Genomic DNA, 106,672 nt, shown 5'->3' with positions numbered 1-106,672 from the left:
GATCGCTGCCCTGGCAAGGGAAAAACAGAAACTGCACCTTGATAATGATGGGTTACTGTACAGGAAAACACTCAGCCGAACACAGCTACTCCTGCCTAAGAAGTTCCATTCGCTCATTTATAAAGAACTACATGAAGACATGGGTCACCTGGGGGTGGAGAGAGTTTTGGCCCTCATTCGGGATCGCTTTTACTGGCCTCACATGCAGAAGGACGTGGAGCACTACATAACACAGGTGTGTAGTTGTCTAAAAAACAAGCGTCCCCACAAGCCCACCAGAGCCCCACTGATCAATATCACTACAACGTACCCGTTTGAGCTGGTCTCCATTGATTTTCTACATTTGGAGAAATGTAAGGGAGGGTATGAGTCTATCCTCGTGGCCATGGACCACTTTACACGATTTGCTCAGGCTTATCCCTGCAGAGATAAAAGTGCCAAAACAGCGGCAGAGAAAATATTTGGAGACTTTGTGTTGAAGTTTGGTTTTCCCACACGGCTCCATCATGACCAGGGAAGAGAGTTCGAAAACAAACTCTTTGCCAAGCTGGAGGGATACAGTGGAGTCAAGGGGTCCAGAACCACACCATACCACCCCCAGGGAAATGGTCAGGTAGAAAGGTTTAATAGGACACTGCTGGCCATGCTTCGGAACCTCCCAGAGGGGGCAAAAGCAGACTGGAAGGCATCCCTGGCAAAGGTGGTCCATGCGTACAACTGTACGCGCAGCGAGGCTACTGGATATGCACCTTATTTCCTCTTGTTTGGGAGGAACCCCAGACTCCCCATTGATATGATTTTTGGTCTCACAGCTAATGACCAAAGCCCTTCTCATCAAGACTATGCTGAGAAGTGGAAGATTCGCATGAAGGACGCTTACAAACTGGCCTCAGCGACAGCCTATAAGGAGAGTCGACGGGGAAAAGTGCTCTATGACAGGAAAACACATGGTGCAGAGCTGTACCCAGGGTGCAGAGTACTGGTCCGGAATTTTGGTGAGAAGGGAGGACCAGGGAAACTGAGATCCTTCTGGGAGGACCAAGTGTTTCAGGTGACACAAAGGAAACATAAGGAGAGCCCAGTATATGAGATTAAGCCAGAAAATGGCAAGGGACGTGTCAGAGTCGTCCACAGGAACCTCCTGCTGCCGTGTGACTTCTTACCAGCCGGAAAAGTCAACTCCCATGCAGAACTGAGAAAGCAAAAACAGAAAAACAACAAGGACAGACATGAGCGGCATGAGCAAGAGCACAGTTCGGAGGATGAAGATGACTGGAGGGCAATCAGAGGACTGGCAACAGAACAAGGGGAACGTGGTAAACAGTCCTGGTGGACAGAAGCATCAGAGTTCAACGCAGAAAGTGGAGCAGGCAGTAGGGAGGATCTCTGTGATGACAATGACATGGAACACCAGGAGGATTGCGAAGAAGAGAATCTTGGCGTGAACGATATAGAACACCAACGCGACCAGCATGACGAGGATACAGAGACACAAGAGGACATTAAAGACACAGAACAGACGCACCAGCTCGAGATGGAGTGCAGTGACCAAGAGGACACTGACCAGTCACCTGTCAGTGTGAAAAAGTATCCTTTCAGAATGAGAAAACAAAAGCTAATGTTTACTTACCACAAGTTAGGACAGCCAACATTAGCACTTGAATAAGTACCTCAGACACAGTCATATGTTACATATTGCAGTAAAACAGTTATAACAGTTACATTTTCAGGTTTTTATTAATGCTTATTAGAAGGAAAGAAATGTTAATTCTGTTTTGTTAGCCATAAAGAAGATTTAGTGGAATGACCTGTAATGAGAATGGCACCCATGTTATGTAGCGAGGTTATGTCCAGGTGAGAGCACCTTACTCAGTAAAGATGCAGAATACCCGTGATATGGATGGAAAAGCAGTGGACTGTTATCGTGCACAATAACACCTGCTGCGACATATGACATGAAGGGGAGATACATGTCATGTGTTTCACTGTGGCTAGCAGTGATGCTAAACTCTGACTCCTAAAGGGATGGAGCCTCCTACGAGCAATGTATAGTTGCCACATAAGGACTGATATTGGTAGAATGTCGGGACGCCATTAACTTTTTGAGGGGAGAGTGTAAGGACAAGAAAGACATTGTGGACAAAACAAGACACCCCCCATAATCTTTAGTGACAATATTGTAGTGAGTTAAATGGTCTGATTGTTCAAATATGTATTTTCTTTGATTGTGGTAAAATAATGTGTGCCCCAGTCTTCAAAAATGACATAGTGCAGGAAGCGTAGTTATTCCCCCGTTACACCACAAGAGGGAGTATCCCCTAAAATGAGCAGCTCTAGCGGGAGTAAAGAAGCCAGCCACTACCCATAAGGCAGTGCGCCTATAAGCGTTATGTGAGACTGCAAAAGTGTGTAACGCTGTGCTATGTCCATGTATATATTTGCAGGTAAGCAGATACAAGATGGTAAATAACTTAAAATGTGTCTACAGATGAGTCCACGGGGTTGCAGAGAATGTGGGAAAGTTGGCCGTTAATCCCCACTATGTGTCATTAGTGTATAAGTTATTGGTAGCGATGTGAATTAGCTGTGATGCTAACGATTAGCAGCTAGATCTGATTCATTAGTTTGTGCGGAAACCTCGTGGCACTTGTGGCTTTATACCTGTACCGGGCTGTAATCACAGCAGATGTAGACTGGTGGATCACACTACCTTGTGTTTATGTTTATTTCATTGTTCCACTGTAAGAAATATTAGTGGTTTGAGTTTAAACACTACCCATAAGGCAGTGCGCCTATAAGCGTTATGTGAGACTGCAAAAGTGTGTAACGCTGTGCTATGTCCATGTATATATTTGCAGATGCAGTAAAGGCGAACTCACAAAGCCACACTGGTTTCAATTCATTTTAATTCAAGTGTGCAACAGTTAGCCTACTCAACGTAAATTACACACGAACAACATTAAGCTACTCACGCAGAGAAGAACGACTGCTGCTGCCATCATCATCCTCATCATTTCTGCTACACTGGCAGGGCTAGGGGCCAGGACTCTCCTCTTCGGGTTTTTGGGGGATGTTGCTAAATCCGGGTCCAATAACAGGCACCACACCCGCAGTAGATGTGCTCGGTGTGAAGTCTCGCAGCAAGCTATCAAATACGCCGCATTTCTCGGCTTTTAAAAAAAAACGCTATGCGTTGCCAGGTGTTTCATCGGATTTGAGGTGTTACCTCCTTTGACAGTATCACAGTATCACCTTAAAACACTTGTTGCAGGCTGCTGAGTTTGCATATTTTGCTGTGAAGTACAGCCAGACTTTTGACCGCTTCTCTTTGGGCATTTTTAATCTGTAGCTCTGCTCTAAAAGAACGTACGTACCTGGACCCGCCTACTATCCTCGGAAACGTAAAATGATTGGCTAGAAGTGTATCACAGCTCAGGAAAAAAAAGCACCGAAATAAAGCACCGAAATGTGCGCTGCTTTTCGGTCTGGTTACTACCGTTTATGTCAGAACCGGACACCGGTACCCATCCCTAGCCACAAACGATTATTTTGATAGTCGACTAGTCACTGATTATTTTTGCAATTAGTCGACTAATCAGATCATGCATCCATTGTACGTAAAACTACAGCTTATTACACCAGCATGCATCTGCTCTTATATAACTATCATTAGCTTACAGCTTGAAGTGTTTAAGGTATGTGCTAACTAAAAATAAAGACAAGATTGTAGTTTATTAAATTTTAATTAAATGTGCAGATTGTTTCGGCGGAGTTTAATAAACTCAGCCGATTTACTCAGGAACAAATAAAATACTGAAAAAAACAAACAAAAACATTTTTAAGTTATCTAAGTGACTTATATATTGTAGCGGGTCAGGGCTGTTCGGAGTTCTGTTTGTCTATGTTGCCATAGTGACGGGTGACGCCCTCTCGCTGCGACGGTGTGTCCTTCCGGGGTCAGAGGGCGCCCTGTGTGTTGTTGTTGTTGTTGCCGCGCTGAGCAGTTAGCTAGCGGCAGTGTTCTTCTGCAAATGTTAATAAACGGCTGTGCTCCCTGGCTAGCTCACGGGAAGCAAGACCAAACAATACCTCCGTCTCCTCCTTGTCTGAGCTCACCACAATATCATGTTTAACCTGAGTAGCGAAAGACGGCGGTGGGTTTGAAAATGATTTGCCAGGAGTCCGCTGCTCTCATGGGCTCTAGTGAGCCTTGAACCCCAGCTTGCTATCGAGCTAGTGGGTAACAGATGTCTCCGAAAACGCCGGAGCGCTTTTGAAAATATGTGGTGTCTTGATAAACTGAACAGATTAATGGCAGCTGGCATCCTTGTACATGCAGTGCTGCCATCTTCTGTTTCAGTCCGTTATTACACTTAAATCCTACTACTTATTCCTGCATCTTTTGGGATCTTACAAAACTTCAAACGACACGTCGACTATTAAATTAGTCGTCGACAATTTTGATAGTCGACGTAATCATGACTAGTCGACTAATCGTGGCAGCCCTAGTGTTCAGTGAGCTTTTGTTTTCTCTTGTTTCACAACATTGAAGCATTTTCTCCAGTTGAAACACCAACTGACCCCCAGTAAGAGGACAGTACTCGTCTAATGAGGCTGAAAAATAAGATTATTTGACGAGTTGGGCAGAAATCATTAGGAGCACAGATGAAGACCACAAGAAAGAGCAAAGGATAGGCTCTTATGGCAAAGCTGACTCTCTCCAATAGTCCAAACAGTCAGTTTCTATACCTTCTCCCTCACAGAGAGAATTATGACCTTGTTTTCTGCTTGGCCTCCACCTAAGGATTTACATCCCTGATAAGCAGAAGGAGTCCCACTATCTGTTTAACGTCTCCCATTATAATGGCCTCACTGTGTTAACATTCCCCATGTATGTAAACTAGTGGCAGGAGTGCTCTTACTATAGTAAAGTGAGAAAGTGATATTACTATAACCAGAGATGGGCAGTAACGCGTTACTTGTAATCTGATTACTTTTTTCAAGTAACGAGTAAAGTAAGGGATTACTATTGCAAAATGGTAATTAGATTACCGTTACTTTCCCGTAGTAACGCTGCGTTACTGCGTTACTAAAAACGTCACGACAGTGACGTAAGCGAGTGCGCCGTTCGTGACAACAGCTGTGTGCAGATCAACAATGGATCACATATCGATTGTGGGAGAGAGTATGAGCGTGCAGCGTTTAAAGTGTGGAAGTACTGACCTTACTTTGAGTTTGATTCCATAAAAAGTGACAAAAACATTAGCGTCCATTGTGCGTGAGAAGAAAACTTCTTTTTACAGCGAAAAAAACCCCTAAACTTCCAAGCAAGCACCGAGTGCGCTACAACGTAATGGGAAATTCACAGAGAAACTCGCGGATTCTTCAACTGACCGCGGCACACCTGCACCAGGGTAAACCTCCGCCTACCGCAGTCCTGCTTTACAGGTGAAAATAGAGCAACAGGACCGCTGAGTCTTTGACTTTATTTATTTTCTGCTGTGTTTTACTTGCATCTATTTGAAAGAGTGAGTGTAAACACAAAAAATATTTTATTTTATGTGCTGGAATGTGTAGAAAATAGGTTTAAATGTTAAACTAATTTATTCCAGTCAGAGAATGTTGCATATAATTAAATTTTAAATTTTAAAGTTAAAAGATTAAAACTGATAAAACAAGTTAAAAATAAAGAGACTTTTCCATTTGATTACATTTTGTATGATGGATTATGTAGAAAAAGTAGAATTGGGCTGAAAGATCTATCGCTTTATCACCTCTTCAGGTTGTAAATCGGGTTTTTAAAAAGTAACTAAGTAATTAATTACTGTTGAAAATAAGTAATCAGTAAAGTAACGGGATTACTCTTTTGGGGAGGTAATCAGTAATTAGTTACTGATTACTTTTTTCAAGTAACTTGACCAACACTGACTATAATGTGATATGATTAAATATGTGATCAATACATGAAAAAAGAAATCTGCCACCACAGTGTTTATTGCTCAAAAAACAGAACACACAAGCAAAGCCAATAATGCCTAATCTGCACTTTATTTATTCATCATCTTTCTTAATAGCAGGTAAATGCTCCTTTTCACTGTTTACACTGTTTCCTGGCAGAGAATAAACATTTGTCCCTGGATCAGGTTAAGCTGCTTCTTAGTAGTGTTGACTATAAGTTTTGGCCTACAATTTTCTCGTAATAAGAAAAAAGTCAACATTCACATATCGATAATCACTTATGTTTCAGTGTTAACATTTAAAAACTGGGTTTGTTTTAAAACTTTTGTTTGTGTGATTTTAACATTTCTGTGAAAGCTTTAACAACAACAAAACGCTGCACATAGCTAAAGTAAGTAATCTTGTTTCTTAATGAAATTGATAAAATATAATTCTGAATGCAACACAAATGTGATTCAGAAATATGTTATTAAAGGTTTTGACATTCATTCAGTGCTTTAAGTTTTTTCTTTCACAGCATAAAAGTGAAATTTGCGTGTTTCAGTCATCCTCACCCTGCACAGACGGCCTTCCTCGTGTTACACAGCATTACCCAGTGCACCGTTCTCTCTTCCATCTCCATTACTGCTTTGAATAAAGTCATCACAAAGGTTAACTTGGAGCTGGAGCAATTTGGGCTTCTCCGCTCTTATAGTTTTCTTATTGTTGATTTTTACTCTTTGGGGAGAATTCTTGTTGAATTAATTAATAATGATCAAATGCTCTAACACTCACCTCCTTCTGAGCAAGTCGCTGTTTAATCAATCTAATTATGTTAATGTGGTTTACTTCACTCTATCACTCTATCTTCATACTATCACTAGTATGAAGAACAATGACCCCTCATAAAACATAAGCAAAAGTATACATTATTTATGATGTGTGCCACCTAGGTTTGTTTTATATGTGTTTTAAACTGAAAAGCCAGCGGACACAGTGTTTTATTTTGAAATCCAGCGTGTTCCAGTCTGAGACTTTCGGTTTCGTTTCTGCCAGCCTGAAACTGCTTGTCACATCTGAACAACGCATTTGTGATTTCTTCTCTTTTTTCCTCAGCTCTCTATAACAGGAGGTAAAACTGAAATTATTAAAGAGATGCATATTGATAAGATTTTGATTCTGATTAGATTATGAATGCCATGTGATGTAGTTCATTGATAGTTAATTAATGAACAATAGTGTAATTATTGTTCGCTGATTTATTTATTTAAGTAACATGTATGAAAATATTCTAAAAGTACCTGCAACCAGTAAAAATGGGGTAAATGACTGATGAACAAGTAGGAGAACTATTTGGCACAGTTTATAAGCTGGGTGTGGTCTACCGCGAAATACAAAGTCATGCTTCATATCATGCTGTGGTACTGTGCATCTTACTCTTATTCGAGGATATTTAGTATTTTAAAGAAACAGAGAGACAAAATATGAAGGACATAACAAAGCGATCTGTGGTAAACTAAATCAGGCTTTCCTGTCACCAAGTTTTCAGCAAGAAATGCATAAGAAAGAATAACATGAATAATTCTAATCCAAATGACTTGGAAATTCTAATCATGCTGTAGTGTTGCTTTAAGTTTGTGTGGTTTAAAACAATGTAGTTTTGACCATTTGTGTCTGTTTTGGTTCAATGAGCTCCACAAATTCATTCACTGTCCTTTACTCAGTTCAGAAGTCCAAGTCCAAAATGAACCCCAGACTAACACAAAGCCAGCAGAGAACAATCTGCGCTCAGCTGGGGAGAGTCAAACTACAGCTGCTGTACAAGGCCAGCATCCACGGCTTCACCGGTGCAGCATTTCACCAAAGATGTAACAACCGCTCTCCCACTGTGTCTGTGGGCTACAACAACTCTGGTTTTGTGTTTGGAGGCTACACCAAACAACCTTTTAGTCAGTCTGGACAGTACGTGAATGATGATCAGGCTTTTCTTTTCACATTTAATGCTAAAAAGCTCATCAAATATCCAGTTAATAATTTTGCATGTGCAGTGAGAATGATAGCTCACTCTGGGCCTTATTTTGGAGAAGATTTGGTTCTTGTCAATGCAAGCCAAGCAGTAACGCACAGCAATCCAGGAAATTATTACAACTTCCCCGCTGCTCAAATGCATGGCAATGATCTCAACCTGACTGAGTGTGAAGTCTACCAAGTGGAGGGTAAGTGTAACATAAGGCATCATGTAATCATTTAGCTGTTGCAGATAAGTGTTGATAAATTAGATATATCACAGTACAAATACTACAATATGCCAACACCCAAGCATGATTACTAACAGACCTGCCGAATAATGAAATCTCTTAATTTAAAGATGTCTGAAAAAATGAAGTAAGCTAAAAGATCTCAAAAAGCAAAACATCACAAAACAATAAAGAAACTTGAGAAACAAAGTCAGTGACATCTAAAGTTGGGGACTAGAGTGAACCACGGTGAAAGACATTATCCACAAATAAATAAATAAATAAATATACACATTTAAAATTGACAGCTTGATGAGCCACAAGACATTTGGGAAACTATTTTGTCAACTGGCAATACAAAAAGTGAACTTTTTTGAAGGTTTTAGTCCCGTTACAACTGACATAAAACTAGCATGACTAAGCATGAATAATCACATTTTCATTTAGTTGTTGCAGACAAGCAGTGATACATTTTAGGTGTGACAGTCTATAGATAAATATAATAAAATGACTCGCAAATCTTGACTACGTGAGTGTGAAGTTTATTGTGATTTATTGTACATCAATTTATATATGATTTACTAAAAAGCAAGCTAAGATTCAACCTGATGACATTAGATTTAGCACATTAACTGTGCTACAAAGTGCACCTAAAACACCTACAATCTGATATTTATCATTTATTTTTTCTCTTTAACAGGAACAACTGAACTTGAGAGACCATGGAGGACTGTAATCTGGGAATCTGGGTCGGTTTGATAGAACCACCATTCTGGCATATCTGCAAAATTCACAGTCAATATGACTTCTAATGTTCTTTATTTCCTTGTTTTGTACAGGAAGAGGACGGAGCTGATTGAGTACATTAAAAGCTACAAACCCACAGTCAGCTCTGTGACCCAGCCTCGGGTTTTGCTCATTGGACCAGTCGGAGCTGGAAAGTCCAGCTTCTTTAACTCTGTCAACTCTGTATTCAGAGGCCACGTCACCAGCCAGGCCATCTCTGGCTCCTCCTCCACCAGCCTCACCACACAGGTCTGTGTCTGCTGTCTGATGATTTCCACTTATTGTGACTGATTTCAGTGGTCTGTCACTCATTCTCATTGTACTGTAAACAGTTTCGCTCCTACTCTGTGAAAGCTGGACGTGAAGGGAAACCTCTGCCAATAATCTTGTGTGATACCATGGGACTGGAGGAGACCAAAGGGGCGGGGCTTGACATAGACGATCTGAGCAGCATCCTCAAAGGTCACCTGCCAGACCGTTATCAGGTGCTACATTATATCAGCGGGACACTGAATGTATGAAACACTGATTTGTCAGCAGTCGACTCAAACTGTGTCTCTGTTTCTCCTCAACTGTGTCATTTAGTTCAACCCTTCAGCTCCTCTGCATCCTGAGGCCCACAGCTATCGCACATCTCCTGGACTCAAGGACAAGATCCACTGTGTAGCCTATGTTATTGATGCTTCCAAGGTCTCCATCATGCCCACAGGGTTGGAGGAGAAGCTGGATGCTATCCGCAGAAAGGTCAACTTAATCGGTCAGTAAAACTGAGTCCCTCTTCAGTTTCATTGTATTCTTTTTTCTGAACAAGTTTATGTGGAATGTACAATCCATGCCATGTAAACAAAATCAAAAGAAAATGCAGTGATGTGTAAATCAAAGTTCGTGAAATTATATATTTTTTAAAAGGTATACCAAAAAATACAATAACATAACTGGAGGCAGATCAGTTTTGCATCCAGACTGTTTCATGTGATCAAAGTTTTCAACTTCAGCTCATTTGATCTTCAATGAGTCCAGATGTGTTCCTAAAATTCTTACAGTCCAATACATAAACATCTCTGGCAGTCTGGAAGTGATCTTCCTGCTCCTTTGTTTCCAGGTATTCCTCAGCTGGTCCTTCTCACTAAAGTAGATGAAGCCTGTCCACAGGTGAAAGAGGATGTGAGAAATGTATATAGGAGTGGCTACATCAAGGATGTGGTGAGTTTGTACTTTTTTCTTCTCTTTTTTAGTGAGTAAAAAATTAGATGAGGGTACTAATACTTTTTTCCTGTGTTCTTTCATACAGATGCAGGAGGCCGGCTCTCGGCTCGGGGTGCCGTTGTCCTGTATCATTCCAGTGAAGAACTACAGCGAGGAGCTGGAGTTGGACATGAATTGTGACATCTTGTTGCTCAGCGCCGTCATCCAGATGTTTCGCTTTGTTGATAATTACTTTGATGAGCTCAGTGACCGAATGAGTAACATACAAACCAAAGACTAGGAAAAGACTGAGGAGCCGGCATAAGCAAGTGATGAAATATCCCTAAAAATACTTCATGTACCTGCAGGTGACCCTGCAGAGTGATGGTTACCAGTGTTGACAGAGGTTTGATATTGTGAATATTGTGAGATACCTTGGCGGGGATATCCAGAGTCTTACTTCAGAAATTTAGTGCACTGATTATTAAGTTTAATTTTATCTAGCAGTAGAAAAATTTGGCATTGAGGATACACCAAGACATTTTTATTTAATTTTATATATTTTATCATAAATGAATAGGTCTGGCAAACTAAAATATGTTCATCATAAGAGTTTTTTATGTTGCACAAACATTTAAATTTTATTTATAAATGTATTCAGTAACTTAATGTATTTTGCTTATTTTTTCTTTATTAAAGGTGGCTAAAACTGTGGCTACTCGCCAATAGTGTGATGTTTTCCCATCAAGTCCTTTCATGAACTGTTTCCCTACGTCAAGCTTTGCAGTATTTATCAGTTTCTTCTTTTTTCCCTGGAACTTGTTTTCAGATGTTTTCATGTCTAATCATGATGTTGACATTATTTACATTCACCTGTGTTTCAGCTTTGTCAGTGATGGTCCTTACTGAGCAGAGTGAATGCAGTGAAGCTTTTAGTAAAGTAAAAATGCAGTCTGTGCTGAAAATGTTTATGTCAGTATAACTACTTCAAATGAGTCATCTAAGTCAGTGTTCTGTAGTAATAGCACAAATAAAATGCAAATGTAACAACACTACTGTTATGATTTATACATTTCTTTTTGTTAAAGTTGAACGTGTGTGTACAGGAATGTGCAAAGTTTTGTGAAAAGCATCAGTACTCGCTGCATTGAATCATATCTGTTATTAATCTCTTTCTCTCTTCCACAGCACGTCTTTTATCCTGTCTTCCTTCTCTCACCCCAACCGGTCGCAACAGATGGCCGCCCCTCCCTGAGCCTGGTTCTGCTGGTGGCTTCTTCCTGCTAGAAGGGAGTTTTTCCTTCCCACAATGCTTCCTCATAGGGGTCATATGATTGGTGGATTTTTCTCTGTATGTATTATTGTAGGGTCTACCTTAAAATATAAAGCGCCTTGAGGCGACTGTTGCTGTGATTTGTCACTGGCACTAGAATTGAATTGCCACTAAAGATAAAGATAAACCATTTTGAACAATCAAAGCTGTCAGATGATGCCTCAAAGTTTTAAAAAGAAAAATACGTAAGAATGTTGAGTCTCAGTGTGGAAAAGTTCTCCTTGCAGCAACAGATAAATCGCCAGTCCTTTACCTGTTGCAGAAAGGATCTTCGACTTCTTTTCTGAAGTTGTTGTGTGTCATGTGACCCAAGGGGAGGGCAGACCAGACAGAAAGCAGCAAAAAAAAAAAAAAAACAACTATTAAATTATATCTGAAAAATCCAGAGCTGTGAGGAGACTAATCATGCCTAACTAAACACTACATAGCCATCTAATAAGAGCCCAATGTCCTCCCAATTCCTCACAAACACTTATCAAGTGCCATTACCCCAATTAAAATTTCTTAGCATCCATTTCTTAGCTGCGAGACCCTTTGTTACAGGTACAAGTCATTCTTTAAGTTGGGGGAGACTGTAGGTAGGAAGTGACACACTTTCAAAATAAATGCATGCAACCAAAAAAGTGCAACAAAACTACACAATAAAACGCACATAATAAAATATTAAAATAATGCTATCACACCGATACTGAGGGTTCAAAGTACTGCAGCTGATGTGTCTGCAGTGGGAAATTTTCAAGTTACGTGGTGTTATCATCCAAACAGACCAAATTTCTGTATTTTTTTTTACGTGTGACCAACTTCTCATGAAACTACTGATACTGCCATCACCTTTAGCTATACCTTGTGTTTAGTACTATACAAAGTATGAAGGCACACACAAGTTTTTTTTTTTTTGGGGGGGGGGGGGGGGGGGGGTGTCCAGCAAGCCCCTACCTCTTCAACTTGTTTATCGAACCTCTAGCCCAGGCTATACGTCAGGAAACATCGTTGAAAGGGATTGTAATAGAAGGGGACGAGTACAAGGTGTGTTTATACACAGATGATGTCTTGGTGACAATCACGGATCCCAGCTCAGGTATACCAGTGTTAATGGGGATGTTGGAAACATATGGCCTGTATTCAGGGTATGTCCTTAATGTCAAAAAAACTCAAGTTCTGTCATTTAATTTTTCTCCGGACCAGACACTACTGGCAAAATTCAAGTTTAATTGGGAGGCAACTGCTATCAAATATTTGGGAGTGTTTCTGCCTAGAGATCTGACACAACTGTATGATATTAATTACAGTCGTATTAATAGAGAAATATATAGCGATCTCAACATTTGGGCCTTGCTCCCTCTCGACCTTGGCAACAGGATACAGATAATTAAAATGAATATTCTTCCCAAACTACTCTATCTTTTTCTTGCTTTACCTATTCAAATTCCAGAGAAGCAATTCAGGGAATAAGCAGATTTCGAGATTCATTTGGCTTAACAAAAGACCAAGGGTGAAGTTCTCTACTTTGCAGTTGCCGAAAGACAAAGGGGGCTTGGCTCTGCCTTCATTAAGGAATTACAATTATCTGCTCAGCTGAGGTCCTTGGTGTGTTGGTGTAATCCATCTTTTTGTGCGAGGTGGAAGACGATTGAGATGTCTCTCTCGGACACACCAATCCAGTCTAGACTTGGTCACGCAGCTTCTGATTTGGACGATACCTTGACGCCCAGCCACTGGGTCACTTTTACATTAAAAATATGGAGGGGAGTGGTCAAGCAGGCGCAACTCCAGGAAGAGATCAAACTTCTGAGGTGGCCAGCGTATGACCCTGATTTTTTACCTGCTTCCCACGATAGTAGATTTAAACAATGGGTGTGGCATGGAATCACTGCTGGGTGTTTGGTTATTGTAAAATCTAAAATTATGGCTTTTGATACCCTATGCAAGACTTACGATCTCGAGAAACAAGACTTTTTTCGATACTTGCAACTCCGTGACTATATTGGCAAAAGACTGAAGAGCTGTGTCCGTGGAGACTTCTCCATTGTTAATATTTTCATTGATGCTTATGACTCTGGGAGTAACAGAGCCTTGATAAGTAAACTGTATAACTGTCTGACTAAGCTCAAAGGGCACTCAACGATTTACATAAAGCAGAAATGGGAAAAAGAAATGGACATTGTGATTACAGAAGATTGGTGGGCACGGATCTGGGAGACACAGTTTACCACGACTAACTCCAACATGTGGCGGGACTTCTGCTGGAAGAACATTATACGCTATTTCATAACGCCTAAACAGAAGTCTAAATTCAATGCTACACCTGCGTTTTGCTGGAGGAATTGTGGGGAAGTCATGGCTGATTACGGTCATATATTCTGGTCCTGCCCACTCATACGACCCTTCTGGACGGAAGTTATAAAGATAATTACAGAGGTGTTGGGATTCCACGTGTCTTGTACATTTACCTCATTGTATCTGGGATATTTTACAGACGATTTAGTTGCAGATGATGTTTACCTTCTGAAAGTTCTCTTGGCTTCTGCGAAGAAGGCCATAACAAAACGCTGGCTCTGTAGAGATCCTCCCACTGTAACACTTTTTACCTCTATAGTGGAAGACGTCAAATTGATGGAATGTATGACTTTCACTCTGCGACTGCAGGGAGATTTGGGAAGGAGACGGTGGAGAAAATGGCTGGACTTTACAGCTTGTGGCAGCACCCTTTGATGCATAGAATTAGTAATGCAGACTTGTTGACGTATGTATGTGTGGATGTGCAGATGTATGTACAGGTGTATGTTATCTTCCCATGACCTCATACTGTTTCTGTTTTTTCTTTTTTCTTTTATCTTGTTGCATAAAAATGTTCCTAAACAAATAAAAAGTGTCAAAAAAAAAGTTTGGGGGGGGGGGGGGTAAGAACCAGTATAGTCAAGTTCTGGCAGAAGTAAACTGCTTTCGTGTGGTGCCTGTAGTGGTACCCATGGTTTTGTTTGGTTGGTTGTTTATTACTGATAAAAAGATAAAGTATAGTTTATGTACTTAGATAGCAGTTGTCAGATTTGACTTTGGTAAATGGCCTCTATTTGTAGTATACTTACTTAGTCCCTAAGGACCCCAAAGCACTTTACACTACATTCAGTCATTCACACACTGGAGATAGCAAGCTACATTCTAGCCACAGCTGCTCTGGAGCACACTGACAGAGGTGAGGCTGCCAGACACGGGCACCACCAGTAGGTGGGGTGAAGTGTCTTGCCCAAGGATACAACAAGTGAGACTGAGCCGGGGCTTGAACGGGCAACCTTCCGATTACAAGACAAACTGCCAACTCTTGAGCCATGATCGCCCCAGGTGATAGTTGTTTTAAAATTAAATGTGTCACAAAGCATCCTCTTCATTGCATAAAGTGTGTAATTGTGAAACTTAATGTGTTAATGTGCCAGAAAATTGAAACCAAAATGCATTTGTTTTGGCATGTTTTAGCCAATTCCAAGAGAAAAATATCTGAAGTGAAAAAAAAGTTAGGGAACAAAAGAGAATTAAAGCAAGCTACTTTTCTTTCAAGTTCTGGGCCTCTGACTCCGTATGCTCAATTGATTACAGTTTTTTACAGACGCTAGGACACATTTCCCAATACTTAGGTCACGTTTGCAAAACTCCTCACACAGTGAGCACAACAGAAGTCTATGTGGGCTAAACTGAGGACCAGTTATCATTGTCTTGGCTCAAAATGCATTCAATGACTACATCTCTCAAATTTCATGAATCATCTTCTCACTCAGACACAACAACTGCCAAAAAGCTTTGTACGGACAGGACATTTTGCATGTGCTTACATACTGTTTTCAAAACTGTTAAACTCATGGTCAAAACAATAACACAATGCAAAACTTGAAAAGACAGCAAAATCCAACGGCAATATTTTATTGAAACATATTTTAAATCTAACAATGCAGTTTAACCAGCCACAGCTGATTCTCATTGTGGATGAACATCTACACAGTTGTTACTCCTTCAATTTTTCAACTCCTTCAATTCTGGCATGCCAGAAGATTCTTTCCTAGGTGTATTACCCTAGATGACATAAGATCTGATGTGGATGAGAACCTGTGGCCAAATGGAGGAGACCGAGTAGATTAGCATTACTATTGTATGTGTATCAGTGGATGGTGTGTATACAAATTCTTGTATTTTGGGATTACTTAGTGCAAAAAAATAAAAATACATAAACATAAATACATGATGTCTGATTCATTCCAGTAACATATATTGAAATTATAAACAGAGATGTGTCCTTGTTTTACACAGGAAAACACTGTGTAATGCTACATGTTGTTAGTGTTTTTTAGGTCATTGTTTTGTGGGTGACAAAGTGTGTTTGTCGGCTGTCAACCTTTGCTAGTGTTCTGGAGGAATGTGTTCATTGGAGACCTGAATGAAGTGTTTTGGTAGTTGTAGTGCATTTTGAATGTGAAATGAACTGCTTTGCCAGGCTGATGGTCAGTTAGGAGAAATGTGTGAAGAGTTTTGCAAAAGTGACTTAAGTATTGAGAAATGTGTCCTAGCGTCTGTAAAAAACTGTAATACTACAGGAGTATTTCAGATCATGGAAAATGAATAAATCCATGTGTGGGAGAGCTATTCTATGCACTGAAGAGGCTTGATGATAGATAGGGGGCCAGTTAGAAGTTAACTGAGATCGAATGTATTTAAAGTAACTTAAAAAGGCTACATGTTATGATTCACCAAGTTCTGGTGAAGGAATGCAGGAGAAAATAAAGTGAGCTAATTATAATCAAGACCTGTTTAAAATGCTTTTCAGGCTACATATTTAACATGTCCTTTAAGCTTTAAGTTTATTGTTTATGTTTGTTTTTAATAGAATACACAGATTCATTCAGAAAACCTGCTTACAGCTGTTTTCACGACTGAATAAATTATTGCACTCTTTTTTGAGAAATTGAATAAAGACAACATGAAGGGTAAGTTTACTATAAGAAGGGCAGTAATCTGATTACTTTTTTCAAGTAACTTGACCAACACTGGTGCTGATGAATCTCTTTCTCTCTTAAATCTATTGGTGTTCTTTGAATTTTAATACTTTTGCCTGATTTCAAAATCTACAAATATCCCAGCTGTAAAATTCAATTGGCAGCAAATTAATTAGTGGCAAAAAAATAAATAAATCTGTAAACTTGTACAATCTACATTTATACACCTCCAGATCATTGAGGTGTTCCAAACACTTCCATGGCCACATGTGTATAAAATCAACTAGACTGCTTCTACAAACATACACACAGTGCACAGAGGTCGCCAACCTTCAGCAGAGTCAATTGCTACAGAACTCCAAACTTTATGTGGCCTTCAATTTAGCTCAAGAACACTGTGTGGAGTGCTTCATGCAGCTGCATCCAAGCCATGCATCATCAAGTGTAATACAAAGTGTCGGATGCAGTGGTTATGTGATGGGGATGCATGCCATTACTGGACTCTGGAGCACTGGAGACATGTTCTCTGGAGTGGTGAATCCCACTTCTCCATCTGGCAATCCGATGGGTGAGACTGGGCTTGGCAGTTGCCATGAGAATGGTACTTGTCTGGAGTTGTCAGGAGTTGTCCTTGGCCTCTTTAATGCTTCAGCACACCAAGACATTTTGTGCAATTTCATGATCCTAACTTCTTGGAAACAGATGGCTCCTTCTTGTTCCAACATGACTACACATCAGTGTGCACAGCAAGGTCCATAAACATGTAGATGAGTGAGTTTGGTATGGAAAAACCTGACTGGCCTGCACAGAGTCCTGACCTCAACCTGACAGAGCATCCTTGGGATGAATTAGAGCAGAGACTGTGAGCCAGGTCTCACAAATGCACTTCTGGAAGAATGATCAAAATTAGCAAACCAGGGTTCCTCCCTGTCCAGGACATGTTCATCCCCTGTATCATCCTCATCATTGAAAGAGTGTCCACTGGTCTCTAGGTTTAAATAGACTGCAGAGCACTGGTCTGACAAGTTAGCTCTTCTGTGTTGTCCCATCTGCTTCCCTAGAGGTTGTTTGGTTTCCCCGATGTATAAATCATCTTACAGAAAGATACACAAATTATATACAAAACAGAACAGCAATAATAAAAATGTAATGAAAATATATGAAGTTAAAGCCACGCTAAGGTCAATTTTAACAGCAAATAGGTTTTCTGATATGTTTCTGCTGAAAAGTGACATTAAAACAGTTTGCAGCAACAGATTGTGGTGGCAGGGTGTGGTTTGTGACTCAGCTGCAGGGAAGGGTGGTACAGGGGTTTCAGGGGCAGTGCCAGGGGAGGCTGGCTGGGACAGCTGCCAGCCTTCACCTAATTATACCTCTCCTATTTTACGCAGTGGGACACTGGGACTTATGTGTGTGTGGAGATGAGCAGTACTGAAGCTGACAGCACCAAAGCTGCAGTGAAGTTACAGCAGCAATGGTCCTGAAAAGCAAATGTGAGAACTGCAGAGGTAGAGTGTGTACAAGAAGTGAACAGAAAAGAAAATGACTTTCTGAACAATAATAAAAGTATGTGAGACTCTGTGTGCTGGCACTCTCAGTTGCCTTGAGTGTCATACTGATATGACGTGTTTGTAAGTATAATGTGAAGGGAATAATGTTCTTATTTGGAACAGGCTGAATATACGGTGTCATTAATGCGACTGGGTTCTGCAGACATGGGTATTAATAAAGTATGCTGATTCTGATTCTCCATCTCCCAAGAGGAAGAGGCCTGCTGGTGAATACAAAGCACAAACTTGTTAGAACAGAAGAATAGAATAGAATACCCTTTTATTGTTATTGGACTTGGAAAACAAAATTGTGGATGCTCTGCACCAACTGTGTATGGATAAAATTATAAATAGCAGGACAGGAACAATAAAAAAGCAGGCAAAATGAGTATATACAAACAAGATGAATATATAGAAAACAGGAGGAAGGCACACAGTAGAGGTTAACACTGGCTGGTTTGGTTGGAGTGTAGTTATAGGTCAACAGTACCGTGGCACTGGGGGTTGGGAAGCGCATCTGTAACCGGAAGGTCGCCGGTTCAATCCCTGGGCTCTCTGTCCTGGTTGTTGTGTCCTTGGGCAAGACACTTTACCCTACTGGTGTTAGCCAGAGGGCAGTCTGGCTGTGGCTAATACTGTAGCTTGTGTGAATGTGAGAGTGGAATTGTAAAGCGCTTTGGGTGCCTTTAAAAGCGCTATATAAATCCAATCCATTATTAATAAAAGGGTGTCCAGCAGGGGGCTGAGAATCCAGCCCTGTGGGCATCAGAATGCACTGTGGCTGAGAAACAGTTCCCACTCGTGAACAATAGGAGGTGGTAGAAACATCATGTACAAACAGGTTTTCAAACTGTTTGAATGAGGAGGTTGAAATTACACATTGATGAAACGAAACTCTGGCATCACAGAGATTTCGTGTTGATATGCGATTTTTTTCTGTGGTTCTCCAAATGGAAGAATCTGGTGTCCAGCAATTACACCAGCAATGCAATGGAATACCTCATGGGAAGGTGTGCAAAGCGTGCCCACACCTCCTCCATTTCCTTTATTTTGGGGAAATGAGTTTCTCTGTGGAGGAGACTTTTCCAGCAACACTGTGGTAAATCAGCAGTGCCACGCTTACATTGAACTCACAAGCCTGAATGTGCACTTGAAGCCATTTATAATTCTTAACTTGTTTGATCTGCTGCTTACCACAAACACATAAGCAGAAATGTTGGACTTTTTAATGTATTTTCATAAATTTTACAGTTTTTGTTACTAATAAAAACCTCCCTTATGGCCATTCACAATACACAAAGTATTATCGTGTTTCCAAACCATAGCTGGCGCACCATCAGTTGTCACAGCAAAAGTCTTTGTAATGTCAGTCTTTCGCTGCTTAAAATGTTCCTTAAAAACGTTGGCGAGATCCTCACCTTGAGTTGTTTCAGGCATCGGATTACAGTTTTTTCTGATTGCTTAAGCACATTTTTTGTAACCATTGGCTAATTTTGCAAAACTCTTCACACAAATAAGAAAACCTGTCACCCAATCATCAAAACATTGTAGTAAAAAACTGTAAGCAGAACAGTTCCTCCTGTACAGCCTCTAGACACTACGCTACACTAAACACTTGGTCTTCTTTCAGACCAGCTGTTTGTTGGGCTCTGACATTGTCACCCATTTCCTGGATGGGTCATTCCACAATTCTGGCTGATGCAGGGTCTTGTATCCTTGCTTTAATTGTATGGCTGTTTACAAGCCCATTACAGTTTTTTCTGAATGCTTAAACCCTAACTGTGATTCCTGTAGCACAATCTCTAAAACTATTCAGACTTATAGCAAAACCACTCACTGAGTTTGCAAAACTAAAAGCACAAAAACTGCTTTGCACTCAGTTTGTAATTTTGTAACACACACTTTGCAAAACTTTAGGCACAATTCACTGCACAGCACTCAATTACCAAATTTCCAACACACTCCTAGCAAAAGTATACACATGTATGGGTATCATTAACACTAACTTGCCAACTGTCTGGCACACTTTCACATGTGAAAACTTTTTTAGATAATTAGTTCACTTTGCAATCAGCCTAAGCACTATAATACAGGTAAGCTGTGTGTGTGGAGTACAATGGAGGGAGCAGAAAGAGTGAGAAGTAGAGGAGGCCGAGGAAGAGGACGTGGAGGTGAAGAAGTAGGATGAAGAGGATGACAAGGACAAGGAGGAGCAAGAGGAAGACGAGGAGGGGGGAGAGGAAGATGAGGAGGGGGGAGAGGAAGGGTAGGAAGAGAAAGAAATAGAATTGCTGATGACATCAGAGCTACAATAGTGGACCATGTAATCAACCGTGGAATGACCCTGAGGGTAGCTGGCCAACGGGTCCAGCCTAACTCGAGCCGCTACACTGTAGCAAGTACCATAAGGACATCTTGAAATGAGAATCGGTTAGTACAGTCACTTCGCACAAAGATTTGTAGCACTGCCGTATGCCAATGAGAAACACACCAATACCATTGATGTAAAAATACTGAAATTGTTACTTTACAGAATTGCTAGATGACCAGATGCTGGGGCAGAGGAAGCATGTTCACTGCAGACCAAGTAACCCAGATTGCAAATAATCCTATACTTGGAAATAAACACTTGTGTTTGTTTTGATGTGTTTGAATAAACACCAGTACTTGAAGTTTGGAAACCTCTATGCTTATGGATCTATGACAGAAGTATGAGCTCAAACTGACATAGCCTACCTTGTGCACAGAGAACGCAAAAGCCAGATGTGTTTTGTATTCATACCATCAGTGTGCAGTTGGCGCATTGTGTGCTTAGTAGATGATGGCTTGTGTGTACTGTTTGATACGGAAACACCATTTTTACGAAGGTGTGAAGGGTTAATCTAGCTGTGTTTGCTTTTGCAAGAGAACTACAATGTTTTGATTATTGGGTGACAGGTTTTCTTATTTGTGTGAAGAGTTTTGCAAAATTAGCCAATAGTTACAAAAAATGTGCTTAAGCAATCAGAAAAAACTGTAAATAACAACTCTGAGCTGGGGAGAAAAGCCTCCTTAATAAATTCTCAGTCTGTAAATAGCTTTCCATGTTTATCAATGCAGTGTGCAATACTAAAACTTGCTTCAGTTCCATGATGTTTAATTTAATTCAATTTTCAATTTTATTTATTCCCCATGAAATAATCTTTGTGGATGAGGCAGGTTTTAACCTGACCAAAAGAAGGAAAAGGGGGAGGAACATAATTGGCCATCGGGCTATTGTAAATGTCCCTGGTCAATGGGGGGAATGTCACTATGTGCGCAGCCATCAGCCAACGAGGGGTACTCCACTGCCATGCTGTACTAGGACCCTATAACACTATGCTTCTCCTTGCTTTTCTTGATGGTTTAAGACAACATATGTTCCAGCTGGACTACAGGGAACCAGCACAGCCAGAGCAGCCTCACTACGTTGTTGTGTGGGATAACGTCAGCTTCCATCGCGCTGCTCTGGTTCGTGACTGGTTTACCAATAACCCAAGGTTTTCTAATATCTTTCTGCCTGCATACTCTCCCTTTCTAAACCCGATAGAGGAGTTATTTTCGGCATGGCGGTGGAAAGTGTATGACCGAGAACCTTATGTCCGTGTTCACCTCCTTCAGGCCATGGAAGAGGCCTGCCTAGACATATCAGTAGATGTATGCCAGGGGTGGATCAGGCATGCAAGAGGATTTTACCCCCGCTGCCTGGCTGGGGCCAATATAGCCTGTGATGTGGATGAGATTCTCTGGCCTGACCCAGACCAAAGACAAGATGCTGAGGTGGGATAATGTTTCTGGTGTGTGTTGTACTGTATAGTACATGAATGACAATGTGCCACTGTACATACATTGGTTGCGTCTTTTGTGTTTATCATGTGACAAGGGTTTTGAAGGGGAGAATCATAAGCAACCTATTTGTTTTGGAACTATTGTTTTGAATTAATTGTACCAGTGTGCAAAACTCTGTTGTAGTGTGTGTGTTTTTGAGGGCTTGTGTTTGATGTCTGAGGGCAAAGTTTGGTTTTTCAGCAGGAGTGAATAGTTTTGGGTGTAGAGCTTCATTTTGACCTGGAAATAGGATGTTTGGGAAATTGAGTGAGATGTTATGGATTTGTGTTTACTGTTGTGAGGATATGAGGCGTAGTTTCAAGAAATGTGTTTTAGCAATCGAGAAAAACTGTAATATTAAAATCTGTAACATAATGTATTGTTTGGAGTTTAGTCTGTTACAGTTACTATTTTTACCATTTCTTTTTGGAGAAACTGTAATCCACATTATTTCCTTAGGGATTAATAAAGTATTCTGACTCTGATTCTGATTGTTTCAGGATGACCTGCCATTATCCAATGACACATCTGCTTACCTGTATCTTTTGCTCGTTTCTCCTCCTCTTCTTTTCTATTTTTTCTAAACTGAGCACCTGATGGCTTTGAACTTTTCTTGTCCATCTTCCATTGGTTTTATTTTGCACTCCAGTATGAACACAAGTCCCCCAACTCGAGGATCACCACAACATAACCTAATAGACCTACACCTTAGTTCACAGATTCACTTTGTCTCAGGTGTATTTCTGGGATTTCACACAACCCAGGATTCAAATCATGAATACATAATGGACTTGGGTTTACATCATTATGAATGAAATGTGCTCTACTTGGAACCAGCCGGGGCCCCTCCCCTGTCAACAGGTTGTGTGTGAGACTTTAAATCATCAAACTGTAAATAATAAATTTTAAATTGTTATTGATCCCTTTACCCCTGGTCCTAAAGTGTATATTTATTTTCTTACTCTTCTTATATTTATTGTTTGTTTACTTGCACTGCTGTAACTGGAGCCTCGTCATCTCGTCTCTCTATATACTGGACTGTATGTGGCGGAGATGACAATAAAGTTTTTCTGTGGAGGAGACTTTTCCAGCAACAGCAACTTTTTTTTTTTTTGCCGATGCCCGTGATGCCGCCCCGGGCAACCACCCATCCATGTCACCCGTATCAAAAACTGCTACTGCCCTCACCAACCAAACATCACTGAAGCAGCAGCAAAAGAAGATCAAAACTACGCTCCACATTTGATAAACATCGTCATGAATTCCCTCTGACTTCTGCTGTTTGGCTCCCACCACGATAAAATCCCACTTCATGCACAGCTCTCTCTCTCTCTCTCTCTCTCTGTACTTCAAGAACAGTTTCCAATCTCAAATCTCTGTTTTCAGCATTATTCATTCACTTATTACCTACCAGTCTACCGTTGTTTGCAGCCTTGTTGGCCGCTCTTTTTTTTTTCTTTTTACTTAAATGACCTCGGAAAAGAGAGTCTAATTTTTGTTGTTCAGTACTGAAGAAATTTAAACTTTTTAAAATCATGTAAAATTGCACAATGTGTTTGAGGTTATCTGCTATAAAAAGCATGCAGGCCAGGAAAATCTCCTTTTTCTGTGTTTTATCCTCAGTTACTCTGACACGAAGGCATCTTGTCATGGTCCGTGGCCCGGTGTCCAGGGAGCTGATGGGATGCCCACGCTCACAGGTGTGGCCGTCGACTCCACACCTGCATCCCATCCCAGGCGATCAGGTGGACCATTTAACCCAGCTCAGCCAGCTGCTCCACGCCAGTCCGTTAGTCGCCTCTCAGCGGTAACAGCTTGGCGTGTTTGGAGCCCTCTCCCGCCTGTCTTCCTGCCTGCCTGGAGTTTTTGGATCACTACCGGCACTCGTCTCCTCTAATCACCTGGAACTTCCCCGCGGACCCTCACCCCTCCCTCCAGTTCCCACAGCCCCATCTGGACCGTAAGATTCATTCTCTACCCACGTATGCTGTTATTTCTCCGTTCCCCAGTAACCCTCTTCCTCTTTCTGTTGCAGCCTCCCACAGTCCCGATTACGGCGTTCCTGAGTTATTTCCCGGTCCCTTGGTTTTCTAGTTACCTGTCGTGTTTTCCTTTGACCCTTCCGGGACGCCCTTAGTTAAAATAAAGTTCTTTTGCGTGCACCTTGGCGTGTTGTCTCTGCTTCTGGGTCCAGCTTGTGTGCTGAACTACGGTTCATGACACATCTGCTTTGATGCTCACACCTCTGATGAAGTTTCACATATATCAGTACTTAAAAATGATCAGAATTATAATATTTCTGACTATCTGAGGCAAAATTGAATCGAATTGGGACCTTGTGAATCGGAATCAAATGGATTTTAGAAATGAGTGATGACACCCAGTCCTAGTGAATAGCCTAGGCCTGACAGAAGTGGATGTAGCTGTGGGTAATAAGAAAAGATGAAAAGAACTATTGATAATTTTCTTGTTAAGTTAAGGCCTGATCCATCTGAAATTCATAGCCAGTGCTCTGACACGGAGCCATCAACCTGTTTGCTGCAGCAGGCAGCAGCAAACAGGTTGTCAGAGGAGGCTGAGATGATGATTAAGTTTAACATTGTCTACAATATTGCCAAAGAGTGCCAAAGGACTTTAAGCACAAGCACTTTTTCAGTAACTTATCTTTCTTGTAGAAATGTGCTCCAAACAAAGAACCTTGTGTTGACAAGATTGTTAGTTAATCATTTACAAATTAATAGTGTCTGTATAGACACAATTTCCCCCCCAAAAAAGTGCACATGTAAAACTGCGGTTTTATGCGATGCAGTTGAAAAATTTGAGTGCGCCTAAGAAAAAAAGTTAGGCGCACCAGTTCAACCGTGGCAAAAAGTTAGTCTAGAACCCTGCCTACTTAGCATAACTAAGGGAGGATTCAGGGTCACCTGATCCAGCCCTAACTATATGCTTTAGCTTTAGAAGGTTTGAAGCCAAATCTTAAAAGTAGAGATAGTGTCTGTCTCCTGAATCCAAACTGGAAGCTGGTTCTATAAAAGAGGGGCCTGAAAACTGAACCCTCTCCCTCCCATTCTACTTTCAAATACTCTAGGAAGCCAGCAACAAGAGCCTAAAAAAACTAAATTGTAACCAAGTATGGAAGCACTGAGACACTGTGGGTGTCAGGCTGGGCAGAAATAAGACTCCATCATGTTACACAAAGTATTTCCAAACATCTGTAATTGTTAACTATGATTGCAAATTTCCATGTCTTGCCAGGGCCTGCTGAGAATTTGAAGAACAATTTGTTAAATGTACAGCTGTTGCGCAAAGGTGTTATAAATGCTGTGACGCTCAAGATTATGATCTACAGGATATTAACTGATAAAAGTGAGCTTAAGATTCTGTATAATCAGTGTTCGTATAGTGTGCCTTGCTGTTTTGCAGTCTTAAGGATTAAAGTCCTAAGGATTAATTTTTACTACACTGCAGTTCAGTTGTCATAAGTGATGGATGGAAGGAATTTTTCTGCAGTCACAGAAATATTAAACAGGGAGGAAGAAAGCAGTTTCACTGGATCACAACAGTAAAATATGGGAAAATAAGATGCATTTCATTTAAATGTGGGGCAGGTTTATTTAGTGAGGCAAATTTTGTGATGTCACAATTACAGTGTGATTCACTAATGATTTATTTACAAAGACGCAGCCAGTTCAGTAATAACCAGCATTCTCCCAAGAGAAGGACTCAAAACTCATGAGAAGGGAGCGTGAGCACTGTAGGCCTGCTAACCAAAATATTCCAGTGTAAATGTAGGCTTCTCTCTGAAAAACGTGAGGCAGTTCAGATCACTGAGGAGGCTGAAGGAAAATTAATATGCTTCTGATATAAGAAATAACTCTTCAGATAGAAATTGACAAGCACTGTGAAAGTGCAAAATCCATAGTTCTGAGGACTGAGACTCAGGTGGAGCTCAGGAGAGCTGCATTAATACAAACTGTTCCACCATATCAAATTGGGCCCATATCAAATTGATGGCTGCAGTTATAGCCACACATATAGTAATATCTACCAAACATCACAGTGCTACAATAGAGACTTATACATAACACTACACTTATATTTTGCTTTCTTTAAAAATAGCCTTTACTTTACAGAGTGATGAAGGTGGTTTGGGTTTAGAATTGATTTATACAATCACACAATACTGTATTCCATAGGTGTCAAACTCTGGCCCCAGACTAATTATATTTGGCCCGCGAAGCCATACCAAATTACTATTAGAGCTGGCCTACTGGTATTATACAGCTAATATATATATTGTTTAGTATTAAGCTTTGCTTGTTCCATATTCAGTTTTTCAGCTAAACTTGTTTGAGTCCATAAGAAAAGATTCATTCTTATATCTGGAGGAAGATTTTTTTTTCAATAAATATTAACGTTAGCCCGCGACTTTGTTCCAGTTTTGAATTTTGGCCCACTGTGTATTTGAGTTTGACACCCCTGCTGTATTCTATAAATAAGTGTGCACACTTTAATTTACACTGTTACACTTAATGTAATCTTCCTCTGTTTTCTGAGTTACCTTAGTGGCAGCTGCTCCAGTTCCTTGGCTGATGAACTAAGAATCTATATAAAGACCAACAAATTAGGTCATACCACAACTGTATCGTGGAGGGGGGGGGGGGGGTAATGATATTTGCTATGTTACTTTCAGTAAGGTTTTTTTTTGTGTCTTTGTGGGCTCTTTTTGAATTATTTTCAAAACACTCAAATCATTACAAATTATATATTTAAAGTAGCTTATCTCAAAACAAATGGTAACATGTAAATGTTGACATTATGTGTACACTGTTTTATTGTAAATACATTTTGCTAAACAGTGTTTAGTGCAGTGGTACTAATATGTGTTGTCATTGAAATCTGTAAATAAATTCATAAAACAGTGATGCTAATAGTGCTTGTAACTGATTTTGTCTTATACAATGAATATGTAGCGTCTGTAGAAGAACAATTAATATTTTTTAAATATGTGATTATAAATGTTTTTACTAATAACACAACAAAATTAATTAAAGTACATATGTGATCCAAAAAACACCTGTGGGACAGGTTTATGTAGTTCTTATGCTGACAGTCGGTTTAAATTCTTCTTCTTATTATTAGAAATTATTAAAACTGAAAATGATTATTCTGTACAAAAAGGTCCCCATCAGTGCTATATGGGTGCTGCTGTTAATGAGCTCAGAAAAACAGGCATACATCTTATTTTTTTTAATAAAAGTATATTAAAATCAATGTTTTAAAAAAATAAGGCTTAAGCAGCTTGTGACATGGTTAACTTTTAATATCTACCAGAGGGCGTAAAAATATTATTGAAAAAAAGAAGGCAGGGTGTTGGGAAAGCAGCTAGTTAAACTTATCATGCAAATGCTAATGCTAACTCTGTTTCCACACAAAGTGTGGCTCATAACTGATCTCAGAGCAGAACTAGTGGCAGTTTGTCTTAGATGCTAATCCCCTGTTACAATCACTGGCTGCAGCCACAAAATGGCACTGATGTAAAGGATAGATGAATATAGGTGAAATATCCCAATGGCAGAAGGCTTTGTGAGATGGAAGGAGATGGAAGGACAGAGAGAGACTTTGGTGTATTTGAAGCCATGACAAGGCAAATGTTGTTTGCCTTGCTTGACCTGACAGAGACCCTGTAGGTCAAGCAATGCTAACCGCGATGAACCCAAAAATCTCAAAACTGACCCTCAGCTTTTGTTTTGTTACTTCAGTTCAATTGTGTTTTGATTGTGTTAATCGGGCTGCTGAGGTCTTCAGCCCATCAGTAGGTTAGTCAATTCCAAGACTTCCAATCCGTTTGATCGACTCCTTTGTATCCTCCCACACTTCCAGAATCCAGCGTTGGGATTGGATGTTGGCTGCCTGTCAGGAAGAAAGAGATGCTATGCTGAGGCCGAAAACTCAGACAGAACCAGGACACGGACGATGTTGGAATATCTTAACTGGGGGATTTTAAAGTGTGTTGGGAACTCGGAGCGATTTGAAAGTTGCTGAGCTTGAGCGGAGCAGCGACACCGGGTCTCCGTGTTCCCGCTGCGGACCGTCGCGGCTGTTCGCCTCTTGCCTGCTGCTCTCACAAACGCGAAGCCGGTGTTCTGACAAACCATCCTACTTTGGCAAAACGTCCTACCCGTAGGATAATTTTACGGTGTCCCCTGACAAACAGTCCTACTTTGGCAAACCGTCCTACCAGTAGGATAATTTTACGCTGCCATATGACAAACTGCCCTACTTTGGCAAAATGTCCTACTGTATGTAATTTATGCACATTTCTGCTGCCAAACAATAATTCCAGCACAAATTTAAGTAGGTATGACGGTTTGCCACTTAACTTTGCCCATCAGAGTATGTTTGTAGCTGATATTCATAAAGCCAGTTCGGTTTGACACTTTTTTTTACCCATTAAAGTGTGCTTGTAGGTCACATTCACAAAGGTAGCATGTTTTGGCACGTAATTCTTCCTGTCAGAGTATGCTTCTACTTTATAATAACAACGGTAGCATGTTTTGGCACGTAATTCTTCCTGTCAGAGTATGCTTCTACTTTATAATAACAAAGGTAGCATGTTTTGGCACGTAATTCTTCCCGTCAGAATTATGCTTCTACTTTATAATAACAACGGTAGCATGTTTTGGCACGTAATTCTTCCTGTCAGAGTATGCTTCTACTTTATAATAACAAAGGTAGCATGTTTTGGCACGTAATTCTTCCTGTCAGAGTATGCTTCTACTTTATAATAACAAAGGTAGCATGTTTTGGCACGTAATTCTTCCCGTCAGAATTATGCTTCTACTTTATAATAACAAAGGTAGCATGTTTTGGCACGTAATTCTTCCCGTCAGAATTATGCTTCTACTTTATAATAACAACGGTAGCATGTTTTGGCACGTAATTCTTCCTGTCAGAGTATGCTTCTACTTTATAATAACAACGGTAGCATGTTTTGGCACGTAATTCTTCCCGTTAGAATTATGCTTCTACTTTATAATAACAACGGTAGCATGTTTTGGCACGTAATTCTTCCCGTTAGAATTATGCTTCTACTTTATAATAACAACGGTAGCATGTTTTGGCACGTAATTCTTCCCGTTAGAATTATGCTTCTACTTTATAATAACAACGGTAGCATGTTTTGGCACGTAATTCTTCCTGTCAGAGTATGCTTCTACTTTATAATAACAACGGTAGCATGTTTTGGCACGTAATTCTTCCCGTTAGAATTATGCTTCTACTTTATAATAACAACGGTAGCATGTTTTGGCACGTAATTCTTCCCGTCAGAATTATGCTTCTACTTTATAATAACAAAGGTAGCATGTTTTGGCACGTAATTCTTCCCGTCAGAATTATGCTTCTACTTTATAATAACAAAGGTAGCATGTTTTGGCACGTAATTCTTCCTGTCAGAGTATGCTTCTACTTTATAATAACAAAGGTAGCATGTTTTGGCACGTAATTCTTCCTGTCAGAGTATGCTTCTACTTTATAATAACAAAGGTAGCATGTTTTGGCACGTAATTCTTCCCGTTAGAATTATGCTTCTACTTTATAATAACAACGGTAGCATGTTTTGGCACGTAATTCTTCCCGTCAGAATTATGCTTCTACTTTATAATAACAAAGGTAGCATGTTTTGGCACGTAATTCTTCCTGTCAGAGTATGCTTCTACTTTATAATAACAAAGGTAGCATGTTTTGGCACGTAATTCTTCCCGTTAGAATTATGCTTCTACTTTATAATAACAACGGTAGCATGTTTTGGCACGTAATTCTTCCCGTCAGAATTATGCTTCTACTTTATAATAACAAAGGTAGCATGTTTTGGCACGTAATTCTTCCCGTTAGAATTATGCTTCTACTTTATAATAACAACGGTAGCATGTTTTGGCACGTAATTCTTCCTGTCAGAGTATGCTTCTACTTTATAATAACAAAGGTAGCATGTTTTGGCACGTAATTCTTCCCGTCAGAATTATGCTTCTACTTTATAATAACAACGGTAGCATGTTTTGGCACTTGTTTGTAGAAGCAGTCTGCATGCCAAGGTGCTTAAGTTATACAGCTGTCACCACTGAAGTGATTGGAACACCTGACTATATAAACTTTGACAATGAACTCACTCCATTATAGTTACAGTATATATTTACTGAATATATTTACAGATACATATATTTGACATTTATATAGATCTAACAGAACACAGGGAGAAAGAACTGAAAAAGAAACAGTGTACAAATTATGCACATTTGTCGCACAGGTACTTGACCAGGCTGCTCTCATATTGAGCACATCCAAAATGTGCCCATCTGGAACAAAACTCGCACTGCACCTGAAGAGGGAGAGGGGTGTAAGTGTGTTAAACAACATTATGAGTTTGATGAGAAAATAATTACTACAGTGGCTTGCAAAAGTATTCGGCCCCCGTTAACTTTTCCACATTTTGTCAGATTGCATTCACAAACATGAATCAATTTTATTGGAATTCCACATGAAAAACCAATGTCTCTACCAGTCTCTAGCTGTTAGAGACAGACCCTAAAAGACTGGCAGCTGTAATTGCAGATAAAGGTGGTTCTACAAAGTATTGACTCAGGGGGCTGAATAATTACGCACACCCCACTTTTCAGTTATTCATTTGTAAAAATTGTTTGGAATCATGTATGATTGTTGTTCCACTTCTCACGTGTACACCACTTTGTATTGGTCTTTCACGTGGAATTCCAATTAAAATTGATTTGTGTTTGTGGCTGTAATGTGACAAAATGTGGAAAAGTTCAAGGGGGCCGAATACTATTGCAAGCCACTGTATATTGCATTTGTGGTTTATTTGTTTTACCATTTCAATCATACTGGAGTCTGGATCGGCTTCCAGCATGGAACAAACCACACAGTAGTCATCAGCATTACCTAGAAACACACTGACATTAAACCTAACAGTTTTAAACAAAACTGAAAGTGCTATTGCAATACAAAAGCACATGACTCAACTTACTTTGATGTTCTAGCAGTTCGCAAGCAATTTCAGTGCGGTGCAGCCCAATGGCTTCTGGAGTGGACAGCACCCTAGTAACCTCTCCACTCAGAAGGTAGTGTTCGGCAAACTGTAAAATATGTTACAGTAATTGCAATTGATTAACTTAATTCTAGTTTAATACATTAAATACAATTGCTTATTAAATACCTTCAACACTAAAACTCCACAACTGCTGGAGTCCATCTGCTTGTTGTGTGGCAGAGTCTCCATTTTCCAATCCACTTGGGACTCTTCCTTTCCTTTCATCTTCAGAAAATTCCTAATAAAAACAAAACAAGTTTTTAAAATGTAGCCAGCATTTTGCTCTAAATAAAAAGAAAAAACCCCCCACAAACCAAACAACCTAAAACAGATAATTAATGAATGATGAATACCTCCAGTTACGCATAACTTTCCTTTCATAACAACCTTCATTTCCAAGAGGGTCTAACAGCAGTACAGATTGTGAGGAGATTTTGACAACCTAAAATAAAAATTGTATTTAGTAGAATATGTGTATTACACTCACTTAAGTAAACATAATCAATTGTAAACATTTTCAAAATAAGAATATGCTGCTAAAAAGAACAGTAAAACAAAATAGAGAAAAAACACATGAGGTGTGAACATGTACCACAAGTATCCAGTGTGCACCAGAGTTCAGTGGGCACAACCAAATGTCCTCAGCCGGAAACAACATCTGTGGAATATTTTTAAGTTTATAAAGGTTTAGATTTATTTACATAACATACACTATATAACCAATATAACATCTACATTACCTTGCTGACACATTTAAACTTCCCAGAAAACAGAGAGGTTGCAACAACGCAAGACAACTGATACACGGGTTTCTGAAAAAATGCAAGATTATTATTATTATTATTTTTTTAAATGATTACAAAATTTTATAAAATACCTTTGTGAAATAACTGGCATACGTTCTTACTTGCCTTTTGTTTCTTAATGAGGCAGTGCAGGTATGCATCAATGACCTGTTTGGATTAAAAGAAGATTATTTTTACAGACCACCACTAGGACCAAAAATGATTATTTCACTTACCTCATCAGAAAGCCACCCACTATCCTCCAGTGTGCGAAAAGAAGAGTCATACAATTTGTATGGCCCAACGACTGCCTCCACACGCCCGGTGTCTTTTGCAGCCCAAAGCCACTTCACTAAAAAACAAAATATGATAAGTTTCTTTAGTAATAACAATTGCCATTTGAAAATCACGGTCAATGGCCAACGGGCCACAAGCAGACAAGGGCCAACGGGCCACAAGCAGACAAGGGCCAACGGGCCAACAACATAAACATGCCAGAGGGGAGTAGCTTTATGTAAATCAGAAATTAGCCAAAATTGGACCAACAGGTCAAAATTAGCAAGAGGGGAGAAAAAAATAAAACATTCTATCCATCTGACTAGCCAAACAGGCAACAATTGACCAACCGGTCAGAATGAGATTTTTAGCTATGCCACCTTTTTCTTGAGTGCTGGGTTTCTGGGGGGTCACTGGTACAAGCTCTTCTGGTGCTTGGACTGATTTTACCTGAGCTATTTTTGGTGCAAACTGAATGACAGAGGATCTGTTATTTTGCAGCGCTTCATGTTGATGCTGAGGACTGCAAGGCCACATCTCAGAAGATGGGCTACTCTCAACAGGTTCAGCTGGAGTTGAGACTTGGACAGGGTGGCTTGTTCTATAGGGTTTAATGTGGTCAATACTGTATAGACTTTTTAAAGTATTTCCCTCAGCGTTTTTCAGTCTAACACATTTTCCACTGAAGTCATCAATTGTGTAGGGACCTGAAAAATCCGGTTCAAGTCTTCCTCCTTTTCGCCCACGTTTCCTCATATTTAGAAGCAGAATTTGATCCCCTACATTGTACACAACATTTTTGTACTTTTTCAGGGCCCGCTTGGCATATGCAACCTTTTGCTTGTCTTGTGACTTCGCAATGTTTTCTTGTGCAGTTTCTTTAACTGCATGTTGTGCTTCACTTTCAGACTGTACATAGTCACTGTACCTTTTGTCGTCTGGCAGAATGATGTTGGAAATCTAAAATTTTGTAGATATTAGCAATTAAAACAAGATGATATCATATTCATAAAGACATTACTGGGTTTTTTTCTTAAATGGTTTCAATTCTTAGTTCTAACATAGAAAGAATTTGACAAACACTCACCGGCACTTGAGCAGGCACTTCTGATGGAAATACTGCCTCTCTTCCATACATCAGAAAAAAAGGTGTGTATTTTGTTGTGGTGTGTACTTTTGACCGAAGTGAAAACAGGGTGGGCTCTAGATACAGATCCCAGTTATTCTGCTGGTCATTCACCAGTTTTCGGAGGGCTCTAAATGCAGGCATAGAAATATGTAAACACAGTAAGTAAGACAAAGTTTAATTAGAAGTAAAGAAATTAATAAATTATTAAGTAACAATTAAGTTTGAATAACATAAGTAATGTTATTAAAAACTGATAGATAAAAATTAGGCATACCTTTTTATGTTGTCATTGGTCTTTTCATCTAGACCATTCGTCTGTGGATGGTATGCTGCTGTGACACTTCTTTCAATTTGCAATAACTTGCAAAGATCAGAGTTGAGCTTCAACAGATAAGGACAAGGTTATACTGCTTATACAAGCACACAAGAAAAAATCTTTGACCCCGGTGAAGTAAAGTTAAAAAATGTAACTGAAAATTATTTAACACTTACTTCATTCACAAACTCTCTGCCTTGGTCTGACAAAATCCTTTTGGGGCAGCCATGTCTATATATAATGGAGCACAAGTGCTGGGCTACCTCAGATGCAGATTTCGTTTTTAATGGGAAAGCTTCAACCCATTTTGAAAAGTAGTCAGTTGCAGTAAGTATATACTGGAAGCCGCTTGAAGTTTTAGGAAGAGGTCCAGTAAGATCTATACCAATAAGTTCCCACACTTCAGACACCTATCAAGGACAAATTAATAATTTGAATAACAATTTGTATAATGTACACATTAACATTGATGGTTAAAATTAGTTGGCAAACCCTCCTGCCTTTATGAATATGAGCTACAAGCATAGTTTGATGGGTAAACGGGGCATAATATTTACCTGAATACACTGCAACGGTTGCACAGCAGTCAGTGGTTTCCCAACTTTTTGACACTGGTCACATTCCTGAATCTTTAAGGTAAAAATATTTATGGAATTCACGTAAATGTTCAACATTCTCATTTGTAAAAAACAAAAACACTTAATGACATATTCTCTAACGAACAAACTATTTAGCAACAATAGTTTGTGTGCGTGTCTTCAAATCTCTGCCAGGCCTACGGGTTATTACTGTAATATCACTAATTAACCATATTTATTTATATTTTTAACTGATATCAAAAAATGTGCTTATTTTAAACACTATTTAACAACAGTACAAACAGTTAATACATACCCATGTTTTAATGTCAACTGTCATACCAAACCAGTAAAATCTGGAACACACTGCATTTAGCGTTTTGTGTGTGCCAGTGTGTCCTCCAATTGGAGATGAATGAAACTCATGAAATATCTTCCTGGCATCATCCATGGTTTTTACTACTCTTCTGGTTCCAACAAAGAGTTCTCCATCTGCAGTAAAACAATATATATTTAGAAATTAATTTAACCACATATGAGTTGTTAGTATTAACAGTAAATTACTGACCCTTTTGTTTGAATTTTGAGGCATATCTTCTGAGGTTTTGCCTCTGAGCCTTGTCATATCCTGAAGGGTAGGAGCCCGCAGAAATGAACGCGTAAATCTCTTCCCACTTCTTCTCCATATCTACGAATGTCAGTAAACATTTTCTTATGAGCTTCAATATGTGCAGTTGACAATGCAAATAATTTAACTTATTAAATAACGAAATTACAGAAACAGCCTTAAAACACCGAAGCTGCGGACTCAAAAGTGTTGTGCAAATACCACGTGTCCGGTAACTTGACAGCAGACTTCACTGAATCTGCAAATTCGACAGTTTTGTGCAGAAAGCAGATAGTGACTTCACTTTAATATTGACAAACAATCACAAAGGCTTAAAAAATCAAGTATCAACGTCAATAAAAAGTACTAATACTTACTACTTACCTATTCTCCTGCAAATATGACAATGGAGTAGCGTGAAATCACAGCCGGATGCGCTTAGCTTCCCTTTTTGTGTTGTGCGCATGCGCGCACATGCTCAGGAACTACGGGTAGGACGGTTTACGGGGTAGGAGAAATTCCCAGAACACCGGCGCTGTTTTAATGAGACTGGAACTGCCGTGTTTTCGACGCAGCACAGACCGGTGTGAGATTAAGTCTTTATTTAGCCCGAAGCAAACGGAAAGGCTCAGATGTCGTCGCTGGTAGCCGGGGCTAATAGCCGAGGCTGCTGGGCCACATAAATATCCCGAGAAAATCCCAACCTGATGGAGCGAGTGAGCGACGGAGCACGGGCTTATTTTGCGCCAGAAGGACCGTTATGACTGAGCTGCAGGCTCAGTTCTCTTTTTGAAAAGCGCCACGGGGTTCAGTGCTGGGTATTGATTTGATCGAGGGCTCATAAAAGCAGTATTTGGAGGTTCTCTGCATCAGGTGAGTGTGACATTATTCACCAATGACTATCACGGTCACGCTAACAACCCTGGTATTTATGCCACGATCTGTTTCGCTTGTTATAACCTTTAAAGTCCTTGTGCTTACATTTCTATAAGGCCCTTTTTCATACGGTCATTAAGCATGTGTACAGCGCAGCGGATTTACTGTGTGCCGTCCTCCCATACAAAAACTGGGGCATTTTCCTCTAAGTCAGTCTTAAATATTGGAAGGAGATGGTAAACGGTTCAAGTTCAGTCCCCTCTCCTAAAAAGTGTTTTTAATCTTACTGAGAGCTGCGAAAACAACGCCAACAACCTTTACTTTGCCATGTTTTCAGATATGCTAATTCTTGCTTCCCAGTCCTCGGGTGATGGCACTGAGCACACAGACAGCCGTACGTCAGCTGCCTAGCTCAGCGGCAACAGTTGCACGCAGGAATACGGTCATGGTGGGGAAAAGCTCGTTGAATGGTAGCATGGGCTTGGTAGTCCGTGGGCAGGTGCTGACTGACAGTCTACCTGCACGTTTTGTCAGATGTGGGCAGTGTCAGAAATGTGCAGCGCAACCAGTTACCGTGAAGAAGATCCAAGTTCTAACCAATGACCTAACAGCTCCCCCAAATGAAGCCAAAAAGTCTCTATCGCCCCCTGGTGTCTGGCTACAGTATAGGTCACAAACCCCGCCTCCTCCATTTTAGAAGGTGGGACTGGGGTAAACCAAAAACAAAAATTCTCCTCAGATAATTTTTTCCAAGGATGTGCTTTCGGCCATTATTAGTAATCAACAGAAGGACCTGAGGTCCTGCTGCACTTTTTTGGTAAGTTAAATGTGTGTTTGTAAGCTAATCAGTAAAGTCCTTAGCTAGCTAGCTAAGCTTACAGTTGGCTTTTGGGTAAAGCTGTGCTCATTAGCTAATCCGTGCACATGAATGAATTTACCTTGACTAAAGAAATCACTGTTACCGTATGCTACCCGTACATATGGGTGTGTGAGGACATGGAAGGATCAGTTTTATTTCAGATTTCAGAGATAAACTTCACATTTGACAGTTTGTTATGAGTCTTTTCTCATTGTGATTACAGGAGCTGCCCTCAAATTCAGACCTCAGCACTACCCAGTAACATCATCCTGTATGTTCACTCTTAATGCAGAATACACTTAATTTAATATTGGAGTAAATTAGCAATAACTCCAGATGTAACTAATGGAATAAAGTACAAAGTCTAAAGTACCATGTTATGTACTGTTAGTGAATGCTGCAGCTGTTTTACTGAGAAAATTAAAGACAAAACATCAGGTCATCAATATACAATGAGCATAAACAGTAAGTTTGGTGTTTAAGAACGCTGCTGATCTCAGATCTGCACAGCTTTTGCTTTTAACAATGAATGTCTTCAGCTACATGAAGAGGACATTAAATAAAACCTGGTGAAAGGTCATAAGTTGTCACTTGTATGTTGAACTAAAACCTTTAACCTGGAATTCTACCCAACTGTGTTTTGCCAATAGCAAATCATTATAATTCATACCAGAGTACCCAGAGGGGATAATGTATATTTCTAATGTATAACTTTCTACAGGAGTGAATATATCATTGTTATGTAAAAGTCCAGAGCCTCTAAGCTTGGCTGAGGATGTGAGTACGTCTAATATCACACAATGCAAAGTTCGCTGTCCCACTGTTCATGAAATGCTGGGTTTGTCCATCTTCTGGGGCGGGCCTACAGTGGAGAAAGAAAAGTTTTCCTCTGAGTGTGATGCTGGTGAAGATTATGAGTCCTCCCTCTTTTTAATTATAGCAACATGATTGTGCAACATGTAGAGAGCTGCTGTTTTAAAAACCATGACAGCTGTCCATGGCAGCCACTGCCTCTACTTTATACATTACATTTTTAATTTTTGTTTAATCTTTCATGTTGTTTTTTTTTTTTTTGGTTGTTGTTTTTCCCCCCTGTTGTTTCTCCCACTCCTGCTAAACTCTGGCTGTTTCTCAATACTATGCAAGTCTGTACTCACGTTCTCGCTAGTCCGTACTTTGTAAGTTCATCGTCATTCCACAATTGGAATGGTAGTATACTTGATGACATCTCAGCTCCAGGGTTTTAACTGCCATCCCCTCTTAATTTAACTGTGATTAATATTTGCAATTGAAAAGACGCATGATGTAGTAGATTTCTTTATGAAAAAACAAATAATTTAAATAAGTATTTTAAGCATTTTGGCCAAATTTGCTTTTACTTTTATCTGTTTCATAATGTCTAAGCTTAATACAGTTGAGCACAATCACTTCATGACAAAAACTCAAGTTTAATCTCTCTTAATAAGCTATGCTGCTTATTGAATAAAAACAAACAGATGAGATATTAGAATGCTTTTATTTTAGTAGACACTCAAGACCTACAATAGTCTGCTGGGGTTCGGAAGAGAATTGAACAAATATTTAAAACATAATTTGATCATTTCTGGAGCAGTCTTCAGGATCTCCATATATTAACATCCTGTTTCTGTTTCCTGTTTCCTTCTGAATTAAAATATTTTTAATGTTAGCGTTTGATGTTTAGTAAAGACTCTGGGTTCATGATTCCCTATAAACTTTTACTGTGTGTAACTGTGGAGACCTTACATGCAAGCAGCTCGACTCCAGGGGTGGGAACCTGGTCCTGTGTTAGCCATTTTTAATTGCGTGCATGGACTTCAAATATGTATGGGAAACCCCCACTATTCAGCAACACTAGTCAGATGTTCTACAATCTCTTTCTTTAGCTTATGTCTGACTAACAACAACATCCATCCATCCATCCATCTTCATCCGCTTTATCCGAGGCCGGGTCGCGGGGGCAGCAGCCTAAGCAAAGAGGCCCAGACCTCCCTCTCCCCAGCCACCTCCTCCAGCTTATCCGGGGGAATACCAAGGCGTTCCCAGGCCAGCCGAGAGATATAATCTCTCCTGCGTGTCCTGGGTCTGCCCCGGGGCCTCCTCCCGGTGGGACATGCCTGGAACACCTCACCCAGGAGGCGCCCAGGGGGCATCCTTGTCATATGCCCGAACCACCTCAGCTGGCTCCTTTCGATGTGGAGCAGCAGCTGCTCTACTCTGAGCCCCTCCCGGATGGCCGAACTTCTCACCCTATCTCTAAGGGAGAGGCCAGCCACCCTTCGGAGGAAGCTCATTTCTGCCGCTTGTATCCGCGATCTCGTTCTTTTGGTCACTACCCACAGCTCGTGGCCATAGGTGAGGGTAGGGACGTAGATCGACCGGTAAATTGAGAGCTTCGCTTTTACACTCAGCTCCCTCTTCACCACGGCGGACCGGTGCAGCGTCTGCATTACTGCAGCTGCAGCCCCAATCCGTCTGTCGATCTCCGGCTCCCTTCTCCCATCACTCGCGAACAAGACCCCGAGATACTTGAACTCCTCCACTTGGGGCAGGAACTCATCCCCGACCCGGAGTGGGCACTCCACCCTTTTCCGGCTGAGAACCATGGCCTCAGATTTGGAGGTGCTGATCCTCATTCCGCTGCTTCACACTCGGCTGCGAACCGTTCCAGTGCAAGCTGGAGGCCCTCACCCGATGAAGCCAACAGAACCACATCATCCGCAAAAATCCGAGATGAGATTCTGAGGCCACCAAAGCAAAAGACCTCCGCCACTTGGCTGCGCCTAGAAATCCTGTCCATAAAAATTATGAACAGAACCGGAGACAAAGGGCAGCCCTGGCGGAGCCCATCACCCACCGGGAATGAGTCCGACTTATTGCCGGCAATGCGAACCAAGCTCTTGCAACGGTTGTATAGGGATCGAATGGCCCGTAGCAATGGGCCAGACACCCCATACTCCCGCAACACCTCCCACAGGACACCCCGAGGGACACGGTCGAATGCCTTCTCCAAGTCCACAAAAACACATGTAGACTGGTTGGGCAAACTCCCATGCACCCTCAAGTATCCTGGAGAGGATAAAGAGCTGGTCCAGTGTTCCGCGACCAGGACAAAAACCGCATTGTTCCTCCTGTTAATTTGGGTTGAACCCAGGACTGTATAGGCGTTGGCTGAATAGCAGTGGTGTTCACCTTGGGGTGTCGGTCAGAACACACAGGACGCACAGATAAAGGTTATACCGTCTTTACTGTGATTCCTCAGCTTAACAGCACAGTACAGCAACACAGTAATGCAACCGCAGGCTTACAGAGTGGTGAGGGGTATGGGTGTGTGTGTGTGTGTGTGTGGTCTGTGAACAGAACATATACAGAATACTGAATGTAATAAACATCTAAGTCATGAATTATGATGCATTAGCGTTCTTCGAATCTAACCAGAACTACAAATGGGAATTCCTATATGAACATCTACATGCACGAGTTTCATACACTACTCCCAAACCCTTACAGTACATGACATTGATTGCCAATACACCCAACAACAATATATCACAAACACCAAATCGTTTAGCTTACAGCTAGCAGGTATGTAGCATAACAGGTAGCATTAGTAGCATGAACTAGCCACATAGCGAACAGGTCGATACACATTACACTTCTACATCCACTAAATGTCTAATTGGCATAAAAGACTAAAACTGTCCTTTTCAGGCATGGCTCCACGTCTACTCACAGTTCTTTAGCGACGCACACAACTCACACCGTGTGTAGACATCCCCTGCAGAGTCAGTCTGCCAGGCGGCTCTTGCTATGTGTTAGCTCCAACTCTGATCACTGGAACATGTGCTCAATAGTGCAACTGTGCTCTCTCGCCACAAGGGGGGCCCCCCCACACAGCTGACAGCCTTTCCAACACCTCCTGTATCCGAGGTTCGACTAGCGGACGAACTCTCCTTTCCAGCACCCTGGCATAGACTTTCCCAGGGAGGCTGAGGAGTGTGATCCCCCTGCAGTTGGAACACACCCTCCGGTCCCCCTTCTTAAAGATGGGGACCACCACCCCGGTCTGCCAGTCCACAGGTACTGCCCCTGATCTCCACGCAACATTGCAGAGGCATGTCAACCAGGACAGCCCTACAACGTCCAGAGCCTTCAGGAACTCGGGGCGGACCTCATCAACACCAGGGGCTCTGCCACCAAGGAGTTGTTTAACTGCCTCAGTGACCTCACCCCCGGAAATTGGCGGGTCATTCCCCTCATCCCCAGACTCTGCTTCCTCCTCGGAAGACGTGTCAGTGGGATTAAGGAGGTCCTCGAAGTATTCCTTCCACCGCCTGACAATTTTCTCAGTCGACGTCAGCAGCGCTCCGCCAGCACTATACACAGTGCAGGTAGAGCACCGCTTTCCCCTCCTGAGACGCCTGACGGTTTGCCAGAATCTCTTCGAGGCAGTCCGAAAGTCTTTTTCCATGGCCTCTCCGAACTCCTCCCACACCCGAGTTTTTGCTTCAGCCACTGCCCGAGCCGCATTCCGCTTGGCCTGTCGATACCTGTCGGCTGCCTCCGGAGTCCCACAGGCTAACCAAGCCCGATAGGACTCCTTCTTCAGCCTGGTGGCTCCCTTCATCTCTGGTATCCACCATTTGGTTCGGGGATTACCACCACGGCAGGCACCAACCACCTTGCGGCCGCAGCTCAATGAAGCAGCTTCGGCATAGGAGACGCTGAACATGGTCCATTCGGACTCAATGTCTCCAGTCTCCCTCGGAATGCTGTTGAAGCTCTGCCGGAGGTGTGCGTTGAAGATCTTGCGGACTGGGGCCTCTGCTAGACATTCCCAGCACACCCTCACTACGCGTTTAGGTGCACCAGGTCTGTCCAGCGTCCTCCCCCGCCACCTGATCCAACTCACCACCAGGTGGTGATCAGTTGACAGCTCAGCCCCTCTCTTTACCCGAGTGTCCAGAACATATGGTCGCAGGTCTGGTGATACGATTACAAAATCGATCATCGACCTACGGCCTAGAGCGTCCTGGTGACACGTGCACTTATGGACACTCTTATGTTCGAACAGGGTGTTCGTTATGGCCAAACTGTGATTAGCACAGAAGTCCAATAACAAAACACCGCTCGGGTTCAGATCAGGGAGGCCGTTCCTCCCAATCACTCCCCTCCAGGTCTCGCTGTCGTTACCCACGTGAGCATTGAAGTCTCCCAGCAGGACAACAGAGTCTTCAGGTGGAGCATCTTCCAGCACCCCCCCCCCCCCCCCCCCCCCCACGGACTCTAAGAGGGCTGGGTACTCCGAACTGCCACTCGGCGCATAAGCGCAGATGACAGTCAGGACCCGTTCCCCGACCCTAAGGCGCAGGGAACAAACCCTCTCGTCCACCGGGAAAAACCCCAACGTACCGGCAGCAAGCCGAGGGGATATTAGAATACCCACCTCAGCCCGCCGCCTCTCACCAGGGGCAACTCCAGACTGAGACAGAGTCCAGCCCCTCTCCAGGAGACTGGTTCCAGAGCCCAAGCCATGCGTAGAGGTGAGCCCGACTATATTTAGCCGGTACCTCTCAACCTCACGCACTAACTCAGGCTCCTTCCCCACCAGAGAGGTGACATTTCATGTCCCTATTGCCAGTCTTTGCAGCCAGGGGTCAGTCCGCCAGGGCCTCCGCTCCTGGCCGCCACCCGGCACACAATGCACCCGACCCCTATGGCGCCTCCTGCGGGTGGTGGGCCCTAACCCTAGCAACAACATCTTCAGCATAATGCATTAACAATAGATTGTAATCCATAACATTATAGCTTGAAAATTAGCCATTCACTTGAAACCTGGAACTGTTTCACTGGTAAGAACATGGTCAACATTTCACTTTGTCAACATCAATTTACATGTAATTTCTATGAATATCAATAGTAGAAATAAATATTTAAAGAAATAATGTACACTTTTAAAAACAATTTTAAACAGTCCATCTCCTACGCCTTAGTGTTGGGGTTTGGCTTGCAAACTCTGCCAGATCGTGCAATGTAAGCCTTTTTTGTACAATATCTGGAAGTTGTACATTAATGTACTACACAAATGAGTATGTCTCTGATGAGGTTGTTGGCAAAACCTGCAACTGCCTGCCTTATTTTTCAAGTCCACATAAGACTTGTTTCATCACGGTCATTGGTTTCTGGTGTTAAACTTATGCCTTTCTATTAGGGCTGCTCGATTATGGCAAAAATGATAATCACGATTATTTTCACTGAAATTGAGATCACGATTATTTGACGATATTTATTTAACCCTTTAAGACCTACTATGGAACCAAGTAGAGGTCTGCGCGGGAATGTTTTTTTAGTCCCGCTCCCGCCCGCTCCCGCAAGGTTTTGTACCGCACCCGACCGCTCCCGCTGTATATTCAGTCTTTGTTCACCCGCTGCCCGCTTAGAATAATTTTCTACCCGACCCGACCGTTCCCGCTAAATTTAGATCTGGTTTCCAAAATCTCACATTTAAATGGGGTACCACCAAAAAATAGAGATAACAGATAAAACTGCAGGTTGTGCAATGATTGTATTTATTTTTCTTAAACAAGATGCATTTATCTGTCAACATGCAACATTTATCTTTTAACATGGAAAACGTGTTGCAAAAATAAAATAAATAAAAACGAATACAGCATTGTGGCCTACTGCAAAAAGCACTGATCCATGCGCTCAGTGCGTGTAACAGGCGTGAGCACTGGCTGTACCAGTGCTCAATTAGAATGAGGAAATCACAGATATGCTGTTCCGAAAAAATGTCGGGCACGCTATATTTTCAGACCGCCCGCTCCCGTTCAAATTACACCAGAGTTACCGACCGCTACCGCATTTTATTTGGAAATTTATTCCCGCGCCGCAAGAAATCTGGTCGGGTCCCGCGGCTCCCGCGGGACAGCCGCGGGAATGCAGACCTCTAGAACCAAGTCCACCAGAGCTTTTTTTTTTTTTTTTTTTTTTTTACATGCTGTAGTGCCATTTGTGGGAGCATTTCAAGTTGCTATACATCAATACAACTGTTATAGCCCATATTTTAATAATATGTATGCATTAAGTCCATAGTAATTACATAAATTGCAAAAAAGTGCAATAAACTACAAAAAAAATTGAAAATCGCTTTTGTTTTGTTTACATATATTTCTACTTGGAGAAATTTAAGAGGTTTATCCCTCAAAACTTTAAATACAATAAAGTTGCAAAAAATAGTTTCCCACCACAGGAAATTAATTTTGAGTGTCTTCATAGTTTTATTTTGGAGATACACCAATTTTTATATACTGCAGGAAAAACAAAAAACAATCCTATGATGCAAATTTGCAAAGAAAACAGCATGTGCCTCATTTCACTGTGGGAAGTGTTACGAACAGCTGATAGGATCGGCAAAGCGTGTTTCTGGAATATTATGTTTTTGTTCCTGCAAGCGCTTTTTATGCAATTTTTGCAAAGCTATATGTGGAAGGAAACCGTGACCGAGGACAAGCTGATGGCATAAGATGTAAGTACAACTCCTCCGGTTTCATATGCAAAACAAATTATTGCGCTAGCTTACACGGTTCAGGTTCTACAGGGATTTAAAAATAGTTACGCAAAATGGAGCGTGCTGCTCTGACCGGCTTTAAAGGGTTAACAATGACTTTAAAAAAATAATATAAAATAGTGTGCAACACCACTGAAGTTTTTTTTTTGTTTTTTTTGTTTTTTTAAACTCTCTTTTCAACCAACGGCAGTCACTCTCCAAATAACTTCTGCTTAGCTTTCCGAGCTTCCCTCGGGTCCTCTTAATCAGCGGTCTCCAACCTTTTTTGCGCCACGGACCGGTTTATGCCCGACAATCCGGTTGTTCAGTCTGACGTCACTAGCCGTGTCTGGGTCTAAACTCCGCTGCAGGTCCATATATCAAACGATCACTATGGCATTACTGAGAGTTGAAAAACTGTCTAAAGTATTTCATCTTTAATAAAATGATCAGCCTTCTCCTCTACCAGGTGTAACAATTGAGTTTAACATCCAGGCATCCATGAAAACGGAATTTATGACATTTAACGGAGTTAGAAGTTAGCAGGGAGTTAGCTCGCTAGCTTCTATCTAAATACAATATAGCATGTCCTGACTGCGGGGTTTTGGAAACAAATTAAAACGTACAGCTCTGCTATCACTTCCAGCATAAATGAAGACAGAAAACTAAACAGCAGTGACGTTTGTAGGGTTACTGAAGTTGGGCTAGCTGGTATATAATGATGTGCTACGTGACCGCTAGCGACACAGCTATGTTAGCATAATATAAACAAGCTAACTTTTTTTCCACTCGATAAAAGTTAATGTGAGTGTTCTCGGTGGTCAGGAACAAATGTAATCGCATGGCAGGATGCTGTAAAAGGACCAAACTTCAGCCAGGAGAACAACTGAGATAATCCATCCACAATACGAGGTTAGTCATTCATATACTGCTGCATGGGCTGGGCTGTAGTTACATCGTAAGGTTTTAAAAACTGAGCTTAAATAAATGATTAGCGGTAATAAAAGCCGAGGGAGGTCAACAGTGGTCGCTGACTGTTTTAGGAGCTTTTTGAGATCAAATAGAAGAAAATACATAACATTAAACATGTTAACAACACAAAAGCCATATTAAACGCAGACTACTTTAGACCCGGAAGTAGGATTCGTCGCGTCATCACTGAACAACCGGATATTTTCACGGACCGGCCTTTAAGGTGTCGCGGATAAATGAGGGAGGGGCTAATAATCGGCTCAGTCATTTTTAATGATCGTTGAAAGCCCAGATCGTAATCGTGATTAAAATTCGATTAATTGAGCAGCCCTACTTTCTATAGTTATATTTGAGGAATACACAGTTTGTGGAATTTGCATTTGAGACATTGCACGTTTTTTCTTGATTCTGCTCTGGTCACTGGTCTGTGTTCTCCACGTGTAAAGGAAGGCACGCTCCCTCTCGATGGCTTCATAGCTTGCCAAGTTTAGAAGGATAAACGCTGTAGTTCGGGCATCCTTATCTGAATGAGCAGCTGCAATGAATGAATCGGATTTTTGCTTGAACACATGCCGCTTCTTTGCAGTGTTTCCTTTGAACATCAATGTTTCTGGTGTACGGAATCCTTCCAACATGGTCATTAATGGTCATTTACTAGTCTTTGATACGATAGCTGAACAACGCTAGCTGGCTGCTTGCTCGCTACAATAATAATAATAATAATAAACTTTATTTATAAAGCACACTTAAAAACCAAGGGTATGCCAAGGTGCTTAACAAGTAACATAGAGAATAGAAGGAAGATAATAGAAATAGGACCAAAGCAAGTACTAGGTATGCAAGCAGGTAGCTGTCACTGATACATAGGAAAGCAACAGGTACAGAACAAACAAGAAATTAAATGAGCATAAATGTGCATAATATAAAATCATAAAAGAAATATTAACTTAGAGGGAAAGGCAAGATTGAATAAGTGGGTTTTTAGTCGTGATTTAAACAGTGCAATGGAATCAGATACGCGGATATCGAGTGGAAGGGTATTCCACAGTACCGGGGCAGCCAGAGCAAACGCACGGTCACCCGGGACTTCAGCCGAGATCTAGGTTGCACCAGAAGTAGTTGAGTGGCAGATCTAAGTGTTCTAGCAGGAGTATGTGGCTTGAGAAGTTCACTAAGATAACTCGGCGCTAATTTATTAATAGTTTTGAATGTAAGGAGTAATATTTTAAATTGAATAGGGTACTTTATGGACAGCCAATGCAAGCTAGCTAGAACAGGAGTAATAGGGCAAAATTTCCTGGTACCAGTCAAGAGGCCAGCTGCGGCATTTTGGACTGTTTGCAGTCTAAGAAGAAGAGAAGAGGGAAAACCGTAGTACAAGGAGTTACAATAATCCAACCTGGAGGTCACAAAAGCGTGAATAAGCTTCTCCAGGTCCTCATGTGGAACATAATGCCTAGCCTTAGAGATAAGGTGCAGTTGGTGGAAGCTAGATCTCACTACAGCAGACACTTGCTTATTGAGTTCGAGCGAGCTATGCAGCAGTACACCCAAGTTACTGACATAGTCACAGGAAGAGCTAGCAAAGGAACCCAGGGCAGCACAGAGTTGGGCACAAGGGATTTTATGTCATCAAGGTGCTGAGAAAACTTTCACTTTAGCATTTTGTTGGCAGCTCTTTAGCACACGACCACACCACAACTTCTGACACCATGTTTGATGTTTAGTAAAGACGCTGGGTTCATGATTCCTTATCAGCTTTTACAGTGTATAACTGTGGAGACATTACATGCAAGAAGCTTCTTGACTCTGGGGGGGAACCTGGTCCTGTATTAGCCTTTTTTTTCTTTTTTCTTTTTTTCACTGCATGCATGCGCAGTGCACTATTCGCTTCAAACAGGTATGGGAAACCCTCATTACTCAACAACACTAGTCAGATGTTCTACAGTTAGATTTAGTTCAGTCAGCTGTTTAAATAAGAACAGCATATTTTTACATCAGGGATATGATGGGTGAAATATTCTATTTAAAATATGCTGACAGCTCTCAAAGTAAGACTTTAAAATTAAATAAGCTTCATAACTGAACTGTTCTAACTTTATTTACTGCCAAACTGATTTGTTCAGGAACAAATAAAACACTGAAATAAATAAGATTTACTTTATTAAATTAAATTACCTAAGTGACTTGTGTCATGTTTAACCTGAGTAGCGAAAGACCACGGGGGTTTCAAAACGATGTGCCGGGAATCAAGTGTTCTCGCCGGCTCTAAGCTGGTGGGGTAACAGACATCTCCAAAACTGTTGGAGCACTTCTGCAAATGTGTGATGTCTTGATAGCAGATATTTGAAGTTTACACAGCTACATTCTTGCCGTAAAATATCTTAAAAGTTTATTTTGTTACACAGAGAGTAATATTTGAAACTTCTTAGCCGCTCTCCTCCACCATTGCCGCGTTTGCGTTTTGGATGAAATGCATTCTGGGATATTTGGCTGCACCAGGTCCACAAGTCACCACCGATGCATGCTCGATAGAATTGGAGGAGCAAGAACACATCCGGGAATTTTGAGCATACTTGGCTTGATGTGTACTTTAAATTGGGACAGTACTTGGTCTGCAACTGATGACATATAACAAGTGCATGAGAACACAAGTACACACAAATACGCACTTTGAGAAAGGCCTCGGTCTCCCTTCCATGTTCCAGGCCACTTGTCAACTAATTGGCATTCCACCAATGCACAGTGTCATTTACACTGGGCAATGCGAAGATTTTGGAGGGCTGCACAGGTGCAAAACATCTCTCCATAAGCAAATACTTCCACAAACAAACACAACTGTGGTAGCATATATTTGACATGACTGTAGGCATATAAATTGATTATTAATGGAATATATAAAATGTAAGTAAATGAGAAAAAAATACAGTATAAATAATCATTTTGAAGGCCGTGTCACCACATATTAAATAATTTTTGTAATGGTCAATATTTTAACTTTGTAACTCTGTTATTAACTAAACTTTTAAATTATTTATTGTTTTCTTATATCTTAATTCAAAGGTAAAAATATAATATTTTTAGAATGACCATACAGCTGTGTGTATAAATGCATGAACAACCACTGGCTATGATTCGGATCATTTTCTGAGCATAAGATCAGGAGGATGTTTCAGCTTCATTAAGTGCTTCTGCACAAAATCCTGTCAGTAAATTCACCTTTGAGGATTGGGTATTCAGATGTTAACAGTAAATGAGTCAAAAACCTTAAGCTAATCAGGCAACAATCGATATCGCCTTTTGTCCCAGAATGCATAATGTTTCAAGATTATGCCTGTTTGTCTTTATAAATAAACATGGAAGCTGCCTCTTAAATGAAGTATGTTGGATCAGCAAACGAGCCTCTTCTGGTCACTGCTTCATTGATTTTCTCATTCTGGGCTGCCAGCACTAAACAAAAACATTCACTGAATAAACAAGAAATTCTTTTCTTCTTGCATCGTGATATGTGCTTATACTTTTCATATTAACAGTGGACTTTGGAGACAATGCATTATGGTCCATGTCCAGGCTCACACAGTATATGAGGGTTTACAGCATATTATATTTTGACATGTTCATCTTCTTAAAGGCAGATTTCAAATGTTAGTTTCAGTTCTGACTCTTAATGTCGATATGCTAGGTTTCTACTTCATATCACTACACCCCTTTGGTAATCAAAATAATAATATTTACCCCCATTAATGGAAATAAAGTTTAGAATCACACAGCTTTTACAGAGGAAACAGACGCAGTTACTTCAAGCTAAAACACTATCTGGAAAAAACATTTTGATGCATGCTCAATCACCCAGGAAAGTAAATCCCAAAAGGTTAATTCTATTCATTTTATTATACTCATGGCCATTGATCAATGATCAGTGGTCTTTGATCAGTGGTTGTTGATCAATGGTCATGACATTTTACATATTAATGACCAAGAAACTGACCTCACAGCCCATTGTTCATTAACTGGGTTAGTTTCAGTCGCTGTGCAAAGGTACTGTTTATAAGGTTGGGGAAACCCACAGTCAACTGAGACTGAAGAAGTCACTTAGATAAGTGGCGAACCATTTTTCCACTGAAAATGCTATGTCCAGTTGAATAGATTCAACCTTTTGGGCTCTGACAGGAAGAGGTCTGGCGCACCCAAAGCCACAACTAAATCAAAGGACAAGTTTCTGAGAGTTAACAGCTTGTATGATAGGTGGCTCACAAAAAAAACAGCTTTAAGCACAACTTAATAGTGGTCGTAGTAAGAAAATCTCAGTTTCAACTGTGAAGAGAAGACCTCGAGCTGCAGGTTTGACAGGACGAGTTGCAGCAAGAAAGCCGTTGCTAAGACGTCAGAATAAGGCAAAGTGGCTTGCCTGGACCATGAAACAACACCAATGGACTACTGAAGACTGGAAGAAGGTATTATGGAGTGATGAATCAAGTTTTGAAATTTCTGGTTCATCACGCATAATCTTTGTACGCCTTCGAGCAGGTAAAAGGATGGTTCTACAGTGTGTGACATCAACTGTCAAACATGGAGGAGGAAGTGTGATGGTCTGGGGCTGTTTGCTGGATCCCGGGATGACTTTTTCCAATAATAGTGTAAAGGCTTTTTCTATATTTCTTTTTTTTCTGTTTTCTCAAAACAAAGTACAAAAAATATACAGTTAAAATAGACAGTGGACAATGCTGAGTCATGTGATAACTCCACCCTTAAAAAAGAGTAGGTTTTATATGTCACAGTTTCTGATACTGTGAGAAACTCCCCATCAAGGCTTATTCCCAATTACATTTCAAGAGCAAGATCTATTTTGGGGACTGTGCGTGTGTGATCTTATTAGTTGTTTTAATTTTTGCTGGAGAGTGTTGGAGAAAGTTTCTCTAAAAACACATTTTAGGAAATAGTCAACAAATTGAGAAAGTGATAAATTGGTGGATCTCTACTATAAACCATAATGACAAGAAATAGATGTAATTTATTGTAGCAGTAATGCAAACTGGTCTTCTCACAGAATTAAAGAATTTAAGAGCCAATCAATCAAAACTTGGTTTCCCAAGCATTGACCTTATCTATGTCATATCTATCTGTCAGTGCTGCATATAATCAATTAGCCACAACAAGAAAAAACAAAAGAGCTTAATGACATTAATCGGTTCTTTGCAATACTCTGCTAGGAAAATTCGACCCAGAGAGGTCTTATTGTACAAGACACTGAATCCATGGATCTGCTAAGTGCTAAACGCCTAGGACACTATACAGTACTTTTGGACTTGAGGATCTCATAGGTGATTAGACAGCACAAGGTTTCAGTGTTGTGGCTGATTAGTGTATGTCTCTTCCTGTAAATCTACAATGGGGGAAGTAAGTTATCTGATCCAGTGCTGAATGTGGTTCAGTGCTGACTGTTTCCACAGTCTCTGTTTCCACCTCTGTGCTTCATTGTGGCGATGGAGTTCTTTGGGTCATATTAAGCATTTCTCTTCCTCTAAATACAGTGTTGATGTTCATGCCAACAGAGCTCGGCTTTAGTTTGATGTGACCACAGCACATTCTCCCAAGCCTTCTCTTAATCATTCTAACGTTCACTGAAAAACTTAAATTTGGCCTGTTTATTTCTTGATCCAAGGTGACCTTGTGGTTCCTACAAGATGATTCAAAAGATTGTAACATGTTATCAAAGATGTTCTTGGTGACTGTGGACCCAGCTGGTTTCAGATCATTACCAAGCGTCTTTTGTGTAGTTTTGAGCTGATCCACCACATTTCTCAAGATTATCTCCACCCCATGAACAAGATGTTGCATGGAGCTCCAGACCAGCGGTGATTGATGGTTATTTCGTATGTCTTCCATTGTACCAACGGTGGTCATATTTTCACAGAGCTTCTTGCTGATGGTCTTCTAGCCCATTCCAGCCTCGTACAGCTCTACAGTCTTGCTTTGAAACTGATTCTGTGGGCAGGTGTGTTTTATACTCATATACAAGTTGCAATCAAGAGTAGCTGAAATAGATTAATTGATTATAATTTGTGTGCCACATGGAGACAGCCAACCTTTGGAGCCACAGTTTCTTGTAGGAGATCAAATACTTATTTCACTCTACTATATGCAAACCAATAGTTTTTTCTGGATTTTTAGTTGATATTCTCTCTCTCGCTGTCAAAATGAAACCACCATAAAAATGAGACACTGTTTGTTTCTTAGTAAGTGAAGGAAAATACAGAGGTATGCTATTTTCCTTCTCCAGTGTTGTGTTCCTGCTTTTTCAAAACAATGCGTTTTTTCTGCCTGCTTTTCCCCCACATAATTTCCTTATAGATTATTAAAGTGTTCTGACTCTGAGGCTGATCCCTGCATAGCTGGATTTGTTCACTCTGTCCTCTGACATCTGACTCTGATGTGGTAATAAATTTCTTCAGTGTAGCATTTGTAATGTAAATTACAGGATCTAGTGGAGTTATTATCACACAAGGGTCAAATGCTAAGGACCTAATAAAATGATTCATAGCCTGCCTGTCAGAATTTTGTGGAGACATTTGGTTAAGTCTCCCCAGCCACTCCACTTTACTCTGCACTCTTTACTTTGCTCAGGCCATATGTTTAAAAAAAAAGAAAAAGGACAAAAAAAACAGATTTGGTAATACTTTTCATTTTAAACTCTGCCTGCTTTACATCGTTTTACCGGGTGACACTATGATACTATATTGCTTCCCTAACTACAAATGTAGTTATAATGGAAAAAGGATTTTTCAAATAATATTATATAATTGTACTTCTAACCTCTGTGCTCTACATCAAACTAAAATATGTCAAATTACCATCCATCCATCTTCTTCCGCTTATCTGGACCGGGTCTTGGGGCCAGCAGCCTAAGCAGAGAAACCTAGTGTACCCTCTTCCCAGCCACCTCCTCCAGCTTGTCCAGGGGAACACCAAGGCGTTCCCAGGCCAGCCGAGAGATATAATCCCTCCTGCGTGTCCTGGGTCTGCCCCGGGGCCTCCTACCAGTGGGACATGCCTGGAATACCTCACCCAGGAGCCGCCCTGGGGGCATCCTTATCAGATGCCCGAACCCCCTCAACGATCTCCTTTCGATGTGGAGGAGCAGCGCCTCTACTCAGAGCCCCTCATGGATGGCTAAACTTCTGACCCTATCTCTAAGGGAGAGACCAGCCACCCTTTGGAGGAAGACCATTTCTGCCGCTTGTATCCACAGTCTCGTTCCTTCGTTCACTACCCACAGCTTGTAACAATAGGTGAGCGTAGGGAAGAGGATCGACCGGTAATTTGAGCGCTTTTACACTCAGCTCTCTCCTCTTCACCACGGTACAGCATCTGCCTTACTGCAGCCGCAGGACCAATACATCTATCAATATCCTGCTCCCTTCTCCTGTCACTTGTGAAAAAGACTCTGAGATACTTAAACTCCTCCACTTGGGGCTGGAACTTGTCCCTGACCCAGAGCTTGCACTCCGCCCACTTCCGGCTGAGGACAATGGCCTCAGATTTGGAGGTGCTGATTCTCATTCCCATCGCTTCAAACTCTTCCCCGAATAGTTCCAGTGCGAGCTGGTGGCCATCACCTGATGAAGCCAAGTCCTGGTGGCACGTGCACTTATGGACACTTATGTTTGAACACGATGTTCGTTATGGACAGACTGTGGTAAATTGCTTTAGGTCATAAAGCCACATAGTGTGTGACTGCCTGATGTGTTATGTGATATTTAATAACATGAAAGTTGTCAGACTTCATTTCTGAAGGTGTGATTTAAGTTTTAGATGAACAGTTTGACTGAATAATTTTGTCTGATGTTTTTTATTTTAACTTGTTTTGTGTTGTTTTGTCTTTCAAAAAATATTCAGCTAAACAGCTAAATGTTTGGATCTGACATTTGCAATTGTATACAATAAATGGATGCAGTTTTCACTTTATTATGTAGTGCTATAAATTGAATTGAACCAAACTGAATTGAAAGTAGAAATGTTAGCCACTTGCACAACCTGTGCTTCCTAACAAGGCAATGATACATTTCATTGCCAATTATTGTCATGATTGACTTCTACTCTCAGGCAGTCATATACTGCAGGCTTGGTCAGAACCATTTGTTTGCTTGGGAACAGGTTGGGTATTCTAACCCAGATTTTTACCTGTTCCTCATCCTACACAATATAGCTTTGGTGCTGTAAGTAAACGTTGCAGCATGTAAGGAGGAAAGTGACAGGCCACCACGCATTCTTCGCTCATTTAAAATTTAGTATGCAGATGTCACATCTCCACCAAGTGGCATTTGTGTATCATACACACTTGGATGAAATTCTAACGGAGCAGATTGCATGGCTTTTAGGGTGTCCTATCTTCTCCAAGAGTCCATGTTATCTAGAAATTCCTTAGTTGTCGCGTATGTCACCTTCTTCTGAAGCTGAACGAGTAAACCTGCTCAAACATCATCAGCGTCAGGAATCAAAAAATAATCATTATAATAATCAATCTATGTAGACTGTGAAATGTGTGCTTCTTCTCTAACCTCTTTTTTTTTTTTTTTTTTTTTTGTCCTGGTCTCTCCTCTCCCTCAGTGCTATGACTCAGCCTGGACAGCAGCTCCTACCTACATAGAGGTCACTTTACCTCTCTTTCTATCTGCTTTGGTCCAGAGGATGCTGGGAATGTGTCGCGGGCGCCGGAAGTTCCTGGTGGCCTCCCTCGCCCTGCTCTTCATCCCAGCACTTACGTGGCTTTACCTGTCAGTCGGGAGCTTTCAAGGTAAGGACAATAAGTATTGGCACAGTTGTTTGCAACTTTTATGGCTTTAAATTATTTAGGTTTCTGTGGGGTTTTTTTGACCATTTTGAAACAGTCTAACAATAATGAAAACACTAATTAGAAATGAATACATAAACACATAAAACAAGAACAAGAAGAGCCTATAGAGTTCTTCTTGGAAAAGCAAACTGTGTTTGGTACATTATCACATTCAGATCATAATTCTGATTGCAAAAGCTACCAGACAGGACAGGATTTTTAAAAAAAGTGATGCAAGACTGGGAAACTTTCTCCTGTTCTAACTGTTTTAAAATTAAAAAATTCATGATAAAAGGTTGTTTTTTTTCAACATTTTATTTTTGACTTTATTCTTTTCTAAATTTAACACATCGTTAAGTTTTTAAATATTACAGATAAATATTACCTATTTTGAAAAATCTGTTTGAGCTGATTAAATGTTAACAAAATGCTGGACTGGTTCTCATATAGTCCTTTTCTAATCTGAGCACTTAAATTGCTTTTATACGACTTGCCTCATTCGCCCATTTATACAAGCAGTGTTTCTATATTTTTTTCTATCGAACAGTCACATACATTTAATGCATCATAGGGCAACTCTAGGTTAGTGTCTTGCCCAAGGATATTTGGCATGAAGACTGGAGCAGCCAGGGATCAAACCACCAACCTGCTCTACCCCCTTAGCTACAGCCATCCATAGTAAAGATAAAAGTTTAGGTTGCTGGGATTAAAATAAGGAACAGTACTGTCATACTTTTCAGTGCATGTCATGCCTTAATATTAAAGCCCGAGGCTTATCCCAGAAAGTGTGAAGATACAAATTTCCTGTAGACAAAGTGACCTTTCTCTCCCAACTTTCTTCCTGAGGTGGTATGTTAATGAATTACTGAGGCCTGTCTAAAGTTGATTACTTCCTCCAGACAATAATGTCCAAAAGTTCTTGGAGCCATTTTAATCACTTTGACTCACAGGATTGAAATGCTGCAGTAGTGCCATTATTAATTATGATTAAATTGGCAATTTTGACTTGGGGTCACAGTCACTGGAGAGCGTATATGTGTATACACTCCCATAATGGAATAGTCACCAAGGTCTGCAAAGTAATTATTAGATTTGGCAGTAATTCCTGGTGGTGGGATGCAGTTCCTGGGAGTGTGATAAGCTGTGACAGGGCCTGGCTGCAGGTTAAGCCTGGATGTGTGAGACAGGACCGATGTGCTACTACTGGCTCAAATTCAGTTTTACATTTTGACTCTATCACTACCTCTCAGTTCAGTTCATTTTATTTGTTTTATTGGCTTGATCATATTCATAATATTGCCAAAGCAATGCGTTTTATACATTTTGAAACTATGATCCTTGGACTGATCCCATTTGAACTGGTTTGTGAACAAAGCATGAATCCAGCAGTTATGTGGCTCTTTAAAATGTCTTACATACATCATGTTTTACATACATCAATGTTTATTTGTAAAGACGCTTTTATGCAGGTTGGTACAATTCTTCACAGGTGACTCTTAAGCTGATAAGCAAAATGTAATAAGACAAAACAAGTAGTGGTAAGCAATTTAAAAGGAAAATGTAACACGCCATAGAAATAAAGTAAACTGTAAAGAAGCCCCTAAAAAGTTTTTAAAATAAATAGATTTCTAATCAATTTTTAAAGGTTTTTAAGCAAATCTGAGACCAGAAGTTTTGGTCTAAGCTGAAATCCTAAACTGACTAATGTTTGTAATTCAACTTTATTAGGTTTAAATTTCTTTTTTACTATAGATTTAATTTGTTGTTATTCTAAAAATCTAATCTTGTTAATCACATACTGTATATCTATTTTGTGAGATGGAATAAATATATATAATAAGAATAATATATAATATAATAAATATATGTTCCAAGTATTTCATTCCTTTACAATTCCATTCTGGGAAGTTAATCATATTAGAAGTCGAATGCCTTTTATTGTGACTATACAGATGTACAATGAGATAAAGAGGATCTCCTACTCAGTGCAGACATGTGGGGAAAGGGGGGGGCAGTTTCTACAGCACTACATATGAACAGTATTCAAAAATATAAAATGTATAAATATACAAATTGGGGGGAAAAAATATTAAGACAGGGGTGTCAAAAATGCAGCCCATGGGCCACATCTGGCACGCGATACAATGTGGCCTGTGAGAACATTTCATATGTCAGTTATTAATTAATAAACTATATACAAAGTGCCCTTGACTGGCAGAGATGCAGTAATGTCTTCATGTAGCACAGAGCCATGGCTCAATGTCTGATTTCTAAATGAGTCTCACAGGTCTGAATGTGCACTTAAAACCATTTATAATTTGATCTGCTGCTCACTGGCCTCCTGAGAATGCAGACTTCAACATTGTTGAAGCAGTGTGGGATCATCTTGACAGAGAATGGAAGAAAAGACAGAAACATCCAAAGAAGAGCTTTAAAAGAAGCCTGGAGAACTATTTGTGACCGACATTGTAATTTAACCTGAAAAACTTTGTTATTTGTTGTTTTCACTGTAGAGGATGTGCAAAAGGGTGCAGCTAACTACGGTATTGTACATTAGATGGAGGAGTTGTACAGGGAGATGGCCACAGCGAGGAATGATTTCCTGTGTTGTTCAGTGGTGCATTATAGGTAATCTCAGTCTCTCACTGAACATGCTCCTGTGACTGGCCACCAGGTAATGGAGTGGGTGGGAGGTATTGTCCAGCATTGTCCTTGTCTTGGACAACATCCGCCCCTCTGACACCACCTTAAGGGAGCTCCATCCCCACAGCATTACTGGTCTTGAGGTTCAGTGTATTGAGTCTTTTGGCGTCTGAGAGCCTCAACCAGCTGCTCCAGCAAGCAACAGCATAGAGAATGGTACTGGCCACACAGACTCATAAAAAATCCTCAGAAATGAAAGAAAGTTTTCCAACAAAGTTCAGGTTGTGCTGAAGAATGAAGATGGTCGTACCACTCCTGAATCAAGCCTAAAACTGCACTATGCAGCACAGCACTATATGTTTCTGTTGTACCATTCCAGATTAATAAGATGTGTCCATGGGTATGAGCCATGGATAGGAATAAATAATAGCTGTAGCTCTAGCCTTATACACTTGACGCACCTCTTTTTGGACAAGCTACTTACCTGCTTCAATTTAGATTTGTTTTTGTGCAGTGACGTTTCATATCAGTGGTTTCTCTGTATAGAAAACCCACACTGGGGCTGGTCAGTGTGGGTTTTTCTATTAGTATTCAACTTCATATATATTGGCCACTGACACTGATGTTCTTAATCATGTTAAATCAGTTTCTCCCTGTTATAATTCCACAGTGAAGCCCCTCCCTCTTTCTCCATTGGAAGCCCTGTCATCCACCCCGGTGGGCGGAGCCGGTGAACGACAGGCCTTAGAGTTGCGGGTTCGGGTGGTGGAGGAAGAGAACCGGGCGCTGCGCCGAGAACTTAGCCGTCCACCTAGGAGCCCATCTGCACAGCTTCCGAGCAATAATCACCGTGGCAACCAAAGCCGAACACATTCAGAGGAAGGCACAGGTGACAATGAGAGCCAGAAAGCTGTTACAGTGGGTAATAGCTCAGACTGTGTCCGACACCCAGTGGTGGATAAGTGCGAGGTGAGATATGTTTAATTTTGTCCTAGCAGGTTCCACAAGCAGGTTTTCTAATACTACAGTGTTCTACCCACAATAGACCATTCAAAGTTTCTGCTTCTACAGGATGCCTTTAGGCATATTTTAGCCTACTCTTCTAGTTAATTGCTGGCCTCCTCAACGAGATATGACTCTGTGACGTGGCTTGGTAATGTAAGCTTTAATATATCCATGTTGTGTTTGACACAGTATCAGTGTCCTGCCATGAATCATAACGTACTGTGATCCACAGATTCAAGAGCCCTCAAATCAGTTATGCTGAATCACATATTTCCCTCAATATCCTTTGTATGTGACAGAAGCCAATTGGGTGAGGGGTCTTTTGCCCACCTATTCTGGTTTTGCCCCACTCTTAACCGCATTCTGGTCTGCAGTGTTTCAGTGGTTTTCTGGATAATTTTTCTGTAACATTGCAATAACATTGCAAATCAAAATCTGGCAATATTTAGATGCTCCTCCGAGTCACATCAGCTGGCGCTCTATATTCAGATGGCTGTGCACCTTGGGATGGAGGTGGCAAATAAACTCATCCTACTGACTTGGAAGTCAGCTACCCAACCAAGTTTTGAACACTGGCTCAATGAGATGTCTGTTCTACAACTGAAAAAGCTTCAACTAAATACAGTTGGTACTAGAGACAAATTTGGGAGGATGTGGTGGCCTTTATTGGCTGAGTGTAACATCAATCTGCGCTTATAAGAGCACTTTATGTCAACTCATTTTATGTCAGCTTTTTCTGTAGAGTGATTTGCTAATTCATTTGTTTATCCGAGGGTTCCTACTGTGACTATAACCTCTGTTTCTGTACCTTTTCTTCTTGTTGAACTTTCTCATGGTCTGGCAGCCGACATATTTGTCTGTTTCTTGTTTGAACTGTTTTTAATAAATTTTTTTATTTATATTCTCTACTAAACTGCTAAATAAGATATTGCTAAAAAATAGGCTTCAAATCATAAAAGCTCACCTCAATGACAAGAAGAGGACTTTCAGAATGGGCAACAGAGGTGAGAATGGTTCAGGCACTACTGAAGGACAAGGTCATAGAGGGTAAGGACGACTCCAGGAGAAAGCTGGAGTGGAAACTCCAGCAGAACAGCATGAGAGAGGCGTGACATGGCATGAATCACCTAATTCAGGCCCATCCAACAGCAGAGGAGCTGGGGACAATGAGGACAGAGCCAACGAGCTGAATGTGTTCTTCAACAGATTCAACACTGCAGTGAATGCTCACTCCCCTACTGACTTACCTGTAGTCAGCCTGCGATCCACAGCCACGCCACTCTCTCTACACATTGCACCATAGCTTCCTGTAAAAGTCCTGACACCCCTCCCCCAGGTATTACTTTCAGCCAGGTTCAGAGACAAATGAGAAGACTCCCCTTAGACAAGTCTGTTGGACCAGACGGGGTGAGTCCTCGTGTCCTCAAGGCCTGTGCCCTCCAGTGTTGTGGAGTCTTTCATAAATGAGTCAGAGTCGGCAGAGGATCCTGGTGCTGTGGAAGACATCATTCCGGTACCACAGACACCATGTCCCAGTGGCCCCCAGGGTTACAGACCTTTGGCTCTGACATCCCAAATCATGAAGACCCTGGAAAGACTCGTCTTTGACCAGCTCGACCTACTGTCAGGTCACATCAGGATCCCCTTTTCCAGTCCATTCAGAACTATCAGACCAACCCTCTTGGGTGATAAGCCGATAGCGATGCAGGTGGATGCCTCTTTTGTGTCCAGGATTGTTAATTACCTAAATGAATGACCACAATATGTGCGTCTTCAACATTTGTGTATGGCAAGGTGATCAGCAACACAGGGACACCACAAAGGACCAATTGTGGATGTTAGCAGGACCAGGAAAACTGCGACTCTGTTTCAGTCCATGCAGTTGATGTGAACATTGTGTAGGACTATAAATACCTCGGTGATAATAAACTGGATTGGATTAAAGAGACCACTACACTGTGCAGGAAGGGCCAGAGTCGTTTCTATTTTCTGGGGCAGCTAGTCTTTTAACATTTCTCAGACAATGCTTATTTCTCTGTACAACTCCTCCATCTAATGCACTGTACAGTTTAATAGTTACACCCTTAATATTTACTAGTGCTGTCAGCGTTAATCTCGTTAAAATGACGTTAATACAATAACTGCATTAACGCGGCAAATCTCCTTTAGCGAGTTAACGCGGATCACTCTGTGCGTGGGGCTGCACAGGGTCAACGCGTTAACAACGCTAACGGTAACGTCATTTTAACGAGGTTAATGCTGACAGCACAAATATTTACACATCCTCTACAGTGAAAATAAAGTTTTTAAGTTTAGAGTACAATTTAATCTCTGTAATATTCTGTATATTTATAATTGACCTATTTATATATAGACAAGATCTATTTGTTATATTTTGCAACTCTGTAATATGATGTATTATTTAATTTAGTTCAGTTACTGTCCTTATTGTCTGGGAGTGTGATAGACCGAGTTGAAAAAACAGGAGTCGTCCCAGGAATTATTAGAAAAATATAGTTTCCATTTATTTAACCCCCAAAATTATATTTACAAGACTAATAAATGTTGAGCTCATAAAAGAGGTCAAAGAAACAAAACTGAACTTAGGCACAGACTGCAAACTTAACAAACCAAATGACTGCTCAAACATACATAATTGACCTAAAACATGAAATGACATACAAGGGTATATACAGTGGGGCAAAAAAGTATTTAGTCAGCCACCGATTGTGCAAGTTCGCCCACTTAAAATGATGACAGAGGTCAGTAATTTGCACCAGAGGTACACTTCAACTGTGAGAGACAGAATGTGAAAAAAAAATCCATGAATCCACATGGTAGGATTTGTAAAGAATTTATTCGTAAATCAGGGTGGAAAATAAGTATTTGGTCACCTCAAACAAGGAAAATCTCTGGCTCTCACAGACCTGTAACATCTTCTGTAAGAAGCTTTTCTGTCCCCCACTCGTTACCTGTATGAATGGCACCTGTTTGAACTCATCATCTGTATAAAAGACACCTGTCCACAGCCTCAAACAGTCAGACTCCAAACTCCGCCATGGCCAAGACCAAAGAGCTTTCGAAGGACACCAGGAAAAGTATTGTAGACCTGCACCAGACTGGGAAGAGTGAATCTACAATAGGCAAGCAGCTTGGTGTGAAAAAATCAACTGTGGGAGCAATCATCAGAAAATGGAAGACATACAAGACCACTGATAATCTCCCTCGATCTGGGGCTCCACGCAAGATCTCATCCCGTGGGGTCAAAATGATCATGAGAACGGTGAGCAAAGATCCCAGAACCACACGGGGGGACGTGGTGAATGACCTGCAGAGAGCTGGGACCAAAGTAACAAAGGTCACCATCAGTAACACACTACAACGGCAGGGAATCAAATCCCGCAGTGCCAGACGTGTTCCGCTGCTGAAGCCAGTGCATGTCCAGGCCCGTCTGAAGTTTGCCAGAGAGCACATGGATGATACAGCAGAGGATTGGGGGAATGTCATGTGGTCAGATGAAACCAAAGTAGAACTTTTTGGTATAAACTCAACTCGTCGTGTTTGGAGGAAGAAGAATACTGAGTTGCATCCCAAGAACACCATACCTACTGTGAAGCATGGGGGTGGAAACATCATGCTATGGGGCTGTTTTTCTGCCAAGGGGACAGGACGACTGATCCGTGTTAAGGACAGAATGAATGGGGCCATGTATCGTGAGATTTTGAGCCAAAACCTCCTTCCATCAGTGAGAACTTTGAAGATGAAACGAGGCTGGGTCTTCCAACATGACAATGATCCAAAACACACCGCCCGGGCAACAAAGGAGTGGCTCCGTAAGAAGCATTTGAAAGTCCTGGAGTGGCCTAGCCAGTCTCCAGACCTCAACCCCATAGAAAATCTGTGGCGGGAGTTGAAAGTCCGTGTTGCTCGGCGACAGCCCCAAAACATCACTGCTCTCGAGAAGATCTGCATGGAGGAATGGGCCAAAATACCAGCTACTATGTGTGAAAACCTGGTAAAGACCTATAGTAAACGTTTGACCTCTGTTATTGCCAACAAAGGTTATGTTACAAAGTATTGAGTTGTATTTTTGTTATTGACCAAATACTTATTTTCCACCCAGATTTACGAATAAATTCTTTACAAATCCTACCATGTGGATTCATGGATTTTTTTTTTTCACATTCTGTCTCTCACAGTTGAAGTGTACCTCTGGTGCAAATTACTGACCTCTGTCATCATTTTAGGTGGGGGAACTTGCACAATCGGTGGCTGACTAAATACTTTTTTGCCCCACTGTATAATGGCTGATCAGACCATTGTGACACATGAGGGGTAACAAACAAAACACAATCATAAATCACAACCGATGCAGTACAATCTAGTTTGTTAATAAACTAAACACTAAAGAAGAAAATCAAAAAACCCCATTAAACCCTAAACTCAAATATTTAATTAAATACAAATACTTTGTTTTTAAAGTAAAGAAAACACACATTCCCCCCTTCAGCAGGAAGTGGTGGTGTGGTCCAATTATCTTCCTTCATATTTAATGGTTTCAAACCCTAGCTACCATCTTTTGTCCAGCAACTCCCAGGGATGATGGCAGGTAAGAAATAAAAAGACAAAGGTTAGTCAGAAAGCAAAGAAATGAAGTAGTATGAATACATAAGTAAACTAAATGTGCGCGCTTACAAATAGAACAAATGTATCCAAACCAATCAATGAAGTTATTGGCAACTAAAATGTCTTCTTCATTACTATGTTCAAATGAAGAATGAAAATACAAAAGTTACCGACTTTAGAGTGTGGCCACGGGTTTGGCCATTACAGGGAGCAACCATAACCATACAATTTCCTTAGGGATTAATAATGTATGCTGATTCTGATTGATTCTGATTCTAATTTTACTTATATAGCACCAAATCACAGCAGCAGTTGTTTCAATGGGCTTTTTATTGCGATGTAAAGACCTTCCCAGGAGTGGCCAGCCAACCAAAATTACCCCACTCATCCAAGAGACGACTTATCCAAGAGGTCGCAAAAGAGCCAGAACAACATTGAAAGAACTGCAGGCCTCAATTGCCTCAATTAAGGTCAATGTTCATGACTCCACCATAAAAAAGAGACTGGACAAAAATGGCCTGCATGGCAAAGTTCCAACATGAAACCCCCTGCTGAGCAAAAGGAGCATAAAGGCTCATCTAAGTTTTGCCAGAAAACATCTTGATGAACCCCAAGATTCTTGTGAAAATATAAACTGATGAGACAAAAATTGAACTTTTTGGAAGTTGTGTGTCCCATTACATCTGGCATAAAAGTGATACAGCATTTCAGAAAAGGAGTGTCATAGCAACAGTAAAATATGGGGGTGGTAGTGTGAAGGTCTGAGGCTGTTTTGCTTTTGCAGAGCCTGGAAGACTTGCTGTGGTAAATGGAACCATGAATTCTGCCGTCTACCAAAATATCATAAAGGAGAACTTCCAGCCATCTGTTCAACTATATGTTGTGAAATCAACATATATTTGAGAATTATTAGAATATCTGCTCTAAATGTATGAAGATATTATCATATGAGTATATAGTATAGTATCATAAAAGTATTATCAAATCTATTTCCTCAATCTTCTCATTAAAAATTCATTCGATTTTACAAAGCTTCATCTTACAGTTGAGTTTTATACACGTTTGAGAACTTTTGTTTGACAGTTACTATAATTGCCCTTTGGATTGAGGTGGAATGAGTTAATGAATGCTCCAACACACAATCACTGTTTTCTTTTTCTTTTACTAAGCCAATTCACAGTTATACTTTGTTCCTTGTGCTGTGCACATCTCTCCTTCTTAATCGCTTTGTCATTTTCTCCTCAGACCATCCATGTGGCCATTGTATGTGCAGGTTACAACGCAAGTCGAGATGTGGTGACGCTGGTTAAATCTGTCCTCTTCCACAGGTACAGCAAATCTTTTCTCCTTCTCTTAAAATAACAGACTTGGTGGAGTATAAATCTTTTTTTCTTTTTCTTTTTGTGTACTCATATATACACACTGATTAGTTTATAATAATGTTTTCCAACAAATTGATGTATTCTGATAGAGTAGACTAGATACCAAAGTAAGACCCGGGCCTTTTAGTTATCAGTGTTATCCAGTTCAGGCCTGTCAGGTGATCTCAGCAGTTTATTGGTGTGAAATCGGTCTAACGATTGATGTACGGTTTGCACAGTTTGTCCTAACCCTAACCCAATTCAGGCAATCGGACTGCAAGATTGAGTTCCATATGGGCTGTGGCACGACATCCATTGCAATGGAAGATCATTCTCCTTCTGTGGATTTCCAGAAGGTCTAAAATTCGAAGTTCTCTGGGGACTTTGAGTCCTTTGATCTCCAAATCAAAAAATCTGACCTAAGAGCGAGGTCAGAGTTACTTCAAATGCACATTAACCATAGTTAACTGACAAATATCTATAAACATTTCTGCTTGAGGAATGAAGCATGAACAAAATTAGTTTTAAATTCAAGTTCTGTTTTTATTGTATTGTACAAATGACAAGTTCAAAATGTTTCTACATTTCACCAGTCATGAAACCAGAGTTAGTTTTGTTCTCCTAAAGTAATGCAAGTCACTTTGCATCAGAAATGGCTGTGACTTCACCACTTGAGGGAATAGCCCCTGGTGAGTTTTTGAAACTTTGCTCTGTTAAGCTAAGCTAAGCTTAAGCCTTGGAATAAATATTGCACAATAGATATCAGTGGGTTTCCCAAGTGGGTGTGCTGCAGTCTTTCTGGTTGAAGTCTGCTTCTGACTGAATGCCTAATAGTGTCCATTTTTTTAACCTTCCACACTTTGTTGTGAATCTTTGTTGTTAATGGCCTTAGGGTCAATGTTAGAGTCTTCTCCACTTCGGAGAACGTCTCCCTAGAAAGTGGACATGTCTGCTAAGTCACTTTCATTTTCGGGAGCATCAGCAGTCAAGTGTTTTTCACTCTACAGTGGTCTCTGGATTATCATGAAACAAGTTTTCTCTGATCACTGTGTCATCGACGCCTAAGCAGTCTTCAGTTAAACTTGGCTGCACTATCTCACTATCAGCTCTATCAAAGTATGATTTAGGAACCTCATATATTGTGGTGAATTGGGTGGTTTCTTTGGGAAGCCTCTCATGAAGCCGGATGGTATCCTCCTCTGTCTCAGAAGGCTCAGTCTCATCATACTATTTAGCTGATAACCGCGTTATTGGCTTGTGCTTGAATTTTGTCGTAACAGGCTTCTCCCCAGTTGGTGTGATGAAGCCACACGGGAGTAAGAGAACTTGATGAACAGTTCGCCAAGAAGCTTCTTTGTTCTCAGGTTTTATGGTGTAAATTGGGAGATCTCTATCTTGTTTTACCGCAACATAAACATCTGACTCCCACTCAGCAAGTTTATATCTCCCTCTCAGGCAGACAGCATGCACTAAAACAGACAATCTGGTTTGACAACCACACATTAATTCATAAGATGAGAATCCTGTTACATCATTCTTTGTACAATTGTACGGATGGACCGACAGTTTCGAATAGCTATGCCACTGTGATTTGCCTTTGTTTTCCAATGTGCCAAACATGTTCAGCAAAGTCCTATTAAAACAGTCCACAGTGTTTCCGGTGGTAGGGTGTGGTATGTATTTTGTGAACACCCATGATTTTGCAAAGTTCTTTGATGATGTGTGATTCAAAGTCAGGCCCTTGGTTACTGTGCAAATGTTCAAGAATCCCATAGCGGACAATGAAATTACCCCACAGACAATTGGCTGTTTGAGCTTTCTGGTTTGGTGTTGGGATTGCAATGGCTTACTTAATAAACTGGTCTGTAAGTACAAAAATGTCCTTAATATTACTCAGGCTCTTTTGGTCCTTTGAACATGATAGGCTCAAAGGAGCAGCGCTTTCAGGAAGGAACTTTCTCAGAACACAGTGTTAACAGGTTTTAATCTTTTCTCTCAAAATCTTTCCCTCAACATCTGCTTGGCCAGTAAAATCTTGTTCTCACCGAGGTTGAGAGTATGTACAATGCGTAAGCCTCCCATATCATCATGGAGACTCTGGAGGACTGCATCTCGAAACTGTTCCGGAAGAACAGTGTGTCAGGTTACAGAATCAACAACTTGATGTGTCCGGTACAGTATTTGATTGTGTAGCTCAAGAAGACTGAATTGTCTAATTAGCAAGGGGATATCAGGCAGTTGCTTTCTAAAGTTGGGTTAAACCTTGTTCCCAGTCTCAAGTTGAGCTATGGTTTCCCTCAAACATGGGTCAGCTTGTTGATTGGCTCTTAGCTGCTTTACTGGCATGTGGGGAATAACTAGTAAATCATCACACTGATCTTCATTTACAAACTCATCTGGTATAGCAGCTACAGACAAGGCTGAGTGTACTAGGGTGAACGCACACTCCACGTCTGTGTTTTCACTTGGATTACAGCCAAGGAGATGCTTCTCACAGATAGCTGGTACCACATCTGGGCCAACTGTGATTCCTTGACCAGACAGATCTGTTTCAGTGAACCACTGTTCACTGAATGTACGTTCCTGCTCTTTTTTGTGAAACAGTGTCATTGAGCAGTTTTCGATGTGGTCACATTGAAAGACCATCTGCATCAGAATTCAGCTTTCCAGCTCTGCACTGAAGCTAAAAGTTAAACATAGAAAGTGCTGCTAGCCAACGATAGCTCGCTGCATATACACTCAACAAAAATATAAACGCAACACCTTTGTTACTGCTCCCATTCCCCATGGGATGGACGTAGAGACCTAAAATTCATCCCAGATACACAATATAACCATCCCTCCCAAACAGTGGTCACAAATCAGTCCAAATGTGTGGTAGTGGGCACATCTGCTATATTGAGATAATCCATCCCACCTCACAGGTGTGCCACATCAGGATGCTGATCTGACATCATGAGTAGTGCACAGGTGTACCTCAGACTGCCCACAACAAAAGGCCACCCTGGAATGTGCAGTTTTGTCTCACAGCAAAATGCCACAGATGCCACAAGCAATGAGGGAGCGTGCAATTGGCATGCTGACAGCAGGAATGTCAACCAGATCTGTCGCCCGTGCATTGAATGTTCATTTCTCAACCATAAGCAGTCTCCACAGGCGTTTCAGAGAATATGGCAGCACATCCAACCGGCCTCACAACCGCAGACCTCGTGTAACCACACCAGCCCAGGACCTCCACATCCAGCAGGTTCACCTCCAAGATCGTCTGAGACCAGCCACCCAGACAGCTGCTGGAACAATTGGTTTGCACAACCAAACAATTTCTGCACAAACTGTCAGAAACCATCTCAGGGACGCTCAACTGCATGCCCGTCGTCCTCATCGGGGTCTTGACCTGACTCCAGCTCGTCGCCGTAACAGACTTGTGTGGGCAAATGCTCATATTCGATGGCGTCTGGCACGTTGGAGAGGTGTGCGCTTCACGGATGAATCATGGTTCACATTGTTCAGGGCAGATGGCAGCTGAGAATGTTCCAGTTCTTGCATGGCCAGCATACTCACCGGACATGTCACCCATTGAGCATGTTTGGGATGTGCTTGACCGGCGTATACGACAGCGTGTACCAGTTCCCACGAATATCCAACAACCTCGCACAGCCATTGAAGTGGAGTGGACCAACATTCCACAGGCCACAATTGACAATCTGATAGACTCCATGCGACGATGTGTTGCACTGCATGAGGCAAATGGTGGTCACACCAGATACTGACCGGTTCTGGGTCCCCAGACCCCCAATAGCGCAAAAAACTGCACATTCCAGGGTGGCCTTTTGTTGTGGGCAGTCTGAGGTATACCTGTGCACTACTCATGATGTCAGATCAGCATCCTGATGTGGCACACCTGTGAGGTGGGATGGATTATCTCAATATAGCAGATGTGCCCACTACCACACATTTGGACTGATTTGTGACCACTGTTTGGGAGGGATGGTTATATTGTGTATCTGGAATGAATTTTAGGTCTCTACGTCCATCCCATGGGGAATGGGAGCAGTAACAAAGGTGTTGCGTTTATATTTTTGTTGAGTGTATTAAAGGACTACTGTCACTGAACTGGCTACCATAAAGGTAATCACAAAGTTTTTTCGTAACTGCCCACTTTCGGGCTAAAAACTCTAATTTGTGGGCATGGTAATGAGACTCACGCTTACACAAAACCCTGCTAGCATATGCTGTGACTCTTATCTGACCCTCCTGCTCCTGATACAAGGCAGTACCAAGTCCCATAGTGATAGGATCGGTATTGATTTAATTTCAATTCAATTTTATTTATACAGCGCCAAATCACCAACAACAGTCACCTCAAGATCCTTTGTATTTTAAGGTAGACCCTACAATAATACATACAGAGAAAAACCCAACAATCATATGACCCCCTATGAGCAAGGACTTTGGCGACAGTGGGAAGGAAAAACTCCCTTTTAACAGGAAGAAACCCCCAGCAGAACTAGGGAGGGATGGCCAGCCAGATTTTAAGTCGAGGACAGAGAACCACTGGGACTCACTCAGCGTGGAGAAGGTCTCCTCCAAATTCGGGAGCGCGTAAGCATCTTTCACTGTCTGCAAATTGAGTTTCCTGTAATCAACACAGAGACACATGTTCCCATTCTTTTTCCTCACCACCACTATGGGCGAAGAGAATGGTGACGTGGACTCCCTGATTACACCTGGCTGTTCTTGCAAATGCTTTTGGACAGCTTTACTGTGCTTAAATGGAATCTCATCAGACAGCTTACGCAGTGTTTTACCTGATCTCCCAAAGTCAAGTCATCTAGAACCACTAATGCAAGTGTGAGAACTTCAACCTCAGCACCCAAAAAGTCCTTGGGGAATACAACATTAATCTCAATGTAGCCTAGATAATGCATAGATTAGCCATTGGCTTCTTTAACCTCCAAAAGCTCAAGGATTGCTCTGATCTCATGTTGTGGCATGTTCTGATTGTAAAAAGACTCGGGAACTGTGGTAACCTGGGAGCCTGTATCCATTATGCAGCTATCACAATTGCCCTCCATTTGAACCTGTGCTGTAGTTTTTACCCCTATCAAACCTTTGGGTAATTTGAAATGACCTCGCTCAGCATGCAATGTTAATATCACACACTTCTTAGCGGTCACTTTAGACTTCTTATCAGTCATATGTGTTTGACCCGTTGCATTTCCCATCTGTCTCACGACAGGGAATGTCTTCAGTTTAATGAAGGTGTGTTCCTTTGCTGGCGTTCCCATAACTGCTGACAATTCTTAGTTCCTTCTTTTTTGCAGCTACCAAGGCATGAGTTGAATCTGACTCACACGTGGCCACAATGTGACCATCCTCTCCACAATGAAAACACTACCACAGTTTTGGCTTTAAAGTAGAGGTGCTGTGTAAGAGGGCCCTGGTTTGGTCTTTGCATGGTCAGGTTTTTTTAGTTTCATCTTTCTGTATCTGTTCTTTCTTAGAAGCTGTGGTTTTCATTTGTTCCATGAGGGAAATCAATTGGCTTTTCAGGTCAGCTTTTTCAGATTTTTTTTAACCTGCTGATGTCGCTTGATGCAGATTCAGCCTGTATTTCACTTGCTGAACATTCTGTCTATGGGAGACAACCTTCAGTTTTGTAGTACAGAGGTGCAGTTTTATTCAACTACTTTCTGTTTCTTGCCTATGTTCTGCAGTACGCAGCAGCCACAAAAGCTCAGCAAGTGATGGGGGTTCTTGATTCTTAAGTTCTGGCTGCAGAACAGCAAGCAAGTCATGGTCTCAACAGCCACTGTAAAACTGTTTCAGGAAGTGTTTGTTGACCTGTTGTGGCTGTATACCTCCCCTATATACAATGCGGTCAATGCCACCTGCAAGCGATGCAAGTAAGCCATAATAATCTTGCTACGTGTTCATGAACCTCACCAACAGTTCCTCCCCATCCTCAGCTGTGCCAAATGCAGAGTCTAACAACTGCAGGTAGGTAGTTGGTGGCACGTTGGGTCCAAAATGTCTAACTACATCTGAAGCTGGAATAAGAAGGCTCTTGAGTTTTTATGAGTCTTCTCCAAGTCAGAAACAGAAGTGTCCATCATTAGATCAACATGACCGTTCTGCCTAATTGTGTTTTATATAAATGACTGGCTACATACTTGGTACGTCAAAGACAACTCATTGGGCTCCCCTTCACTAAAGAAGTGAAAACATGATGGATCCTCCTCCTGAGCAGACAGTTGCCTGAGCAGTCATCCTGTTGGATTGTTCTGACTGTGTAGGGAATCCTGGTGAATCAAAATGTGGAACAGCATCTAGGACACTGATCAACAGATCCACTCTGACCTTGTGACAAGATTTAAACAAAATTACTTAATTTTGGTATTTCTTCCCTCTATTGTCACCTTGTAATTCATTATTGAATATGCTATTAATTCCCTGTGAAACAAGCTTAAAGATGTGTGCCATTTCATTCTTTATATTTACTGTTCTGCCGCTTAATTTCTGCCGCTAGATGTTTTAGCAAATGAATTTTTTGCTACCAGTGAATCTCTTGCCTAAATGATGGAGAGCCTTGTAGAAGAGCCTGTCTGTGTGACTGATGCTGTCACTCCTGAGAGATGGCCTTTTTATGCTGCACTCTGTCACATAGTGGAGGTTCTTATCATTGTCTTCTGTTCAGCAGCAACTGTATATGTCCTGTCTCAATAATACAACCTCAGCAGAAAAATAATGTCATCAGTTTCAAAATGAGCCTATTTTGTCTTTGCTATTTTCTGACACGTAAGCTAAGATAAATTGACTGGTTGTTATATAAAGTGTGACAAGCACTCAAAGCGCTTTGTACAACATGCCTCATTCACCCACTCATAGAAGCACTTTTGTTTTTTACTACACATAAGTGCTTTCTGTCACACTCTGATGAATGCATGACCTCTACTTCCTGAGCTACATCCACCCTGCATTACAATGGTGTATGCTAATATTAAGACAAATACAAAAAGTTGAGGTCAGCGTGCAGGAAATCTCTATGACCTAGCAGCTCAGGCTTCAGACTGCTCGAAGCACTCAGTTTCAGAGAGTTTTTCCTACTCTTGGCTCTGTTCGATGTCAGTGAGAGCGAATATATTTCTGTGTGGTCATCTCAGTCACACATCTGTGACTGTGAGCCACTCTTGTGTTTTTTAAGGCTAAAGTGGCCTGTTCCAGACAGATAACCTCAAGGGCTGCACCAGGGAAAAAGTAAATACTGTTGCCATAGTAACATGACGTTGTTACAGGTCTACAAAAAAAAGCTTTCTAAGCAAGAGGTTTGGCTGAACAATTTTTGAAAAATGAATGTGGACAATGTATGCCCATTCAACAGTTGTTACTTTTAACTATGACTACCATACATTCCCTACATATCTATTTTCTAATTAGTTACCATTTCCAAAAGTGTTACAAGTAATGAGGTATGATCAAAAGATTCTGAGAACAGATCTATAAAATCAAAAGCCTTATCTGATATAAATATGGCCACTGTGACACTGAAGGTCAAGGAAGTTATAGAAGGCCAAAGGTGATGGCTGGTTGAGTCAGTGAGTGAGCATTGTCTTGGTGCAGGTTTGAGCCTGCACAAGATGGGACTCTTTTACGCACCACGGTTCTGATGTTTTGGCTAAATTTTCTCTGTCATTGTTGAATATCTTAAAAGAGCACGATGAGGGTCTTGATCTTACTTTGGAAACTGTAGTCTCTTGCACTGAAAACTGCTCTACCACACTTGAGCTCTCATCTTCAGTGAGGGTCTCTCACAGAAAAGTTGGGGCGGTTTAAAAGAGAAGTGGATGTAAATTTAAACTTCTAAAAATGTACAGTAGACTGGCACACCACACAGCAGAAGCAGTCAGTCGAGTATATTAAATAAACAGATATATTAGATATGTTGAAGCACAGTCGTATAGGATATTGTGAGGCTGACAGCCAATGGTCTGACTGTTTGGGCACTGAGAGGGGAAAAGGTGCCCCAGTTGCACACACACGCCATCTGTTGTAGTTTAGGATAATCCTTCACTCTGAGCAGATATGAGCACAGTGGATCTTAGTGTCTTTCACCAAATCCACAAGAAAACGCCGTTGCATCATGAGGATGAAATTGTCATGGGTCACTACAGCCTAATAGTTTTTATAATCAGATGTACGTGACACTTTATTTTTAGCACAATTCTAATCGTCCCATCAAAACCTTGTTGCTGTTTATCCAAAGGATGTGAAGGTCTTTTCAATGTGCACTGCTGTGTTGACAGCTTTTCTGATTTTCTGGGTTCTGATACATTCTGACAGCTCCCAGCCTTCAGTGCTTATTGAGCCAGTGCAGCTGACACATTGATACACAAAGTCAAGCAGCATAAGACACCCCCGGGTGCTCACATCCTCAGCTTAGTGTCACTTTCCTGTGACCTGATTCGGAAGTCCTGAACACCTATTTTATACCCCCATCCCTCACACCTCTTCCCTGAGCTGAAATGAGATGTAAGATTATCATCTCTCCATCAGTGTGCCATGTCTGTCTCTTGCAGCCTTAGGGTTTAACACATGCATTTATTAATGCTGAAGCTGAAACAACTGGACTTGTTTTCTTGTTTTGGAGTTCTCAAGCATATCACATAGTCTTATTGACCAGGAAAAGTACAGTTTATATTTATGTGCTAAACAAGAAAAGATTGGGTTCTAAGACAACAGGAAAGATGAGTGCATTTTGAAATGGATGTGAAAACAGTTTCCATTCCTGTACCTGTACGTCTTGTGCCTTATTAAACTCAGTCTCTCACAAACTTTGCTAAAATGGTTATTCTTCTAGCGGACAGCTCATGTAAATAAACGCAATGAAAAAATGTGGCTGCTCATTTAATATGCCATCTGTGTGTTAGACATCATGATGTGTGATGAACATTTTTCAGAGAATATGAGAAACACATATGTGGATCATGGGCACATTGGTGACGTTTTGCAGAATTTATTTCAAGTTTCTTGTAAAAATGGACAGTTTGTCCTTTCCAAACTCCCACTGTGCATGTACTGAATGTTTTGTGATATGATGCAGGAAGTAAAAGTAAAAGCCGTGAATTCATTGGAGCTTGGTATTTGTGTGTGTCTACAGGCGGAATCCCCTTCATTTCCATTTCATCACAGACTCCATTGCTCAGCAGATCCTGTCCTCCTTGTTTCATACATGGATGGTTCCTGCCGTCAGGGTGGACTTCTATGACGCAGATGAGCTGAAGGTGGGGAACACAGACTCCATCACCCTGCTTTACTGATTGGGCTGCTTAATGATCTCATGGCTACTGCTTTATTTAATGCGAAACATTATGAGCTATTTCTATTTAACAGTAAATGATCCCAACCCTTATTTCCTCTTGTGTTTCAGTCCGAAGTCTCATGGATTCCTAACAAACATTACTCTGGGATTTATGGGCTAATGAAACTGGTACTGACAAAGACCCTGCCATCAGATCTACAGAGAGTCATCGTTCTAGACACAGACATCACCTTTGCCACTGACATTGCTGAACTCTGGGCCGTCTTCCACAAGTTCAAAGGTAATGCAACTCCTTTTCTCTCAGATGGCCCCGCCCCTCCCTGTTTGGTGTTTCTCTGTATTATTGTAGAGTCTTTGAACTCTGAACTTAAAAATGCAAAGCTGAGATAATTTGGACATGCAGAGGAGTGAGAGTGGATATACTGAACAACAGATGGTTAACATGGACTGAAAGCATGAGGAAAAGAGAAAGACCTCAGAGGAGGTTAATGTATGCAGAGGCTGGAGGATACAGGGACATGGTGAGATGAAGACAGATGATCCAGCGTAGCAAGCTCAAAAGGAAGCAGCTAAAAGAAGGAGAAAAGAATAATGATAAAGAAAATAAAGTGCCACAAGGTGACTGCTTTTGGGATTTGGTAAGAATAAATAAAACTTAGTTGAACTAAACATACAACATTCCTCTGTTCCCACTTTTATGAAATGTAAAAAGCTTAGTTTTGTTATAGAAACTGTTGTCCAGACACGTTGCTATTATTGTTTCTACTGAAAATGTCAAGCGTCCTCATATCAGTGAGAGTAACAGAAAAACCTCTCTGTGTGATGCACTTCAATAGCATCGCAAACTAAAACCTCCAAAATGTTCTTATTCTTTAATCAACACTTCTCCAGTTCTACCTTCATAAAAGATGTGATATACTGGATTAGTTTCACTGACGTGCACCTATAATTTGTTCTGTGAAGTATGTGCACTGGCCTGTTCTGTTCTTCTTATTCTAAATGTGGGAATTCTTCTTTGTTTGGATACCTAACCTGCTTCAGTATATTGAGGATACTACAGAGCTCTACATGCTGAGCATGTTTGTCCAGTCTAATGTAACTGCTGGGAGAATGGGCCTTCTGGAGGCATGCAGCCGCGAGCTCTTCAACAAGCGACCCTCCTCCCAGCTTCCATTCATAAGCGAAAGCCAGGATCACGGGGCAATATTTCACCATCATATGATCACAGTTTGATTGCGTTAGTGTAATAACATCATGGCAGGAGATGCAATTTATATTTAATTTACACATTAAGTCTCTGGCAAGCAAATTGACGGGACACAGATCAGACCACAGAGACCCGTGTCTGAATTTCTGCCCCTGCCCTTCTACACAAGACGGGGCTACGGTGAAATTTTCCCTCTGAACGGTTCCTGATGCAAATCCAGAATGAGTGAACTTCTCACTTAAGACAGCCTGTGGAAAGAGAGAATCTGAGCATAACACAGAATGAGTGGCCCCGGAATCTGCAAGAAATTCCACTTCCTGACCACAAACTAACGAGGAGTGATTTATAAGGTGCACTATCTGAATGTACATATGTACCAGCCGGCAACGCAGAAACATTACAAGTTACAAGTAACGTGTTATTGTAATCTGATTACTTTTTTCAGGTAATGAGTAAAGTAAGGGATTACTATTAACCCCTTACTTCACTCATTACTTGAAAAAAGTAATTAGATGACTGTTACTTTCTCATAAGCACGCTGCGTTACTGCGTCACCAAACCATGATTTTGTAAAGCGTAAAAAAGTAACTACATTACTTTGAGTTTGATTCTGTAAAAAGGGACAGAAACATTAATAATGTGTACTTTATTGATCCCTGTGGGGAAATTACTTTCTGCATTTGATCCATTCACTCAGTGAAGCAGTGGGCAGCCACTAAGCAGGCGCAGGGGAGCAGCGTGTAGGGACGGTACCTTGCTCAGGGGTACCTCAGGGTAGCCGTTCAGTGGATTCAAACCCCCGACCTTCCGATCATGGGGCGACCACTCTACCTACTGAGCTATCCCTGCCCCCTTAGCGTCTGCTGTGAACTGTGCGTGGGAAGAAAATCTGAGCAAACACCGAGCACACTGCCACAGGAATGTGAAATTCACAGAGAAACCCCCAGATCCCCCCACTGACATGACTGCTACAGTACCGGGCAAACCTCCACCCGCCCCACTCCTGCTAAACAGGTGAAAATAGATTTAAGAGCAACAGGACTCAGTGCAGCTGAATCTTTGATTTTATTTAATCTTTGCTGTGTTTTACTTGCATCTATTTGAAAGAGTGAGTGTAAACACAAAAAATTATTTTATTTTATATTTTTGAAATATGCAGAAAACAGGTTTAAATGTTAAACAAATTTCTTCAAGTCAAAGACAGCTACATATAATTTTTGCTTAATGCAATGTGCATAAAATGTAAACATTAAAACTCGTAAAACAAATTTTAAAAAGAGACTTTTTTCATTTGATTAATTTTATATGATGGATTATGCAGAAAAAATAGAATTGGGTTGAAAGGTCTATTGTTTTATTACGTATTCAGGTTGTGTATCATATTTTTAACAAGTAACTGAGTACTAACGCAACTAATTACTTCTGAATATAAGTAATCAGTAAAGTAATGGGATTTCTTTCTTGGAGAAGTAATTAGTAACTAATTACTATCTTCTAGTAAGTTGACCAACACTGCTAATAAGTTCATTAAAAATAATATGTTGAAAAATGTTACAGGAACCTAAGCTATTTGAGTTAGTAGTGTGTGTGAATGGGTGGATGTCTGGCTGTGTAAAGCGCTTTGGGGTCCTTAGGGACTAGTAAAGCGCTATACAATACAGGCCATTTACCATTTTAGTAGGAGTGTTTTTAAAAAATAAGTTTACATTAATTTATTTTAGTTTGAGTGTTTGGGTTTACAGCTAGATTACACCTCTTAGGGTGAGTAATTGGGCCCAAAGAGCTGCGCCCTGTCTCTGTCACTACCACTCACACTCCTGCTTAGTTCAGTGTCAATAAAAGTGATTTGATTTGATTTGATTTGCTGTAGGAACATTCGGACAGTGCTGTTTTTGATGTATTTCATGATGCAGTCTAACACTGAATAACTGTTCCCTGTGTTTGTTTGTTTTTTCACTTGGAACTCAACTAATTTCATACAAATATTGTGGCCATCCAGTTTGATTAACCTTTATAAACTATAGCTTTTTGTATTTGAGTTCTAATTATCCTGCTCAGGCAGATCTGCGTTCTTTGTTTCGTAGCCTTTGTAAAGGAGCACCCTGCTCTCTGCTGCCTGCTGCAATAAGCTCTCATTAATCTTCCTTATAGCCTTCATTAAACCTGCCACCACTGCACCCATGCTCTTCTCTCCAGGCTCCCACTGCCTCTTTCCTCAACCTTTATCTCTGCCCAGCTTCCTTCAGTAATCTCTCACCTTAAAGCCCGCATACTCCCCTCCTCCTCTCTTCTCTTAATCTCCCAGTTATATTTAATTCCACCCAATTGCTGTCTTTATACTTTTTGTTCAGTGACTCAAAAGCTTTAAATGTATGAGTGAATTCAATTCTTGCTTCTTTTTATTGCAGCGTGGTTCCATTTATGAGGCAGCAATTAAAGTTTTTGACACTTTGTTGTGAATTTAACATAAAAGCTGGTTTTATGATATGATTAGGTTTCTATTGGATCTGGATGTTATGATATTTGACCCTAAAGTGTCTGCTACTCAGTGGCGTGTCTAGAAAATTTTTGTTGGGGGGGCCAGGTAGGGGCACAGATTTGGAGAAGTGTGGCAGATTTAATTGGCAGATAATGTTTAAAAAAAAAATTCCACCAACCCTTAACCATAATTCAATAATCCTATAAACCTAATAACCAAATGCACTTTTAACTCTTATTAGAATGAGATTTTAACCACTACGGTGCAAAGTTTTTAGATACTGCGTTGATAAAGTACAAGAGATACAATCAGTGCTTTGTCAGTGTTTACTCAGCATTCAAGGACAGCAATATTTGCATAGCATTTTTACTGACATATAGTGCACATATGTTTTGGGCAAAAACATTTTTGAAAATTAAAATACGAACATTTGTAACAAACAATTGACAAATTAGCCAATGCCAATGCAAAACTTTATCTGCCTGTTAAAAAAAGAAGATAATCTTCTCACAAACTGGTGTTTGATTTTGAAACAGGAAAAAAGTGGGGAAACAACTGAAAAGACTAACATTTGAATAAAACCTGAAAGCAAGTAAATACTTTCTATGCTGCCTTATGGTAAACTTTGGTAATATTGATAAAGAACAACACTGGCTGATGATGAAATACAGTCAGCTGGCATGGTGACACTGCCAGTATTAACCTGCAGGGCTGGACTGGGACAAAAAAATTGGGCATTTTTACTACAGACCGACCCACCAGGTATTAAAGCCATAAAGCCTTTGAATGAAAACAAATGCTGTTGTGACAGTGATGTACAGTCTTGTTGGTATATGTATGATTTCTATACATTTTACATCAGATAAAAACTTTGGTTGTAAGATTTAGATAATTATTTAATAAAAACTAGGTATTTTAAATGAGAATAAGAAAGAAAAGTAATTTCTTTGTGCCCACCTTTCCCTGTTAATGCCCTACCTGGCCCCCTGGCAAAACTTTGCTAGACCCGCCCCTGCACAGTTACCAGCTGTCAGCTACATAAAAAAGGATCCTGGGGTTATTTGTCTCTCAGAAACAGTTCATAACTTCCCTTCAACTCATTCATGTCACCTAAAAGGTAAACCTGTTTCTCCATCACCTGTTCAGCTCTGATGGTTCAGTAAGGACATCTCCTGGTTTCATCTTCATGTTTCCCTCTCACCACATATCTAAACAGACATCATGACCAGCAGCTTTACAGCTGTGGCTCCAGCAAACATCAGCTGATACTAGAAATTAATATTAAATACATTCTAACAACAGCTGATCAAGCTTAAACGTGCTGCTGTTGTTTAGCGCGACATCTGCTGGTTTCCTCTTTCTGGCGCAAAGTGGGCGATAAACAAGAGAGAAAAGCCGATCAGCTGATCATTGATCAGTTTCATGATTGAAGTAGCAACAGGAGAGGGAGGGGGAGAGAATGAGAGAAGAAGAGGCAGCTGTGCAGCGTAAGGACAGAATAAATCCAGCTTTGTGTCTTTTTTCCATTCTAGCTAAAGTCCGGGACAAACTGCGTCTCTTCTCAGCTCAATACGAAACGCGTAATATTTTCTCTGAATGAGAGACCATTCCATTTTTTTAAGGAGCCGTTGGCAACTCTACTAACCTTATGAATAAAATAAAGTTCACTATCAGTAACATCATAGCACCCACCCAGCTGTATAAAAACTCCGTCAAACTGGCTAGAACGCAGTACGAGTTATTGCAACTGACAGTAAAAAGTCAGCAACATGAAAATAAACTCCACCTAAACTTGGTTTATATCTGACCCAGATAGACTGCAGGTCATAACTTCTTACCTGAAGTTCAGTTCACCTGACACTCGGACTGGTGGCTGCTTCGGGTCTCTCCTCCTGCCTCCCCTTCCCTCATCCACCTGTTGCCTCTGTGGAAGCCCCGTCATAGCCACCACCAAACAACGGAGTTATTTCTACACATCGACCTGCATCTGGCCAATCCACCACCTCTCATTGTTCATGCCATTACAAAAAAAATAAAAAATAAGTCACTGGGGATATGCCCGGTATGCCCGATGGCCAGTCCAGCTATGTTAACCTGCAACCAAATCTGCAGCTCCATACAGCAATGTTACGACTTAGATTATATCTTATAACTCATAACTCTTATGTTAGCTGCCCTCAGTAGCATACTGTCTGAAATATTCCACAGCTGCAATAATTCTTTAAGTGTTATTTTTTCCTTGGTATTCTAATTTCACCGAAGTTTACTAAACTCAACAAACTTAATATTACTTACCGGGACATTTATTCTGTCCTCATTTTCTTTCACCGAAAAATTGTTTCCTGCAGTGCCATCTTTCGCGCTTGGCTCTCCTACCTTTGCTAACGTGATGCGCATAGCGCAGAAGCGATGCTGCATTCACTTACACTCGGATATCTGAGCGTCACCGTGAAAACATAATCGGACATTTGATATTTGATTGAATTTTATTGTTTTGCCTTTGGGGTGGCACCTGGGGTGGCCAGTCTGGTTTGGGGGGTGGCCTGTGCCCCCCCAGGCCACCCCGCTGGACACGCCATTGCTGCTACTGATGCGTCCAGCTTCCAGCTTGGTGACCTTTCTTGCAGAGAGACAATTGATAGGAGAGAACTCCACACAGAAAAGCCCCGGCCAGATAGTGAATTCAAACCCAAGACCTTCTTGCTCTGAGGCAACAGTTTTTCACTCCACTATTAAGCTCATGTTATGTCATTCGTGCAGTTTTAATCTACTGTTACTGCTATTGAAACACTTTCTCAAATGATGCAGTCAACCCGCTCTAGAAACGAGCAGATTGTTTCTATAAATTCTCTTATCTAAACAATCTACATACGTCCTTTCAAAGTCTTGCTGAACTCGGAGTGCGGAGTAGAGAGACATTGGACCCAAATGCAGACGCTTTGGACGGACTTAAACCAAAAGTGAGCCTTTATTAGCAGCGGAACAGGACACAAATGCAACATGAAAAGAGACAACGAATAAACTACAAAGCCTAAACTGGGAAGAAACTAAAACATAGGCTCATAGCAAAATAACCGGCATGAAATGGGGAAAGTAGAACCCTCAGGGGAGATACACAGTCCATCCAGCAGCAAACCTTAAATACACAGAGGGGTAACGAGAGGATGGGAAACAGGTGGGAACACAGCTGGAGCTAATCTAACAAAATGAGACAGAAAACATGATACATTCACAAAGATGCAGACTTGAGGCTGAGACATGGAGACACGACTGACTAGGGAGACACAGGAAATGCAGAACATAGAGACAAGGGTGTCTCGACATGAAACAAGGAACACCGACTATACGCAGGCTAGATAAAAGTTGAGGAAGAACTAAGATCACTATTAACCTAAGAAATAAAGATAACCAAAACCATGAATAACAATAATCAAAGAATATTATATTATATAAATCAAAAAACACAAACACTGGGTCACCAGATCCAGGACTGTGGCATACAGTTATTCCTCCCAATATAATCATGATGTTTTGTCCTCATCCCTTATGAAATGCCTTTATTTTTTTCCTCAAAATACTACAAATCAGTAATTACTAATGACATTGCAGCCACTGTGCAGCAGGTTAGAGTTGAATGAATTGAAGGTTGTGGAGATAAAAAGGTGCTTGTTTGAGACAAAAAAAAAAACAAAAAACAAGTGAGAACAGTCATGATATGTATGTGTGTGGCAGGCCAGCAAGTTCTAGGTCTGGTAGAGAACCAGAGTGACTGGTATCTGGGGAACCTGTGGAAGAACCATCGACCCTGGCCAGCACTGGGCAGAGGCTTTAACACTGGTGAGTACCTTATAACCTGCTTTTAGCATGTTAGCTGTGTAAAGCAAAGTCTAGATGACTGAATTTAAGAAAGGAAACAAAATGAGAAAATGTGAATGAGAAACAACACTTCTGGCACTGCGTCTAGCTGGTCTTAAGGAAGAGCTGGCCTTCCTTAAGACCAGCTAGACGCCAATCACTCTGTTTCTTAAGCTACCATCTTTGTTTGTACCGTGTGTGTGTGTGTGTGTGTGTGTGTGTGTGTGTGTGTGTGTGTGTGTGTGTGTGTGTGTGTGTGTGTGTGTGTGTTTGAGCGTGTGTGTGTCCACTTTACAGGGGTTATTTTGCTCCTCCTGGATCGTCTGCGAAAGCTCAGATGGGAGCAGATGTGGAGACTGACTGCAGAAAGGGAACTAATGAGCATGCTGTCCACTTCCTTGGCAGACCAGGTAAGACACAAACACACACACACACACACACACACACACACACACACACACACACTGTCATAGCTCACATCACAATTGTGTCATTTAAATTGTGAAAACAGCTGTATTTGAAAGTAGTATTTTCGGACTTACATAATTAAATAAACCTGTTGTGCTTTCATATACTGACAGCACAGCATTATGGTGCTGCACCAATATAAAAATGTCCTTTAAATTTGACAACTCTGCATTCAGTGACAGTTAAAATCTGAATAGGAATATCTCACTCTGGTACTGGATGAAATCACCAGGAAAAGGAGGTTGGGACTGGTGGGTAAACCTGCCATTATAATAAAAGTCATTAAAAAAATATTTTCAGTTGTGTATAATTAGTATGAGTACGTTGCATCAAATGTTGCAGTCAATAAAGGTTATAGACTGTACAAAAAATGACATGTTGGATATTGATGATTGAACTGTTCAAATGTTTCTTTAATTTGTTGAAAACAAAATGATGTGACAGCAGTTACTGGAAAACAAAATCAACTCTGGCCCCTTTGGGGTCAGAGGTTGGGTTCCCCCCCTTTGGAAAATGGTTCTGAAGGTCAGTGATCCACTATTGGTTTTTCCCCCCCAAAAAACCCCCCAAAAATTCACTGGCCACAGCAAAGAGTAGGGACCTGGGAGAGAAAAGTACCAGCATTTTTCTTTTTTTTTTAATTGGCTGACATCACAGTTGAAACACTGGAACATGAACACATAATGGTAAAGGTTCCCTGCAAAAGTCTAAATCAGGCGTTAGTCTTAAGCTGGGCTCACACTGTGCAATTTTTTCAGTCGAGCTATTCAGCTCCTGCCCAAACTGTATGATTGAGTCGCAGGGGTTAGAAGTTCATAGGTCACGATGCAGCGTCTCACACTATACGGCCTGATCTGATGCGACCTGAGTGCTCACACTGTGCGTCCATAACATGAAGCTTATAACACAAAATGTGCCTCTCGCTCCCCCTCTCTGTCTTTCACACACACACACACACACACACACACACACACACACACACACACACACACACCACCACCACCACCATCAACTTTGCTAAATTGCTAATGAAAAACATTGATCAGGCAGCTGTGACTGAGCAGCAATGTATAGATCCAACTATTTTCATGGTTGTTGTGGTCGTGATAATTTTGTGAGGCCACATCGAAAAGACCCAGATGAACTTGCCAAAGTTCTACAAGTTGTGCCTCCATCATACGCTGCACTGCCGTGTTGCTCCGTCTTTTCACTTTCATTTCTGTGTTTGCGCGTGCGCAGTGTGAGAGGCTGCAGTGACAGCCTCACGACAGGATTTCAAACATGTTTGATTTTCTTACGACCAAATGATTGATGATCGGGAGCTGGTCGTGAGGTGTTAATCGTTTCTTGTTACCCCACATATACTACACCAGGGGTGTCAAACTCAAATACACAGTGGGCCAAAATTCAAAATGAAACAAAGTCGCGGGCTAACGTTAATATTTATTGAAAAAAAAAATCTTCCTCCAGATATAAGAATGAATCTTTTCTTATGGACTCAAATAAGTTTAGCTGAAAAACTGAATATGGAACAAGCAAAGCTTAATACTAAACAATATATATATTAGCTATATAATACCAGTAGGCCAGCTCTAATAGTAATTTGGTATGGCTTCGCGGGCCAAATGTAATTAGGCTGCGGACCAAATTTGGCCCGCGGGCCAGAGTTTGACACCTATGTACTACACGATGCACAACACACGATTAAGGCGAAACTCGGGCCGATCCCCAAAATGGTCGCACGACTGAAAAATCGGCTCAAAATGGGCCAAAATTGCACAGTGTATGCCCAGCTTTACATTGTATCTCAAAAGATATAGTTTTGACCTTCATCCATTTTCTCACGCTTATCTGGGTCCAGCTTACAGAGGCAGCTGTCTATTTATAGACATCCTCCCTCAACTTGTCAGTGACCTGCTTCACTCTTCGCTCAGTAAATAGGACGTCAAAATAAACAGCGATTCCTCCCTTAGCTGCATGCAGCCCTTTGCCATCTGAGAACAATCGTGTCAGATTTAGAGGTGGCAATTCTCATTTCTTTTGCTTTAAAACTTGGTTGCAAATCACCCAGTGGGAGCTGGAGGTCACTGCCTATAAAGTGACTTGCCTCACCTAAAAATGTTGGTCAGTCATAAAATTTAGGAACAGAATTGATAACAAAGGGTCCGACTTACTGCTGGATCGAGAGCTTTCACTACAGTTGTACAGGGACCTAATGGCCCATACCAATGAGCTCCTGCCACACCTGAGTTTTTGCTTCAGCTACTGCCGGATCCATTCTCCTCTTGGATTGTCAGTGACTGTCAGCTGACTCAAGACACCTACAAGCTAAATAAAACTTATAAGACTCTTTCTCCTCTGAAACTTTAATGTTTGGATCTTTTGCAAAACTAAATATACTAAATAACTGGAGTCCTGCATTGTGCCTGTGCCAGGATGATAGAACTCTTCATGTATATGTTAGTGGTCTTCACAGTTTCCACAGTCCACTTGGGCATACCTATGTGCCAGTGGTCACAAAGACATGTTATCATACTCTGAGTTGTTCCACATCAACAGTCACAGGGCAAACACTGAGAGCTTTGTGAAGTTATCCTTTTTCCGTTTAGTTATTCAGAGCTTGTCTAGATGAGAGGTATGGTTATGAGAGTTAAATTAAACCTTCATTAAGTAAAATTCCCGCAAGGTAGGCAGTTTGGAAAAGGAGCAGGCTCCTTTCAGCTTTCCATCTGCCTTCTGCTATATGACTTCCTTCCATGGACTGTCAGCCCACTTTATTGTAGTATTCATTACATGGTTAAATAGTTTTTATGTTTCCCATTAGGAAGCTAAAGCTGCCACTTAGGCTTTTGCTTTGTGAGTTTTCAAAAATCTCAAAGTTAAAGAAAAGTCTGTCAGATGTAACCAGACTTCATTTCCTCAAAGCAATTTCAAGTTTTTCGCTTTATGAGAGTGAGTGTACGAATAAATGGACTGTATAAGGATGAACATCTGGATACATACAGCACACTTAACAGGATGGTGGCTGAGTCAGAACTATGAAACTGGGCCCAGACCAGTAAGATTCCAGAATATCTTTTTCACTTGCTTTTTATTAAACATAAAACCATGAGGCAGGTAGTAATCCCTCCCAGCTCTCCGGTTGCTGATGATGATAAATGATTCATGTATGTAAAAAATCGAAATCGATCAATTAAACACAGAAAAATACTCACAAAGCAGATTCCAACTTAGTTCTTTAAGTTAGCATTTGTACCACATTTAAAACATTCAGGAAGACACATCTCTTTCAGCAGATTAAAGAATGGACAACCTAAATATGTGGGGGTTTTTGTGTGGGGATATCATATCTTATATGATTTTGTGTCTGCAGGATATCTTTAACGCAGTGATCAAACAAAACCCGTTCCTGGTTCATCAGCTGCCTTGCTTCTGGAACGTCCAGCTGTCTGACCACACCCGTTCCGAAAAGTGCTACAAAGATGTGTCCGACCTAAAGGTGAGATCTTGATAAGCCCGTTATACATTTATCGAGACACATATGAACCTGCTCGGAGGTGTTCCCCACTTTCTATCCTTTATTTTACTTTCTATTTTTCAAATAACTAGACATTTCAAACCCTGCATAAGAGTACTATTAAAAAATGAGATCAAAACAAACTCTAATGTTAGTTGTTAGTGCCATTAACCATGCTCTTTAGATTCACTGCTCCTCTAAACTCCAAAATAACACCAGCATGCAGCTATAGATTATGTGCACTTTAGCATATGCTACTTCTGGTGGGGAAACGCCTGTAAGGCGCTTCGTTTCCGGTGTGATATTCGCACCTTGTTTACGGTCGGGTTTTCCAAAAACAGGTCAACCAAATGGATGAATCAAGCGGCGATTTACATTTCTCAAGATGTCTTGAGCATTTAACGAATATATCTGTAGATGATGTTCATCGACTTGTCGATATTTTCCCCCTCGCCTCAGGGCAAAATAGAAAAAGGATTCAAATTTTATATTTCTTAGTATTTGTATATAGTGTTCTCTCGTTTATTGTGGGTGTCTAAAAATAACCAGCAATAGGTGAAATCTGCAAAGAAGCCAACTTTATTTTTTTACAATTATTTTATATGTTTTAAGGCTGTAAAACCCCTCACTACACGCTTTGTACAGTTTTTTTCAGACAGGCATCGACATTTTCCCACTTTTCTCTGTCATTTAAACACTTTAAGAGTTCAAACCTTCGTAAAAAAAAAAAAAAAGTCCAGTATTATAGAATGAAACCAAAGATCAAAACCTGTTTTCAGTCTCAAACATTTAGTTGAAAAGTAAACATACAGTATATTTGTTTTCCTATAAATAATAATGACGGATTTTAGAACTAATGAATTTAAATGTAAGCTTAATTGCTTCATTTAAGCTTAATGCACCTTATAACCCGGTGCGCCGTATGGTCCCAGAAGTCCAATGTTTTTTGTGCCATGGTTATCTTCCTCTGCCTCTCGGGTGCTACCACAGGTGCCTATGACGGTGCAAAACGTTTCGTCGGCATTGTTTTTGTTGAGGAGAAAACTTACAAACTTACAAACATACAGTACAGCACTTCAGAGTCACACTGCTAGCGATTGATGTAGCGATTCTGTACTGTACAGGAGAGACGGCACGGAGATCGACAACGGTCTGCAGTCGATCAGGACGCAGAACACACTGCGCTTTAAAAAAAAAAAGAAAAGAAAATCATGCAAAATTGCACTAAAAACATCCGCGAAACAGCGAGGCTGCGAAAGGTGAACCGCGTTATAGTGAGGGACCACTGTAATTGTGAAGCTAAGTCACAACATACCCTTTGTAAATACTAATATATAGAGACCCTTACCAGCAATCATTCATGTATTTTTTATATCCTGTGGCTTTTTTTCACGGTTTGTTGACATGCTGTGTAGGAGAGCACTTGACCAGCTGATATCGACATAACGGGGAAACATCTGGCTTTGACTATTCTTCACCTGTAGTTTCAATACTGGACATTTTCCTGTTTAAATCATAAGAACTGTCACTATACAGAGATGTGCTTCTGAATGTGGACGATGTGTCTTCTGATGTGATGTAAACAACCAATCGATCTACACGCTTCAAACGTCAAAATTGATCATTTTATTTTTAATGACACGGCAATGGTGAGTGTTCCCACCTTTTGCTCTTTGTAACTTAATGTAATCTTTCCGTTTTCGTATTTCGGACATGATTTTGGAGTCCACCTTCGCAGTAGCGATTGACCGCAAAATAAAGCTACCAGAAATGTACAAGCCTACATCCGGTCTTAAAACAGGAACTTAGCATTTTCTCGTGCACAGGGTCTGTTACTGTTCTTACCACACTGGTCTGTGTAGGTTTTTAGTCATCCAAGTAAAAGTAATAGAAAATAACTGGACGTGTTTAACTTTCCACACTAGCACAGTGCTTTTGAGACCGTTAAACAAAGACATTAAGAAACTCTGCTGAATGAGTTTTAGGAAAAGCTCTTGATCTTACCAATCAAAAGTGAAGCCACGCCTCATACATGTTTTGGCAGTTTTGTGGATTCTTTCATGTGGTTTCTTCTATAATGTATCTTCTTGCATTGGATAATGCTACATGTGCTCCTCGCACGGTTGGCAGTTCATTCTATGTCCACAAAGTGTTCTTGGCCAAAACACTGAGTTGCGAGCATCTTGAATGGCATTGCTGAAACGTATTTATATCAATCTGCAAAAAAGTGCAGTTAGTGAAATGGCACCTTTGTCTAAAGCACTGAGTGAAGTAATTTCACATCTTAGCAAACAGTATAATGAGGCTTTTCTTCACTGCTCTCTCATTATTTTTGCCAGGTATTGAGCCAAATAACGGACAAGTGTTAACAACAAGTAGTAACTTTGTTCTGCACTCTTGGCAAAGCGCAGTGTAAATGTTTTGGTTTATTGCTCTGATTCTTTAGAACCTGATGATACCAGAAGCTTCTTCACCACTCTCCCATTTGTGGTTCTCCTCAACAGGTGATCCACTGGAACTCTCCAAAGAAGTTGCGAGTAAAGAACAAGCATGTGGAATTCTTCCGGAATCTCTATCTTACCTTTCTGGAGTACGATGGCAACCTTCTGCGACGAGAGCTGTTCGGCTGTCCCAGTGAGGCTGACCACAACAGTGAGAATGTATGTGGGACTTCTGTGCTTCTGTTTCTGTTGTCAGTGTAGTGAAGTTATTTGAGATGGTGCTTAACCACTGTGGGATTCAAACTGCCATCATCCATTTAGTTAGAAACAAGTTACATTTGTAGCGAACAAAGAGTAAATTTCTTATCAATTGAAACATAAGTCAGGAATTCTCTTAACTCTTGACTTGGTATTGACAACATACATGAGAGTTTCTACATCTCCTGATGTAACTGCTATGCCTAGTACATTAAATTAATACCTGACATGGTAGGTTCAGGGTATGCTGGCTAGTCAGACATTAGCATTAGCATTGTGGATGCACATGGACATTTTGCATCACCTACACTCATGATGCCTTTACTGCTTCTGAGGTGTGCGCCAGGTTTTATGAATTCCTATCATTAGCTCTTTAACAGGAGAAAACATCTAGCACAGGGGTGTCGAACTCCAGGCCTCGAGGGCCGGTGTCCCGCAGGTTTTAGATATCACCCTGTTTCAACACACCTGAATCAAATTATTAGTTCATTAACAGGCTTCTGGAGAACTTCAAGACATGTTGAGGTGATAATTTAGCCATTTAAATCAGCTGTGTTGGATCAAGGACACATCTAAAACATGCAGGACACCGGCCCTCGAGGCCTGGAGTTCGACACCTGTGATCTAGCAGAAGCAGGCTCAGGGAGGGAAAGTCATCTTTTGAGGGTGAGGGAGGGAAGGAAGGAAAGAAGGAAAGAAGGAAGGAAAGAAAGAAAGAAACCTATATCCATATGTATTGTACTTCCTAAAGTTTTTATTGACATGACTCATATTACTTTTATGCTTTACGTGTTCCCAGTCAAGTTGGCTACTGACAGTATTCAAATGTTTTGTTTGGGGGGGGGGGGTGGTCTGAATAACTTCAGACCTGCTTTGTATAATTAACATACAAACACTGAACAAAAAATCTAAAACTAAGTGATCTGATCTTTACATTTTAAGATAGCAGGATTGTCATGAACCAGGAATTGGACTCAAACACAAACTCACTTAAGAAAAACGTGAATTCAAAATACAGTTTTATTGCCGGGAACAGAGGGAGCGATACAAAACTAAACCGGGAAAATCTAAGAATATGAACTCATGGGGAAACACAGGGAGAGACACGCAGCCATGAGGGACGACGCGACAGAGGACTGAGGGAGATGCTGACCTAAATACACAGAGGGATAACAAGGAAGTGAGAAGACACAAGGAACAGCTGACATGAATAACCATAACGAGACAGGGGCGACTGGACTGAACAGAATAAACATGAAAACGCAGGACCTTCACAATAAAACAGGAAACATGATGTGGGAGTAGAGGAGAGGCAGATCACAGCGAGGGAGAGCACAGACACGACACGCTGGGGAAACATGGAAAACCTAACACAATAAAACATGAAGGGAACCACGGCACAAGAACTCACACCACAATATAAACACAGACACAGAGGGAGACACAGAGGGCAGAGACACAAGGAGGGAATCCAATAAACTAAACTGAACAACCTAGGAACCATGGAATAAATAATGAACTAACAAAATACAAAAACACAAGAAAAACTAGGAACACTGGGACAAAATGACCCAGGACCATGACAATGATTCTGTGTTAAAAGACATTACCTGTGCTTGAAGCATATCTATGCAATTTTTATTTTAGCCAGAGTAGCTCAAGTAAGCACAGTGTTACATATTGGACATTGTAAACATAGCCTGGAGTAACAGAGGATAAACTTCAGTGTTCATTAATAAGTTTTTGTGCTTTTGGAGCCATTACTAATCTGTAGAATAGAATGAACAGAGGTGTGTCTTGCCATAACAGTCCCACAGCAGGCACCCTGCTGCCCTCTACTGTCAACAGTGATAAACATTTACTTAAACAAAACTCCAACCAGGTGAAACTTGTATCCCCGGCACACAAACAGTGTGAAATATACTATAGAATCTCAGCATAGATAGGGCTTGTTTAATGGTTGAATGAGGCATGTTGTATAAAGTGCTCAGTGCTAAGGCAGAGTAGGAGAGTATAGCATAAGCACCAGTCTATCTACCATGCCAGACACAAAAGCAGCTGTTCACATGTCGGTAATAATGTTCATGATCAAAGTCAGTGGCTCAGACTGACGCAAAAGTGCCACTGACCTTCACAGTCAGCAAACAGCAGACAACAGGTCTGTTCTTGTTAGAATCATAACGTGCAGAAACTTTTTAGCACATGTGAAGTTGCATTCGTTTAGGTTAAGGACAAAATGACTCGCAAGCAATAAAATAGCAAGAATAAATTAATTGTGCAAACCTATGATGATGCAATAGATAGATAGATAGATAGATAGGAGTGGGCACTTCAGCAGTCAACAAGACTCTCTGATTTGGAAGTATTTTTTTTATTTTTGCAGGTTTATTTGCTTTATTTCATTTTTACAGGTTCTACAGTTTTTCTATGCTGACACCAGAGTTTAATATTATGTATGTCCTCGAAAAGCAATGTGTAAAAATGGCCATGATCATCCAGTCAAACACACAGTTTTAGAGAGAGTGGGTTGACTGAGAGAGAAAGAATAAGAGGACTAAATGTGTCGTGCAGGTACAGGAGACATTTATCAAAAGTGGTCACCTTATTCCGTCCGACTTCCTCCGGAGAATAACGGACTGTATTCTCTGAAGGAAGTTTGTCACATCATTTCCCAGTGTCACACTTGAAGGAGCGATCAAAATTAGGATGAAGTCACTGTACAGTATCTTTGAGTTGCACACAGGAAATACTCGTTTCTACTCGAGCTAATTGAGAACAACCTTCAGGATGCCTTATCTGAAAGAGTGTCACTGCCAGAAATTGAAAAGCTTCTGCTTGATTCAGCAGAAGTGATTATAAAGTGGAAAAGAATTAAGACCTTCACATGCAACACCATGGGACAGCAGAGGTTAAATGCTCTTGCCATGCTGTCAGTTGAAAACAAATTAATTTATGGATTGGTGGAGATCGTGAAACTTTTCTTTCCAAGGAATCCATTTGAGTTTAGAATGCTTTTATTTTCACTGGAACAGAGTTTAAACGAAATTTCAATTTCTTTTACAATTACAACTTTTACCATCACAATAGGATTGCTCCATTCACTGGTTGAGGGCTCAGTAACCCCCAAATCCAATATCAGAGCTACCTACTTCTCCAAAACTCCAATCCTGTACATTCTCTGCCATATTGGTGTACTCTCTTTCAGGCAGATGTCAGGCTCCACAAGGTTTCTCATCCCTGGTTTCTTCTTAAAAATAACTTGGCAGGAATAATGGCATGCAACTTCTCCTGCTGAGTTACAGAGAGATGGGAGAGGTCAAGAGAGACAGAGTTAAGCCCAACAGGCATAAATTCCTCATTGATATCATCCTCCTCAGCCACAGTTTGCACGAACAACTGCTGCTGGATTGGATTATTCTGGGTTTTCCATTCCTTTAGCTCAGGGGTGGGCAACTCCAGGCCTCAAGGGCCGGTGTCCTGCAGGTTTTAGATGTTTCCTTGATCCAACACAGCTGCTTTAAATGGCTAAATTACCTCCTCAGCATGTGTTGTAGTTCTCCAGAGGCCTGCTAATGAACTAATTATTTGATTCAGGTGTGTTGACCCAGGGTGATATCTAAAACCTGCAGGACACCGGCCCTCAAGGCCTGGAGTTGCCCACCCCTGCTTTAGCTGATTGATGTGAAATTTGTTTTGGATTTCTTCTCTCTGGCATCTGGATCTCATGAGTTGTTGAACTGCTTTCTTAGCACAGCACCTTGCCATTTAGCCAACAATTTGTTTTCAGCAGTAGGAAGTAATAAGAGTACCTGCTGTCCTTGGCTGAACGAGCTCTCCCTTGCGGCCCTGTTGTGACAGTACTCTGCATATGTCTCTTCACCAATTTGGTGTTTTGCTCCATTTTCTCCCTCATCTGAAGAATGTAGTCCAACACGCTCGTCACCTCTTTCCTCGGCCTCACCCAGGATTCCTGCAGAACATCCAATGGTCCTCTCACCTGCCTGCCATACAGGAGCAGGTGAAAAAGGTGAAAAGCCGGTTCATGCTTGAGGCACTTCCCTATAAGCGAACAGCCAATCAGGAAGCCACATGTCCCAATCTTTAGCATCAGCTGAGATTAAATTCTTCAACATTGCTTTCAGAGTTCGATTGTATCTCTCCACCAAGCCATCTGTTTGGGGGTCTAAATACTGCTAATACCTTAAAGCTTATACACCTGCCTCAGGGTATGCAAAAGAAACTCAAAACCATCATCCGTCAAAATCTCAGATGGAGTATCCACCTGGGAAATAAAACCTGCAAGAGAGCATAAGCTGTCTGTTTAGCTGTAATTTCCCTAAGGGGAAATGCTTCTGGATATCTGGTACTGTAGGCACAAACCACTAATATATAGCGATTACTTGCCTGGGTTCACTCTAGCGGCCACACTATATACATTGCAATGCGACTGAATGGAACATCAATAACAGGTAAAGGCTTTAAAGGAATTTTTGGGACATTTTTATCACCAGCCAGCTGACAAATTGAGCAAGAAAAACTCCTCAACCTCTCTGTTCATACCTGGCTAATAGAACCTGCTGGCAATTCGGTCCTTTGTCTTCTTAGTTCCCAGATGCCCCACCCGTGGAATAATATGCCCCAATCTTAAAACTTGCTCCTGCTGCTGCTGTGGGAACACCAACCTTAGTCTGTCATCCCTGTTTGCTTTGTAGTACAACACTTGTCCTTTGACGAGTGTTGTACTACAAAGCTGGATGGCATTACCTTGGCCTCCAGTAACACTGAAAGGAAACTTTGTATCGTTTTTGATCAGGATATGTCCTTCAATGCACATACAAATATGTGGGACTGCTTTCCTTCATTTGTGCAAGATCTCTAAAATCATGTGACACTGACACACTAGTGTATTCATTTATTAATTTTAGACTGAATTATTGTAATTTGTTATTATAAGTTGTCTTAAAAACTCCCTTCAGTTAATCCAAAATGCTGCAGCAAGAGTACTGACGGTGAATAGACAGAGAGAGCATATTTTTCCTATACTGGCATCTCTTCATTGGCTCCCTGTCTTAAGTAATCAGGCCTCACAGTATCGTGTCACCCTCCCTGAGCCTGGTGATGCCAGGTTTTTCCTTCCCACTCTCATCATATGATTTTTGGGGTTTTCTCTTTATTATTGTAGGGTCTTTACCTTACAATTCAAAGCGCCTTGTTATTGTGACTTGGCACAGTATAAATAAAACTGAATTGAATTAACCAACACTGATAAGACTCCTCCTTCAGCTTGATTGCTCCTTTCACCTCTGTCCACCATATGGTTCAGGGATTACCACTCCCATAGATACCAACCACCTTGCAGCCACAGTCCCTTGCAAAATCTTGCCTCGTAGGGTGAGGATGGTTAAGAGTGAGGTGGTGGATGAGCCCAGAACTACACAGGAGGAGCTTGTTAATCATCTGAAGGCAGATGAATGCAGCTCACAGTCACCAAGACTGCCATTGGTAACACAAAATCCCTCCTGAGATGTGTCCAAACTACGAGAATTACCAGCAAAAAGGGTTTCCCCATCAAGTACTAGAAATGTTTTGTTTGGGGATCAAATACTTATTTCACTCAGTGACATGCATGTTTTGTCTAGTTTTTTTGTTGTTGTTGAGATTCTGTCTCTCTGGTCTGTAATCTGTCTTATTCTTCCTATCTTTCTCTATCTGCAGCTCCAGAAGACACTGTCAGAGCTGGATGAAGATGATCCGTGCTACGAGTTTCGTCGAGAGCGATTCACTGTCCATCGAACACACCTCTACTTCCTGCACTATGAGTATAAACCCAGCTCTGACAACACAGATGTCACTCTCGTCGCCCAGCTCTCTATGGACAGGTGCTGGTTTACACCCACACTTACAGAAGCTACACAGGTGTGTTTAGTTCAAAGTGGGCAGAACAATGAAGTGGAAGGCTTCCAGAGGTTTTAGAACATTGAAAATGTTAAGAAAAAACATATTAGAGCTGCTCCTGGTTAGAAAAAACCCACAATAAACAGCTGTGTTGGCAAATCTGTTGACTGATGAAGATCGAAGGAGCAAACCTCTTAGGTATGACATTGGGGGAGAAATATATTTACATATCTAGGCTAATGGTTTATATATATAGTCCTGCACTACCAAAGAATACTAGGATACTTAAAAAGCAGAAGCAAACATCCTTCCAGTAACAGCTCTTTTTCAGTTTGCAGCTTTTGTCATACTGTCAAATACCCAAACCTACCTGAAATGTTTAAAGGTTAGCCATTCGGCCTGTACTCTGCAGTTTTATGTTTTTAAAACCATAGACCAGGGAAAAGTATTTAACAGTCAGTAAAAATGACTACCCCCAGAACTTCTGAGCTTCTAGGTTAATAATTTTAGAGTCTAAAAGTGTCCTTGATTAACATCAGAAAGTGAGATCAGTTCATCTCTTATTCGGCAATAATCTGGATCAAGGCGATATAGTGGCATTAAAAAGGTTTATTTTCACATCTTCATGATGGGGAATGCTTGCAAAAATATTGACTGGTAGCAAAGTAGACAATACATCAACATAGTAAAACAATCAACAACTGACTGTATAACATACATGTAGTGGATGGAGCATTAAAATTCTTTACTTACTTACTAACAAAATCAAAACCAGTCTGTGAACCCCTGGCAACATCTGGTCGCTAGAGGAAAATGAATATTTCCTGATGGCTGCTGAGTGGTTGCTGGAGGTTGCTCCCTGTGGTTTGGTGAAATTGGCTGCAAAGACGATGCTGCACTGAAAACATCCTTGTGATTGCTTTGTCCGCTAGTAAATTATCATAGTTAGTTATAGTTTGCATGGAAAATGGCAGTTTGTATTATTTTAGGGTCTTGAAGGGTATTGAAGCAACTGTTGTTTTGTTTTGGCACTTTTTTTATAAAATTGAATCGAATTGTCTGCCGACACTTAAAATAATGGATTACATTTAGAGCTTTTCGAGACCATCAAAGCACTTTACAATTCCACTATTCATTCACTCTCACACACTGGTGGAGGCAAGCTACAGTTGTAGCCACAGCTGCACTGGGGCAGGCTGATAGAAGCGAGGCTGCCATATCGCGCCATCGGCCCCTCTGGCCAACACCAGTAGGCGGTAGGTGAAGTGTCTTGCCCAAGGACACAACGACCAAGATAGACAGAGCAGGGGATCGAACCGGTAACCTTCCAGTTACAAGATGAGCTTCCCAACCCCCTGAACCATGGTCGCCCCGATAAAAGCTAACCACCGAATGGTAGCGTAACTTGGAAAAGTGCAAGTCAAACCAAAACTTTGCCTTCAGTGTTAACTAACAGAAACTAACACTTTTCAAAAATTTCATCTTTTACTTTAAAGGGGAATGATCTCCATTTCTTGTGTGCAGACCAGTCAGTGTTTTCCATACTGTCTATGGGCAACCATGGAAATGTGTTTGCAACTAAAGCAAATACAAGGAGGTTTTTGGTTCAGTGCTCTATACACCTTTGCAATCAATTCCACTTTGCTACAGCAAGCAGCCTCTTGCAACTACTCACCAGCTAGTCAGGAAATACACATTTTTTTCCTAATTACCCTAATTACCACTGACAGCCTCTAGGCCTGCCTCACTTGGGCTTCACCAATCAATTTCACAGTGAGTACCTGCAACTTCCAACCACCACTCTCAACTACTCAGTCACTGCGGTTGCCAGTGACAGAAATATGTGGTTTATAAAAAAAAAGACTTCTTAATTATTTTATTGACTTTTCATATTTTTATTCTAACATCAATTCAGAATAATCATTGTGAACAAAACAGAACAAGAACTGCCCACAGCTAGCAAGCAGACTTCCTTTTTAACATCTCAAATATTGCAATCCAGTAGTTGTATTTCATTGCAAGGTCTCCTGCTGTTTTCTGTAATATGAAAGAACAGCAGATGTTTTGTCATTGGCTGATATATATATATGTGTGTATGTGTGTGTGTGTGTGTGTGTATATATGTGTGTGTGTGTGTGTGTGTGTGTGTATATATATATATATATATATATATATACATACATATATATGTATATATAATAAGTTATTTATGCCTGTGATCTGGTCTTGTAGGCTCCAGATGTTGGAGGCCATCTGTAAGCACTGGGAAGGCCCCATCAGCCTCGCCCTGTACTTGTCAGATGCTGAAGCCCAGCAGTTCCTTCGCTATGCTCAGGGCTCTGAGGTGCTGATGAGTCGTGGGAATGTCGGTTACCACATTGTCTACAAGGAGGGTCAGTTCTACCCAGTCAACTTGCTACGAAATGTGGCCATGCGACACGTCAACACACCCTACATGTTCCTATCAGACATTGACTTCTTGCCTATGTACAGCCTCTATGAGTATCTCAGGTAAGATGATTAAGTAAAAACCAAAGGACAGCTCTAAATGTTGATCTCATTCCTCATTGACACTGTGAACAATCACTTACCGTCTATGTGCAGGAAGTCTGTGGTGCAGCTGGACATGGCCAACACCAAGAAAGCTCTAGTGGTTCCCGCCTTTGAGACACTTCGGTATCGACTGTCATACCCGAAATCTAAAGCCGAGCTGCTGTCTCAGCTGGACATGGGCACACTCTTCACCTTCAGGTTAGACATGTTTGTCCCTGTCTGTCGTAGAAGGTATGTGAACCAGAAAAGAATAGTAGATTCGCAGATACGTTCTGTCAGTGGACTCAGAGGACGAGAGCAGTCTGAACACCACTACTCTGAAGGGAAGGCGCACCAGGGGTGCTCAGTGCAGACATAAGACATGAGTGGCACTAACAGAAAGCTGCAATGAGGCACACATGACATCCAGTAAAACCAGCGTGACTCAAACCTTCTGCTTTACATCTGGAACAGAAGGATAAGAAGCTGGTTTCACAAAATACTGATGTTAATAACTTTGACATAAATTAATGAAAATGTAATTTCATCTCACAGACATGGAGATAATTATATGCCTATGTTTAGTGTGAGTACAGATGCAACACTATACTGGTCAAAACTCTACATGGACTGCACACATGACTCCTGTGTGCAGTCTCTATGGGTGCCCAAGGCTCTTTGAGTCATATTCACTTTGCTTCAGTCTGTAATACGTCTTTTATCTTATGGTCTTATGGCACTCACATATATGGAGATAACTGTGCTGCCATCATAAATGATTTGGTCTGAATAGTGGGGTAAAAACTCAAAGACTCAATTTTCACATCTGCGCTAGAGAAAGAGCTTTTAGCATCCCTGTGTCCAAAGTACCACCTAATCTTTTAGGAACTGTAGAGTGCATTTCTGCTCTGGTAAACTACTTTCCTTTTTTCTCCTTACAGATATCATGTGTGGACTAAAGGCCATGCACCAACTAACTTTGCCAAATGGCGGACAGCCACCACTCCCTACAGAGTGCAGTGGGAGGCTGACTTTGAGCCCTATGTTATGGTGAGGAGGGACAGTCCTGAGTATGACCGCCGCTTTGTGGGCTTTGGCTGGAACAAGGTGGCTCACATTATGGAGCTGGATGCACAGGTAACTCGGTGCTCCCATTGTCAACCTCAGTTACTCCCAAAATTGGGACTTTGTGTAAAATGTAAATACAAACAGAATCCAGTGATTTGAAAATCTCTTTAAGTCATATAATAACACATCGGTTATTTAAACTCACAACTGGACGAACATACAGTAGACTTATTAGCAACAGGTCAGTAACATGAGTGGATATAAAAAGAGTTTTTCTCAGAAGAAAATACAGGAAGAAAAATGTATCTACAAATTTTGCAACTAGCTTAATTCAGTTCAGTTTTATTTATGTAGCGCCAAATCACAGCAACGGTCACCTGAAGGCTCTCTATACTGTAAGATAAAGATCCTACAATAACACAGTAATGTTCCTAAACTGTGAAGACTGAACATCTCATTGTCTACAGTACATTATATCATCAACAGACTGAGAGAATGCAACACTTCACAAATCACCGTGTGTGAACACAGCTCAGAGTGCCGTCCGTACGTGCAGGTTAAAGCTCTATCATGCAGATAAGAATCATCTGTAACATTGATCCACAAACACTGCTGTCTCCGATGGACCAAAGCTCAAAGTGGAAAACGGATCTTAGGTCAGAGAAATCGGAACCAAAATGTTTTTTGGAAAACGCTGCGTCCTCTGGACTAAAGAGGACAGGGATGACCTGACTGCTTATCGGTGCTCAGTTCAAATGCCTGTATCTTTGATACTACTGGGGGCATCAGAGCCTATGGAACTGGCAGCTGACACATCTGGAAAGGCTCCATCAGTGCTGAAAGGTATATACAGGTTTTAGAGCAACATAAAGACAGCAGGTGTCTTTATCATAGTTTAGCAGGACGATGCTAAACTGCATATTGCATCTATTCCAGCAGCACGGCTTCATAGCAGAAGAGTCCACACCATTCACCAGCTTAGAACATCTGGAGCCTCAGGACTGTTGAGCAGCTAGAATCCTCTATCAGATAAGACCAGGACAACATTCCTCTGAGAAATGTCAGCAGTTGCTCTCCTCAGCAGTTAAAAGAATCGTTCAAACCACCACCACCTTCAGACTGGTGTTTTGGACCTCAAGTAAAGTTAAAAGCATAGCTGATCAGCACAACTCATCACCAACTGGTGGCAAGTTAAGTCAGGTTGTAGGGGAAGACGCTAGATAGGTCTCATACTCAAGCTATTATTCTGAGGATACGCTGACCAGTCAGCTGACAGGTAACGGTAGGCCCTACGTTGCCAGAGTCACAAAGAGAGTGACTCTGGCAGTAGCTGAAGCAAAAACCTGGGTTTGGTGATGCTATGGAACAAGACTTTTAACTGACGTCAAGGCAAACTGACAAACTGTCAAGTGACTCAGAATAGAGAAGCATCTTCCAGCTCACCTGTATGTGGTGAGGCTAGAGAGCTGCTGACTTCATATAAGGATATCGTTAGGTGGTGAATGTGGTGTGGCTATGGACTGAGAGGTGGAGCTGGTTGTCTACCGTGTGGAAGGTTGGGGGTTCACTCCCTCAACTTCCTCAAGTCTGCATATCAAAGCAAGATACTGAAGCCCATGTTGTTCCCCATCAGAGTGTGAGAGTGTGAAACAATGTTAGATTCTAAGAAATTGAAAAAAGCACTTCAAGCATTCAGAGTAGTACAAAGATGTATCAATTTATTAACTGACTTATTAGGAGGGTTTCTTTGAGCCCACTGACATCCTTTCCTTTGAGGAGGCAAATTGTGGGGGAAAGCGATGACTGGTCTATCCCTGGGCATGAGGTCAAGGAGGTAGTTAAACAAGGACATTTTTCAGTAGTTGGGGAGAGAGCGGTCTGGGCATCTTTGCCAAGACAACTGCCTCTGTAACCCAGACAAGCTGCAGTCGATGGATGGAAAACGTTTAAATTTCTCATTTAAGTTTGTTTTATAATGTGATACAGAATATTTTCAAATGATGAAATCCTTTTCCACTATATTCCATTCCATTAGGATAACTTAACTTAAGATAATTTTGATTTCCACTGTGTAATTTAACCACATTTATTTTTGTATTTTGAGGATTTGAGGATAAAGAAAGCTCAAAAGCTCAGTCGGTCAAATGATTGGACAGGTTGTATGGCTTTACAGTGACAGGTCCTGTTCTCTTTTAGCTGAAGAAGAAATCAGCATGCGACTCATTATGACTGGGTTTTAATTTTAAGAGGTCATAGGTCAGGTTTGACTGAAGTGCTTAACAATAGTCTTTATGCAAACATCCTTTTTTGGAGCATAAAAATGCAACTTCTAAAAGTCATAGAAACTATTTTGTGTTTATAAAATTTTTATTGTCACTATATCTAATGTCTGTGTGTGTCCTGTGACAGGTGTTGCTCATTGTTGAAAATATGAGAATAGTAATTATGTTAACTGCGCACTTCGGTTCAGTTCGACTGAGAATTTTAGCTTCTTATGCACGACCAAGAGGCATGTGGCTCATGCAGTTACATGTTACCAGATCAGATGGGCTCAGGTATGAACGGTGATTCCTGAGGAATTCAGACTGAAAGTTTGTTCTTTTCTCTCCACAGGAGTATGAATTTGTGGTTCTGCCCAATGCTTTCATGATCCATATGCCTCATGCACCCAGCTTTGACATCACCAAGTTCCGCTCCAATAAGCAGTACCGGGTCTGCCTGAAGACCCTGAAGGAGGAGTTCCAACAGAACATGTCGCGGCGGTACGGTTTTGCCGCCCTTAAGTACATGACGGCTGAAAACAACAGCTAGCCACCACTGCGGACCCTCATAGCCCCAACTCTGAACTACTGACATGCTCCACAGGCTGCACCAGGGGAGCATAGTGTGAACGGAAGCCTGTGTGGGTCCTGGGGATACTTTGAGACTTAAGTCCCTCAGAACATTGGACACTGAGTGTGACACTGCAGGGGCTCTTTTGTTCCAACTTTGTCATCAGTTGTGGATAAAGGAGAAAATGTGTGAAGTGTTTCCTTCTCCCAGGATGTTAAAGCTATGAATGATCGCACAAGGGACTGCTGGGGCTGGGCCCCAGGTGTGTGGGCCTCAAGCTTCAGTTATGGAATATGATAGACAGCAAACAAAAATATTGCCTTGCCATATTTCTAAGACCAATGACAGTGTTATGGCTATGTGTAACATTATGTGTGTGTGTGTGTGTGGGTGTGTGTTTGTATGTGTGAAGGTAGATACGTGTGTGTGTGTGTGTGTGTGTGTGTGTGTGTGTGTGTGTGTGTGTGTGTGTGTGTGTGTGTGTGTGTGTGTGTGTGTGTGTGTGTGTGTGTGTGTGTGTGTGTTCTGCCAGGACAGTGCTTAGCAGGGTGTAGAGCACTGTGGACTAAGCTTTCCAAAACTATGAAGTAACAGGAAGCTGCAGTATGACTGACAGCACAGCCCCGGCTCCAATGCAACCGATCTGCAGGCAGCAGGACAAAGAGGTCAACATGTTGACAGAGAGTTAAAAAACCTTGTTGTGACGAGTGAGACACACTCAGATACTGAGGGTAGCAGCCATCTGACCATCTGCTGCTGCTGAATTTGTTTCATGGCTGATACAGATCAGAATAAATCTTCCTACTCGTATGACAAATAAGCTAAAAGTGTAATAATGTCTGGAGACCATCCGCTTGGTTAATTTTCAGGGGATCTCCACATCAGCCCTGTAGTGTGTCTTCGGTTTTGGTACGACTACAGAATGTGACAGCAGATGGAAGCATTGTCGCTTAGTTAACTGCCTCCCATAACAGAGTGCAGCAACAAGGCCCAACAGTCAGCATTATCTATGAGTGGGTTAAATGGTTGATGGGTGGATGGGAAATCTGTAAAAATCTACCAGTTCCAGTAAGGTGAGTCCCAAACACTTTCTTCCTCACGCTCGTTCTTTCTCCCTCTGGCCTCTAGTTTGACAGCAGTTCAATTCAGGTTTTTTTATATAGCGCGAAATCACAATAATAGGTCCCTGAAGGTGCTTTAATGTAAGGTAAAGACCCTACAATGATACTATAGCAGCCAAATGAGCCAATAACACAGTGCCAGTGTGCGCTCTCTTTGTTTGTGAGGTGTCACACCATCAGTTGGTGTATCGTCAACTTATTATTGGTCTGGTATGAATGTTGTGCCACTAATTTCATGTTACCTGGAGAGGCTGTGGACAGACTGGCAGCCATAGAGTCCTGATAACAAGACACTACTGGGCATTAATGTCCTGTATGATATTATAAAGAAAAACTAAAGTTAGATACGGGTCTAAAGACATTAGGAACACAAATCACTGCAGGAATAATTTTGTAATCAATACAGTGAAAGTGAAACTGAACGTTTTGACTTCAGTGGAAAACATCATGAGGTCAGGTGAGGAAAGAAGTAGTGAAGCAGAATCCCGGTATTTAACCCAGATTTGTTTTGTCACCTTTAAAATGGTCCTGAAAGTTGCTGACCGACTAATCATCATGTGATTTGCCCCAGGAGTCACAGTGTGAAACGGCTGTGTAAAGGTCCGATCGCTCCTCCTGTGCACTTCACACATTGCTGTAGTCAAATTATTTAATCTTGGCAATACCTAATAAGGTAGCCACCCCAGGTATCATCCCGGGGTGGCTGTAGCTGAGGATCTACTGATCGCAAGGTTAATGGTTCGATCCCTGGCTCCAAGTTGCAGGGTCTCTCAAGCATCCATCAGTGTGTGAGTGTTAGCTAGGAAGCACTGAAAGGAAAGTGCTTCTGTGAATGTGGCGTGTTGTATAAAGTGCTCCAGGAGAGTAGAAAAGTGCTATATAAGAATCTTTTTTTATTCATTTTTATTAAGTCTGCTTTACAAAGCGTTTCACACGGGAATGAGCTTCATGCAAAGGTCATTTCAAGAAGAGTTCATTTATGGGCATAACAAATTGTTCAAAATATATATATCTTTGACTAGGATGTAGATGATGATCTGTGTTGCTTGTCAGTCCACTTATAGGACACCATCACTGCTTTCCTGTTATAGGAAATAAAGGCAGCGTTGAACCACGTTTCCTTAATTCACCCTGATATAATTATGGCTCACATTCTTCTGTGCAGCTTCACTCAGCTAGGAAAAGACAATCTGATTATCTGAGCACAGCTGCTGCCCTTGTGTTTCCTGCTGCCTGCTGTACTTCAGTCATGAGTGTGGTGGTAAAGCAACCTGTTACCTAAGCAACCAAAATGTAATAAAACTAACACATGCATTTTAATCCACATCAGTCCTTCTTCCTGCAGGTTAGGCGTGTAAAAATTGTTAACTGAAGGTGCAGTCAGCTGCAGTTATGGATTCACTCTTCCACTTTGAGCAGCTGGAGGCACCGCGGCCTCTGTCAGGTCCCAGCCAGGATCAGAGTGAACGCGTCATTAGGCAGCAACTTGTCACTCGGTCCTAGTCTCCAAAAAAGTCCCTGGACTCACATAAACTTGATACTGATGTGAAACTAGAGGCCTCTCTCACACACATCCCAGTGATCTCTCACCCTGTACAGGAAGCTGCACAAGGTCTTGGTGCAGGTTAGTGTGTATGAATGTGAAGAAGCTATCTAAGTGACTGTTGTATGATATTCGGTCTTCGTCTGTTAGCCTTGCAGGGCTGAGTGGGGCTGCAGTGTGCAAGTAGGACAGTGCTGATTGATGCTGCTACCTGAATAAAAGCAAAGAGTCAAAGCGTGCCGTTTCATCATTCCTACTTCTGTGATCGCCAGTTTGACCTCATGAACACAATAAATAAGAACACAGCTGGCACTACAGTATAGGGGAAATAGCCCATTCTGTTTTCAGTAGTCTGAGGGACGTCTTTTTGGTTTGTGAAGACATTTCAGCTCTTATCAAGGAGCCTCTTCAGTTCTAACAACTGATGGAGACTCCCATTTAACCCAGACTTGGTTTGTGACCTTGGAGATGGTCCTGAAGGTCACTAACCCAATAATCATCATGTGATTTGTCCGAAGCCGAGGTGTAAAACAGCTATGTAAGGGTCCAAGCACTCCAAAGTGCACCGCACAGCTTAGACTACATTTTCATCCATTCTTGCGCCACTGCTGCCAGGATATCTGATACATGATATGTCTTGGCTGTGTGTTGAAATCACCTCCCCAGGCACCCTTGTCAGACAAGCATTGTCCTCCACAGTAATGAGAAGAACGATTTAGCACCTTTTTATAGTGTTAACAAAATGCTTTGATCCATCCTTCCATTTTCTTCAGTTTACCCGGGTCGCGGGGGCAGCAGCCTACACAAAGAAGCCCAGACCTCCCACTCTCTAGCCAGCTTCTCCAGCTTATAAATAAAATCTCTCCAGTGTGTCCTGGGTCTGCACTGCACTACCCAGAACACCTCACCCAGGAGGCATTATTGTCAGATGCCTTTCAATGTGGAGGAGTAGCAGCTCTACTCTGAGCCCCTCCCAGATGGTCACTTCACACTGGCCTGTGAACCACTCCAGTGCGAGCTGGAGGCCACCATCCTGATAAAGCCAACAGAATCACATCATCTACGAAAAGCAGAGAGGAGATTCTGAGACACAACTTTTCGGTTTGGCTTTTAACCCAGTACAGAAATGTTCATTTTATTCAGATTTTGTTGTCTTTCTGATGTTGGTGTTCTATATTGTACTTTTATTTTTACTCTGGCAGTAGGGTGAGGCCCCACCTCACTTTGGTTATAAGACACTCGTGGCTTAGTGAATGTAACCTTCACATACTAAAAGCAAAAATAAAATTTCTGGTTGAAATGTTGCTGCCACCAACAGAACCTTAAGTCAGCCATTCCCTCAGTTGAAACTGACACCTTTGCCAAGCTCGACCTAACGACCTAGCCAAAATGTTCAGTAAGGATCTAGCTCTCTCTCTTCCTTATGGTGCAGATGATTGTTCAACAGACAGAACATGAAGCCATGGATTGTGCATTACTGACTCATTAGTACAAGGAATGATCTGTCCTTCATTATCTCCTATGCACAGGTTTTTTCTTTGTAGAGAAGAAAGACAAGTTCCTTTGGCCCTGTATCAACTTCCGTGGTTTAAGATAACGACAAAGAATAAATGCCCTCTACCCTTGCTTACCTCTATTTTTGAGTTGCTCCAGGAGTGCGACTGTTTTTACCAAGTTGAATCTCAGTAATGCTTACATTTGGTGAGAATAAAGGATTGGGGATGAGTGGAAGACAGCAATTAATACACATCTGGGTCACTTTGAGTACTTGGTAATGTCTTTTGGTTTAACAAATGCTCCTGCAGAAATTTCAGACCCTCAAACGATGTCCAGAGATTTCATTAACAACTTTGTCAATCTTGATACTCTTGATCTTGATGATACTCTCATCTTTTCCAAGACTTCTTTGGTTTCATTGTGGAAAGAGGTCCTTTAAAGTCAGACACAGTAAAGGTTCCATCAGGGTGGAGTAACGGAGGGAGCTAGCAATAACAGTCAGGCAAGCAAGCCATGTTGCTCGGCCATACTCGCCTCTCTCGACTAACCCACAGAGGATGCCTTGCAGTGGGTGAGCGTCTTTACTGTGGCACAAAAGGTCATTTTGTTTCTACTTGTCCGGTGTGGCCAAAAGGCTGTGCCAGCCAATAAATCTAAGGATACTGGCAGTCAATATCTTCTCCCTAACAAGTAATACCTGCTAAGATATGTCATCAATACAGTTTGGTAGACTGTGAGGCCATAAAGTTTCATTAATTACTATCACCTATAGATCTGGTTATCAAAATGTCAAGATAGTTTTCAACGTCTGACTGATCCCCTGACTAGAAAACTATCCTTCCACCCACCTGCATAATTGGCTCCCTGACTTGGGAGTCATTAATCCAGCATGGCCAATGAAAGCTGTATGTTTGATTTTGATTACTGTTTAAATAAAAAACAAAACTATACCATGTACGTAAGTATTCATAGCCTTTGTTGAACCACCTTTGGCAGCTTCTCAGTTCTTCTTTACAGAACCTCTCGAGCTCAGTCAGGTTGAATGGGGAGTGTTGGTGTACAGCATTTTTCAGATCTCTCTAGAGATGTTTAATCAGGTTCAAGTCTGGGCCACTCAAGGACATTGATTGTGTTGACCCAGAGGAGTGTTTAGCTGTGTCTCTGAGGTATTTGTATCTTCAGTGCTGGTGCACTTTTTGACCTACATTGATCCATTCTTTCATTCTTACACCAAATTCCACAATCCAAATCAGAGCTCGACTGGGACAAAAAATCAGACCTGGCATTTTTGGTCTGGGTGGCCACCATGATTGGTCAAAACTGATAGCCTTTGTTATGTATGTGCACATATGCGTGAAATTCCTTAAAGCAATAATAGTCACATAATCACATTATCTGTTTAAAAGATGTATTACTGGGAAAATTTGTTGTTTTTGGTTGTTAGCGTTTTGTTTGGGGTGGTATTTTTAAAAGCCTGTATTATAGCAGAACTCAGGTGAATAACATAGTTTACTGACTAGTCTTATGTGTCTTTTTCCACAATCTGTTCCAACTAGACAGAAAGAGAGACAGGGGTGAGATCTGTTAATGGTGGTATTCCCTAAGAAATCCAAGAATGAAAAGAAATGGTCAAAAGTATTTGAGATCTATATTTATTTATTTATCATATATAACTGCTAGTCATTTTGAAGTCATACAGATCTTTTTCCCTTGGCCTCAAAGCCAGTGATGTCTTCAGCTTTCTGGACTTTAAAAAAATATTGTGGAAAAACCTGACCGGAGAAGAAATGGGAAAAAAGTAGTAGTAAATGTTTATATTTCCTTATACAGAAGTTTAAAACAGGCAACAAGTTTTGTTGTATAAAAAGCTAAAGCCTTGTGCATACTTTATGAAGTGCAAATGAGGGTTTAACCATTCTGTTATGGGAATGTTTTGGGGAAAAACACTGGGATCACAAGGATGGAAAGGGCTGCAGACGGAGGTGAGAGAGAGGCTGCAGTCAGATGTGGACAAAATGATAAACTTGAACTTTTCTGCTTTTTTCGTCATTTATTATCATCTTAACATTGAGGCAGACAGTGAGCTTGTTTTTTATTTTATTTTAAGATAAATAATACTACCCTTTATCCAACGTTCAATTGGAACCTCTCCATAATGCTCTTCTTCTATAATTATTAAATTGATGTGTGACGTTTGTTTTATTTATTTAGCAGGTTCTGAAATACATTTTATCTAAAAGGTTTGAAATTAAATGATCTAAATCATTTGCAAAACAAATAAAACCTTTAAACTTCACCTGACTTTGTATTATTGTAGTTCTAGGTATTGTTGTTACTCAGATTAAACTCAAACACCTTGCTTCCTCAAACCCCTGTTTACTTTCTTCATCTGTAGTTATCCCTCTTTGTTTTTTGCTAACCTCTTCCTTTGAATATTATCTTGCGATCACATAATAAAACCGGGCAACAAGCCAACTGAGACATAATAACCACAGTGAATGACACAAATGGAGGATCTGACCAGCACTGAATGGGTTGATACACAGATAAAGAGGGACTGTGGTTCATGTTGCTCTCCTAGCAGTAGAAACTGTCTCAGTAATATTTTTGATTTTTCAAAGTAAACATAACCAAAGATATTGTGGAACAGTTCTCAGGTCGAGTCTATGCAGAAACGGTTTTGCAGTTCTTCTGGGATGACAGTATCACAGACTGGTATTATGGGCTCTTTTCAACAGGTGATGAAGACTCACAAACGTCTTCTGAGCAACGGAAGAGGGTCGAGGAACTGCCACTGCTGACGATATGAAAGTTCGAGTTAGCAATCATTGTTCAGACGTTATGCAAAACAGATTAAGACCAGTAAGAGTAGAAATATATCGGCACCAATCCATTTATGATTCACCGTTCTATTTATGACATCAATACAAGTACACAAAGATTGCATGTTGAACATGGGGCTTCATTCACTCCTCATTTGGTAACTTTAGATTTTTTTTTTTTTCAGTGTTATGATATTGGTTCTTCTTACCGGGATACACTGCCACGGTCACACCTCCAAATTTTGGAGTGTAGAGAAACTTGAAGCTTAAAGAACCTTAAAGTATGAGCCACATTAAACCATACAGTGTTTTAAGTACTTTATCTGTGTCACATATTGTGGGATAAAGCCAGAGTACTCAGAGAAACCCACTCAGGCTAACGCGCAGCCCCACACACGGGGCGATACGCGGTAACTCGCTAACGGA

The 106,672-nt window shown here is 41.1% G+C and overlaps 2 protein-coding genes across 3 annotated transcripts; both read left to right on the top strand.

Moving 5' to 3' along the window:
* Positions 1–6,978: 6,978 nt before the first annotated feature.
* LOC101478439 (interferon-induced protein 44-like) lies at positions 6,979–11,197 on the top strand. Its single transcript, XM_004564774.3, has 8 exons — positions 6,979–7,069; positions 7,662–8,153; positions 8,875–8,923; positions 9,014–9,209; positions 9,293–9,445; positions 9,546–9,717; positions 10,063–10,163; positions 10,252–11,197. The coding sequence occupies exons 2-8, from the start codon at positions 7,682–7,684 to the stop codon at positions 10,444–10,446; spliced, it is 1,338 nt and encodes a 445-aa protein (XP_004564831.3). The 5' UTR covers positions 6,979–7,069; positions 7,662–7,681; the 3' UTR covers positions 10,447–11,197.
* A 23,985-nt stretch (positions 11,198–35,182) lies between these two features.
* On the top strand, positions 35,183–101,266 carry large1 (LARGE xylosyl- and glucuronyltransferase 1). 2 transcript variants are annotated; one of them, XM_024805195.2, is made up of 15 exons: positions 35,183–35,523; positions 53,532–53,718; positions 57,071–57,369; positions 63,277–63,359; positions 72,550–72,673; positions 72,820–72,991; positions 80,130–80,234; positions 80,550–80,662; positions 84,094–84,219; positions 86,742–86,897; positions 92,652–92,815; positions 95,064–95,342; positions 95,436–95,582; positions 96,305–96,500; positions 99,045–101,266. In XM_024805195.2, exons 2-15 carry the CDS (start codon positions 53,613–53,615, stop codon positions 99,240–99,242), a joined length of 2,268 nt encoding a protein of 755 aa, XP_024660963.1. In that variant the 5' UTR covers positions 35,183–35,523; positions 53,532–53,612; the 3' UTR covers positions 99,243–101,266. The 2 variants fall into 2 exon arrangements, with proteins under 2 accessions (XP_024660963.1, XP_076730442.1); XM_076874327.1 differs by lacking the exon at positions 35,183–35,523 and adding an exon at positions 36,325–36,343.
* Positions 101,267–106,672: the final 5,406 nt, after the last annotated feature.

Source organism: Maylandia zebra, linkage group LG15 (assembly GCF_041146795.1).
Source record: "Maylandia zebra isolate NMK-2024a linkage group LG15, Mzebra_GT3a, whole genome shotgun sequence".
NCBI classification, from domain to species: Eukaryota; Metazoa; Chordata; class Actinopteri; order Cichliformes; family Cichlidae; genus Maylandia; species Maylandia zebra.
This window is presented reverse-complemented; position numbering and strand designations above follow the sequence as displayed.

Coding starts and splice junctions, on each gene's coding strand:
- LOC101478439 (XM_004564774.3), top strand. CDS start 7,682: ATGAACCCCAGACTAACACAAAGCCAGCAGAGAACAATCTGCGCTCAG. Junction 9,718..10,062: donor CAGAAAGGTCAACTTAATCG/GTCAGTAAAACT, acceptor CTTTGTTTCCAG/GTATTCCTCAGCTGGTCCTT. Junction 10,164..10,251: donor GTGGCTACATCAAGGATGTG/GTGAGTTTGTAC, acceptor TCTTTCATACAG/ATGCAGGAGGCCGGCTCTCG.
- large1 (XM_024805195.2), top strand. CDS start 53,613: ATGCTGGGAATGTGTCGCGGGCGCCGGAAGTTCCTGGTGGCCTCCCTC. Junction 95,583..96,304: donor GGCACACTCTTCACCTTCAG/GTTAGACATGTT, acceptor TTCTCCTTACAG/ATATCATGTGTGGACTAAAG. Junction 96,501..99,044: donor TTATGGAGCTGGATGCACAG/GTAACTCGGTGC, acceptor TTCTCTCCACAG/GAGTATGAATTTGTGGTTCT.